Genomic DNA, 121,611 nt, shown 5'->3' with positions numbered 1-121,611 from the left:
AAAAAACGGGTTTACCAAGGACCCGCGACGACGGCAGTGCAGCTTGCATGCTGCAGGTTACTCTACAGGATCCCGTGACAAAACGCCTGGGTGAGTTTTAAACCAACACATCTGTATAGAGAGGAACTTTGTCTTGTAAAATCAAATAACTTTTACCTGTGGCCATTTTCACCGCACAAGATGCGACACATACAGTGGACACGAGCCGAAACCTCGATTTTGCCACGTATGGAAAGTCAATTTTGCCACGTTATACAATCCCCACTCCGTATAAATAGCTGTGTGTCATTTGCCATCAAACATCAAAGAAAGTAGCTCATTGTTGCACTGTTGAATTTTGTTCTAGCTAGCTCCCAGCTCAAAAAAATGGCACTCGTCACAGGCAGCGGTATCGCAGCTCTCTCTTCTTCCTCGCTCATCTCCAACAAAATCCATGTCCAATCGCAATCGCCCACAAGCTCCATCGGGACAAGAAATCTAGTAGTAGTAAGAGCGTCCTCGAACAAATCAAGGGATGGTGGCGATGGCGGCATCAGTGGCGTTCTCGACGGCACCAAGAAGGAGATAACCCGCGAGGAGGTGCTCAAGAACCAGGCCGAGAACGAGTCGGAGAAGCGCTCCGTGTTTGGAGCCGTCCCATCGTCCGGATCCTTCTATCCCAGGCCAGAGGTCGAGAGGCGACCAGAGACTGGCGATCGATCGTTCCCCAGCTTGATGGCGTTCGATGGAGCCGGCCCGGAAACGATCAACGGAAGACTGGTAAGCGATTGGTGATTTTTCTTCGCGTTTTTTTCTAGATCAACCAAGTAACTAACGTGAACTTGTCAAACAGGCAATGGTAGGATTGGTGTGGGCATTCGCAGTGGAGCGAATGACGGGACAAACGGTGGCGGAGCAGCTCTACTCGCCGGGGAGCACTGGTCTTTTCCATTTTCTGGCGGTGGCACAGCTATTCGCGTACGCGTCGCTGGTGCCCATGTTTAAGGGCGAGAGCCCGGACAGCAGATCGTTTGGGCCATTTAGAGCCATGGCGGAGCGCTGGAATGGGCGAACCGCGATGCTTGGCTTCCTCGCCTTGGTGATCACCGAGTTTTTCACCAAGACTCCAGTGTTTCACATTATGTAAATTTAATGGTTCCTAGTTTAAACTGTTCTAGATTTTCACTTCACTACATTGAAGCTTCTTTACAAAGATTGCTGCGTGAACGATGCTCTTTCGAATCGAAATTGACAAAGATTCTTGTGTCTTCATTACGCTAGAGTTCTCAACCTCCAACGAAACACCATCCCCGAGATTCCCGCCCGCAAGAATCCTAAAAACTTGATGGAGCCACACCCTAGCAGTGTGTTGAGTCTGGAGCAGCCGCTGGTCCAGGTAGAGCAAGGGAGGGTCAAGAAATTTGGTGGCGATGGCGCCCTCGTGAGCGAAGAGGTGTCACAATTCCTCCTGGGTGAGCTTCTTTTCGAGATCCAAAGGCACGGCAGCGCTTACGGCAGTCTCAAAGGAAGTACGCGGGCATGGCTCCTCACGGCTTTGCTCTCCAACTTACTCGCGCGATTCTCTCCAAAGCCCGGAGAGCTCATCGACGGAGAACCACGGAAGTACAAAGCCAAAGCCACCTCCGCTCGCTGCGAGCAGGAGCTTAACGACGTGATCAAATGCCACACTCACGATTTCAAGCTAGACAAGAGTCTTCCCAGCGCTGTTCTTGTGGTGGTGCAAGGCGGGAGGGACGAAACCAAGTGGCCGGACTGCATGTACCAGGCACTGAGCCAGACGGGCATGGGGGCAGCGATCAGGAACTCGTCGGCAAACAGGCTCCACTGCCTGGTGCTCGGCGATGGCTGGTGGGGCTGTGCAGAGATCCATCCTCTCGGCTACGTGATGGTCAAGCCTGGCAAGCCCGGAAACAAGATCTCGAGCAGCAGCGTCAAGGAATTCAGACGTCAGCTTGAATCCAAAGGGACGATCAAAAGCGGTAGTGCCAAGCTCCTCTGGGAGAGCTTCCAGCGCTATCCAGACAAGAAGAGCTTGTTGGTGGAGCTGGAGGAACGAGTGAGGCTGCGAACCGAGGAGGCGGCCAGGGCACTCAACGCCAGGCTCGTTTTCGACAAGATTGTGCACAACGAGGATATCGAACGCAGCTTCTCGCCTGTGACTGAGAAGAGAAGACTGCTGCTCGTAGGAGCGATTGTTTGTGACAGCACGGTCTACGAGAGCAGCATTCTGAGCTTCCCGGTGGCGCACAAGGTAAGCGCCAATGACAAGCTTCTTGTTTCGGGTCTCCTCCGGATGTTTTTTGGCAACCGGGTGCTGCACTGGACGCTCCCCGGGATCCAGACACTGGTTGCCACACGCGACAAAGAGCTTAAAGAAAGAGTGAATGGCGTGCTAATGCCGTAGACTTTGTTACGTTGGCGTAGAGTTTCGTGCTGCCGAGAATCGATAGCCATGAACAATTGAACAACCATCACGACGAAATGGTCGAAGTTTGAGATCTTGCTTAGAACTAGGAGACCATCATGTTGGCTGCAAGGACATAACCAGTAGCTCCTCTCGGATCCTTGTCAATGACATTCTTGGCAACGAAATTCCCAAACTCAACGGAGGATCTGTAGCTCCTACATGCCCCCAAGAGGCACTTCCAGTCCACAGTCTCGGGCTCGAAGGGCATGGTTTTGAGCAGCTCCTGGGCAGAATGCAAATACCCGGCTCTCCCCAAGACATCGATCATGCACCGAAAGTGGAGCTTCACGGGCTGTACATGGAAGTCCATCTCTATCGACACGAAGCAAGATCTTGCCGCGTAGACGCTGCCAACGTGGCTGCATGCCACGAGCGCACAGCCAAAGCATCCATCCACGGACACGTCCATGGCGTTCATGGAGTGGAAAACGTATAGTGCCTCGTCGGACCTGCCGTTCTGTGCGTAAGCTGCAAGCAGTGTGGTCCATGCAACCACGTCCCTTTCGGGCATACGCAAGAACAAGGACCCGCAACGACAAAAATGCCCATTAAGGGCAAATGCGGTCATAAAAGCAGTCCACGACACCAAATCATGATTTGTACCACTTTCAAACAGATATTTGGCTTCTACTACACATCCATTTTCCGCAAACGCGCTGAACATTGCTGTTTTTATTTCAGTGCTCTCAATATGTGCAGCTCTGGAAAATTGTCTTGCCTCGTCTAGGTGCCCCATTAGGGCGTATGCAGAAATTAATGCGCATAATGGTACAGTGTTTTGCTCCGGCATAGTTTCAAAATAGATTCTCGCTTCCTCCAATTGGTCCCTGCAAGCAAGAAACGATACCACAATATTCCAGGATACCATATTTTTCTCGAACGCAAAAGTGAAAAGGTCCATGTCTCGCTCAAAATCCCCATTCGTGGCATATGCAGTCAAAAGTATGTTCCACGTTACAATATCTTTTTCCAAAATATAATTGATCATAATTTCTAATTGCTGCACTCTATTAGCTTTCGCCAAGGCTGCTAGCACGGCATTGCACGCCAAAGTGTTCCAATACGGCATGCAGTACGGCAATCGTAAGGATTCTTCCAAATACCCATACTGAGCAGCTGCGGCAACTATGGTTGGCTGCGTATAGTAACAATGGTCACGTAGATCAGGCAAAGAAAATATTTAACCGGATGCCATGGAGAGATATAGTGTCGTGGACAAGTAAACGAGGTCGTGTAGAAAGATACTTTGGGCATATTCTGGGTATCCGGCCTCGGCATATGCTCTGACCATGGAAGTCCACGAGGCTAGATTCCCCTCCGGCATGTTCTCAAACACGAGCTTGGCAGCATCTAATTTGCCGCAGTCTAAGTAGAGACCCAGCATTGTGTTCCAGGAAACTAATTCCTCTGGGGCATGTTCTCCCAAACCTTTTGGGCATGGCCATTGCGGAATCTCTCGGCCTGGTTTGCGAGCCGGATCATGGCGTATGCCGCAAGCAAAGTATTGAAGCATGCAAGATCTCTTTCGAGCATCATGTCAAAGATATTCTCTGCTACAGACAGCGAGCCGGCTCGAACGTGCGCCACGAGCATCGCAGTCCACAGCACAAGATTGTGCAAAGGCATAAGGCAAAGCAGTTCTCAGGCGCTATCAAGATGCCCAGCTTGGGCATAAGCAGAGATAATGGTGGACCATGAAATGAGATTCGGCTGAGGTATGCTCTCAAACGTTTGATGGGCCAAATCTAGCAATCTGTATCGTGAATAAGCCGCGAGCATTGCATTACAGCATGCAGTATCTAGCTGAGGCATTCTTTCGAAAACATGTTTCGCTTCTGGCAATTGCCCTTTCCTGGCATAATCACAGATCGTAACCATGCTCGATGATATAGAGGCCATTTTATCGCATTGTTTTTGCCACATAAAATTTTAGCCTTGTGTATGAGGTATGTAGCTCTCCATTGAAGTGAAAAATACATAGTAAGTTGTTATTATGGTTTAAGCATGATAAATCATTCTTGTACACATCTATCACAATAAGGAGGAGTTGCCAAACTTTCTGAGTTGTCGAATCTAGCTAATCACAACCATCTGATGGGGGGTAACTGTAAAGGGGTTATTTTTTTAACCAAGTGAATAATCATGCTAATGTTTGCTCCCGCCAATGGGAGGTGGCCAAGTAGGAGAAGAAGGCCTAGCGACACGTGGCACATGCAAAGTGTTGACTGGAGATTGCTGCTCCACGGCGTCACTCTGGGCAGGATCAAGTCCGTCACGGCCCTTGGAGCGTGCTGTGGATCAAGATTTCTTCCGGTAGGTAAGCAAATCCACTCCCAAATCGTTGTTGCTAGCTGGGATTCGAGCTTGATCGTGTCTACTGCACTGATTGACATGTATGCTGCATGTGGCAGCTTGCGAGGCGCAATTGGTGTGTTCCAAGGGATGAAGAAGAAAGATGTGGTGGCCTGGAAGTGCAGTAAGTCGCGGAATTGGATATTTTCTTGAGCCTCTCATCATCTTGGGATTGTTTGGAAAGAAGCCGCTTTCGATCACATTGAGAGGTATGTTTTCCTCCATATCCATATCGTTTTTTTCCTTTTCCTTCCTTGTTTCTTTCTTCTTCATGTTTCGATTTCCAAGTCTCTCGGTTGTTAACTAGGATTCTTTGTGGCCTGTGACAGGCATTACAAATGACAGCAGGGACCCCTGCGTCGACACCTTTCGCACAGCAACACTGCCAAAATGCTTAAGCACTTTGGTGTTCCAATTGAAGGCCTAGAACTCAAGGTTGTTGCCCGTGGAGCTCCTCCCTTTGGTGGTAGTGAAGTCATCCTCAAAGTTCCCATTGTCCCCAAGAGCCTCACGGTAGTTTCTCCAAACTCCTCTTCTTTTCTTTCTCTCCTCGTTAAGAATCCTTCGCCAGGCTGCTACATGGGTGGATGAGGGCATGGTGAAACATATCTGAGGAGTAAGTTACTCCACATGTGTCTCACCTCATATGGCCAATTGAATGTGGCGTGCTAAATCGCTTGCTCCCCAACGTGTACATCTTTACTGATCACTACACTGGTTCGGAGTCCGGGAAGTAAGTTCCATGATTTTGTGCTGCAAAGTAAACTTTTTTCATCTTGCTTCCTTTGTCATGGCACAGATCTCCGGGCTATGGGATCTCACTGGTGGCAGAAACGACCACCGGCTGCATTTTAAGCTTCGAGTGTGCGGCTACGCATTCAGGAGCATCTGAGCTCCAGCTTCCAGAGGACCTAGGGACGCAAGCAGCCATGTCCTTGCTACAGGAGATAAATCTGGGAGGAGTTGTAGATTCAACTCACCAGGTATCTATCTGTGAAGCTGGAAAGGAAAGAAGGCAATCTCACAAACTTTCCTGTTTGCCATACAGGGTTTGCTGTTCATCCTCTGTGCTCTGTGCCTGGAAGATGTTTCCAAAGTCAGGGTTGGTAAGCTCTCTTCTTACAGTATCAAGACGCTGCAACACATCAAAGAATTCTTGGGAGTGCAGTTTAGTATCAAGCCTGACCCGGCGACAGGCACGGTTCTACTTACGTGCATTGGAAGTGGCTTCCAAAATCTCTATAGGAAAGTTTCATGAGTCACTGGGGCCATAGCTCTAACAAAAGGAAACCAAATCAGTTACATGGAACTTTTTCTTACCACACTAGAAGCCATCGGTCTTTTCTAGTAGCAGCACGTCTACTCTCCTTGATGTGCACAGCGATTCGAGCTACGGCCTCAAACTCCAGCCAGCCATCCACGACGATCATCTGCCTCTCATCATCATCATTTGCTGATGCTCCCACTGAAGATAAGAAGCTGGAATACACTTTGGATGCGTTCACTATGTCCGTCACTACCAGCCGGGCGCTCTCGAAGTCCGGATGGCGGTGAGCTCCTGGAGGAACTTGAGCATGCAGCTGAAGATCGAGAACATTTTCCCATTAAATGTCTCCTGCATCAAACGTTGATGTCTTTTAGTGACTCAAGAACAGCGTGAGGCAGGGGCCTTTTAGACACAATCGGTCGAAAAAGCGTCTTAACTTGCAAAGAATTCCAATGAAACCAGTTCCAGTTAATAAGGAGACACTTTGTATCTCCCGACCTATTTTTTGCTGTATATCCTGATGAAAATGGCAGTAAGAGGTGTGAGAAAAATTCCAAGTTGAACTAACTCACAGTGAAACCCTGCCTCCCCCCCACCGCAATATAGACTGTAGTTCAAAGTTCGTTACTTGAGAACAAAGAGTGAAAAATAAGTCATGATGAGAACTCCCCAAATCTCATGAACCTCACAAATCTAACTTAATTTTTCACAGGCATTTTGCACAGGAATCTGCCTATCCTCACTCAAAAGTAGTCACTTTAATTATAAACCACATTAGATCAAAAGTGCAAAAGATCAAAATGTTGAAACCATATTAGAAGTTAAAATGTAAGGTTTATTACTAGATGATTAGGGTTTCTCTCAAACAGACATCATTTTTTGGCTAAATCACAACTGTGGGGGGCTTTAACAATAAAATTACATATTATATTTTTATATGTAGCCTTAGTTATTTATAATTGTCAGAAAAAACTACGATAATGTATGTAGTATTTGATTAAACAATAATATTTTAAAATATTTTTACTAATTTATAGTATATAATACTATGGAATATAAGATTTGAATTTATTATATATATTTACAAATAATTATTTTTTTGATTGGATCTGGGTAGTAATATATTAATGTTCCTAAAAACTTATTGTTTTATATTTTGAGTAAAACTTATAATTAATTAATTTTTTACACTAATTATTCTCTTTTATTTGTTTTTAATTTTTTATTTGTCAATTTGTTCTAAAATATATTCATATTTCTAAATAATAATTTGTATATAATATTTTTATGAATGAATATATTTTGTTCTAAATAGTTACATTATCAAGTTTACAAGAATTTATTTTTGATTCATCTAACATTTTCTAGGCATAATTCTCTCAATTAAAGTGGAATATAATATTTGTTGTTTCAATACTATTCTAATTTAGTTTTTAATATATTAAAAAATCAAAACAGTATTTTGCTAATTACACAGCATATGCTAGGCAAGTGCTAGTATATTGTTATAATACCCTTTTTCAATTGGAGAGACATAAGGTGCATTACAATATAAAGAATAAATTATTTTTATTTTTGCAATTCCTTGATATCAATAATATCTTTATGAATATTTTTGCATTTTATGCTTGAGTGCTCAAGATAAGTATATTGATTGGGGTTTAGACTTATATACAAGAGTGGATGGACTAGATTTAATCCTTAATGGTCTATATGCTATAATACTATAATTAATGTAGTATGTAGCCAGTGTAATACATACACACACAATATATACACAGATACATATACATATACATACACATACACATACACATACACATACACATACACACACACAGATATATATATGCACATTTCTGTATTCCCTTTCCATATTCCAAGCACTTATTTATATATATATATATATATATGGAAAGGGAATACAGAAATGTGCATATTTATTAGCCCAAAAACCTTAGCTTATATACAAGAGTGAGTGGTCCAAATTGAAACCAATCGAACGGCTACCAAAATCCCATTACGCTAATATTAGTATACGGCATCGTAACCGTACACTTGGCCCTCACATCATCCCCTCCTCTTGGGATAATGGAAGACCATCAAGGTTCTCTTGAAGATGGGCCGGGATCCGGAGGAATGTAAAAAGGAGGCATCGGTGGATTTGTAGGTGGTATTAACTCCTTTTGATCCCTTTGTACGAAACGTTTTAGCCATTGCACATGCACAATTTCTGGAGGATCGGCCTGCTGAACGTCATGCCGAACCTCATAAACTTGTGGTCCAACTTGCCGCAACACCCAATACGGTCCTTTCCATTGCACAAGAAGCCCCTTAGATAAACCACGTACTGTAAGATGGGGAAAACGAACTAACACCAAATCATCCACTTTGTACTCCATAGGTGGACGATGATGGGAGTTGTAATGTCGTTGTTGTCCCACTTGTACGCAGCCTAAGTGTTCGGCAGACTTTGCTCGAACAAGTGGAAGAATGCTCGTTAAATACCGATCCCATGATCTAGCATCTGCAGCTCGTGGCAATCGCGAAGGTAAACCCAACTCCATTGGTAATATTGGATCATGACCATATAGAAGTTTATATGGTGAAGCACCAATAGAACTTTGCACCCCTGTAACATATGCATACCGAAGAGATGGCAAATAACCATCCCAATCCGAATGCTAAAAGTTCACATACTTCGCAATCATCCCCTTGAATGTCTGAACAAACCATTCCACCAGACCGTCTGATTGTGGATGATAAGCACTCGTGAAAGTGTGGCATATCCCTAATTGAGACGTCAAAACATGAAATGCCTTAGCCATAAATGCGGGACCATTATCCAAAAGAATCCGCTCTGGACAAGAATGCTGGAACACCACTCGATTGAGGAAGAAGTATCTAACAGCAGTTGCAAAGGCGCTAGCAAGAGCACCAACTTCCACCCAACGAGTCAAGTAGTCAGAAGCAAAAATAACATACTCATTACCAGCAATCAACCGTGGAAAAGTCCCATAAGATCAAACGCCACTAACTCAAACGGACGGGAAACTGCAATTGACTCCAACCGTCCTTCCACAGCACGAGGGGGAGTATTACGAGCTTGGCACCAAACACAGCTACGCACATACCGGATAATATCACATCGCATCTCCGGCCAATAGAAAGACCTGCACAGTTTTTCGGTGACACGACGGTGTCCTATATGCCCACCTAGAACAAGAGAATCATGGTAGGCATGGAGAAATCGCGGAATAAACACCGAAGGCACCACCAGCCGTAAATGATCATCAGGATCCGTCCCCACATGAAGGAGTATTCTGATCTCTTTGAATTTGATCTATCGTCTGGGGCTAAGATTGCCACACGTCATCCGATTCCAACCGGGGATGCTCGTCCAATCAAGGTTCCTGTTCGTCGTCGATCACCTAAGGAGATCAAGATTTTACAAGCAAACGTTAAGGAAATGCTGGAGAAGAGTGTTATTCGGAAGTCACGAAGTCCTTGGGCATGTAAACCTCATCTTGTAACAAAGCCTGATGGGAGTATTCGTTTCTGCATCGACTATCATCCGTTAAACGAAGTGACGATTCCAGATGTGTATCCTCTTCCTCACACTGCTGATCTCTTGGATCGTTTGGGGCGAAGTCGTTGGTTCACCAAGCTAAATCTTATTTCTGGGTATTGGCAAGTACCGATGGCCGAAGAAGATATTCATAAGACTGCTTTTTGTACACCATTTGGTTTGTACGAGTTCTTGGTGATGTCGTTTGGTTTGAACAATGCTCCAGCAACTTTCCAGCGGATGATGGACGAGGTTCTTTGCGATATACCAGAGGTGACTGCTGACTTCATTGATGATGTCTTGATCCACTCGGAGGGGATGTGGGAGGAGTACGTTCGTGATATTTGTAAAGTGTTGGATCGACTATACAACGTTGGTTTAAAGCTGAAGCAGTCAAAGTGCGTGTTTGGGTCCAAGGACACAACTTATCTTGGGTACCGTATTTCTCGTGAGGGTTTGCAAGTTAATCCTGACAAACTTGTGGCTGTTCTAAAGTTCCCTACTTCAAAGTGAATGGTGTGCAGTGCTTTTTGGGTAAGGTGCAATATCTTGGTTGTTTTGTGGATCATCTTTCCGATCGCACTACACCATTGCGAGCATTGCTGAAGTCATCAACGTCATCTTTCATCTGATCTCCGGATTGTGAGTGTCAGCATCTGTGGATTTTCTAGATGAGGATTCTGTGTCGTCAGTAGTTGCTGTCCTTAACGTTCAATGTCCACAAGGTGTAGAGCAAAATCTACCTTCTTTTATTGAGGTTCGCGAGGCTCAAAAGATTGAGCTGTGGATTCGAAGGTTTTGAGATGGGTTTGAGAATCCTGCATCACTTGCTGATGACTTGCCTTTCAGGCATTTACATTCTCAATATCGCCTTGAAGATGGCCTTATTTATTTTGTGCTGATCAATTGCTGCAACACAAAGATCATCGGAGGGATTGGAAAAGGGAAAAACAAAACAAAATGGAAACACAGAAGGAAAGAGTGGGGGAACAGAAGTAATGGAAGCAGAGGTAGAAGTAGAGGGACGAAGAGGTATGGAAGTAAGAGGAATGGATGAAACATAAGGAAGTATGAGACAAGGGGGAGAAACCTCAAAGTCACACTTGGCAGGATTGTGTTGCAACCAATCCATACCAAGAATGAAGTCAAAAGCTTGACTCGGCACCACCCGCAATGACTGCAACTCAAGCTTGAGATCGCCCACACGCACAACCAGGTCCACCTCATCCCGTGCACATGCATGTGTATGGCCGTTGCCATAAAGAATGAAAACTGGTTCCGCCGCATGACGCAAGTGTAGACGACAACGTGTGGCAACAAGTCGAGCAATAGAAGATAAACTCAAACCTGTATCAACCAATACGGAGAGAATAATAGGAGACCTTTTGTTATAAAAACGAGCTTAGAAAGTAAACACTGGATGAACCGGTGCCGAGTGAACCCCTTGATGATACTCCTGAAAGAAAGATGGAGGGGTCACTAATTTATTCGCACAAGGTCCCTCCGTTACTTGCACGACTCCTCGTTTCCCGGATGCATCTCGGTGTCCAGACCTTCCACTGCAGCAACACCCATAAGACGTTGCTGACGCCAAGGTCTCCACCCAGGAATGGAGGTCGCCAATCTGGAAAACGATAGCAATGCCGATAAGTATGACCAACTTCATCACACACCCAGCAGCGAACATCACGGCTACGACCACGTCCTCGCGCTTGTCCTTGGACTCGAGCAGCAGCAGCATCAACCTCCATTGGAACAGGACCATCACCCATAAGAAGTGGAGCTGAAGAACGTGCAGCGAGAAGTGGAAAAGGCGACGTCTCATAACGTTGTGCCAAGTGAAGAGCATTGTCAAGGGTGGCAGGAGCAAGTGCATGCACAAGTCCGACAAGATCTTGATGAAGTGCTGGCCACAACATTCCTAGCTTAATCCGCTCCGACATATTTGGCTCTGCACGAAGCAAAAGACTTTGGAAACGAACGCCAAATTGCATCACCGACTCAGATGGCCCTTGGCAAAGACGATGCAATTGTTGGAAAGCATCATCAAAATCATCGGCATGTTCGAAGGCGCGTTTGAAGACGTCCGGGAGAACACTCCAATCCCCACAAGTGGCTGCGCTCAAACCATTGTACCACTGCAACGCCGCCCTTTGAAGACACGTGGGAAACTCACGCAACCGTCGAGCATCATCCCAAGAATGATATGTGGCAATCATCGTGAAGTGATTAAACCAATGGTACACATCATCCCCAGGATTCCCGCGAAAGAACTCCGGTCGAACGCAAGGATTGGCACCAAGAGCAGGAGGAGTTGTACCACGTGCCGTGAACGCTACCATCAACTGAGTTTGGTTGTTCAATTGCAAGCGCATAGTATCAAGCAATTGTACCAACTGCTGCTCTAGAGTCAAAAGAGGAGATTGTTAATCTGCCATGAAGATGAACGAAAAAAAAAGAGAAAAAGAAGAGAAATGACAAAAAGCTAGAAGGAAATGGTAGATCTAGACAATGCAAAAAGCTAAATCTAAACTAAAACCCTGAAAAGAAATAGCAAAAAGAAAGAAAATGGAAAAAGTTAGATTTAGACGATGCAAAAGCTAGGTCTAAACCAAAATCCCAAATTCAAGTACTTCTTAGGGACAATCAAAAGTGCCCCTCATCTCCACCAATGTGAGTGCTTAGAATATGGAAAGGGAATATAAAAATGTGCATATTAATTAGCCCAAAAACCTTAGCTTATATACAAGAGCGAATGGTCCAGATTGAAACCAATCCGACAGCCACTACGCTAATATTAGTATACGGCATCGTAACCGTACACTTGGCCCTCACATATACACACACACACACACACACACATAGATATATATACATACACACACATACATATATATATATATAGAGAGAGAGAGAGAGAGAGAAACACACACACACACACACACAAATCTTACACATTTAAATTAAATAATTTTCATCTTTAATAAAAATATTTTTCACATTGTCCTACATTATAATCATTCCTATGATTTTTGTATGATTTTTATTATATATCGCTGTGGATAAGTTTAAATTTTTTAATGTTTGGATGAAATAATTTAGAAATAGTAATAAATCTTGTTTAGAAGTGTAAAACAAAACTCTAAGTTATAAAAAAAATTTAAATGATCCAAACCATTTTAGAAATTGGAGAGTATATAGAAAATATTAATTATAATTTTTAACTACTATTTCATTATTTTGCACTTCAACTTTATTGATCTTTTGTATAAATTGAATTGTTTATCTTAGAATGTACTAAAGTAGTGGAAAGAGAAAAAAATTAATGGCCTTTAGACACAAAACAAATAATTTATACATTTTAAGCACTTCTAAAATTTTAGGTGACAAATGGAGTTACTGAATTTTATTAAAACTGGTATCATTTGTTATTTTCTAAAGATGATTCATAGGAGTGACAAAATTATAGTTTTAATGGTTTCAAAACATAAACACATTATTTATACTAATTTAACTAAGAAAATTCAAATTAGAAAAAGTTGAATGGCAGAAAAAATTACAACCATTAGAATGAAGAATATTCTAAAGTTACAGATAAATTTCTTATAAAATATTAATAATAATGACGTAAGTAAGATTTCTTCAACCAACGCTGCAAAGATTTATTCAATAAGTAGTGGCCCACTTCAAAGGATACAAGAAGTAATATATAAGACGTGGGCAGAGCACCACATTGTCAAACACAGAGTGACGGATCCCATCGCAACTGCTGTGTTTCATGGAACCTTCTCCAAGCCTTTCCATCTTTTAAATACTTTCACAACCATCTCACAACTCAATCAAAGAAAGAGGTCACTCTTCTAATTCATCTCTCTCGTTTGTTTCCTCAAGTTCCATGGATCACTCAAGAACACAATGATGATCACACTCCTCCAATTTCTCGTCATCGCAGCACCAATCTTCCAGGTGATCACAGCCTCCGACGCCGATCCCCTCCAGGACTTTTGTGTGGCCGACCTCGCAAAGGACCTCACCCTCAATGGCTACCCTTGCAAGCGAGCAGCCAACACCACCACCGAGGATTTCATCTTCTCGGGCCTTCGAAACTCCGCAAACACCAGCGGCCCATCGAGAGCCGACGCGGTGTTTGGCTTCGTCCACAGTTATCCGGGGCTCAACTCTCTCGGCCTCTCCATAGCCAGGCTCGACTTTGCTCCCGGCGGTCTCATCCCTCCACACACGCACCCGCGAGGCTCAGAGATCATCTACGTCGTGGAAGGGAGCTTGTACGCCGGATTCGTCACCACCCAGAACCAGCTCTTTGCTCGGGTCATCTCCAAAGGCGACGTGATGATCTTCCCGCGGGGTTTGATCCACTGGCAGCTCAACGTTGGTAACACCACCGCCATGGCCATCGTGACGCTGGATTCGCAGTCACCGGGCTTCCAGCTTATCGCAAGCTCCATGTTTGGATCGGACATCCTGGACGAGGTGCTCGTCAAGACCTTCTTTATTGATGAGAATGCAGTTCGGCAGCTCAAGGCTACATTTTCCTAAATAGTTCGGAGATCATCTACGTCGTGGAAGGGAGCTTGTACGCCGGATTCGTCACCACCCAGAACCAGCTCTTTGCTTGGGTCATCTCCAAAGGCGACGTGATGATCTTCCCGCGGGGTTTGATCCACTGGCAGCTCAACGTTGGCAACACCACCGCCATGGCCGTCGTGACGCTGGATTCGCAGTCACCGGGCATCCAGCTCATTGCAAGCTCCATGTTTGGATCGGACATCCTGGACGAGGTGCTCATCAAGACGTTCTTTATTGATGAGAATGCGGTCCGGCAGCTCAAGGCGACGTTCTCTGGCTCCTCCTAAATAGTTCATGGTTTCATATAGAAACTTAGCAAAATAATAACAACCATCTCAACATAGCCCAAGTGGCATATTTGCAAAGGTGACGTGATGAAGTTGGAATTTGCACCTTCACCACTGCTTCAGCCACCTTTTCCCTCGTGCAAAACAATTGGGACAAAGTCTTGCTTGCCCGGTCAACCCATAGTCAAAGTTGATTTCCGAATGGTGCTTTGAATTCGGTTTAACATTTTAATGACGTGCCTTCTGGACACAGATTAACTAGATCGTCGAGAGGCCCAGCAAGATGGCGCAGGTAAACAAAACCATAATCTTTACAAAGCATGTTAACCATGCCATTGTTGAGGACGTGTTCAAGCTTGCCTCTGGGTGGATGATGTTTGCCTCAGAGGTGTCAATCTCTCAAGCTCCTTATCATCTGCCAGGAAGCACAAGAACAATTTACTGGGACCACTGCCAAAAACAAAGGTGTCCACAAAGCTGTGTTTCTGAAGCAGAGGTGTCAAAATGTGGAAACCTTTATCCTTTGTAGCCACAGGCGTTGGAAACAAACGCGAAAAAGCCGTGCTCTCGAACTCCAAGCCAAAAGAGAGGTTGTATTTCATCAAAAGTCTATCTCGACAAAAGCACACAGCCATGCAATTTCAAGCGCAAACAAACTATCAGTAAGTCGAAAAGAAAGAATGCAAGCAAGCAAGCAGGCTATTAAACATGCTTATACAAAAATAAATAATGCAGGAAAAATGCTGGGCAGAGAGGTTGAGGGACTCGCTGTGGAATCGACTTTGCAGCCCGCAGCTCACTTGGCTTTCGTTGCCCTGTCACAACCTCAAGAATTAAGACTGTTCTTGTTCTGAATTGATTGCAGTTTGAGAGCTTACTGGTTGGTGTTCTTTGGAGAAACAGGACTTCGGCTGGGACTGCTGCTGGTAGCTCTACAATCAAAGAGAAAGTTAGTGGAAAGCGAAGACAGCGAAAGGATACCTCTTTGGACTTCTGCTTCTCGTAGATTTCCTTGCTCCCCCCCGGACAGGTGATCTCTGCTTTTGCAGCAGTGAGAAAACAAAAACAGGATTGAGAAGTATTACAGCTACTTACTCTTCTCACTGGACTAGGAGATCCGGATGAGTAGGAGCTTCACCTGCCCCGCCTGTTTGGTGGTGATCTTGCTCTGGAAAGACAGTATTCTGTTAGCCAGCAAGAATTTGAAGCAAGGACAACAAACCTTCTAAAAGCCGAACGCGATCTGGAACGCGATCGCATCATCCGCCTTGGAGGCGAGCGCATACGCCTCGGTGGAGGGGTCCTTGAACGACGTCGAACTGGGGAAGACCTCCGTGGTGGTGTACGTACTCGCCTGACTGGAAGTGGTGACCTGGTTGCGAATAGTACAGCGGTAAAACCTCAGAACACATAAAGCTTTTCTATTGCATACCTGCGCCTGTAAGGAGCTGGCGATCGCTGACGACCCATAGGCCTTCGTATTGGGCTCCTGCAAATTCATATAGCGCATTAGAATCACGATGAGGACGGCCGAGAGAAAATTTACCTGTTTGGAGACCTCCGTCGCCTTCGGAATCCTGGTGAAGGTGACCGTCGCCTTACCGGCGACGAAGCTGGTGGCCTTCGTCGCGGTGGCGCAGCGTCTCGTTTTGGAGACACCCCTCGTGCCAGGGATACCTTTCTTGTAAGCTTTACACTGATGACGAGTCCATACAGAAAAAAAAAACAAAGAAAAGAAAGAAAAAGAATGCCAACCCCATCCATGAACTGTTGAGCTTTTTCAACATCCGATTTGCTCTTGTAATCCACGTACGCAAATCTCTTTGGAAGATTCACCTGGAAAGAGGGGAAATTTAGAAGAAAAAAAAGAGAAGCCTACGCGAGAATGCTGTCAGGAAGAAGTGTTCTTTATCCTTACCGTCTTGTCCATCGCAAGATCCACAGCAATAATATCCCCATAGTTCCCTACACAAAGCAAAAAGATCAAAGTTTCGCGCTAGAACCCATGGGAGCCTACCGAAAATCTCCTTGAGATGGGACTCGTTCACATTCCTCGAGAGCTGGCTGACGTGCAAGCGGCTGGAATCCTCGGCCGGCTTGGCCAAGCGCTTTCTAGGACTGGCGCTCGTCTATATATATATAAAGCTCTATATATACAAAGTGATAGTGGGGAGGCCTGTTGACTGTTGGATCCCAGGCTCAGTAATAAAAATCATGTTGGCTAATTAATAACAGGCATGTTAGCTGAAAGAGAAGAAGTTCATTGGGTGTTGTGGGTGAAAGCCATGGATTAGAGAAGACACACAGTCCAAGAATCACATTGCTCCTAGGACAAGAGAAATCTGCCCATTGCCTTGGATCCATTCCCAATAACATGTACTCTTAGCATTGTCAAGTGTGATGAAGGATGATTGTGCTGAAAATTGCACTGGGTTCACACCATATAAAATTTAGCCCACAATCATTTAGAATCGACACTTCTATCACTGCTGCATTACAGCCTAATGCTTCTACCTCTGGAATTGACCAGTACTAGAATTACTCCAAAACTTCCAGGATCAAGACCAAGAAAGTAAGTTAGATGTTGACATTAAGTATCATCTTTGCAGCATCATGGCACTACTTCCACAACAACACCTCAGCAAAACAGCTTGTAACTACTCTCCACCAAGCTCCTAGTGAGCTGCAATTAATTATCAGCCATGGTCATGCTATGGTGGTGCCAAATAAACTTATCACTTAGCTTAGAAAACATTAGGAAGGTCCCGTGCTTAAACAGGTGTTGCAGTGACTCTAAAGATGTCTATATGTTTTAAATAAACAAGTTATGCCTTTGAAAAATACTTGATAATTTGTAGTGAGAAGTTGAATCTGTCAACCTAGTTGGAGCTGTCATTCAATAAAGGAATCTAATCTGATCAACAGTGATAAAAATCACTTTTTGGATATACCAGAAAAGTGATGTTGTCCCTATTGACAAAGCTTAGGCTCATATTTTAAAAGAAATCTCATGTGGCTTGCTCAAGCCTCTCTTCCATAGCAAATATCTCCTCCTGTCTCATACCAATCACTGTGTTACATGTAATCCTTTTGTAACTCAGAAAAATTGACAGAAAATATATTTTGACATTGGTGGGAAAAGGAATGCATGTGCCTTCCTTATCAATTTGTGGACTTTTTTCTTAACCAATGGCTCAAGAAGAGGATTGAGTTGCTTCAATTGTGGATAATAATGTTTGGTGAAATGCCTTTCAGCTCCAAGTAGTCTCATGCAAAAACATTTAAAAACTCACCAAGGAAATCTTGTAAAACTTTCCTCTCCTCAATGTCAACTCCTTCCTGGCAAACAATAACTTTGGCTCATTATTTTTAATCGGCAAATCCATAAGAATTGTTACCAATTCAGCCAATAAGACTTGCACCTTCAATTTAATCAAGTTCATTATTGTGTTGCAATCTGTGGGATAGATTCTCTTAGTTGTCCACAACCCTTGCTGCATTGGTATATCATCAACATCATTTGATGTGTAAGGAACATGCTCAATGCTCCAAGATGACAATTGAGCTAAAAGGTGATGAAGGAGTTCCCAGGTAAGGTGAGCATGTTCCCGCCCAGAACAGGCGAGCCAGGTCTTAGCCTGGCAAGTGAGTTCTGGAGGGAACGAGCAAGCCCGTGCCCATGGAATGGCCTTAACAAGCTGTGGCGAGACTGTTAATAAATACATGGAAGAATGTTATTTGAGGATAAAAGGGTTCTCCAGAATTGGCACCTGGTAGCCTGGTTCTCCAAAACCTAGCAGCTGGCAGCTGGGTTCTGGCAGTTGTCAGCCACGTTTTGGCAGAGAACTTGACTTCATCGGATGGCTACCAATGGCTAGATCAAATTAATGGGCGAGCCATGGCCTGTTAAGGTAGTTTCTTATGAAAAACTTGCAATCCAAAATGTTGAAGCTGAACCCTCCCACTTAGTTGCTTGGAAAGAAGCAAAAAACCCAAGTGCATGTAAAGATGCTTGACACCCAACATAAAGCTTACTCAACTCTGCTTTATATTTGCATTCATTAGCTAAAGTTATTGTGATTGTTTGCAAGAATGAGTTAGCTTGCCATTATTGGACTTTTTCCCATCACAAAATAAGGAATGAGGACTAGAAAGTGCTTTTTTTTTCTTTGTCTTTGAGTTATATGTTATCCTTAATTTTTCTAAACATAAGCAAATTGAGTGCATTGTGAAAGATGTTTTTGTTAGATGAAGGTAACTTAGAAGACTGATCTTGAGAAGTTAGAGCATATATAACATCACCAGAAAGAGGGAATTCCTTTAGTAGAACTTGAATATGTGATTACATAACATTCAACAATACTGAGAATCCCTTTGAAATGTGTATATGAATGAAGCTTTGCCAAATCCACACTAGATAACCAGCTCTCAAGTGGATTACAAAGTCTTTTTTTCATCTTGTTTAATGTTTGAAAGTAGTCTTGAAATTTGCCTTTTTTTCTTCGTGATACCGGGGAGATAGTCATGTTTGATGCACTAGACGAGCACTCGAGTCTTTCTAACTGCATTACATTAACACGCTTATTGTGCAGACAAAAGAGCATCCCCGTGTACGAATTCGATTGGAAAACGAAACGAAAGCCCAAAATATCACACCTTGCATTCTCTAGAGAAGTTTCGCCTTCGGCCATTTTCACCGCACAAGATGTGCGACACATACAGTGGACACGAGCAAGATCTAAATTTTGCCACGTACGGTCCCATACCGTATAAATATCTGTGTGCCCATTTATCTGAAACGTAAAAGAAAGTAGCCCATTGTAAATTCATTGAACAGTTGAATTTTTTGCTAGCTAACTTGCAGCTCAAAACAATGGCACTCGTCTCAGGCAGCAGCATCACAGCTCTCTCTTCTTCCTCGCTCATCTCTAACAAGCTTCATGTCCAATCACAATCGCCCACAAGCTCCATCGGGACAAGAAATCTAGTAGTAGTAAGAGCGTCCTCGAACAAATCAAGGGATGGTGGCGATGGCGGCATCAGCGGCGTTCTCGACGGCACCAAGAAGGAGATAACCCGCGAGGAGGTGCTCAAGAACCAGGCCGAGAACGAGTCGGAGAAGCGCTCCGTGTTTGGAGCCGTCCCATCGTCCGGATCATTCTATCCCAGGCCAGAGGTCGAGAGGCGACCAGAGACTGGCGATCGATCGTTCCCCAGCTTGATGGCGTTCGATGGAGCCGGCCCGGAAACGATCAACGGAAGACTGGTAAGCGATTGGTGATTTTTCTTCGCGTTTTTTTCTAGATCAACCAAGTAAGTAACGTGAACTTGTCAAACAGGCAATGGTAGGATTGGTGTGGGCATTCGCAGTGGAGCGAATGACGGGACAAACGGTGGCGGAGCAGCTCTACTCTCCGGGGAGCACTGGTCTTTTCCATTTCCTAGCGGTGGCACAGCTTTTCGCGTACGCGTCGCTGGTGCCCATGTTTAAGGGCGAGAGCCCCGACAGTAGATCAATTGGGCCGTTTAGAGCCATGGCGGACCGCTGGAATGGGCGAACAGCGATGCTTGGATTCCTCGCCCTGGTGATCACCGAGTTTTTCACCAAGACTCCAGTGTTCCACATGATGTAAATTTTACTTAAAACGTAATTGCCATTATTTGAAAGAATGCCAGAGCTTGATCCTGCCTGCTGGAATGTAATGCTCGCTACTTATACACTTCCACCATAGTGCCCAAGTCGGGCATCTTGATTATGCACAGGAACTGCTTGTACGATTGGTTTTATAAAAATTGGCATGAGGGTTTATGCCCTCTTTCATTTGACCCTTCAGCACCGACACAGTTTTGACGTTTCTATTTACTCAGCTTGTGGCTCCTCAAAATTAGGGTGACCTTGTGGCATTCAAGAACAACTATCCTGAGAATAACCAGTGGAGTTGTGATGGCATGGTGTTGATCGAGTTCACTTCTCTGACTAAAGTTTAAGCTAGCTAAACTGAACTCTTTAAAATTTTAGATAAGTATAAATATAAACATATAGGTTGGAAGCTTTAGATTTTGAGCATTCGGAAAAAAAAATAATATCCATTGATTCTTACCCATTTATTTCAAAAAGTATCGTTAAGAAAGAGTGAACATTCATTAGACTCTGTTAAACAGAGTGGGGGAAGATTTGTTTTTGCTTATATGTAACTTCCCTTGCTTTGAGTGATGGATGATGGAACTATTATTGTAATAGCCTGTTGATTGCTTTCCATATTGAGTTCATTTTATTTGCTTTTTTTTTTGTAAAGAAAATCAATGATGCCCAAGGAATTTGGTATACATTAATTCAGCTCCATATGTTTTTTTCATCTAGTGGGCTGAAAAAAGAATGGAAAGTAAAAATATTATCATTCTTACTTTTAAAAAATATGGCATTTTAAATGTAGATGTTAATGAAAGTACTTGCCAAGATATTTGCATGTCTTTAATTTGTTTAGCTTTGTAAGTTGTTTTTATAAATTCATGATGCTCACTAGGGTATTATTTACTAATTGGTAAAAAAGAAAAAAAATTGCACTAACTCCTTTCCATAAATGTATATGTTTATAATAAATAGAAAAAGTGCAACTTAAAAATAATTCACACAAATCTACTAAATCCAATACAATGATTCTTTAAAATTCTTATAATCTTTTGGGCTTGATTCCTATATAGATAATTGCAAGTTTATTTTGGTCATCTTATAGATTTTTTCATTATTATTAAAAAGCACTTTTTTGTCTCAAATCTAATATGAATCAACATTCATGATTGTTGTTATCATGAGTGCAATATTTGTTTTTTATTTGATTTTACAAGACAAAGTTCCTCTCTATACAGATGTGCTGGTTTAAAACTCGCCCAGCATTTGAACTCTGGGGTGTCAGTCTCGGTCCTGACAATCCCTTGAATCAAGAGAGAAGCAAAGGAAGCTGTCAAGAAGATTTTTCTTGATACAGCATTGAGAAAAACTCTAGACGCAGCAAAGTAGCCAGTGTGGAAGGTATTTGTAGCATACTAAATAGCACACAGGTTTATGATAAGTCGAGCTACCTCACATGGAAAGAGCCTGGGCATGTCAAGAATGTTAAAAGAGCTAAGAAGCTTTTGCCCAGTTCCAAGAGCCCTCTACTTAGGCCTTCTCACAGAAAGATGGAAAACAGTCCTATTGAGGAGGCTTTCATCTAGTGCAAGATGAAAGAAGCACAAGAAAAGTGGAAATTAAAAGATAAACAGCAGTTATTTTGTGTAAAATGTTTTTTTTCTATATTACTAACAATGCAGTGACACTTTGGAAGTCATGGCCTTGTGTCGCTTGCAACTCTTTGATGGTGGTGTAAAATCAAAGGCATTTCAAGAGATGATGGCCAAGTAAGCAAGCTTGCTAAACAAACTTTAGTGTAAGCTGGACAACTTTATCGAGTGAAAGTGTGAACCTTTAGTGTACTTTTGACCTCGTTAATATTAACTTATTTCATGTTGTGAGTGCTTGGCTTGGCCCTCACAATGTGTGTGATGTTTTTTTTTTAGTCTTAAAATCGGAAACAAAATTAGAATATTCTAAAGAAAATCTGGAAGGTGCCAAAATTGGTAACAATCAATGCTGAGAAGGTTCAGATTCTGAAGTTAGTATGTTCTGTTGGTATTTTCTAAAGCCTCCACTGATCATGTTGGTATTATAACTCATAGTGCTGGAAGTGGGGAGAATTGTAGCATGGGTGAAAAGCAGCTACTTTGTCTGGCAAGGAACAGAACGGAGATTGTGGTTCTAGACGAAGCAATTGCCTCAATCGATGGTTTGGTGCCACGGAGAGAATCACAAGAAAATATAAGCGAGCATTCAAGGCAGTACTGTGGCTCACAAGCTCTTTACCATCTTGCGAACACAGACTGCATTTTGGTTCTTCAAGACTGTATGAGTTTTCCATGATTTTCTCTTTTGTTTCTCTCAACTCGTTTCTTTTTCTTTCTCGTGATATACAGGAGAGATAGTCAAGTAGACATGCTCTCAAGTAACCTTCCTTGGCATTTGCCACTTTTTTTGCAAGTCCATCAAGACCTCCAGCATGATTAGATCTTGCTTATTAAACATGTCATACATAACTATATACAGACAATTGTTTCAGAAAAAAAACAACATCCTGCTGTGCTAATGGTGAAATGAAACGAAAGTTCAAAAATATCACACCTTGAGAACTTTTACCTGTGGCCATTTTCACCGCACAAGATGCGACACATACAGTGGACACGAGCCGAGACCTCAATTTTGCCACGTATGGAAAGTCAAATTTGCCACGTTATACAATCCCCACTCCGTATAAATACCTGTGTGTCATTTGCCAAAGAAAGTAGCTCATTGTTGCACTGTTGAATTTTTTTCTAGCTAGCTCCCAGCTCAAAACAATGGCACTCGTCACAGGCAGCGGTATCGCAGCTCTCTCTTCTTCCTCGCTCATCTCCAACAAGATCCATGTCCAATCGCAATCATCCACAAGCTCCATCGGGACAAGAAATCTAGTAGTAGTAAGAGCGTCCTCGAACAAATCAAGGGATGGTGGCGATGGCGGCATCAGTGGCGTTCTCGACGGCACCAAGAAGGAGATCACCCGCGAGGAGGTGCTCAAGAACCAGGCCGAGAACGAGTCGGAGAAGCGCTCCGTGTTTGGAGCCGTCCCATCGTCCGGATCATTCTATCCCAGGCCAGAGGTCGAGAGGCGACCAGAGACTGGCGATCGATCGTTCCCCAGCTTGATGGCGTTCGATGGAGCCGGCCCGGAAACGATCAACGGAAGACTGGTAAGCGATTGGTGATTTTTCTTCGCGTTTTTTTCTAGATCAACCAAGTAAGTAACGTGAACTTGTCAAACAGGCAATGGTAGGATTGGTGTGGGCATTCGCGGTGGAGCGAATGACGGGACAAACGGTGGCGGAGCAGCTCTACTCGCCGGGGAGCACTGGTCTTTTCCATTTTCTGGCGGTGGCACAGCTATTCGCGTACGCGTCGCTGGTGCCCATGTTTAAGGGCGAGAGCCCGGACAGCAGATCGCTTGGGCCATTTAGAGCCATGGCGGAGCGCTGGAATGGGCGAACCGCGATGCTTGGCTTCCTCGCCTTGGTGATCACCGAGTTTTTCACCAAGACTCCAGTATTTCACATGATGTAAAATAGTTCCATCGTAGTTTAAACTGTTCTAGATTTTCACTTCACTACACTTACTACATCCAAGTTATCCTGCTTCGTTACAAAGATTGCTGCGTGGGAACGATGCTCTTTCGAATCGAAATTGACAAGATTCTTGTGGCTTCATCACGCTAGAGTTCTCAAGCTCCAACGGAGATTCCCGCCCGCAAGAACCCTAAAAACTTGATGGAGCCACACAGCAGCGCTGGTCCAGGTGGCGATGGCGCCCTCGTGAGCGAAGAGTGAGCTTCTTTTTGAGATCCAAAGGCACGGCAGCGCTTACGGCAGTCTCAAAAGAACTACGCGGGCATGGCTCCTCACGGCTTTGCTCTCCAACTTACTCACGCGATTCTCTCCAAAGCCCGTCGACGGAGAACCACGGAAGTACAAAGGCAAAGCCACCTCCGCTCGCTGCGAGCAGCAGCTTAATGGCGTGATCAAATGCTACAGTTACGATTTCAAGCTAGACAAGAGTCTTCCCAGCGCTGTTCTTGTCGTCGTGCAAGGCGGGCGGGACGAAACCAAGTGGCCGGACTGTATGTACCAGGCACCGAGCCAGGCGGGCATGGGGACAGCGATCAGGAACTCGTCGGCAAACAGGCTCCACTGCCTGGTGCTCGGCGATGGCTGGTGGGGCTGTGCAGAGTTCCATCCTCTCGGCTACGTGATGGTCAAGCCCGGCAAGCCCGGAAACAAGATCTCGAGCAGCAGCGTCAAGGAATTCAGACGTCAGCTTGAATCCAAAGGGACGATCAAAAGCGGTAGTGCCAAGCTCCTCTGGGAGAGCTTCCAGCGCTATCCAGACAAGAAGAGCTTGTTGGTGGAGCTGGAGGAACGAGTGAGGCTGCGAACCGAGGAGGCGGCCAGGGCACTCAACGCCAGGCTCGTGCACAGCGAGGAGATCGAACGCAGCTTCTCGCCTGTGACTGAGAAGATAAGACTGCTGCTCGTAGGAGCGATTGTTTGTGACAGCACGGCTACGAGAGCAGCATTCTGAGCTTCCCGGTGGCGCGCAAGGTAAGCGCCAATGACAAGCTTCTTGTTTCGGGTCTCCTCCGGATGTTTTTTGGCAACCGGGTGCTGCACTGGACGCTCCCTGGGATCCAAACACTGGTTGCCAAAGAGCTGGAAGAGAGAGTGGATGCTATGCTAATGCCATAGCCTTTGTTACTTTTCGTGCTGCCGAGAATCGATAGCCATGAACAATTGAACAACCATCACGACTGATGGTCGAAGTTTGAGATCTTTAGAACTCATCGACTCTAGCTTAGAACTAAGAGACGATCATGTTGGCTGCAAGGACATAACCAGCAGCTCCTCTCGGATCCTTGTCAATGACATTCTTGGCAACGAAATTCCCAAACTCAACGGAGGATCTGCAGCTCCTACATGCCCCCAAGAGGCACTTCCAGTCCCCAGTCTCGGGCTCGAAGGGCATGGTTTTGAGCAGCTCCTGGGCAGAATGCAAATACCCGGCTCTCCCCAAGACATCGATCATGCACCGAAAGTGGAGCTTCACGGGCTGTACATGGAAGTCCATCTCTATCGACACGAAGCAAGATCTTGCCGCGTAGACGCTGCCAACGTGGCTGCATGCCACGAGCGCACAGCCAAAGCATCCATCCACGGACACGTCCATGGCGTTCATGGAGTGGAAAACGTATAGTGCCTCGTCGGACCTGCCGTTCTGTGCGTAAGCTACAAGCAGTGTGGTCCATGCAACCACGTCCCTTTCGGGCATACGCAGGAACAAGGACCCACAATGACAAAAATGCCCATTAATGGCAAATGCGGTCATAAAAGCAGTCCACGACACCAAATCATGATTTGTACCACTTTCAAACAGGTATTTGGCGTCTTCTACACAGCCATTTTCTGCAAACGCGCTGATCATTGCCGTTTTTATTTCAGTGCTCTCAATATGTACAGCTCTATAAAGTTGTTTTGCCTCGTCTAGGTGCCCCATTCGGGCGTATGCAGAAATTAATGCGCATAATGGTACAGTGTTTTGCTCCGGCATAGTCTCAAAATAGATTCTCGCTTCCTCTAATTGGCCCTTGCAAGCAAGAAAGGATACCACAATATTCCAGGATACCATATTTTTCTCGAACGCAGAATTGAAAAGGTCCATGACTCGCTCAAAATCCCCATTCGTGGCAAAAGCAGTCAAAAGTATGTTCCACGTTACAATATCTTTTTCAAAAATATAATCGATCATGATTTCTAATTTCTGCATTCTATTAGCTTTCGCCAAGGCTGCGAGCGCGGCATTGCACGCCAAAGTGTTCCAGTACGGCATGCAATACAGCAATCGTAAGGATTCTTCCAAATACCCATACTGGGCAGCTGCGACAACTATGGTTGTCCACGACACTATATCTCTCCATGGCATCCTATTAAATATTTTCTTTGCCTGATCTACATGACCATTGTTACTATACGCAGCCAGGTAAGCATTCCATGCCACGAGGTCGTGCTTCGGCATCTGTAGAAAAATACTTTGAGCATATTCTGGGTATCCGGCGTCGGCATATGCTCTGATCATGGAAGTCCACGCTGCTAGATTCCCCTCCGGCATGTCCTCAAACACCAGCTTGGCGGCATCCAATTTACCGCAATCTAAGTAGAGACCCAGCATTGTGTTCCAAGAAACTAGATTTCTCTGGGGCATATTCTCCCAAACCTTTTGGGCATCATTTGGCATGGCCATTGCGGAAAGTAGACTATTCCACGAGCAAAGATCTCGCTGGGGCATTTCATGAAAGAATCTCTCGGCCTGGTTTACGAGCCCGAGCGTGGCATAGGCCGCAAGCAAAGTATTGAAGCATACAAGATCTCGTTCGGGCATCATCTCAAAGATATGCTCTGCTAGAGAGAGCGAGCCGGCTCGAGCGTACGCTGCGAGCATCGCAGTCCACGGCACAAGATTGTGCAAAGGCATAAGATGAAGCAGTTCTCGGGCGCTATCAAGATGCCCAGCTTGGGCATAAGCAGAGATAATGGTGGACCATGAAATGAGATTCGGCTGAGGTATGCTCTCAAAGGTTTGATGGGCTAAATCTAGCAATCTGTATCGTGAATAAGCCGCGAGCATTGCATTACAGCATGCAGTATCTAGCTGAGGCATTCTTTCAAAAACACGTTTCGCTTCTGGCAATTGCCCTTTCCTGGCATAATCACAGATCGTAACCGTGCTCGATTGTATAGAGGCCATTTTATCGCATTGTTTTTGCCGCGTAAGAATTTAGCCTTGTGTACGAGGTTTGTAGCTCTCCATTGAAGTGAAAATGGCTGTTTCACATAGTAAGTTGTTATTACGGTTTAAGCATGATGAATCATTGTTGTACACATATTTATAATGTCTTGTTGAATAGGTAGTCGATTTGGTTCCGGTAGCGCGTTAAAATGGCGTCCCTGCGAAGCTTCATTGTCGGTGTCAATAGCCCATTCTCCATCTGAAAATATACAACCCATTTCAGCCAGAGCGATTGAGCTTGAAAGTTAAATTTACTGTGAATGGTTCATTCACGATGACAAAGGGCCCAATCTGGAAAGAACAACTTGACGTACTGCACATAGAATCCAAACATATTAGAAGTAGCCGAAGAAAGTCGGGAGCGTATATCATACCATCTTTGAAGTTCTTCTCGAACCAAACTCTTCAAATCATTTGCAGATGTGGCTGCTGTATCCTTGCTTGCAACTATCAGTGCTCCAAGGCGCCTTTGGTCCTGTACAGACAGCAAAAGTACGTTAGATGAATCTCACAAAAACGAAACCAAAGAATACAAAGTACCTGACCGACAACCATGATTTGATCAATAAGGCTGCTTTGCAGTGCTGCCTCTTCAATCTCTGTTGGCTCCACGTTCTCACCTGAAAAATGATTCTCATGAATACTTGAGAAAAGCAAAAGCTTACACCATAACCTGTTGAGAGAACAATAGTTTCTTTTGCACGCCCCTCCAAGACTAACATTCCTCCACATTTTCTAGCAGCGCCAGTTTTCCACACTGGGGCGACCCAGCCAAGATCACCCGTGTCAAGCCAGCCATCACCGTCTATGGCTTTTTGTGTTGCATCGGGATTCTACGCGACAACAAAACTGAGCGAGATGTGATGCAAGAGTGAAACTCGAAAGCAAACCTTGTAGTATCCTTTCATAACTTGTGGACCACGAACCGTCACTATTCCTTTGTTTCCATTAGCCAAGGTTTTCCTGCTTTCGGGATCCACAATTTTTACTTCAGTTTCTCGAAGAGGCATTCCAACTGTTCCGAGAACCTGAGAACAAGAAAACAAAATCATGTTGGAGGCTCTGTGTGAGCAGCTCGAATAGAACTTACATTGTCGGAGAAAGCTCGAGTTGACACTACGGGAGAGGACTCTGTCAATCCATAACCATTCAAGAGTGTGATGCCGACGACCTACAAAAACTGGTGCTGCTTGCAATCAAACCAGAAATGTATGAGTACCTCGAAGAATTTATCGACGTGCTTAGGAAGACTGCCACCTCCACTTATTCCTGCCTGTTTGAGATCATCAAAACATTAAAACCTTCTTCAGATATCTAGCTTTTTCCCACCTTTCGAATTCCTATCGCGGCTCGGATCTTGCTGAATACAATTTTATCCCCGAGAAAATGTAGAGGAGACAATATCATAGCCATTACCCCTGCAAGAAAGCATTCAAGCCTGTTTGGATGCTCCCTGGCTCTAGTGAGAGATCTTCCCTGTACATCAATGTGAGATATAAATTGATTCAGCATATGTTGATGTTAATAACCTCGGAAATCCGTTTAAGATCCTTGAAAAATGAGCTGATTGCCATAAATCCCATCACGAGCGCTCTCCTTAAGCCAGACGCTTTCGATAGCTGCTTTTGGACACCGCTGCAGCATGGAAAAGCTCAGCTTTAAGAGATAGAAAAAGAAAAGGAGCCTTGGAGAATACCGTACCTGTATAGAGTGTCATAAACAAGAGGTACAGAGACAAAATACTGAGTGGGATAAGCTTGTAAATCGTCCTGCGCATCCATGAGAGTTACAAATCAAATGCTAAACTAGTGTACCTTTAAAAACTTGACACTGGTGTAAACTTGCTCGATTCCACGCGTGAAAGTGAAGTACTCGGCTACTCTTTCGTACATATGCCATGGTGGAAGCAAGCTCAGAAATCTATCTCCTGGTACGGGTTGGATACATTGATCTAAATACTTCATCTGTAACAAAACGAATCTCGTAAGATCGTCACAAAAGCTATTTGATTCGAACGAAGTATTTCACAAGAACCTGGTGAATAATATTTGCATGTGTAAGCATCACGCCTTTCGGGTTTCCAGTTGTTCCACTTGTGTAGACAATGGTGGCAACATCCTGAGGTTGGATGGGAAGAGCACCTTGCAACAAAACGCAGAAATAAAGCCAGTATCAATGCCTGAGAGGGACGAAGCTCCAGAGGATTTTACTTGTCGTGCCAGGTTTTTCTCGGCTTTTCTGGCCAAGGGAAATGCATTCCTCGTATGTAAAGACGGGAAATGCGAAGCTCTCTGGCTTTTGTCCCCAGAGAAGGACAACGAACTTAAGCGACAAAGAATCGTTAAACCGTGCCTCGAGCCTCTTGAGCAGCTCGGGAGTGTCGATGACAAGAGCTACGCTGCGAATGGAAACCACGAGAGTGAGGAAAAAAAGCTAAAAAGAAGAACTACCTATCGGAGTGCTTGAGAATATAAACGAGCTCCTCGTCGGATGATCTTGAGCCTCGAACGGCATTTGCTGCTCCCATGGCCATAATTCCTGGCAAAGCTTCAAGTGTGGGGCACGAGAAGACTTAAGTTTCGTTTGTCCATACCTTGATCGGCGATGAGCCATCGGCACGAGTTGTCAGCAAAGAGAGCAACGTGTTCATCGGGCGAAACACCCAAGCTTCTCATGGCTTCCGCAAAGTTGAGGATGGCCTCCTCGACCTTCCCACTTAGAAAACTCAGTCACTTCTAATTTTCTCGGAAGAAAGGGAAAAATTCACCTGGAGATAAGTCATCCGGATGGGAGGATCGCGACGAGGGTCGACAAGCGCGACCCTCTTGCCATATCTCTCCGAGCACGATCGCCACAAATCCGGGACGGCGCGCCACTCATCGCGGCCATCGCCAGCGCCTTTCTCGAGAAGCGAGGAGGATTTCCTCGAGTGCTATGGACGGCTGTTAAGCCCTAAAACACGGAAAACACGAGAGAGCTCACCGTGACGGTCATGCATGCCGCCGCCCCCGCCCCCGCCGCCGCTCGCTGTGGGCGTGGTCGGTCGCGACAACTCCCTAGGGCAACGCTAGGATGAATTGCTGCCGCCATCGCCCTGGCGCCGACGGACGCAGCCATATCCCAACCCGTGCTTGTGGGCTAGTCAAATATTTATATTTCAAATGGTAAGAATATACCCTCGTTTGCGGAGTGAATTAGACCGAGGTCTCCTTTACTCATCCGACACTCTTCCATTCTCAACACTGTTGGAGTCAACTCTTCATCAAAGACGAGAATGCTTGCGATTCTTTTCACTTTCGCCACGAGTCCTTCCTCAAGTATAGATCTCTCATCATTTTTCGAGGGACTCCTCGTCCCCTTAACTGCTCGAGACATACATTGCTTCGTCCTCTGCTCCAGATCTTGAAAACCTCTGCTGCTACTCCAAATGCAAACCAGTCAATCCCCACCAGAAACTCTGGAACCGCGAAAAGCTGCTCTAAGCTCTGTTTTCCTTTGCGACGAGCTGATCTTGAACGATTTTGTGAGAAGTGGACGGGCTGATCCACGAGCAGTAACATGTCTTAGCTCCGTCCAAATGCCTGAAAGTTCTGTCACTGTAGTGTGTATAAATCCGTCAGAAAAAGAAAAAGAAACCATTAATCTCCTTTAGCGAATCGTGTCCGCCAGACAGTTTGATCCACCAAGGTCCCGCTTCTTCTCGCGACTTCGGCCTTGGCGGGCGAGAAGAACAGCTGAATTCTTTCAATGGATGATCATGAGCGGGGCTTTGACCTCGCTGTTGTACCAGATAAAGTATACAAATACTTCCACTTGCTGACAGATTATAGAATCTTACTGTACAAACAAAACACTCAGATACTGAGGCACTCCTCCAGCTTTCTCATCTTGTGAAACTCCATCGCCATGAACACGTCCACGCCGCCATCCCCTTTGCAGCTGGACAGCACCAGCACGTACTCGGGCCTGTCGTTGACCGGGGCCGCGATGTACGTGGGCGCCCCCCATCCAAAGTCAACGCCATCAAAAGGCAGCTTTGACCAGGGTGTGATGATCATGCCGCCGGGCAGGTCAATGATCCCGTGCCCGTTGACCTCGCACCAGTCGATCTCCGACCGGATGTACTCCTCGTTCACGCTCGCGATTGCATCCCGGACCTTGCGCACACACAGCGACAGCGAACCATTGACTACCGAGTCAACGGTCGTGTCAACGCACGGCGCCGCCACCACCGCGTTGCCCGTGAAGCCGTCGGGCAGCGCCGGGCTCTTGAGCTTGTCCCGGATGTTCATCGCCACGAAGAGCTTGGCCCTGGAGGATGGGTCCATCCCAAGAGCGGTGGTGCGTGCCTTCCAGACGTGGCCTGTGAGGGCCTCAAAAGTGGAGCAGCGGGAGACCTCTCCTCCCTCAATAGCTCTCTTTTTGAGAAGATCGAGCTGCGCGAGAGAGAAGGAGAACGTCTTGAAGGCGTGCACTGGGGGCTTGGAGACGTCGTACGAGGCCGGGTTGAAGAGCAGCCTCGCGGGAATGTCCGGGAGACTCATGAGCTCCGGGTGGGCGTAGGAGATTCTCGGTGGCGACCGCGAGCGGAGGGTCGTCCTGTCGGGAGTCATGGTTGCCTTGGCCGCGATGGACTCGCCGCGAGAGATCCTGCCGATGTCGCTGAAGAACTGGCATCCCGAAATCCCATCAAACACGATATGGCTGGTGTAAATCCCGACAATGAATCCCCCACATTTGAATCTCGTCACCTTCAAGAACACAAAGAAGAGCGATAAGAACAAAGAAAGAATGAAAAGAGAGGAAGTTCTGGCTTACCTGGATAGAGAACAAGGGGATATCTTCGATCCTCTTTACATCAACCGGGTAAACGAGCAGCTTCCGGAAGTCTGGATTGGGAATTCGCAAATCGCCCAGCTCGGCGATGGTGGAATCGCAGTAGGCCCCGGCAAAGTCTGCCCCGGCTCCATTGCACTCCACCTCAAGCCTCTTCTCTTGCTCGTTCACTCTGAATCTCCCCGCCGCGAAGTAGTATGGAACGAGAGCTTCGGCGAGAGCGTTGCGTACGTTGTCCACCACGTCTCCCGTGTCCGGGGACTGGACATCGTACATGAAAAGCATCTCGACGTGGAAGAAGAGTTGCTGGTCCAAGTTGCTGAGAAATATGGTCTGGTTCTTGGTGGGACGCGCCGGTTTGATAGTCATTGGCTTCTCGGCGTAGACGTTCAAGCGCGAGGCCATCTTTGCTAGATTTTCACGAATTAGTGAACACAGATATCAAAGCTTTCACTCGTGAAATCACATACCACGATCAAGAAAGAGCTTGTTCTAGCTTTTCCCGGATGAAGTGAAGCGAGTTTCCTGAAGATGAGAGTGCTGCTGCTGCTGCTGCGGATAACATTTAAACCGAGAGCTCGGCCTGCTAAAAGTTGGTGGCTGTGCATAGAAAGTCGCAAGTCAAATGTGTGCTGGACCAAAAAAGTATCCTTTGAAGAAACGCACTTTACCTCTTAGATGTAACCATGAGAAGTTCACTTTACTGCACCACTTCTGGGCGACCAAAATGACCGATCTACCGCATAGATCTGCCGACAAGCTTGGGAAACGCTGCTAGAAAGTCAAGAAATCTTACCGCGATATCCTATTGAGAAATCTAGCAACTGAAGTTAGTGGGCTGCGAGAGTGGAAAGTCAAAGGTTTGCTGCACCAAGAATCCAGCAATATCCAAAACATCTTAATACCTTCTTCCAGAAGTCCACGAAGGTGTACTGATGCTTATCTTCCTGTAGAATTGGATGTTACAGTGAAATCACGAAACAATGGAAGCTTACCTTTTCTAGCTCCTCCAAAGTTGAAAGCTTGCCGCCAGGAAATTAGCTAGACAAGAATTTGGTCCTTCGCTGCGGAATAGATGTTTGACAGCATGATATATGACGACGAGTCCTCCGGCTCACATTCAATCACACTGCAAGCAACTCTCTCGGCTTGCTTCAAGCTCCCCGCGACTAAACATCCAGCGAGCACCGTCTTCCACGAGCAGCTGTCCGGCACAAACGGCATATCACCCACAAGCTCCCGTGCTTGATCCATGAGGCCGGAACGCGCTAGCATGTCCGCCATGCAAACGTAGTGATCCCTGGTATACGCCACCCCAAAGTCCGTCGCCACCGAGAAGAACCACTGCCTCGCGTTGCTCAAGTCCCCCGCGTGAGCACTCGCCGAGAGAATGCTCACGAACGTAACGTCGTTTGGATGCACGCCTTCCAAGCACATCCGGAAGAAGAGCTCCATGGCCGCGTCGAAGAGTCCATTGTCGGCGTAGATCCCAATTGTCGCGCTCCACAGCACGACGTTCTTCTCGCGAGTCGCATCGAAGATCTCGCGCGCGGTGGCGAGGCGAGCAGATCGGCCGTGCATGCTCACAAGTGCGGTGGCGACTGAGCTATCGCTGCGACAACCCGAGCTGGATATCAAATCCTGGAGCAACCTTGCCTCGGATGGAGCGAAGTGAGATGCTAAGACGCCGATAAACGTAGCTCTGTCCGCCTCAAATCCTTCCAGATCCATCTTTGCTAGAAGCTCGATAGCTCGCAAGCTTTCTCCATTTCCTGCGTGAGCTGAGATCATGGCGTTCCAGCTAGCCGTGTCCCGGACGGGAATTCGATCGAAGATCTCTCGTGCTTCCCGGATAAGTCCCTTCTGCACGAACTCCGTGAGCATGAGCGTCCAGGACACGACGTCTGATCCAGGCATGAGATCGAACAAACCCCTCGCAAGATCAAAGCGACCGTTTTGAGTGTATGCTGTGATCATCGCGTTCCAAGCCACCTGGTTCTTCTCTTTGATCCTGTCGAAAGCATGGCGAGCGAGTAGAGCTCGGTGGCATTTGCCATACATGCTGATCAGCGCTGTTCCGATGCAAACGTCTGTTTCCAGGCCGGACGCAGCGATCTCGGCGTGGATGGCTTCGCCCAGTCTCAGTTCTTCGAGTACTCCACAAGCATAGAGAGCAGTGATGAAGATTGCTCTATCTGCGGTATCGCCACCGTCGAGATCCATAACTTGGAGCAACCAGAGAGCGGTCTTTGCACGGCCGCAGTGGAGGTTCGCAGCGATAGCGATGTTCCAGGACACCAAACTTCGCTCCGGCATTCGCTGGAACAAAGCATTTGCGGCGTCGAGATCTCCGTTCCGAGCAAATGCTGATAGAAGACTGTTCCACGCGATGGCGTCTGGACTGCTGATCCGATCAAACACCGCGATGGCTTTCTCGACGCTCCCCAGTCTGTCATACATTTTGATCAGAGCAGTCTGGATCTGGAGATCGAAATGGAAACCATGCTGCGAGATTTTTGAGTGAAGGAGCTTACCTTCATCAGAAAATCGTGATGGATCCAGCTCGCTGCGGTCAAATGCGTCGAGAAGAGCCACGAAAGTCAGCCTGTTTGGATAGATTCCCTGCCGCTCCATCGCGTCCAAAAGCCCGGGCATCCGATCGATGTCGCCGGCCCGAGAAAAAGCGGCGATGATCACATTCCAGGAGACCTGATCACGCTCGGGCATTTTCTGGAACAAAATCTCCGCTCGTTGCAAATGCCCGTCTTGGGCAAATGCTGTGATTAAAATGTTCCACGAGAAGACATTCCGCCTGGAAATCCTGGAGAAGGCAGCGTATGCCTCATCCGTGCTACCGCAGCTCCCATACATCTGGACGAGGAGATTCCCAAGAAATGTGTCTTGGTCTTGCCCGGTGTCGCGCAGAAATCCATGGAGCTTCCTGCCTTCGAGGAGATTCTTGGCGCTGCCCCATTGCCGGAGAAGAGCCGCGCACTCCCCCACGGAGAGAGCTGCCCTAGAAGAAGACGAGGAAGAGTCCACCAAGCCTCGTAATACCATAGAAGAGAGCATTGTCCTCCATTGCGAATGTATTGGACAATACAAAAACTAAAATTCTTCGTATGCCTTGTACCTTGCAAACGCATGAATTGTAAGCGCAGTGGAAAAATCTCGAAGCATGAGAATGCTTGTAAACCTCTTCTTCATCGCGGCACCTCAGATCGTTGTGATTTCTTCCGAGTGAAAACGTAGTAATTCTTGTTGAGACGCTCCATGGCGACGGACATGGTGAGTCCCAAGATCTTCTTTTATTACTCGCTAAACGCTTGCTTCCTTCCTTTTCACTTATCACTTATCTCCAGCTTTCGAAGTCGGAGTTGGCAACTCGACTCCAATCCGGATGGAAGATATTTGAGACGCAGCATCTATCTCTACGATGGTTACTACGCAGACGCTTCTTCAGCTGGAAATGAGCTATCATCGTCGAGAACTTAAGGCTCGGGAACGATTGGTTTTAAGTGGCGATGCATCTGAGAGGCTTCTGATCCGTAGAATGGATGTTGCCTCTCAAAAACTGCACCTGATATCACCATCCTGATTAGAGTCGAGCTGCTTCGACTTTTAAAGCAGCCCTCCCTGAGCACCAGATCAGATGTTGGACGTCGAGAAGAACTGGTTGAGGCTCTGAAAACTCTCAACTGTCGCTTCAAACATTGCGTCTCTTCAAGATCTTCTTCTTGCTCCTCCTTGTGCTCTTCAAATGCGGACCAGCAACAGTGGAGAAGCTACTTCAACTTCCGAGCAATCAGCCGTTTTCCACCGCTTGAGCTTCTTCGAAGATAGCAACCTCTGCTCGTCGTTTTCCTCGTTCGGGCACAATGTTCAGCTGCTCGTCTTCCAAGCAAGCAGCTTCCACTCGCTCAGCCATCCCATATTCTTCCTCATTGGCCAGGTGTTCTGCGAGCAGCTGTGGAAAGCGAGGAACGGTTTAATTGAGCTGTGGTCCGCCTGCAGGAACTCCTGAGTGCTGTCGCTGCGCACCAAAGTAACCACGTTGTAATCTCATCTGCTCTGTAATGGACGTCGAGAGGCACCAGTTGATGTTTCGAAGTGTAAAGATCGCAATGAAGATTTCATCGCCACGAAACTTACCTTGCAGTTGATACATTGGATGGTTATTCTTTATGATGGACATATTCGTGAGCATCAGACCGCGTCGGTAAAGCTGGACGCAACTCCGGCAGCATCTTGTCCAGTACTGGCAAGCTTTCCACAGCCTGTGAAAACTAGAGCCTTCTTCTTAATCACCCGTCTCTAAGCCCTTCTCTGATAACCGCCAAGCCTAAAGTCTCATGAAGCTGAAGCTCCAAGAGAAGTACCGGTTGACAACACTATCGGATTCTGCGTCTCATATCTTCCATCCGGATTGAAATCGAGATGCTTGTCAATTCCGACTAAAGATGAGACGCTTCTGCGTACCAAGCTGATAGAGTAACCACCGTAGAATGGATGCTGCCTCTAGAAAAGCCAAATAACCTGCACCTGATATCTGGAGTCCAGCTGCTTGTCAATTCGGACTTCAAGAGTCTACATTATCCAGCTTTATTGGATTCTGCTCACCTAAGCTGGTCAGCTCTCCGCTCTTTCCTCTGTGGATTATCTTCCAGTCACGATGTGGCTGCTCGCCTTCCACCTTTTCTCGGCAAGCTACTTCCACCTCTTGCTCGTTGCATGGACTGTCGCCTTGTAGAGGGGCTTGCAGGCAACCCGTGATGTAAAGAACAGAACGACAACCACTTGCGCGCTCTGGCAATGCAACCTAAAAGATAGACTTACACTTTGATGGAGTCTGTCTGTCGACTGAGCCAAGGAATATTGTCCATAAGCATTCAGCAGGTTCTTGGCCCCTCACGGACTGGTTTATGGAATGAAAGGCAAGACACCACTGGTATGTATTTTGTTTGAAAATGGAATTCTCATAGCCTGTGATCCACCAACAAAAAATGCAAACTCAATTTGAGTTGTAGGACTTGAGACGACACCAACCATAAAAGAGTTCACTGTTTATCTGGCCGATAAGAACAGGACGGCCCAGCTCCGGCAATCCATGCTCTGCTCTATACAAGTAAGAGTTAAGCGAGGAGATATGAGAAACGGAAAAAGAAACGAACTAGACTTACAGTTAGTGGGAAGCAGTGTGCTAGATTTGGAAGCATGCATCCACACACACCGAAAGGAATGCAAAGATTGCTCACGTTGGAGTTGTAGGACTTGAAACAACGCCCCGCGCTGAAGCCGCAAAAGAGTTAACCACGCATCTGTGCCTCGTAAGAATATGCCGTTGCCATGGGTACTAAGCTAGAAGCGAAGAGTTTGCACTTGCAACACGAAAACCGTCCTAAAGATCTCAAACTTCCTTCCATTGTTCCATGGCTATTGATCCTCGGCTGGATGACAGCACGACACTATGTAACTATACTTGAGATGTTCTCAAAGGCTATGGCATTAGCACAGCATCCACTTTCTCCTCGAGCTCCTTGTCGCGTGTGGCAACCAGTCTCTGGATCCCCGGGAGCGTCCAGTGCAGCACCCGGTTACCGAAAAACATCCGGAGGAGACCCGAAACAAGAAGCTTGTTATTGGCGCTTACCTTGCGCGCCACCGGGAAGCTCAGAATGCTGCTCTCGTAGACCATACTGTCACAAACAATCGCTCCTACGAGCAGCAGTCTTCTCTTCTCAATCACGGGCGAGAAGCTGCGTTCTATCTCCTCGCTGTGCACAATCTTGTCGAAAACGAGCCTGGCGTTGAGTGCTCTGGCCGCCTCCTCGGTTCGCAGCCTCACTCGTTCCTCCAGCTCCACCAACAAGCTCTTCTTGTCTGGATAGCGCTGGAAGCTCTTCGAGAGGAGCTTGGCACTACCGCTTTTGATCGTCCCTTTGGATTCAAGCTGGCATCTGAATTCCTCGACGCTGCTGCTCGAGATCCTGCTTCCGGGCTTGACCATCACGTAGCCCAGAGGATGGATCTCGGCACAGCCCCACCAACCATCGCCGAGCACCAGGCAGTGGACTTTCCTCAGCCTGTTTGCCGACGAGTTCCTGATCGCTGCCGCCATGCCGGCCTGGCTCAGTGCCTGGTACATGCAGTCGGGCCACTTGGATTCGTCACGGCCGCCTTGCACCACCACAAGAACAGCGCTGGGAAGACTCTTGTCCAGCTTGAAATCGTAAGTGTAGCAATTCATCACGCCGTTAAGCTGCTGCTCGCAGCGAGCGGAGGTGGCCCTGGCCTTGTATTTCGGTGGCTCGCCCTCGATGAGCTCTCCGGGCTTTGGAGAGAACCGCGTGAGCAAGTTAGAGAGCAAAGCCGTGAGTAGCCATGCCCGCCTAGTTCCTTTGAGACTGCCGTAAGCGCTGCCGTGCCTTTGGATCTCGAAGAGAAGCTCACCCAGGAGGAACTGTGACACCTCTTCGCTCACGAGGGCGCCATCGCCACCGAATTTCTTGACCCTGCCTTGCTCTACCTGGACCAGCGGCTGCTCCAGGCTAAACACACTGCTGGCGTGCGACTCCATAGAATGACCCACAGTGGCTGCCAGGAATCTCAACGAGAGGTGCTTTCAAGAGGTGTAGTCCTACGTTCACGAAGGCATGCAAGCTCATTGTTGGAGAAGCTACGTATTCGCCTCAGTCCTCCACGATGCTGAGGTTTCCACTCACGGAAAATGCGAAGGCCGGTGATGGCGACAAAGATCTCGTTTCGGGGATGGCAAGGACGCTCTTCGGGGATCGCGTGCTCAACTGGAGCTTGGGGACGGTGAAACAGCTCTCTCGTGACATTTATCAAGCCCAAAGGACCTTTGTCAACTCCGTTGTAACATAGTCAAAGGCGCATTGTTCTCACGCAGTGATGAAGCACGAGAGGTGGTGAGCTCCAGAGGGCATCCGCAGTGGTAATTTTGGATGATATCACCCAGCGAGAGGAAACTGCAAACTCACCAGTAGTATGTATAGCTAATACAAAGATTGTTCTTGTTGTGAAATCTTGAACGGATGACCTTTGATCATAGGAGCCTTGGCAAAAAATTCGGTGATCACCAAGGCGAGCCTATCTTCTTCCAAGCTAGCCAGCTCTCCTCGCTTTCCTCGCTCAGGAACGATGATCTCCCAGTCACCTCTTCCCGGCAAGCTACTTACACCCTCTTACTCGTTGCATGGATTGTCGCCACCTTGTAGAGGAGCTTCCATGCAGCCCGTGATGGAAAGAACAGAACGACCACCACCGGCAACGCAACCTTTACAAGCAAGTGTTAAGCGTGGAGACAGGAAAACGTAACACAAGATAAGCATCCAGCGGGTCAAGGACTTGTTTGTTGGATGAAGGCCAGATGCCGCTAGCATGTGTCTTACTTCAAAATGGAATACAAAACCTGCATCTCACAGCTTGAGATCCACGAGCAAAAGACCTGTAATCCTTGGATAATCACTGATGGATGCTGCAGTAGAGAGGTAGAGCTTAAAGCCTTCGAGGTAGAGTTGTGAGTCCAAGTGATCACCAAGGGCCATATACTGCTTCTCTTGCTTGAAACTGGAACATGGAAGCTGGCAAAAAGAGAGAAACGCAAAGCATGCTTACATTACCGAGAATCCCCAGCGACAGTTGCAGTGCGTAGGTGTTCCTCGCTGGAGCACTAAAAGCCACAAAAGGAGCACAAATAGCTTACCGTCATCTTCTTCAGCATCAAGAAGATTTCGCCTCATAAGCACTGGTGTAGTTGGATCTTCTTGCTGCACCAGACGCTGTTGATCAGGCAAGATTCTTGTAACTCCACGTCTATCATGAAATTGCGAAGGAGCTGCAAGTCGTCCTGGTTGACTCGCTGGAAGAGAGGCAGCGAACAGTGGAGATCACAGAGAAGAAGGCAGGAGGACGTTGAAGGGATCACAAGAATCCTCAGCGACTGGAAGTACTGCAACATTTCTCGATCCACGGCCACAGATGGTCCGATTAACTTAACCGTGAGGGCCAGCCCGTTAAGGAACGGAAGAACAGCTTACCATAAGTTTGGTCATCTTCTTCAGCAGTCAAGCAATTGCTCCACTCCACTACAAAAACCAATCCAAAATCACTTCAAGAACAACCAGAGACTCGACTTACCCATCGTCCTCTGGCGGATGATCTCCGCTTAGCCGACCACAGCCAAGTCAGTCCTCGAGTCCGGGGGGTCGGGTCTAGCAAACTTAAAAAGAAAAGCAAACAGCCAGTCAGTTCGGAAGCAAAAACCAGAAAAAAGTTAAAAGCGAGCTTACTTGTGCCCTGTTGCAGTGCCGCCAGACAAAAGCGGTTGAGTTCATCGTCTGGGAAATGCTCCTCGCCACTCTTGAGCTTGCTGGGCTTGCAAGCTCTGCTTGTTGCAAGGAGCATGTAGGAGGATGATCGTCCTTTTCCATAGCCAGCAGCTGCCGCCATATCTTCACAAGCGCCATACCTTGTTTGCTATACACCGTTTCTCTCGCTCGATCGTGACGGCACACAAAATACCCAAGCCAGGCAATTTGTTAGATGCCCACCCACTCTGCCCTTGACACTCGTAGGCCCCCATTGCATGTACCAAATCACGACCAGTGGCCAGTGGCCAAGAGTGCCATCGTGTTCGCCATCCCATCAAAACAATAGGTGGCGAGGCAAAGCAAGAGCCCTGAAGAAATGCCCGTGCGGGGCAAATGCTACAACGTTCCCTGGCATTCTTGATATCGATGTCCCTTCTTGATACATCCAGCAGCTCTTCTCGCGGATGACCATCACCGGAGCTTGTCCCACGCCCGATCACCACTCTCACTGAGGCTGCCATGGCTTGCGGGGTTCCCGACGAGAGGTTTCCGATGTTCTTATCTTTGATGGACAACATATCCAGGCTTGCCAAAGAGTCCTCCTTGGGCGTGCCAGGCCTCACCAAACTAGATAACTTAGATACTTGAGATCTATCCTTGAGAAACAGCATCAGCGAGCTTCACGATGGTATCTCGAGCGGCCTGTGCTCCGCAAGCAAACAATCCACGTCGTTCTTGGCGCTGGCGAGCCCGTGATCGAGCACGCCGGATCTGGCGAGCATGTCCGCCACGGAAACGTAGTGATCCATGATCCGCTGGAAGCCATAGTCCTCAGGAACTGTCAGGAAATACGTCACCCCATCTAGGAACTTGCTGGCACTGCTCGCTGCCGCAAGAACGCTACACAGCGTCACCTCCGTCGCCCTCAATCCTTCCAGCTGCATCGCCTGGAACGTCTCGAATCCTTCCCGCGAATGCCCGCAGTGCGCATACGCCGAAACCATCGCGCTCCAAGACACCAGATTCTTCTTGGGCATGGAGGAAAACTTCTGCTTGGCTCGCTCCAGGTCGCGGCATCTCGCGTACATATTGATGATCGCATTCGCCACCGGCAGATCGTCGCCCAGATCGCTGTCGATCGCATTGGCGTGGATCGTCTTCCCCGCCGCGAGCAAAGAGCCGCTGGAACAGGCGTCGAGCGCGCAGATAAAGCTGATCTTCGTGGCCGGGACGCCCTCGAGGTCCATGAGCTTGAAGACCGCGAGCGCCGACGTGGCGTTGGCATTAAAGGCATAGGCCGCCACCATGGCATTCCACGTCACGGAGCTCCGCGCTGGCATCCGGTCAAACACCGACCTGGCGTCCAACGTGTCACCGGCCTGCGCGTACGCGACGATCATGGCCGTCCACATCACCACGTCGGAGGATCCGAGCCGGTCGAAGACGAATCTGGCAGCTCCGGCGTACCCACATCTGCCGTACATTATCACCAGCCCAGTACCTACGGCTACGTCGAATTCTACGCTCGACTGGAGCATCTCTCCGTGGACGCAGAGACCCTCGCTCACACTGGAACAGGAATCTAGGGCATGTAGAAACGTCACCCGGTTTGGCGCCACGCCCTCGAGGTCCATCTTCCGGAAAAGAAAAATGGCATCGCCACGATGCCCAGAGTGGGCATATGCGGATATCATGTTATTCCATGACACCACGTTACGATCCGGCGTCCTCTCAAACAATGCCGCGGCCTCCTCAAGCCCGCCATTCTGGGCATATGCCGCGACGATGGTGTTCCACGTCACCACATTGGTAGCCCGCGAAGACTGGAATACATCCACGGCGTCCTGCAAATGCCCATTATGGGCATATGCCGCGATCATAATGTTGGAGGAGAAGACGTTGCGAAACTCGAGGGTGTCGTACACTGCCCTGGCGTCGTCGACACGGCCACACACGCCGTACATCTGGATCAAGAGATTCCCTAGAACAGTGTTGGGCTTGAATCCTCCCTTGCACAGATGGGCGTGGAGCATCGTCCCCTCGAGCAGGGCTTTCTTGCTCGTGCAATCCCGGATCGCGTGGAAGTAGCTCGAGGGATGGGCGCGCATCTTGAGGTGGAGGATCTGATCCACGGACGCCCGGAGCTGTGGATCCCAGCATTCTTTCACAATCACGGGGATCGCCGGCCTGGGTTCCTCGTCGTCCTCGGCAAATTGATCGTCGGGGCTGTCCGCGCAAGCGTCCTGCCATGATCGCTGCTCCTTGCTGGCGGAAATCCGCGAGGGCTGGATCTTGGTGAGCGACTGAGCGAGGAAATCCAGGCATCCGGCAGCCAGTGACTTGGTCTCGAGCTTCTTCTTCTTGCCAATGTACTCGGCGGTGTAGAAGCCCCGGATTTGTAAATGGCGCCATCGCATCGCCCAAAATTTAGGGTTCTCCCAAGTTCCCGCGAAAGATTCGATCATCCATCTTTCGAGTAGAGATGCGAGAGGACGACGTAGGGCGAATCGTTCTCAGAGTTCAGCTGCACGAGCATCGCCGCGGCAAACTCGCCCAGATCCCGCTCCTCCTGGAGCTTGCAAGCCCCGAGCAGCGCCGTCCAGGCCACTGGATCCGGATGAAATGGCATTCTCGCGATGAGATCTCGCGCCTCGCTCAGCCTTCCAACGCGGGCCAGGAGATCCACGATGCAAACATAGTGCTCCATCGCCGGGCGGATCGAGTAATCCCTGGCGGAGGAGACGAAGAGATCCCAGCTCGGATCCATCAGCCCGGCGTGGCTGAGCGCCCCAAGAACGATCCGGAAGGTGATCTCGTTGGGGTGGAAGCCGTCGAGAGTCATGGCGGAGAGAGACGCCATAGCCTCCTCGATATGCCCGTTCGTGGCATACGCCGCGATCATCGAGTTCCAGCAGATATCGTTCTTGTCGATCACTCCCGCGAAGATCTCCACCGCGGCGGCCAAGCTCCCGATCTTGCCGAGGAGATTGATCCGCGCGGTGTCCAGGCGGATGTCGCCGCCATGGTATCCAAGGCAGCGCAGCTCCGCGAGAAGGAAGCGTCCCATCTTGGCAGAGGATTTGGAGATGGTGCACGCGTCGAGAGTGCTCACGAATGTCGCCCTGTTTGGGAAGACGCCCTCGAGATCCATCGTCCGGAAGATCTCCAGCGCCTCCTCTCCATGCCCGTTCTGGGCATACGCTGCGATCATCGCGTTCCAGGCGATGTCGTTGCGCTCCGGGATTCGATCAAACAGATGCTTTGCTTGATCGAGCTCCCCGGTTTGCGCGACCTCGGCGAAGAGCGCTGTCCAGGAGATCACATCACGTTCGGGCATTCTCGAGAAGAGATCTCTTGCGAGAGTAAGATCTCCATTCTTGGCAGCTGCCGAGATCATCGCGTTCCAGGATACCAATTCTCTGCGCTTCATCGCGTGGAAGATGGATGTCGCGAGCTCCAGCCGCCGGTTCCTGCCATAGGCCGTGAGGAGAGCGCTGCAAATCTGGGGATCTCCGATCAGCCCAGCTTCCAGGATGATAGAGTGGATCGATCTCGCGTCGCGGAGGCAATCGCAGGCCTCGAGAATGCTGATGAGCGCCACGCGATCGGGCATGACGCCGCCGAGGCACATCGCCCGGAAGAGCTGGATCGACTGCGCGTGATGCCCAGCGATGGTATGTCCGGCGATGAGCGCTGTCCAGGCGACGACATCCGCCACTGGCATCTTCTGGAACAGTTTCTTGGCTCGATCGAGCGATCCGGAATTCGCATGCGCCGTGATCGTGGTGTTCATGGCGATCGAGCAGTGCTCCGGGAATTTCTCGAGGATGATCTCCGCGGTGGACAGATGCCCGTTCCGGGCATATGCCGTGACGAGCATGTTCCAGGAGAAGACATTGCGCTGCTCGATACTTTCGAATGTCGACCGCGCGTCCGCGACGCTGCCGCAGTTGCCATACATGAGGATGAGGAAATTGGAGAGGAAGGGATCGATGCGATCGAAGGATTTCTTGAGTTCCTCGTGGAAGCATTTGCCCTCGAGCAGCGATTTCGTGCGCGCGTAGTGCTGGATCAAGGCTGCGCAATCCGAGATCCGGAGAGGGGGCGCGGCTAGAGTCCTGAGATGATTGAGCCGGCAGGGTATTTGCTCGAGCATTCAAGGCCGGGGATTTTAGGGTTCTTGGAAGCGCCATGGGGGAGACGGCGGCGCCGGGGATAGTCGGTGAGAGCCGCGGCGGCGGCAAGGAAGTGATCGTGAAACCAGCGGCATTTGAGCTGGTAAGCTTGGATACGAGGGATGCTCGATCGATCAATGCGTTCTGGTTTCTTTCTTGCAAGGCCAAGGGATGGCTCCAAAAGATGAGCGGAGGAGACGATTTTGACGCCGAGAAGGATGACGACGCTTCCATACCCGAGCCGGAGGCACGGCCATTGCGGTAAATCTCCTCTGCGATCGATCGACAGTTGAGGATGGATTTCCTTCTTTCTTCACAGACTGGGCCTAGGAGCGAAATTCATTCCTCACACTCAAGCAGCTCTTTCCATCGCATCGCCAGTGTCGAAGAGACTGCGAAAGCAAATCGAGAATGGCAAGCGAGAGTCCGATCAGCTGGAAGCCGGCCCAGGCGAGAACGAAGCCGCCAAAGACGAAGAAGAAAGTAGAACGAACGCCTTCACCAAGAACAAAGTCCTCCAAAACCAAGCCATGGACATCCAAGCCACAACAACAAAGAAGAAGAAGAAGAAGAAAAAGAAGCAAAAGCTGCAAGAGTAGACTCAAGTTCCAGACAATCTATCCAAAGAACCAGTCTATCTCCAAAGATCTAGGAAGAACCGGAAGATCAAGTCTATCTCCGAGATCTAGGAAGAACCGGAACAGTAACTCCTGGCTTGGGATTCATTGAAAAGGAAACATGATCCAGGTGGTGGCAAGCCTCACAACAGAGCTCGCTGGGATCCCACCATAGCCATAGCAGCCGCGCAAAGAATGGCCCGGGGAGCTTACCTGTGGTGTCGTAGCCTCCAAGGGGTGACGATCTCTTCCAGATCTCTAAGGCACATATCACGATATGAGATTCCAGCGATTTCTCTACCCTTGAACTCACCGCTGGAGAAGGATACCTTGGCGGTCTTGTCCCGCGAGCTTTTGTCCACAATGGTACCGTCGGAGCCTTTGAAGCCACCATTGACGACCCGGACGAGCTCGCCGATGCCGGGAACCACAGTCCGGAGGAGGTCCTGCTCGATCGTCAGCCTCTGCCCGTGGCGGTCGCGGAGGAGCCGGATCCGCGCCGTGAGACCGTCCTTGTTCACGTCCTCCACCACCGCCTCCTGCTTGGCGAATCGCTCCAGGTGCCGCGGGGGGTGGCGGGTGATCCTCACGATGAGCCCGGCGTCCACCCACTTGGGACTCCTCGGCAGGTTGAAGAGCTCCTTCAGCTTCTCGGCCTCGAGCTGCCGGGTGATGGCTTCCATCTTGGATCGACTCATGAGCGCTAGCGGCGGAGCTGGAGCTTCGGGTGGCTTGGCCGGCGGCTCCGCGATGGCCTGGAACAGCGGCGCCGGGGGGCTCAGTTGCTTCTTGCTCGTCTCGGTGGCGGCAGCGGAGATGGCGGTGGAGGTAGCAGCGGCGGCGGTGGCGATGGAACCAGACGCCGCGGCAGCGGCGGCGCTGCTGCTGCTGCTCGAGGAGGCGGCCGCGAGGCGGGGGAGGGTGAAGGACACCTTCTCGCTTCTCTGGAGCTCCCCGGGCTTGGCGGTGTTCTTGGAGTGGAGGTGCTTGCGCAGGGTCTTGGCGGCGCGCTGGATCTGCTCGCCCAGCACGCGCTCGTCCTTCTCGTCCTCGGCCTTCCGCTTGCCGCCGCCGGGCGAGCAGCCGGGGTCGAGCATCGTGATGGCGTAGCGCTGCCCCTCGTCCTTGCGCAGCCGGCACTTGCCCACGTCCTGGAGGTGCTCGAGGAAGGCGGAGAAGCCCGGCCACGACGTCCTGGCGATGGCCACCGGGTTCTTGCTGCCGCTGTAACTCTTGAACGCGGCGCTGCTCGCCACCTCCGCGCGGCCGTGCGTGCTCCACATGTGCTCCACGAAACTCACCTCGAACTCCTCGTCCATGGTGGAGGCGCCAAACACCTTGCGCACGCCATAGACCTTGCCGTTCATGGCTGCCCTAGCCCTGTTTCTAGGGCTGGGAAGTTCTATCCCAAGTACCCGCGAATCTTTCTTCCGTGCATAGAATCTTCGTTGTCCGTAACTCCTAGAATATCCTTTTAGGTTGCGGCAGTTGGTACGGAAATCACTGCGAATCTTCCACCTCGTACAACAGTTAACAGTACGGAGCCATCTGCCGTACAGAGACGTTTAGAATATCCTCCGGAATGCGGCGGTTGGTACGGAATTTGCTGTCACAAGCCCACGAAACGTACGGACTAGGGCTCGATAGAGAAGATGTTGTGGAGGAGGACGTAGGGCGACGAGGCGTGGGGCTCGGCCTCGGAGCTCGTCCACGCGAAGAGCCTCCCGGCGGCCTGGGCGTCGCCGTGGGTGGAGCACGCGGCCATGAGCGCGGTGCACGCCATGGAGCCCGGCTCCCCAGGCGCGGCGTAGGCGAGCTCCTCGGCGTCGCCCAGCTTGCCCGCGCGGCCCAGCAGATCCATCATGCTCCCGAAATGCCCCGCGTCCGGCCTGATCCCAAAGCTGCCCTGCATCTCCAGAAAGTAGCCGCGCGCGTCGAAGAGCGCGCCCGAGTGGCTGCACGCGCAGAGGATGGTGTTGAAGGTGACGGCGTTGGGCGGCGAGCCGTCGAGCGCCATGCGCTGGAACAGCTCCAGCGCCGCGGCGCCATGGCCGTTGTGCGCGTACGACGCGATCATGGCCGTCCACGGCGCCACGTCCCTGTCCGGCAGACGGTCGAAGATGGCCCTCGCGGCGTCCAGGCCGCCGGAGCGCCCGTACATGTAGACGAGCGCGGTGGCGATGGGGCCGTCGCGGTCGACGCCCCGATCGACGCTGGCGTGGACGAGCTTGCCCTCGGCGGGGGCCGGGATGGTCGCGCAGGCGTCGAAGAGCGTGAGCAGCGTCATGGTGTTGGGCTGGATGCCGTCCAAGTCCATGCGCTTGAGGAAATCGACGGCGGTGGCGATATGCCCGAGCTGGGCATACCCCTTAATCATGGAGTTCCACGTCGACACGTTTGGGGATTCCAGCGAGTCGAACAGCTCCCGGGCTCGATCCATCTGGCCGTGCTTGACGTACGCCGAGATCATCGCGTTGGTGGAGACGATGCAGCGATCTTCTGCGGCATCGAGCATCGATCGCGCCTCCACCAGCAGCCCGCATTTGCCGTAGAAGTTGACGATGGCGGTCTGGATCTTTGCATCCCGGGAGAGCTCTAGCGAGGATTGGACCTCGGCGTGGATTTGCCGGCCTTCCTTCACAGACCCAGTAGCAGCGCAGGCCTCGAGCACGCTGAGGAACGCCACTTTGGTCGGAGTTGTCCCCTCGATGTCCATCTCCCGGAAGAGAGTTAGGGCTCTTCGCCCTTGGCCGTTCTGGACGCACGCCGCGATCATCGTCGACCAGGTGACGATGTCCTTCTCGGGCGTTTTCTTGAACGTAGAATATGCCCCGTGGAAATGCCCGTTCTGGGCATATGCTGCGACCATGATGTTCCACGAGAAGCTATTTGGCGAAGAGATCTCTTGGAACACCGAGCATGCCCTCTCGAGGCATCCGCAAGAGCCATACATTTGGACGAGGAGATTCCACACGTAGATGTCGCCATTGAATTGGGTCTGGGCGACGTGGTTGTGGAGCCGGATGCCCTCTGGCAATGCCTTGGCGGCGCGGATTCTTCGCAAAAGGTCGCCGTAGAGCGTTGGATTCCCGCGGATCTTCCCCTCTAGCACCTGGTCCAGTTCCTCTTTTAGGGTTTGCAGATTCGTGTCGGCCGATCGCGCTGCCAGAGACGTGCCCGCGATCAATCGGTCGAATTTCCTGTTCCTGGCGATCCGGGAGTAGCTGCGGCGATGCTTGTGCCCGAGATCTTTATGCCGCAAAATGCCCCACAACATTCACGGGTTTACTTTAGGGTTTATAGCTCGCGATGGGGAAGAGGAAGCATGGCGATCGAGAGGAGCAGCGCGATGCCGATTCCTCGCAAGCGCTGGATTCCGGCTCCTCTGGTCGCAAGTACACTGTGAGCTTGGCCGTGTCTGGATCGATCATCAACAATGCACAGTCGCTAGAGCTCGCCACACGGGTAAGCGCTGGCTCGGGGCTCTATGGCAGTGATCTTTCCTTTGGTTCTTTCTAGCTCGCGGGGCAAATCGCGAGGGCTGCCACGATATTTCGAATCGATGAGGTATTCTTTCTTTCTTTCTTTCTCGAGAGCATGCGATAGATTTTCTTGTAGATCGTTGTCTTCGACGATGGAGAGAGCTCCGCGAGCTCGTTCCAGAGGACCGGATGGGGAAGAGAGACGGGTGAGGCGAGTGGTGGCGAGTTTCTTGCTCGAGTTCTTCGCTACTTGGAGGTTCCTCAGTACTTGCGGCGAGCGCTCGTTCCAATGCACAAGAGCCTCCGATATGCGGTTTTGTAACCAAGCTAGAACTCTTTCGAGCTTTGTTTCTGATGCATGCCTTTGCTTCTTCAGGGACAATTGCCTCCGCTGGATTCACCTCATCATCTCCGAAAGCAAGCATGTTGCCATTCCGAGAAGGTAGCGTTGCTCATCCTTTCGCGTTTTAAGTCTTGAGAGGTGTAGGAGTTGCTTTGGACAAAAGCTTCGAGAAGAGTCGTGGCAATGGATGTTATGCTGATGTTGGGCTTGGCCAGGTAAGCTTTTTCCTTGTTTATCGATGAACTTGGGAGTATGAGTAATTGTCATGTTTGTGTGCAGGATGTTTTGATTCAGGAGACTGTAAAGGCAGGCACCAGGATTACTGTCGCTATGGGATCTACTGACAAAAATCTGAAGCGAGGTGTCGCTAAAAAGTTCACAATCACTTGTTTAATCGCTGTGTTTCCCTTTGATCTTTATTTCAGGAAAGAAATTGTCCGTCGTCCCTTCCAGCACACCGAGAGAGAGTGCTGGTCTGTACTGGGGCTATACAGTTCGTGTCGTGGATCGCCTGACTAAAGCTTTCTCCGATTCGTCTTTCGAGGTGCCAAACCGGTTTCTCTTATCTATTATCTCAAGTGTTTTTCACTTTTCAAGGAAGGCTACGACTACACAATTGGTACGTCAGAGCACGGAGAGAAAGTCCTGACTAGCGATCTTCGCGTTCCTAGTTTTAGGTGAGGTTTACGTGCAGTTTCTCTTGCTTGTGTTATTCATGGCTTACACAGGCACGCGCTTATCGTGTTCGGAGGTCCAGCTGGTCTAGAGGAGAGCCTGGAGCTTGACGGATCATCCACGGTACTGCTTCGCTATCAAACTTGTGGGACTTGAGTGTTTACTTGCTTGAATCAGGTGAAAGACGTGAGAGAGCTATTCACGAGGTACCTAAACACTTGTCCTCTGCAAGGATCAAGAACTATACGCACCGAGGTAGACTGTTCTTTAGCCAGTGCTATCGATTCTCACTGTTGTCATCTTTGTAGGAAGCCATTTTCATTTCTTTGCAGTTCTTGCAAGAACCACTTCTGCGAGCCGTTTGATTTTCATCCACTGCAAAGGAGAATGTCAAAATGCGGCACACGAAATGCAACTCACTCGCGATCTTTGCTTCCTGCCTTAGCAACTCAAAATGCTACTAAAAATGTGGCCCAGTGGGAGTTCCATACAATATGGAACTCTTCTCTTTCAGCGACTCGATCAGGACGGCATACAGCTCCTTTACAACTTAATGGTGGACGTGGAGTTGAAGACTCTTGCTGTGCAGCTGATCAACAGCGTCAACAAGACCATCCCTTTGGTGGCCGTGACGACTAAATCGTCCAATCAAGACGCTGTCACTCCGTCCATGATCAGCTGCTCAGAAGGGGTGGAAGGTGAGCAGCTAGATCGTACTGTTGTCTCGTACAGCAAGATTGTGCTCAGTCCGTGATCAGCTGCTCAGAAGGGGATGTAACTCCTCTGTTTCTGGACGAGTCTTCCGCATTTGAAGAGCACTTGGAGCAGCAAGAAGATTTGGAAGAAACACCACGGGCTGGTTTTGAAGAAAAGCCGTTCCGTCAATCCGCGGCCAGCTGCTGGTCAGTGGTGTATTGTTTCTGGACGAGTCCTCCACATCATTCGAAGAAGAGCATTTGGAGGAGCAAGAAATGTGCAAAGAAGAAGATCTTGAAGAGGAGCAAAGAAGAAGATCTTGAAGAGATGCCACACAGGGGCGGGTTTCCAGAGGAAGAGTCGGAGCTGCAGTTTGGAAGAAGATGCAACAAGTTCTCCGCCAAGGAAATCCTCATTTCTTATCATCGCAAACTGCCGTGGCTCTTCCCTTCAGACAGCACCAACATCACTCATTCGAAGCAGCTGCAATACTACTGGCACGGACTGTCGAGTCGTTTTGGAGACTCATCTCGACGTCCGACGTTCAACGTGTGCGAGAGACTACATTATCCAGAAAAGTCATTTGGCTTCTCTAGAGGCATCACTCTATCAGCTTGGTATGCAGCAGCGTCTCAGCTTTCAAAGTCGGAATTTGACAAGCAACCCGACTCCAATCCGGATGAAAGATATTCGAGACGCAACGGTGGTTACTACGCAGGAGCCTCTTCAGCTGGAAATGAGCTATCATCATCGAGAACTTCTGGCTCGGGAACGATTGGTTTTAAGTGGTGAAGCATTCAGGAGTTTCCTGGTCGTGGTCACAAATTGAACAGATTATCCATCCATCAGGCTTTTCGTCGCTAGAGCGGCCACAGCATGGAGATTGGTTTGTGATCTGGAGGAGAGAAAGCAGAAATGTCCCGGCATGCAGGAAGGAAGCAAGTGTCAGAAGCGAGTAAAAGAAGATATTGGGACTCACCATGTCCGTCACCATGGAGCGGCTCAGTTCCTGTTATTTGAGGAAGAGTTTTCACTCAAGAGTCCAGGAAATCACGAACCACAACGACCAGACGTCCCGCGATGAAGCAAAGGTCTGCAAGCGTTCTCATGCTTCGAGAAGCCCGGCCGGGTTTTCCCACCGCGCTTACAAAGCCATACGAGAATTTCTGGCACCAGGAGCCGATGTGATCAATGTATGACAAACTGGGGAGCGTTGAGAAAGCTAGTGTTTGAAATGTGGCCTCCTCCACACAAACACAACATATTTTTTGGAACCAAACATAATCTTGTTCTGAGTTTTGGTTGATAATTGCATGGAAAACGTGAAATGCGGATCGCCTAGATAGAGACTATTGAAAAACAAAAGGCTGTATGTGGCTCCGTGCAACGGATCAAACATTAATAAATAACGTGAAATTTGATCTCTGTTGCATGTTTCATCAAAATCCACAGAGGCCTAGAAACAAAAAGCAGTCCTTCAAACTGATCAGCAGAATTTCTAGCTTCGCTCCACCCCGTGACAGTCTTGCGGTACATGTACTCCCTCGCAAAAGGCATCCGCACATGCAGCATCCCTGGGAGGCATCATGCATCTACTCTTCGCTTTCTTCGAGAAAGCAGGAAGAAGAGAGAGTGAACGAACGAACAAAGAGCAAACCTAGCTTCCAATTGAGTTCCTACACTAGGCTTCAATGGAGATGCCAGGTATCGATCACGGTGCCTCTCGCATGCTACCATCTGAGCTACATCCTACGATACCAAGAAAAGGCAATTGCTAGACAAAAAACATGTTTTTGAAAGTATGCCACAGCTCGAAACTCAAGTTGTTTATGCATAATGCTATATATATATATATATATAAAAGACACTTAAGGTATATTCTTTGTCAACTTTATATTTGGATTATAAGATTATGCACACGACACTGATGCCAATGAGATTAGACAATACACAGCTGAATATTTGAACCCATCAGTCTCATGCTTCTTGGAGGGTGCTGGGCGACCTTGTAAACAGTATATGTGAATGAATGGTATGTAATGCTATATAAAAGCTCAAGCAGCAAAAAGGTGAAAGATGTCTCCATCAATTAATGAAGTGCACTATTAGGGACCTGGGAACTACCAGGTCCCTAATACTAAAAACATAAATTAGCAAGTACAAAGCATGACTTGATAAAGAAGTTTTTTTTGCCACAAATGGCATTCAATGGACATTTTTAATTCCTTGTAGTCGCAACTTGGATTCGTCCTGCACCAGAGAAACTTTTGGGAACAGGAATGATTTAAACACAAACAAATTTACATCACACAAGAAGACCGTCTGAAACCGAGACCAACTGTAGACTGGCTTCATAGGCGGACGTTTACATGGTCCGACCACCTGTAATTAGGCCTACTTTAAGTTGCTAAAGAATGGCAATTACGTTTTGAGGGAAATTTACATCATGTGGAACACTGGAATCTTGGTGAAAAACTCGGTGATCACCAAAGCAAGGAAGCCAAGCATCGCTGTTCGCCCGTTCCAGCGCTCTGCCATGGCTCTAAACGGCCCAATTGATCTACTGTCGGGGCTCTCGCCCTTAAACATGGGCACCAGCGACGCGTAGGCGAATAGCTGTGCCACTGCCAAGAAATGGAAAAGACCAGTGCTCCCCGGCGAGTAGAGCTGCTCCGCCACGGTTTGTCCCGTCATTCGCTCCACCGCGAATGCCCACACCAATCCAATCATTGCCTGCTTGTCAAGTTCACGTTAGTTGCTTGCAAAAACGCGAAGAATCTCTTACCAGTCTTCCATTAATCGTTTCTGGGCCGGCTCCATCGAACGCCATCAAGCTGGGGAATGATCGATCGCCAGTCTCTGGTCGCCTCTCAACCTCTGGCCTGGGATAGAGCGATCCGGACGATGGCACGGCGCCAAACACTGAGCGCTTCTCCGACTCGTTCTCGGCCTGGTTCTTGAGAACTTCCTCGCGGGTGATCTCCTTCTTGGTGTCGTCGAGGACGCCACTGATGCCGCCATCGCCACCATCCTTGGATTTGTTCGAGGACGCTCTCACTACTAGATTTCGCGAGCTGGAGCTCGTGGGAAATTGGGATTGGAGGTGGAGCTTGTTGGAGATGAGAGAGGAAGAAGAGAGAGTTGCGATGCTGCTGCCTGAGACGAGTGCCATTGTTTTTGAGCTGCGAGCTAGCCAGGAAAAAATAAACTGTGCAAATGAACTACTTTCTTTACATTTGAGATGGCAGATATTTATACCGTATAAGGCTCGTACGTGGCAAAAGCTAGTTCCCGGCTCGGCTCGTGTCCACTGTATGTGTCGCATGCCTTGTGCGGTGAAAGAGGCCGAAGGTAAAACTTCTCCTCGAGAAAATGCAAGGTGTATAATACTTTAGAACTTTCGTTTCGTTTTGCAATCGAATTCGTACACGGGGATGCTCATTAACCTAATCTAATCGCGTTAAGTCTTGATACTCTCGCAAAAAATTGGCAAATCTCGATGGCGTATCAAACTTGACTGTATCTCTTGAATCATGATAAGAAAAGAGGGAAATGAAGAACCCACCTGCATGCAAGATGTTGGAGAACCTGTGAGCCACTGTGACAACAGTGCTGCCTTGAAAAAATTTGCTTGTCATGAGATGGATCTGTCCATCAGGTGGAGCTGCCACTTGATTATCAAAATGATACTTATCAAGTATTATGAACAGGAAAGAAAGCTGACTTTGACATCATTTGAAAAACCGATCCAAGGCGTTTCAACCTATGTGTCGCCTCATATCAATACTATCCCCTCAGCCAGAAGCCATACAGAAAGTTTTACTTTTGTTTGCTGGAACTTTGTTGAATCACTGGCTCGCAAGCTGTGAAATTATGCCATGCAATCCCTTGATAATCCAAAGATGTTCTTTAATTTTTTTTCCCAAAAGAACAAATCAAAATCTCCAACATAATTCTGATGGCACTTTCTTTGTCTACTGGGCTTAAGATGGTCCACTTCTTATCGTCCCTGAAATTTTCGCTCAAATTAAGAGTTGATGCTGTTCTGGGATACCTGAGCTTCTAATGTCATAGGACTGTACTTCGAAGATAACTGTGGAACATGGAAGATTTAGAGCTAGATTCTCCGTCGTAGTACGGTCGAAGCTTGCACAATCCTATTTATTCTTACTGAAGGAAAACACTCATCTGTCAGACTAAATTCCTAGCTAGCAACTTGCTATGGTGTTGTTTCAAGTGTTCTTTGGCTGTGGCCTTTTCCCTTTAAAGCTTGTGACCTTGGGACGCTGAATCACACATTCCATGTTATTAGTTTCGACTATGTGCTGCTTAGGTAGTCCAGATTCTCAAGACTATGACTCAGCGTCATAGGAAAGTGATCAAGTAGAGGTTAAGAGATTTAGACCTGAGCTAAAAAAAAAGAAAAAACAAAAAAGGAAAAAAGACGTGAAAGCACTCTCTTTATATATCTGACTTTCTTGTTCTGGAAATAAAAAGCCCATCCTCTACATTAATTTAATCATCCCAATCTCAATTATTGTCTTGTAATTCCTTCTTCCGTTTGAAGGAATGAACATCAAGCTTAGCATGATGCTATATGCATCCAGATCCAAGCGCCTCAGATGCTTCAGATCTGTCGAACATGTAAAATCTCGCCGTTGCCGGGGATCGAACCCGGGTCGTCCGCGTGACAGGCGGAAATACTCACCACTATACTACAACGACATTTACTCTGAATTTCTTCTAACAAGGCTAAAAAACATGACCATTGACTGAAAGGGAGATTTACAATGCTGCTAAAGTGGTTCGAGTTGGCTGAGCTTTACAGCTTTCCTCTTCAACAAAGAGTTACACTCCATTGTGGAGCCTAGCCGGGTAGTCCGAGCTTGTAGGACTTCGGTGGAGGAACGAGGCAGAGGGCATTGTCTCCAAGTGCTCATCTGGACGGCGCTGCAGCTGCTGTTCTCATCGTCGACGAGAGATCCAATGTATAGAGGAAACTAAAGCCTCGTCGAGGACGAGCTTGATGAATCGGAGCGAGTAGAGCCTCCAGCAAGAATCGGAGATGGCAATCGATTCTAAAGACGGGGAAGTAACTGGAATTCTCGATTCGCATTTTCTTCTCATCCCACATGGGTGTAGACAAAGAGAAACCATTGTATTATTGCCGGGTGTGGTTATAGCAAGCACGCTGGAGACCAAGCGGCTGGATGCCTGGATTTCCTCGCTCAATGATCCAGCCCTCGCAGATCTCCTCCAGCAAGAGGCACCGATCAGCGGGGAAAGCCCCCCGAAACCCAATGCTTGGATTCTAATTAGATATTATAAACTATAAGGCTCTAGAGAGCCACCACTCGCTTAAAAACAGAGTCTTACCAAGTTTAACCTCGACTTCCTTCTGAAGTTGAAGTGCTGATCGCATACAAGCACCTGGATATGGGCTGCTATAGTCAGTACGACTCATGCTCTCTGATCCCATAACGTACCTAGAAATGAGGTTGCTATAGTCATTGCGACTCATGCTCTCTTTTGTCGTCTTGGTTGTGATTCTGGTTCGAACCGTCCGCCTTGCCTGAAAGCACATAAAATGGCAGGTATAAGAGAAGAAACAAAAAAAGAAGGGTATACCTGTACCACAAATGGACTACCTTGTCAGGATCATACGCAGAAGATATCAGCGATGCTGTATCGTCGTTAACTTTCACATGATTAAGCCTGATTGGAAATGGTGAAATCCGGAACGAAACCCTGCTTCATGCTGACTGAGCTCATTGCAAGCTTCCTGATCTCCACGACAACAGCATGAACTGCCGCTCACCTGAACAGCGAGCGCCGCCGAGTTCATCTTGACGGACTGGATGCCTGGCATGGCCTGGAAATGGTTCGTGTTTGTTCCCAGACTTGCCGATGATCAGTTCCACCAGCTTGGAATAGTGACAGTCTAACTTGAACCGATTGTAGAGCTGAACGAATGGCGATTGTCTTATAATTTTTTCTGATGAAGGTCTGCTCTATCAGGAGAAAAGCATCTGGAAGGATACCTTTGCCTGGAAGAGATGAGAATGGCCACCTGGGGTAATTTCTGCCGCTTAAGACATCCAGGGACAGCATTCTTGAGCATCCTCAACTATTATTGCAAATCGTCTCGGGGTGGCGAAATGCTCATAAAAACATCCCTTTGCATTTCCAAGACAACATACCGAGATACAAAATCCCTTCTCGAAGCAAATGCCATCCTGGCACACTCCATTAAGATCCCCTCTTGCCACCCTTTGTGAAGATTTGAACTAATCTCAAATACAGGCTTTAACAATTCAAAAGATCACAGCCGCAATTGCACGAGCTGTCCATCAAAACTTAGCTGGACATCAAGGCCCTCGGAATGTTTCAAGTCGGCTAATTGTTTATTTACCTTGTCGTGATCCATCGTGTGCATCATCCCTGAAACCAAAGCTAAGCTCTCAAAACCAAGATAGAAAAAGACGAGTACCTGTAAAGAGCGTGCGCTTGGGATGTACTCTTTTCACAGCATCTAAAGCCTGAAAAACAGAAGAGAAGAATGTCTCTTTTGCGAATTTACAAGAACAAATCCAAACCTGGTCAAGAGAAAAATGTGTCGTACTGGGACGATCGGGTCTCAGTGCATCCTGCATGACATGATCGTGAGAAACACCACTAACAACGTCGATCTAGAGGAAGAACGCGAACTTACGACAACCAACAAATCGCAGTTTTGTAGAAGTGCATATGTTTCCTCTGGAATCTCGCTCACATCGCTGCAAGTGGACACGCAAGCAACAAGGACCCTGTCCGACTGTAAATTTGCTGTTTACCTGATATAACACATGTCTGCTATTCGAAATCCTAGAGAACGATATCCAGGGCCGTGCCAAACCGGCAGTGGTGTAACCTGAGCAGTCCAGCAATCATCAAACTAAAGAAACAGAGGATAACATATTCCAGACCTTCACGTCCTCGACAAAGAATGGCTGTTCATCAATCACTTTGAATTGAAGCTTGGAAACTTGCGTTCCCTCCGTGATCACGGTCGGATCAAGCAAATAGTAGTGAGTTTTTCGCATGACCTGCAAAAAACGAATTCGGTCGAGCTTTCACTCGTCTGCGTAAAGAGCTCACAACACCTCCAAATCTCTTTGGGCGACATATATTGGAATCGAGTCTTGTATGTTGTTCGTCCAGTCGCGAAGGTCATCCAAACCTGAAAAAACACTTGCACAGTTGAAATAGAGTGCCAGAAACTTTACAAACTTACCGCCAATAGCATCCGCATGAGAATGGGTAATAATAACAGCGTCAAGGTGCCTTAATCTGTCAGGAAGATCTCGAGAAATGAGAGAGAGGGAGGAAAAAAAAAAGGTGTACCCGTAGTATGGAAACCATTGAAGCGCACTGTGGTAGAAGAACCTACATAGGAACACGAAGAATTCAGTCACGGGACCAGCGCAAGTTAGCAATGTCAGTCATCCAATGCAACACCAGAACAGAAAGTGGTGGAACAATACAGTACTCACAGATGATAGTTTTTAGATTTCGCCGTACTTGCCAGCATCAACGAGTATGTTCATCCTGGTTCCATCGCGCCTTGGGTAGCGTACGATAATGCTTGTGTTCCGCCTCCTGTTCTTATTGCCGACCTGCAAGGCAGCGAAGCAGACCTGTACAAGATCGGATCATCGTGAGCGACAACAAGAAATGCAAAAGATGATACTCGATAACTTACAGGACATCTCTTATAGCGATTTGTAAGACAGCTAACTCTTGGAACACCTTCGCTAGTCCCTGTTCCCAGGAAGATCACATCAAAGAAGCGCTGCTGAGAAGGCAGCCCAGAGAGATCGTTCACTCCAGCCACATTTCTATCCTGAAAACGAAGTGACAAACCAGTAAAACTTAACGAATGCTCACGGAAAAAAAATGTAGTCTACCTATAAGATGTGAGAAATACCTGGATTGCAGCGGCGCAAAGGCGCCTATCGAGGCGCGGCCACCAAGACGAAGCTAGGCGAGCGGCAGACCAGAGCGCGCCCAATCGAACGAGGCGATCGCGAGGACTAGCAAGCGCAATGTTGTGCGGCATCGGCGCCACACACGCCATTCCCCGCCGCGATTAAAACCCCTCCCTCATCGAGCACACATTCTCAACACAAAATAGGGTTCTTACAAGGTGAGAACATTCCATCAGTAAATTTCGCATATTCTGGTAGAGTTCCACCAAAAGCTTATAGAGAAGCTTGGCGACTCCCTCATAGAGCAAACGGGTCGAGCACACGTTCGTATTCGTGATGATCCGCTGGGCATTTTCTTAGATGATCACTCGCTGGGCATTTTCTTAGATGATCACTCGCTGGGCATTTTCTTACCTGGAGCGAGAAGACCTCTGCGTCGCTCGCTTCCTGGCTCATCCCCAAGCCACGGAGATCCTCACTCTTTCAGATTCACCACACTGTAGATCTTATTGGAGTGAAGAAGCGCCACCACCTTCCTCTTGTAGCCCTCGCACTCCCCCACGAAAACTTGATCCACCACTCTTTCCATGCTCAAACTTCGTATCGAGCACACGTTCTTTCATTAGGAAGATCGCCACCAAAAGCTTACGGAGAAGCTTGGGCTGAGGGACTTGACGTAATGCCACCACTTCGGTGGAATGTAAAGCATCTGGCCTTCTCCAAGAACACAGTCGACAAAAGCTAGCTTCTCCGCCAGAGGAAAGCGCTCATAGTCTGGTTTGTCAAGATCGAGCTGGAAAGGACAAGAGAGAATTTTCAGCACTGATGAAAGACCTGACAAACTCATACCTGGCTAGAGTTTTGCAGCATTGGATCGCTGAAGGGGTGCAAAGAGTCCGAGAGCTCTGGAGAGTAAAGCCTCACGTACTTGGTACCGACGACTTGGGCGAGCAAGTTGTGGTGAGGGTCGTGGTGTAAAGGTGTGACGGTACCGCTGGGACCAAACCAGGCATTGATCGAGTGAAGCTCTCCATCGCCACAAGCACAGTAATCTGGAGTCACTATGTCGCGCTGTAGCTCGGGAATCTGGCAGCCTAATCCTATCAACGGTTTGAACCAACTTAAGACGGAACAAGGAACTCAAAACCACACCTGATCGAACAGCGGATGCTGAGCGAGATATGCTCTCGAAGTAGAGTCTCCAGGATCGTAGATTCGATCTAGGAAGCGAGACATAGTCATGAGCTCTTGCTTCCAGCCTTCCGCCAAGTATGTCTCGCCTACCTGATCGAACGTTTCGCTCAAGACGAGGAAAGTGAAAGGATGCAACGGTGTTACCTCTACTGGAACTGTCCGGTTTCCAGCGATCTTGTGAAAGTAGCTCAAGTCTTTCCATTTCTTCATCGCAGGCCAATGCGCCATTGTGTCTGTCAAGATCGCAGGAACACCCGGTGCAAAGAGCTCTTGCAGAAACTTTTGGATCGATGGAAATGCCATAGTTCGCATTGGTGGTCCTTGCAACGATCCCGGTGGCAAGCTTTCAGCCTAAAAAATATCAAAGGATGAGCATCATACACGAAAGGAAAAAAAGAAGTACTAGAGGCTACCTGGACTGTGAGCTGATCGTCTCCACGAACAGCAGAGGGTGGTTCCGAAGCTTGCGAAAGCGAAGAGATCGCTGCATTGAGCCGGGGGCGAAAAGCCAAGCCTCCCATCATCAATCCCATATCCAAAACTCTGGTGGCCTCAGCGTGATCGCCCTTTCTGCGCAGCTCCTCCGCCCAGTACACGCAAGCCAACGCATACCCGTCCCGCCAAGCACAATCGACCTGGTGCCAATCCCCCAAATGGAGCTGCTCCCACGCCAGATCGTGCGCCTCCTCGGCCATGGAAGGATCGCTACGGCATTTCCTCATCAGCTGGCAGAACGCGAATCCACCCTGGCGCCAGACGCTCGCCAAGACACTCTCCTCAAGCGCATCCATCCTGCCCTAGCTCTTACTGAAGAGCCCTAAAATCTATCCATAGGGCGGGCTTCTTAGATTTAAAAACTCGCTATACTTCGTCGAAAAACCACCGATTTCTAGCTGGATTTTTGCTGCGGCTTTTGCAAGTCATGCACCACACACAAATCTGCCGCGCTTTTCATCTGGAAAACCACAACCCAAGTGAGAACTAAGCAAAGAAGCAAGAAGAACTTCACCTGGACGAGATTTACTATCTGCTTGATCACGCAGCCGGGAAATGCAAATAGTCCCACGTAGAACAACACTGATTTCTCGGCAGCAGCCGTGAGCACCACCTAGATTGAAACAAGAAAATCAAACATGGAATGCGAGAGAGTTTAAGGCGAGAATTGAGACATACCTCTGTGAGATCCTTGGAGCCATCTCCCAAGAGATACAAGACGAGGTATAGAACCTCTGCGCCGATAGCGCAGTAGCCCATCACAGCTCGGTACTGATAGTAGAGTCGGAGAAGAAGGCTCTTGCTATCGTTCACGTCCTTGTGGCTGGTTTTGTTGGAGAGAAACGTACTACGAAAGAAAAAATGAAAGACGTTTAGCCGCATTTGTATTTTCAATCGTTTTGTGAAGAACAAACCTGTACATCTGGAGCCAGTGGCTGGAGATGTCGAGGGCGAGAAGCCCCACAAACAGGAGATATGCGTTCCTGGTATGGAAAACTATCAGAAGAAAAATCCCTCAAACCAAGCGAAAAACTGAGAAATTTTACGAGAAGAGATGCGAAAGGATGACGAGAAGTGCTGCAGTGCTGACCCTGTTGACAAGAACAAAGAAAGAACAGCGATTTATAGCTTGATTGAATCGAATTCTCGGCACTACCTATCCGTGACCATGTCGAGAACAGCTCCAAATGTCGACCCTGTAGAGCAAAGCTTTGTTTTACACAAGAAGGCCAAAAAAAAAAAAAAAACAAACAACAAGGCGCTCACTTTGATTCAGCAATTGGGCAAAGCGTCCATCGAAATAATCGCAAACGAAACTGCGGGCGGGTTTGAGAAAAATGTATGACGGCATTGTTGTGAAACTCACCTAAAGAAGTAGAGCGCCACGAAAAGAGCCTTGTGGCTAAAGCATATCGCAAAAGCCGTGATGTTTATGAGGATTCTCGCGTACCCTGCCACAAAATAAAACGTAGAGATTGAGGCGATCAAGCGAATCGTGCATACCAATGAGATTGGGAACGTAGAGATAGATCGGCCAGCGCCTCGATGTAGCTGAAGCAGCCATACCCTAAACCCTAGCTAACTATTGGTTTCTTGAGAAACAAGGATCCAAAAAGTCAGGAGCAGATTGACCACTCCATAAAGAACGAATTTGTCTTGTAAGTTGGCTGTGAATTTTGTGTGTTTGTTTGATGCTTTCTTCCTTACCATAAGTCAAGAACATTGGGATCACTCCCAGAGCGAGGTATCCTCCGCATTTACTACAAGGAGATGATAGTCAGGCACAACTAAGAGGCATCCAATGTTGAATGCTTACAACATCTGAATTTTATTATAGACGAACAAAATAACAATCAAGAAACCTTTGTAGATCTTTGGCTGCCAAATATAAGTATTATAATCTATATGTAAATCTTGAGTATGAAATACTAAAACAAAACCTTATTTTGTCATAATTAATTTATGGTACTCATTATAATAAAAATTAAATTATTTAGCTAAATTTAAAAATATTAAAATATTTAAAATATTGGTTTGATCACTTTACAGTGATTGCCACATATCATTCTTGGGATGATACTTGGCATTTGTGTAAATTTTTCCATATGTCTTTAAAGGATGGCATTGCAATAGTATAATGGTTTGAGTGTACCCATTCATGAGGATTGGAGCATTCTCCCAGATGTTTTTAAACATGCATTTAGACATGTTAATGATTATAATGATGCTTTTCAATAATTGCATCATCTTCCTCAAGGGCCATCTGAGTTGATAATGCAATTTGGTGTTTGTTTCTGAAGCTTTTTGCTTTTTGCAAAGCCAAATATGTTAAAGCAAATTAAGTTGGGAATGTTGTGGTTAACACTTCATCATATATAATAATGTCTTTATAGAATTTTGAAGTATCATTTTTAAGACTGACAATCTAAACTTTCAAAAACCTCTAGATTTTTTCTTAGTATAAATATTAATAAAAAATGTTTTCAACATTGAAAATTTAGTTTGTTTAGAGTGTAAGAATGACTAAAGAGACTATTATTGCTATTTTCATTTGGTTCCCATACATTTTATATGAGTCTCCACCTCCATCTCCAACTTTTACCAATATTCCACCTTTAACAATTGTTGTGAGGCTCTTCCTTTTATAGCCCTAAGTAAAAAATCCTTTTTCTAAATAATGTTTTAGATATTGTTACTAAAGATGGATTGTCTCATATGTTTCAACAGTGATGTTAGATGTTTTTTCAAAATTTTGCGAAACTTTTGAAAGAATGAATACATATTATCTTTAATGTCCTATATGGTACTTTTATTTGGATAAGACAAAAGGCTACATGGGTTTAGAAACTTTTCAAGAACATTGTCACAATTGCCCAAGAATTGGTGTGGAAAGTGTGCATAAGTGGATGTATAAGAAAATCCAAAAAGAGTTAAAAACTCACAATAATTATTGCTTTATAATGAGGAACAATATTTTGTTAGTATATATTACATCCACAAGTGTTAAATATAGTACTTTTAGGCCATCCTACTGAAGTTTTAGCTACTAATAATTCTTACACTATGATATTATCCATCCCTCCCCCTGCCCCCCCTCTTATATAAGTAATGAACTCATAATACTAGTAATTATGAAATTTGATAGACTGACATTGTAATTATCTTTAACACTGACATTATCACTATCACTATCTCTGACACTAACATTGTTATTGTCACTATCATTATCACATTGATATGTGACATGCTTTTTTTATTAGAAGTGGATGCATTCAATTGTCTTTTAATGTATCATTGATAAATAGATTTTTATACGATTCCTTCTCAAATTAGGGGAAGACTCATATTATATATGTTGTGCTACGCATACCTAGGAAGATTTCTAGAAAACTAGATATATATTGCATATAAGTTTTTAAAACATCATAAATTACCTCCTAGAAGCAATTGATAGAGAAGGACAAAAACCTCTAAAGACAGCATTTGAAGAACTCATATTCTTCAATTGCAAACACCAATTTACTAAAGTCATGTGCTACCTTGACTATCGAACCACTACCTATTGTGTAATTGATGATAACACCTCTAATTGGGTAATAAAGCTCAAGTAAGACATGCATCAGTGATGGAGATTGGAATTGATACCCAAATAATGTGTTGCAGATGTGGTCATTTATGAGATTTGGTATGATGTTAGTAGAGTTATCATACCTTGGCAAAACCCGTGCAACACATTTGCTATCACGAAAACCTTCATTTCCTCTTTTGTAAAACATATGGTAAGTCCATATCATAATCTAAATAATAAAACTTTAGAGACAACCCAAAACATAAAATGATTTCTTACCTTTTCTGGCATGCCTAGGATGCCTTTGGTCTCAACCTCAACACTATCCATGATGCACTTGAAAAAGAACCTTTTGAAGTTGACTCGAGTTGTATACCTTATGAAGCAGGACAACTAATGGGGGTTATTCGGCAAAATGAAGGCAATTTGACTAGTTGTGTGAAGGAAAATTGCTGTTAGAAGCATCCTTCAAATGGTCTTTAGTTAAGATGTTCTAGCTTGGCATATCAAAGAGCATAAAGTTTATACTCTTGAGCGGTTGCCTATGGATCTTCTGACAAAAATGCTCCCACTTTTGCTGGTAGCCATATTCTCAACATCCTCCTCGAAAGATGCCATCAATGAATTGTAGGAGCCAATAAAATCCCAACTTCACCATGGAATGCCACTGGAAAATTAGGACAAATCTAGGGCAAGAAGACAGATAAGATGTGAAATTAAGAAAAATTTATATACTGTCATGTGGCATGTGATAGATGTAAGTTGCTCTAAGTCCTCTTCTCAAGCATCAAGACGAGCTGGAATGAAGTTGCTCCCAACAATTTTTGTTGCAACCATTTTGAGGAATTAAGAATATGAGAGAATTAAGAGAAATATACCTCGATAAGTTCCTTGGTTACTAGCACATCTTGGATGATTGTCATCACTATTGTCTAATTCCTCCATATCTAGATTTGCACGCTTTTGTTATGGTAAAACTTCTTGTACGTCTTGGTTCTCTTGCTCCACTTCCTCCTGAGGAATTTCTTGCAAGTTGTTCTCATTGCCATCTTCACTCTCTTTGCCATTGGCACTGACAATGTTGACATTCTCATAGCAATCATTTTCGTCATTTGGCACATCTTTATTGTTGCCTCTTGCAGCCTCTTGGTGGGTTGGTGTATAATCTAGCATTCCAATTCCTAAGGACAAACTTACTTTATCACTGCTGGAAACTTCATTGTTGTCAGGTATATGTCTCCATCTCTCATGCCATGCCTCAGGAGTCAATTGCATATTGGTGTTTCAAGAGGAATACCTTTATATTGGAGATACCTACAATAGAATATAAACAAATTGAGTATAGTTGAGAAATTATATGTTAACTGAAAGCTACTTGCCACATGAAGTAAGGTTGGCCAAGCTATTTATCAAATAGAGTCATGCTTGTAGCCTTCTTTGGTAGCCAGTCATCTTTGAGTTTTGTAAACTCAATGGTGACGAAGTCCTTCAATGGAAGTTACTCAAAATTATCCCCTATGAAAGGCGCTAAAAACATCTCTCCTTCATATATAGTTTGTGAAATGTAAATAGTCTTCCTCATCACAATCTCCATCATATTGTCCAAACTTTTTTCTCCTTCTCTGAGTCTAGTATTGAGGTCATTCAGAATGTGTATCTACTCTTTATATATGTCAAGACCCCCAACAAGATCAAGACTAGAAAATGCAGAAGACAGAGAAAAGCTAGTGGAGACGAAGAAAAAGCCTTAAATTGGTGTTGATTCAGATTGTGGAGAAATAGATCAAGGCTAACCTATATATATACTATAGGTTAATGAAGTTTCACCACTCTTGGATCGAGGATGCCTTAATATAGTTGAGGTTGAGGAGGTGCCATGTCATCATTAGGAATGTGGTTCGAGAATCAGGAATCGTACGGGAAATCATAGAGTCAGGAATAGGGAAGTGTCTCGAGAGTCAGGAATGTGGCAAGAATTGGGGGATTCTTGACAGCACCCCCTCCTCAAGAATGAGTGGAATGAGGATGTGAATGAGAACGAAGAGGAGGATGAGATGGGCATTGAGGGATGGGAAATAGAGAATGAAAAGAATGAGAACTGGGACAAGAAGGATAGTGACGGTGGAAGTCCTGAATAAGGTCAGAAGAATGAATTAGGTTGTCCGTAGGTTCTCAAGTGTGTTCCTCAGGTCCGTAACCCTTTTAGTCTACCAGATAGTAGAGTTTAGACCGTGGGATCTTGGAATCAAGGATGTCCTAAACCTCATACTCAGACCCATCCTCGAGCTGCACTGGTGGAGGTGGAGGAAGGACTCAATTTGGAATAGGACTAGGAATATAAAGCTCAAGGAGAGAGGAGTGAAAAATGGGGTGAATTTGATATGAGAAGGGAAGTGCAAGGTGATAAGTGACAGGATTAATGATGGCAATGATAGGGAAAGGACCAAGGCATTTGAAATCAAGTTTGGGACATGGCCTAGTAGTGGACATATTTTGCTTGAGGAGCCAGATTTTATCCCCAATATTGTAAAGGGGACAATCTTGATGATGGACATTGGCGAATATTTTGTGAGATTCCTAAGCATGATGGAGGTGGAAGGAGATGGAGTTATGGATTTCCTGGGGGCTGGGTAGTTTTTGAGCTGAGCTCAAGTCAATGAAAGTTAATGAAAGTCAATATAGTCCACCAAATACAAAAGTTGATATTTAAATGATTGGTTCGGGATGAACCAACAATTCTATTCAAAACTTAAGACATATTTTCAGTCCAAGAAAAAGCTAAATAATATAAAATAAATATCATAAGTCAAAGAAGAAACTCTATATTACCACTAAAAAATTCAACTAGAAAAAGAACTAAACTTAGTCTTCGTCGGCATCCACATCCACAAAAGGAAGAGTTCATATGGTATTATGCTCTCTAATTGTGGGCTCATGTTGTATATGAGCTTGTGCCATTGCTTCTGCATAACATGGCAAATTATAGCCCACATCATCGATCCACCTAATATACACAACTATGATGGAATTATGTGAATAGATCAAGCCCCACCTCCGGCTCTCCACTTTCAACGTAGCTGAGCATCAAACTCATCTAGGAGACTATATCTCCTTCTCTAGTGCAAAAATTGCATGCCTAGTCTCTTTAGCCACTAGCACCATCGAACCAGAACTTGTTGTAACATCTGTCAGGAATCCCCCAATTCTTGCCACATTCCTGACTCTCGCCAGATTCCTGACTCTCGCAGGATTCCTGACCTGCAAACCACATTCTTGATTCTCGAGACACTTCCCTATTCCTGACTTTCGAGAATCTTCCCTATTCCTGATTCTCTGATTTCCTGTACGATTCCTGAGTCTCGAGCCACATTCCTGATGTTGATGTGGCGCCTCCTTGACCTCAGCTATATTTAGGCCGTCCTCGATCTAAGAGTGGTGGAGCTTCATCAACCTATGGTATATATAGGTTAGCCTTGTTCCATTTCTCCACAATCTGAATCAACACCAGTCTAAGGCTTTTTCTTTGTTTCCACTAGTTTTTGTCTTTGTCTTTTGCATTTTCCAGTTTTGATCTTGTTGGGGGTCTTGACGATTTGATTCAGATTGTGCTTTTTTCTTTTGCTTTAGCTTGTTTCAATTGTTTGATTGCCTTTGTCTTTTTCTCCCTTTTTTCTTTCTTCTTGCCAATGGAGTCTCTAAGCCATCCTGATTTCTTTGCCGAAGTCCTTGCAAAAATCCAGTCTGAGAATACCGAGATGAAGGCGACCCTTCTTCGCATGCAGCAGGAGCTTGCTTCACTTTCGGCTCAAGGATCCAGCAAAGTTCCTGAACCAAAGGTGAGTTTCCCGGTGAAAATTTCAGGCAAGCATTTGGAGCTTCGCGGATTTCTGAACCAGATGGAGCTGATCTTTGCACTTCAACATCGGCGGTACCCCACTCCCGAGTCTCAAATCGGCGCGATTGGGACGTTGCTTGAAGGTGCAGCTTTGTCATAGTTTTCTCCTCTTCTGGAGAAGAGCATGAAAGGGGTCATGGTTCCAGAGCTGATGGATCTTCAATTGTTCAAAGAGAAGCTCGAAGCATGTTTTGGCGAGACAGATCGGGTTCAGGCTGCTACCACAAAGATGAGAAGTCTCTCTCAAGGGTCTCGTCCTGCCTCGATCTATGCTGCAGAGTTCCAACTCCTTGCCTTGGACACTCAGTGGGATGAGCGGGCCCTGATTGACCAATTTCATTTCGGCCTCAACAACGGTGTCAAGGATTTGTTGCTCACCATGGAGGATCCCAAGGACCTGTCGGACGCCATCAACAAAGCTGTTTAATGTGACAATAGTCTCTTTGAACGTCGTCAGGAAAGTCGCCGTGCCGCTGTTTTTCCGTCCCAGACTCAGGAATCTCAGCTTGAGTCTTCGGGGCATACTCCTGAACCTACTGCTTCGGTCTCGATGGATATTTCTGGTACTCCTTGACTCATTAGAGGGAAGTTGAGTCCTGCTGAGAAGCAACGTCGAATATCTCATAATCTTTGCCTCTACTGTGCTGATCCTAATCACAAAGCAGCTGTGTGTCCCAAGAAGCTTCCCCGACTGCTTGAGTTCACTCTACCTCAAAGTCCACCTCTGTTGCAGTCGGGAAACGACCCTGTCCAAACAGAGTAGGAGCTGTCTGTTTGGACTCCCCAAATAAAAATCACTTTTCTTCTTTATCAAGCTCCTCACCACCTTTCATCAAAGCCACCACCAATTCTCGCAACTTCCACGTCCCATGTCTCCTTTCTTTCACCGGACAATCAGGACTCAAGGCTCTGGCGCTACTGGACTCGAGTGCAACTTCCTACTTCATGGACATGGACTTTGTTGTCCGACATCACGCTCCTCTTTCTTCTACCATACGGGATCTGAGGGTTGAAGGCATCGGAAGGCATTTTATGTCTCCATCTTCTGGACTTAGGGAAACATTGTCTATTCGAGTACACATCGGGTCCACCGTCACCGATATCGCCTTCAACATCATCAATAGCAAGTCCTCCTCTGTGGTGCTCGGTCTTCCTTGGTTTCAACTACATCAGCCTTAGATCTGTTGGAAGGAATTACAGCTCATCTCTCCTACATCACCATCTCCCACAGCTTCCCCTGCTGTTCATCGAGTCCAAATCAGGAAAAGTTCCCTAAACTCAAATCAAGATTCTGTTCCTTACTCTATGAAGTTTTCACCCTCTTCTTTTTCCTCTCTTCCATCTTACACTAGATAGTATCCTCGTCTCATCATTCCATTTAGTCGTACACCTCCTTCTATCTCCACAATCACTATGAAAGAACTCCTTCATGAAGAACATATTTTCCTTTTTGCTTTGCATGTTTTTCCTGTCAGTCTTCTTGAGAAGTATCATGATTTTGGGGATGTGTTTGACAAGAAAAAAGCTAGTGTACTGCCTATTCATCGGCCTTATGACTATCCCATTGATTTACAGGAAGAAGTGTCACCTCCGTGGGGGCCTATCTACGGGTTATCCCCGTCCGAGCTTAAGGCCCTCAAAGAGTACGTGGATGAGAACCTTGCCTTGGGGTACATTCAGCATTCACAGTCTCCAGCTGGAGCACCTGTCTTCTTTGTCAAGAAGAAGGATGGGAGTTTGCGGCTAGTCATCGACTATCGAGGTTTGAACAAGGTGACTGTTCAGAACCGTTATCTGCTGCCCCTGATCTCGGACTTGTTGGAACGCCTCGGCGGTGCCCGCTTCTTCACCAAGATCGACCTCCGTGGAGCATACAACCTGATCCGGATCCGGCCTGGTGATGAATGGAAGACTGCATTCCGAACCCGCTATGGCCACTTCGAGTACATTGTCATGCCATTTGGCTTGACAAATGCTCCAGCAGTTTTCCAACACATGGCAAACGACGTCTTTCGGGAGTTTCTTGATCAGATGGTGATCGTCTACCTTGATGACATCCTTAGCTACTCAAAAACTCAGGAGGAGCACGACGACCATGTACGCAAGGTGCTGGCGAAGCTGTGAGAACATGGCCTATACGCGAAGCTTGAGAAATGTTCCTTCGATCAGCAGTCTGTGGAGTTCCTTGGGTACATTGTCACTCCTGAGGGTATCACGATGGATCCTGCCAAAGTCAAGACTATTCTTGAGTGGGAGCCTCCACAATCAATGTCGGACGTTTAGGTTTTCCTTGGCTTCGCCAACTTCTACCGCAAATTCATTGATCACTACTCTGATATTGTCCTTCCTCTCACGCATCTCACTCGCAAGGATGTTCCCTTCTCTTGGTTTGCTGCTGCCCAGCAGGCCTTCGACACACTCAAAGCGGCCTTCAGTTCTGCTCTCGTTTTGATCCATGCTGATTCCTCCCAACCTTTCTTCATCGAGGCTGACGCCTCTAACTTTGCCATCGGTGCTGTGCTGTCTCAACTCGGAGCAGATTAAGAACTTCATTCGGTCGTTTTCCATTCTCAGAAATTCCAACCTGCGGAGATCAATTACGAAATCCACGACAAGGAGCTCCTTGCCATCATGGATTCCTTTGGAGAGTGGCGCCGTTTCTTGGAGGGGGCGGGCCATCAAACAACAGCCTGGACAGATCACAAAAATCTCGAGTACTTTACCACTTCCCGAGTTTTAAGCCGTCGTCAAGCAAGGTGGGCACAATTCCTGAGTCGGTTTGACTTTGTTATCAAGTACAGACCTGGAAAGCTTCAAGGCCTTCCTGATGCTCTTTCAAGGCGCTCCTATCTCAGTCTCAGGCTTGGTAATCCTGCCTTTGATCAACAAGATCAAGTTATCCTCGGTCATGATTGGCTTCAAGTTATGGCAATTTCCCTCAGGACTCCTCTTTGATGGATGCGATCAGAAACGATCTTCAATCCGATGATCTCGCCAGCGACATTTTCCCCCATCTTCAGGCTGGACACCCAGTGACTCCCAACTGCCGGCGATTTGATGAGTTCGAGTTCTTGGATGGCTTATTGTACCGTGGGGAGCAGCTTTACGTTCCTGAAGGTGATGCTCGAAAGTTGGTCCTGATGGCGTGCCACGATAGCCCGACTGCTGGTCACTTCGGCATTGTGAAAACCTATGAGCTAGTTGCACGGGACTTTTGGTGGCCTCACATGGACGACTACATCAAAGCTTTTGTTACCTCCTGTGACACTTGCGCCCGGAATAAGATACCTTGCCACCTTTCTTTAGGTTTGCTTCATTCCTTCCCAGTCCTTTCAGGTCCTTGGGAATCCATCTCCATGGATTTCTTGAGTGATCTTCCAAGTTCTGGAGGCTTCAACAGCATTTTAGTCGTGGTGGATCGCTTCACAAAGATGGCGCACTTCTTGCCATGTACCAAGGAGTTTTCGGGCGAGGACATGGCAAAATTGGTATTCAGGGAAATTTTCCGACTTCATGGGATTGCTACAGATGTGGTTTCGGATCGGGGGCCTTAGTTCATCTCTCATTTTTGGCAATGGTTTTTGCAGCTGCTTGGAGTGAAGGGCAACCTCTCTTCACCATATCATCCTCAAATTGATAGGCAGTCTGAGCGAACAATTCAGATGTTGGAACAATTCTTGAGGTGCTTCATCAATTATCATCAGGATAACTAGTTTGATATCCTTCCCCTTGCTGAGTTCTCCTATAACAACTTTGTTCACTCCTCTCTTCGAATTTCCCCCTTCTTTGCAAACTCTGGTCGAAATCCCTGATTCAATCTCTCACTTCCTTCTCCATCTGAATCCTCTCGTTCAAATCCCCGCTCTGAGGCATTTGTCTCCAACCTCTAGGAAATCCACAACTCCATCTCCTTCCACCTCCATCGTGCTCAAGAATCTCACAAAACATTTGCCAATGTCCATCGTCAGGATTGTCCCCCTTACAATATTGGGGATAAAGTCTGGCTCCTCAGGCGAAATATCTCCACCACCAGGCCCTGTCCAAAACTTGATTTCAAATGCCTCAGTCCTTTCCTTATCACTACCATCATTAATCCTGTCACTTATCGCCTTGCACTTCCCTTCTCATATCAAATTCACCCCGTTTTTCACTCCTCTCTCCTTGAGCCTTATATTCCCAGTCCTATTCCCAATCGTGTCATTCCTCTACCTCCACCAATGCAGCTTGAGGATGGGTCTGAGTACGAGGTTCAGGACATCCTTGATTCCAAGATTTCACGGTCTAAACTCTACTATTTGGTCGACTGGAAGGGTTGCGGACCTGAGGAACGCACTTGGGAACCTGCAGACAACCTGATTCATTCTCCTGACCTTGTTCAGGACTTCCACCGCCGCTATCCTTCTCGTCCCAGTCCTCATTCTTTTTCTCCATCTCCCATCCCTCGCTGCTCATCTCATTCTCCTCGTTGTTCTCGTTCACATCCTCGTTCCACTCGTTCTTGAGGAGGGGGTGCTATCAGGAATCCCCCAATTCTTGCCACATTCCTGACTCTCGCCGGATTCCTGACCTGCAGACCACATTCCTGAGTCTCGAGACACTTCCCTATTCCTGACTCTCGAGACACTTCCCTATTCCTGACTCTCGAGAATCTTCCCTATTCCTGATTCTCTGATTTCGTATACGATTCTTGAGTCTCGAGCCACATTCCTGATGTTGATGTGGCACCTCCTCGACCTCAGCTATATTTAGGCCGTCCTCGATCTAAGAATGGTGGAGCTTCATCAACCTATAGTATATATACGTTAGCCTTGTTTTATTTCTCCACAATCTAAATCAACGCCAGTCTAAGGCTTCTTCTTTGTTTCCACTAGCTTTTCTCTTTGTCTTTTGCATTTTCCAGTCTTGATCTTGTTGGGGGTCTTGACAACATCAAGCATAATCCCCTTAGGAGGACAAAACAACTCTAGGAGGATTTGCATGGCTTTTGGTGAATAGTGTCGATAACTAGGGAACTCTATATGATGGTCCTTGTCGATGACATTCGGGATGATATTTGTTGAGCTATCATATCTTGGCAATGCCAAACTTGCACACTCATCAGCTTATGTAATACTGTGACGGCAAGAGTAGCAACAGAGAGCATGGTAGTTCTATGCTAAAACCTACAAGGAAAAGAGGCAATCAATTCAAGATATGAAAAATAAGGAAATGCAAACCTTTTGGATTCGGCCACCTACTCCTTTTGTTTTGACTAGGATGTTTGAGAGTAGGCAGCTTGATGCAAACTCAACCAATCTAAAGTTATCATTCTCTGCCATCGTTGCAAGAAGACCTCCCCAAAATAAAGAACGGGGAAGAATGATTAGCATAATGCCTTTGTATCACAACACCTTGGATGCCACATCCACCGCTTGAGAAATATGATCCAGTCGAAGGATGTTCCAGGATGGAGTGTCACCTTGTAAAGGTGGTAACCCATCAGGTAGGTCGAAGAATGTGAGGTCGATGCCAAAAGTATTGTTCATTCCCAATCCTCACATCCATCAATGGAACATAGAAGACTCTTGGCTCACGTTGTTGGAAAGTTGAAAGTAGTCCCCAATAACTATTTCCACGTTGCCAACACTTCCCGTAGGAGAAAGAGGGCAAACCTGAATAGTGTTCAAAACTAGGAAATATTAAAGTTAATACATTTTTTTTTTCATACTTGTTTATGTGAAGCCGATGAAGATAACTCTTGGAGGTCATCCTCTGTAGCAGTGGGGAGGGATGGAAAGAATGCATTTGTACGTCGATGTATAGAGTGTTGGCTGGTTTCTCTGACATCTACAACCAAATTACAATAAGCAAGGTCATTGGAAATCAAGTTCTTCCTCTCTTGGACATCCTCACTATGGAGCTGCCTTCGTACATTTCGAGCAGTCGGGGCTGGACGAGCAGCGGCAGTAGGATCTGGGGAATGAACAACTGTTGTAGGATGAGATGGGGCAGGAGAGTTTTCAGCTGGGTTCTCCACTTGTTCATCTTCAGTCTGCTCATATGAATCTCGTCCCTGTCTTGAGGCATCTCCACTCCCTCCAAAAGTGCCTTTACAATAAAGTAAAAACATAAGTTACTACAAGGAAATTTTACTTATCAAACTTGAATAACACTCGAGGTAAAGATCAAGCTCAAAAGGTGACAATGGCATTTGCCTCCACAACTCCAAGTACCATGGACAAAGTTCTTGCTCCCATGCAGTGGAACACTAGAACTCTGGCTCATACATGCCAAATTTCTTCCCACCAGTTAAGAGCTTGAGAAAAACACTTGTTGTGTACACTGGAGCACCTGGGCAATAATTAAATACCTACAAAGGAGCCATGATTAAATAAACAAGCCAATTTCTTGCAATATACTTATATGCCATGCAATGCAAGAAAAATGGTTGGCCCGGCTGGTTCTTGAAATCCATAGAGCTTGTGCTACCATCAAGAAGCCATCCATCCCCAAGCTCTTGAAGGGAAGCTCGGACATATTTTGGAAGTGTTATGCCGGTGCAGGCACTAGTAAGGAACTTCATATCCCATACTTGAAGTAGCTCCTCAGCAGCTACAATACTCTGAGTGATATAAAGCGTCTCCTTCATCACATTCTCAAGTTTTCTCTCCAACCTCTTATCATTGTTACAATGCCAAGTGTTGAGGAGTTCTAAGCAAGAGGTTTGTTCATTGAAGGAGAGCTTGCTTTTTGCAATGTTATAGATCGATTCTTCAGATGCTTTACCATTTCCTGCAAGGATAAGGATTTCAAAGTGGAATGAGAAAGATAAAAGGGACTAACTTACTGCCACGAGAGCATATCTCTGCAATGCAGTCCAACTAATCTTTATTGCAGCGAATGTTTGCAATCACAAGTAGCTTCTTCACCTTTGATTTCTTCGAGTTCAAAATGTGCTGTTCAATTTGTTGCAGTTCAAGGTTCTTTTGCACCTCATCCATCACTTGCATAATCTTCAAATATGAGTTTTGCTTTGCCTTGACAATTGGCTAAAAGAAAAACTTGTGAGTAGAAAACACAAGTTCATGCAAGAAAAGGATACCTTTGCCCAGATCGCAACCAAAAAATCCATAGGTACCTGATGTAAGCCACAAATTTTTCCTTTCCAATTCTTAACTTACCTCGTCTATCTGTCCGACACTGCCTTGGCTTTTGCTAAGTTCCCTTGCCAAGGTTCTCGCCTATGGTACCAACTCCTACTTGGTCCTACTTGCTTTCAGCTACTCACTGCACGAGCCATCCATCCACGGATTCCCAATCTCTCCCAATCCCCCTCCCCGGGTTAGACTAGACTTAAGGTTCGGCTACACTCCCTGCAAGCACAAGCAGCCAAGCACACCAAGCTTCCAGGTTCCTAACATCCCTTGGTACCACAAGACTTGATCATGGGACCCTCTAAATCCCAAGTCTTGAGTGCAACACTTGCTTCGGGACGCCGGGGCAAAACACCGTGACCTAGCGGCTTGGTATGGGTACCTCTACCCCCCCACTTCCATCCCGAAGGAAGGCCCAAGCCCCTAGGAAGGGCAAGGACCAATGAGCCGCATGGTACTTACGTGGGGCACCACTCCACATGAGCTTGGAGCACCGCAATCGGTTTCCCTTTCGGGAGTGGGAGCTGCTCTTGAGCACTTCCTTGGATGGCCCCTCTGGCACCAACCAAGTCTATGCTCACTCCCACCCAAGGCCCCTCGGTCCCAATCCCAACCTTAAGTCGGTTTGGAAGCCCTATTGGAGAGTCCCTTCTAAACTGGTTCCTGGACCTCACTATCCCTACTATACTTTTGGAACCCCTTGCAGCGCCCCCCCCCCCCTGGGAGACGCACGCTTTGGGCTTTCACCCCTTGACCCGTATTAGTATTTGGACTTAGTCTCTGGCTCGATCTCGGACTCGATTTCAGATCCGACTTCGGATTCAGTCTCGGACTCGATCTCAGACTCGATCTCGGACCCGATCTCAGACTCGACTTCAGACTCGACCTCGGACTCGATCTTGGACCCGATTTTGGATCTTGGACTCCGTCTCGAACTCGGTCTCAAACTCGGACTCGAACTCGGTCCCCGAGTCGGCCTCGAACTCGATTTCGGACTCTATCTCGAACTCGGTCTTAGAGTCAGTCTTGGACTCGATCTTCGACTTGGTCCCATCCGATGAACTCTTTGTCATTTTGGTCATGCTTTCGGGGTTCCTTTAGCCTACGACACCTCGGCGAGTTGGTTCCTTACAACTCCACCACCCATAGAAGAAGTTCGATGCCCACATCGAACATCTCTCTTTTAATCCTACGACTTGTTGACCATGTCTCCGGGGGCATCCCCCCACTTAGCGGTGTGCCTAAGTTAGCCTCCCTGACCAAGAGCCCATGACAACGGAATATAGGTGTCCCTATACTCCTCACCTCACCACGCCCTAGTATGGGGTCGGGACTTGAACCCAGCCTTGCTTTACTAGGGGTTGGGACTCGAACCCAACCTCCGTAGAATACGTCTACGGAGTCTACGCAGGGAGTCGGGTGTAGCTCCCTACACCTGGTCGACCTAGCTAACCCATGCTAATTAGCTTACCTTCGGCGTGCCTTCGGGTCCCAACATATGCCACTTGCTCAACTTTGCAAATTGATATTTTTAATTGAACTTTGTATAAGTACATAGAGTTCTGCCTTGCAGAAATTCCTCCACTAGATCTCGCGCGTTCGCTAGGTTCTCCTCCAGTTCCCATGTTGCTTCGCAGTGTGGAAATCCTTTCCACTTCACATGGAACTCTCTCACCTCGCGTCCTTGTCGCTTGCTCTTGCGCGCATTGAGGATGGCCTCGACTTCGTATTCCTCTTCCCCTTGGATAACCTCAGGTAAAGGTCTTACTTGGTCCTTGCGAAGCGGATCCTCAAAGTACGGCTTGAGTAAGTTCACGTGGAACACTGGGTGCATCTTCCCCATCTCTCGAGGAAGTCGGAGTCGGTAAGCCACTTTACCGATTCGTGCCTCAATCTCGTAAGGCCCCGCGAACCTGCTTAAGGAACTCAAGATCAATTCATTTACAGGAATACATGCATTTTTACCTTTGGGTCAACTTTCGGCTGATCCCACTTGGTAGCCTGAGGTTCTTGGTGTTCAGCCACACCTTCTCCCCAGTTTGGAACTCTACATCCCGGCGCCTTAAGTTCGCGTACTTGGTTTGCCTTTGTTGAGCCCGTTCCAAGGAATCCCTCACTAGATTCCAAATGTTGAGTCTTTCTGCCGTGAATGCCTCCACTGCGGGTAGCTCTCCATGATACTCGGCCACGCCGAGTTCCACAGGACCTTCAATAGCTCGCCCATTGATGACTTCCCATGGACTTACCCCGATACTCGAATGTGGTGAGTTGTTATAACACATTTCCGCAAGTCCCAAATGACTTACCTAATCGGTCTAGTCTCCCGAGACATAGCATCGCAAATAATCCTCTAGCTGCCTATTCACCCTTTCCGTTTGTCCGTCTGTCAATAAGTGTTAGTGTCACCAAACTTGACTTAATACCCCATACCTGTCTGTGGGTGATAGGCGGTGCTGAATTTCAACTTGGTGCGATACTGTTCCAGGAGAGTCCTCCAGAACCTACTAGTGAAGATCTTATCTCGATCTGAGATGATCTCTTCCGGCCTTCCCCGCACTCGAACCACTTGTTCGAAGAACAGCTTCGCCACACCTTCCGCATCCACCTCCGTTGTGGTGGGTATGAAATGTGCCATTTTCGAAAATCGGTCCACCACCACGAATATCGCATCAAACCCCTCACTTGGGGGAAGTCCCGTGATGAAGTCCATCGTAAGACATTTCCATGGACAATCTGGAATTGGGATGCTTTGCAACAAGCCCCCACTAGCCTTAGTCACGGCTTTGACCTGTTGACATGTTGGACATGTCTTTACATAGTCTTGGACGTCCTTAGCCATATCTGGCCAATGGTACTTCCTCTTGAGTAAGCCCATCGTCTTGGGCACTCCACCGTGTCCCGCAAGAGGTCTGTCATGACATTCTTCTAAGGCTACCTTCCTTAGTTCCCCTTCTGGAACATACACCCTCGTTTGCTTGTAATAGATGAGTCCGTTGCGTTTCGCATAGCCCGTTTTCTCTTCCGTTGGCAGCTCACCTCTTTGGTGAGCTTCCCGCACCTCTAGATTCCTCAGCAACACTTCTTGTGCTAGACCATCGTTCTCATATGCTGTCCGCACATCGTCCCAGAAGGTTGCTGTTGCGTTGGATATTGCCAACCTCAAGCTCGCTTTTCGACTTAGCGCATCTGCCACGATGTTGCTCTTCCCAGGCTTGTACAGAATCTCGCAATCAAACTCAGCCAAGGCATTGGCCCACCGACCTTGTTTCCCTCTCAGGTCGGGCTGTGACAAGAAGTGTTTCGTTGCCACATTGTCCGTGTAAACCTTGAACTGTCTCCCAAGGTAGTGTCGCCACTCCTTGAGCGCTTTGACCACCGCAAACAATTCCTTCTCGTGGGCAGGCCACTTCCGTTGAGCTTTGTCCAACTTCTTCGAGAAGAACGCTACTGGATGGTTGTTTTGCTTCAGAACTGCGCCCAACGCAAAGTCCGAAGCATCCGTGTCTACCTCAAAGTCCTTACCAAAATCCGGTAATGCCAACACCGGAGCCTTCCTCAACTTCCCTTTGAGGTGGACGAATGCCGCCTCGCATTCCGCTGTCCATACCATCTTCCCTTTTCCTGTTTGGTCCGTTAAGGGCAGGGCTACTCTCGAATAGTGTCTGATAAACTTTCGGTAGTAGTTGCATAGCCCCAAGAACGCCCTCAACTCATGTACATTCGATGGTCGCTCCCATTTCTGGATCGCTTGGACCTTCTCCGGGTCCACCTTGAGGCCGTCCTGGCCCACCACATGCCCGAAAAACTTTACCTCTTGTTGAGCAAAGTCACATTTGCTCTCTTTAGCATACAGTTTGTGTTCCCTTAGTTTCTCAAACACCTTTGCTAAGTGTTCGGCATGCTCCTCTAGCGTCTCGCTATAGATCAGGATGTCGTCGATATAGACAACCACGAAGTGATCCAGATAGGGTATAAGGATATGGTTCATCAATGCCGAAAACGTTGCCGGTGCATTGCATAGCCCGAAGGGCATCACCAGAAACTCAAAGCTCCCATACTTCGTTCGACAGATTGTCTTATCGACATCTTCCTCAGCTACCCTGATCTGGTAGTATCCTGACCTTAGGTCAATCCTCGAGAAGTATTTTGCCTTTCCCAACCTATCGAACAGGTCCTCAATCCTTGGCAAAGGGTACTTGTTCTTCTTTGTATACTTGTTGAGCAACCGGTAGTCTATGCACATGCGCATAGAACCATCTTTCTTTTTCACAAATAACACCGGCGCCCCATACGGCGTCTTGCTCAACCTAACATACCCTTTGTCCACCAACTCCTCTAGTTGGCACTTGAGCTCCTTGAGTTCTTTTTCATTCAAACGATAGGGGGGACGAACCATCGCCTCAGCACCCTCGACCAGCTCAATCTTATGTTCTATCGGTCGTGCGGGGGGCAACCCCGCCGGTAGCTCCTCCGGCATGGTATCCTGGAATTGGTCCAACACCCGCTGGATCACCAAAGGTACTTCTTCCTTTCCTGTCTTTTTGTCACTCTTCACCGAGAGTAAGCACAAAAAGGCTGCCTTAGTTCCTTTGGTGAGTTGTCCTCTCGTGGACACCAGGTTTAAGCAGGAATCTTTGGCCTTACTTGGCCCTACCTTTAGATCCTGGGCCTCCACCCTAGATCTTCTTCCTTGGGCATTCGCCAGTACCACAAGGTTCCTACCTTGTCCATGCAGGGTTACCACGAACCGATTAAACCAATCCATTCCGAAGATCACGTCAAATCCCGCCATGTCTAACACGGTGAAATCCATGTCTACTTCCCATGTCCCTACTTTGACTCTCGCTTGTCGAAGTACCTCATCGGTGCTTTGGCTACCTTGAACAAACTCTATAGTCCTTGGTTCGCCTAGCCGCTACACCGTTAGTCCAGCTTGCCGGACTATGTCTACAGCCACAAAATTATCCGAAGCACCCGTGTCAATAAGGATCTTAACAAAGCTACCTCCGAGCTTCCCTCGGAGGGCTAGTAGATGTCGCAAACGACTCTCTACCAAAGTTGCTTGTGTAATGAGTAACTTTGAGTTAGGGACTGGATCACATACCTCAGTTTGGACTTCACCCGACTTGATGGCCATATTGGCTCTGGCCTTCTTCGGGTAGGGACATTCCCTCGAAAAGTGTCCCGCTTCGCCGCAGTTGTAGCATACGTTGTTTCCCATGCTGCAATACGACTTGACCTTCTTATCCGTGGGTTTGTCTTTTTTCACTTGACTCCCCTACGTACTCGCTCGCTGGCCACCGGATTTGCCTTTCCGGAACCCCGAGGACTCATTCTTAGAGAAACTCTTCTTCAATTTCCCCCTGCTATACGTTCCCCTTGGTTTGGCCCCTTTGCTAAACGTGGATCCCGACCCCGTCGTGTTCCCCTTTTGCAGGTTATCGTTGAAATGCACCTTGATGGCTGCATCCAACGCTTCCTTGTAGTTGGTCGGGTTCCACCGTATCACTTCGCCGCGAGCCCAGGTTTGCAAACCTGATATGAAGGCATGGAACGCATCTATATCCCCCATGTCCGTGACCAGTATCCTCTTTGCCATGAACCCATTCACATATTCTTGGATAGTTTCAGCCTACTTCAGCCTACTCAGCTCATCTCTCAGATGCAGAGTGGCATTCGGAGGAACGTATGTTGCGCGGATCCTCGCCTTCATCATGTCCCAAGTGGCCACTGGTCCTTCGTTGGCCTCTGTCATTCTCCACCAAGACTTGGCATTATCTGCCAAGTATGGTTTTGCACATGGGACCTTCTCCGAGCTCGGTAATCGCAACGCTCGGAAGTAGTCCTCCATATCATAAAACCAATCCTCCACCACCTTATAGTCATTCACTCCCTTGAAGACCGGTGGGGGCTTTGGTTTGTACTTGGGAACTGCCTGAGGGACTGATTCTACTTTGGTCTGTTCGACCTTGTCTGGTTTTGCCTCAGTCCCTGCCGAAAGGTCCGCACCTTCTGCGCTGCCAGCATCCGCAGTCTTTCTCTTTTTCTTCCGCGGAGCGTTAGCCATCCATCCATAGATTCCCAATCTCTCCCAATCCCCCTCCCCGGGTTAGACTGGACTTAAGGTTCGGCTACACTCCCCGCAAGCACAAGCAGCCAAGCACACCAAGCTTCCAGGTTCCTAACATCCCTTGGTACCACAAGACTTGATCATAGGACCCTCTAAATCCCAAGTCTTGAGTGCAACACTTGCTTCGGGGGCGAAACACCGTGGCCTAGCGGCCCGATATGGGTACCTCTACCCCCCCACTTCCATCCCGAAGGAAGGCCCAAGCCCCTAGGAAGGGCGAGGACCAATGAGCCGTATGGTACTCACATGGGGCACCACTCCACATGAGCCAGGAGCACCGCAATCGGTTTCCCTTTCGGGAGTGAGAGCTGCTCTTGAGCACTTCCTTGGATGGCCCCTCCGGCACCAACCAAGTCTATGCTCACTCCCACCCAAGGCCCCTCGGTCCCAGTCCCAACCTCAAGTCGGTTTGGGAGCCCCACTGGAGAGTCCCTTCTAAACTAGTTCCTGGACCTCACTATCCCTACTATACTTTTGGAACCCCCTGCAGCCCCCCCCCCCCCCCCCCCCTGGGAGACGCATGCTTTGGGCTTTCACCCCTTGACCCGTATTAGTATTTGGACTTAGTCTCTGGCTCGATCTCGGACTCGATTTCGGATCTGACTTCGGATTCGGTCTCGGACTCGATCTCGGACTCGATCTCGGACCCGATCTCGGACCCGACTTCGGACTCGACCTCGGACTCGACCTCGGACCCGATTTCGGATCTCGGACTCCGTCTCGAACTCAGTCTCGAACTTGGACTCGAACTCGGTCTCCAAGTCGGCCTCGGACTCGATTCCAGACTCTATCTCAAACTCGGTCTCTGAGTCGGTCTTGGACTCGATTTTCGACTTCCCATCCAATGAACTCTTTGTCATTTTGGTCATGCTTTTGGGGTTCCTTTAGCCTACGACACCTCGGCGAGTTGGTTCCTTACACCTGATACCAAGTAAGCAACTCCTGGCCTTTACGTGCTACAAGCTTTGCTTGAACCGCTTCCATAACTTCACGACTATACAGTATCTAGATTTCATTGAGAGAAAGCATGCCAACATATCGAAGGTGCTCGATATCATGGACCAAGTTATGTGCTTGGAAAGCAAACTGATTAAGCCTGTAACATAGTTGGTGAGAACAAAGGTTACAAGTAAAAGATTCTTACATGTTAATCTTGTGATATGCCAAGTTGAGCCTCACAGCTTAGTTTCAATCCCGTGGCTCCACAAGTGTCACTGGAACACAAATATGTCACTGATCATCATCCTGGAACTTCTCTTGGATACACCTCCAAAACACAAGCCACTGGTGGTTTCCATCAATAATGAAGAACATCCGGCCTACAAAGGCTTGTGTCTCCTTGTGGCACGCCATCAAAGTATCAAACTCAAGATTTCCTTTGCCATATTTGATCCCAAGTCTACTCAATCTCGTGAGTAATTGTGTCTATGCGATTTGTTCTAGGGAATGATGACGACACAATAAACGATCCAGTAGTGTGCCTGAATCCAACCTCTGTGAAAGAGGTATAAATAGCCATGTTGAGGTCATAGGCTAAGCGCACCCAGTGACTCTGCTTAAGACGACAAAATGGAATCTCAAGATGTTGGGATTCTTTCCAAGCCATTTCACCTAACACCCTACTGATAGTTTGTTCTTGAGTCTGGACAATAGTCTCACGTACTCGCTCATTCAAGATCGTGTCAGCCTCTAGCATAGTTACCACCTTATTTCTGTGACCTTCAGGAGCAACAGCATGTTCGCCATTTTCACCACCAAGATCTGCCCCACCACCTATACCACCAGATGCCTCATTTCTGCCACCAAGTTTCGCACCACCACCTATGGCACTACCACCAGCAACTTCTCTTGTGCTATAGCTAGCTTCTGCATTTCCACGCTCTCTAGAACCATCTGGCTCTTGCATGCTAACACCTATATCAGGATCAACCATTACTTGGATTTGGACACCACTACTCCCACCATATTCGTCCTCCGAAGCAGCGCTTTGAACTTGTGAGGTGTCCCTAGTGAATCTAGCACAACGATCTAGTCGTTTTCCTAGAGAATGGATCCATTGAGGTTGACCAGGATGCTTCTTCTATTATGGCATGATTTATATATCTGCATGAAAATGATAAATAAACTTGAGTAAACTTTAAAAAAACCGCAAAGCAGTTCCCCTGGCGTTGGGAAGATCAGTTCGTCACCGAACCGATCTTCTCAGCGCCAAGGGAACAAAAAAAAGAAGAAAAGAAGCAATTTCCTTGGCGCTGGGAAGATCAGTTTGTCACTGAACCGATCTTCCCAGTGCCAAGGGAAAAAAAAAAGAAGAAAAGAGGCAGTTCCCTTGGCGCTGGGAAGATCGGTTCACCACTAAACCGATCTTCTCAACGCTAAGGGAACAAAAAAAAGAAGAAAAGAAGCAATTTCCTTGGCGTTGGGAGGATTGGTTCGTCACCGAACCGATCTTCTCAGCACCAATGGAACGACAAGAAACAAAAAAAAAACCCAAAACCTGATGTGCTGGGAAGATTGGTTTCTCGCCGAACCGATCTTCTTAGTGCCAATGGAACGACAAGAAGAAAAAAAAAACCAGAATCTGATGTGCTGGGAAGATTGGTTTGCTGCCGAACCGATCATTCAAGCGCGAAGAAGCCGTGAGGCACTAGGAGCAAAAGATGGGGAGATGGAAAAGTAGTAGAGAGAGGCATACTTTGATTGAGGAGTGTCTTTCTTCTTGAAGAGCATCTAGCATCTTGATTGAGAAGCATCTTGAAGAATTCAAGCGTTTTTCTCTCACCCTTTCTTGCTCAAACCCTAGCAGTAAAACCCTAAAAATTAATGGTCACGATCAATGGTCATGATCAATTTTTTAATAGTACAAGCTCTATTTCGTTAAAGTGGGATTTATTCAGTAAAATGGGACTAGGTACAAATTTTCAAGTATTTGAAAATGACGTGAAATTATATGTTTTTTGTCCAGGGGCTAGACATATCTGGGGCATGGTGACTAGCGCGGTGACTTTGTGTCCAGACTAAGTCCATCTGGTTGTATAATAAATCTCATTGTTAAGGTGAACAAGCCGAATCTGAAGCTAAAGAAGAGCGATGGTATGCGCACACACACTATTTGTTTGTTCATTGAGCGTGTGGTGAGCTTTCCAAGATGAACGTCATTCCTATTAGCCAGACATATAACTTAATGGTGAGAACATTTAGATATTATTCAATGTTATCTTTTTCTAACAAATCTAATTGTGAAGGTGTAGCAAGAGGCATTGCTAGTCTGGAGAAGTCATTTAACTCATTTGACCCTTAGTGTATTTTCATGAAACTAAATAACATTCATATTATTAAGGAATTTCTCTAGTACCTTTTTTTTACGGCATAGAGGCTTGCATTTCTTTCAAAGGTGATTTAGTAAAAGGCCTGAGGGCACATGCCATTCTATTTCTCAGACCGGTATTAAGATATACTAGTGCAAAGGGAAAAAGGTATTTGGTGATCAAGTAAATGGCATGAGGGCACACGCCATTATAAGCCTAAGCGCTAGTGGACACCTCCTTTTTGGTACTCTCAGCGGTACTATCATCCTTCTCCGGGTCAGTTGTTTTGCTTTGGATTGTTATCTCTGACGTTACTGGGGCGTTCTCGATAGTTGTTAATGTTGCCGTTTGTTTAGAAAAATGATCATCTGGAGTATAGTACGGGGAGTTTGGAAGACTTATATATTCTACATCTTCACCTATCTCCTTCTCCGTCTCCTTTTCTACCTCACTTACAGATTTTGTGCTTGCCATGAGAACGCTCTTCACCCTAAAATATGGAGTTCGTTGTGTTATAAAAGGAAACCAACACACACACTGCAAGGGAATGATGGTACATAAAGCACGTAAGCCCACAATATGGGTTTATGTGCCATTAATATGGGCCACACGCCATATTATTAGATTTATGCACGTGTGATTGGTAAATGCATATGTCACATCATCTTTGTTTTACCTCACACACTATATTAGGCCTAATGAACCATATCACATGTGCGCACATGCTATATATATGGAGAAGTATTATGCAAGGATAGAAAAATTCAATGCATGATTGTGGAGAGCAATGGCATGAAGCCACATGCTAAATAACATTTTAGAGAAAGAATTAAAATAAAAACATGCAAACAGTACTGAGTGGACCAAGACTTAGAAGTGCACAATTGAATGAGGTATTTCTAATAAATATTTCACTCACCTCATATAGGAATGGCTACCACTCTCAAATGGCGTATCACCTCATGCCATCACCTCGCAATTTGTTATAACAATCCGATGAATTCATATTCGGCTTGTTCACCTTGAACTTTAAGTAAGATTTGCTAGAACAACTAAGAATTTATACTTGTTATTTGTATCATCTCACCTAGGAATGGCGTAAGGCCACATGCCATCACGCCTCCTCTGATTCAGATTCGGATTGTTCACCTTGAAATAAAATACATTAGAAACTTAGTAAAGGAATATTAATGAATCTCACCTTGAACCCGGGTTATGAATGCTCTTGCTGCATCTCTTGCATGGTCTGGCAAGGTGATGGTGGCACTCTACTTCCACATCCAACCATGCACAACATTATCCACCGATATGCTCATGCTGGGATCCCTTGGATTCAACACCCATCTCTTTTCTAGGCAATCCTTCATATATCCGGAACTTGGCTTGAACCACTCCACAGTTACATTGAAGGAGTTAGTTTCCGCGTCCTCCTCTGCATCAGTGATGCAGTGCCCCACCCATATCATTTGTTTTTTATTACTGGGTCTGACAAACACGACCATTCCTTTGCAGACATGTACTGGATTGAATGCTGAATCCGGCTTCTTGTTCCTCGGCCCACAATAGTGATCCTCAACATCGTTATCTGTCACTGCATTTCCAGAGGACATTGTTCCGCTACTATCTGGTGCTCTGGGTTCTGGCCAAAAGGACTCTTCCAATTCTTCATATACAACCGGCCCATTTTGGATAGCAGATATAATCTTCTCCCAGTATTCGAGCAAAGGCTTGCACCTCTGAAAATAGGATTCTCCACCAAACACCAACCTCCTCTTCCAGAAAGCAATATGCTGTCTAATCCCGGCCACTATACTTTCCTGGTCTTTGAGTCCATCCGGGTGCATCGGACGTGGGGAACCCTGAGGAATCATAGGTTCCCCAGTTATGGGATCTCTCTTGAAGAGTTCAATGCCGTCCACTGGCAGCCACACTGTGTCCCATTCTCTCATTTTGTACCTCATCACTGGAGCACCGTCACGCATGCTGAAATGAAACTGAAGAGGCTTGGAGTGGCCAATCAGCGTTTCGGATCCGTCCCTAATGTAGCCTCTTACAAACCCCTTAAAGTCTGGAACCTCTGTCACAAGTGCAGCTTCAACAGTGCCTTTGATGCAATTTTGGAATTCATCGTAGAGTTGTGGGAGGGTGAGGACATTGGATCACCGGAGGGACTCTGCCAGGTGACTGAACATGGCATCGACGTCTTCATGAGTGTGCCCAACCATGAGAAAGCCAAGTGTAACCGTTTCAAATATGCCTTTGGCAACAAGCATCGCCAAGTACGCGAAGACGTACATATTTTTGTTCTCACTACCAGCATTGTCTGTTTGGAGCAGAAGATGGGGTGGAAGGCCACATCGGCTGCAAGAACTTCCTTGAGATTCTGCTTCGTTTGGATGAGGCTGTGCATTCACCGGGCGACCAGCCTCGTTGGAATGGCATGAGGCCTCACGTGATAACCCTACAATCTGACGGCCAACATATTCACTGGGATGGCATGGGGCCCCACGCGATACTGCAAGCCTTTGCTCCTCCTCCAGCTGAACCCTGTATGGGGTTCGATCGACAAGGGCCTTATGCAAGGGTTGGCCGTTCAGCTCAGTCTGCGCACTTTGCAGAGACCTTAAGTGTTTTGCTAGGGACGCAATCATCATGTTTGCACCCCCGCCACCCCATAGAAGTACAAAGAAGTTCCCATAGTTCTGGGCACCATGCCCATGAGCGATTATGCCAAACAGAGACACAGGCAGCTGCATGGATGAAGAGATTGCCTTGGGGGCAGGATTGAGTCGAGGTAAGCACGTCTTTTTCTGGTCCATTTTGTCGTGGATGATGCAGAGGTAAGAGTCAGGTCTCTCCATGGAGAGAATCCTGTTATGATAATATGCAGTCCTGCAGCTTCTCTGCTCGATGTTGTGGTCGAGCCGCCTTCTAACCAACGTCTCTCGCTCTTGAGCGATGCAAGAATTCTTCGACAAAGCCATTTTGATAGCAGTGCACTCGTCACACTTTGAAAAGCTGGAGTACTTTCCTATACTCACATCCCTGAACCTGTTGCTCCACAATCTACTAAATCTAGATTGGCTCAGCTTCCTGTAGCCATTACTCTGGAGTTCCCGATTCACATCTTCCAATATGGCCCCCTTGGTATACATGGAAGGGAGAACTCGTTGGGTGTCTCGAGTTCCATCTTCCAAGAGGTGGGTTTTATGTGGTTGCTGCTCGCTACATGTCTCGACAAACCTCTTGAAGATTGCCTCTCCATATACAACATGACCCCTGGTTTTGTGAGTACTGTCGTTCCCATGGACTGCCTATTGAACCCTTTGTTCCTCGAACTCAGTTTTGATTCTGTAGAATGTGGTTCGAGGGACTCCATAAATGATTCTCCATGCCTTCATGCAGACCAAACCCCTCTGGAAGACCATGCCCCCCACCTGATGTTCTGAAGCATCAACAGATGACTGTAATGCCTCATACACAAAATTGCGAGCTGCCTTCTAGGACAATGTCTTGTATCTTGCTCTCTCCTCTTCAATAGCATCCCAATCAGCATGTTGACAGCACCTCCTCTTGCAACAAGCAACTGTCGAGACCATTCGAACCTCCATCGCCATTTTCTGCCTTTTCGGTTCGTTGCTCAGATCCCTTTGGCTGCGCTTTAGGAAGGTGTACTTTCTTTTCCCATGAAGAGATGTTATGTCATCAGTTGTAGTGGTGTTTGATTGTGAATCCTTCACATTCTCAAACACTAAGTGCCTCAATTTCCACCGCACAATGCTTCCAATAGTCAGACTATTTTCTTCTGTGTCAACAACCTCTAAAATCGCAACTCCAATATCATCCCAGCCAAATTCTTGATTAGCAACCGCATCTCTTGGATCGACAACTGTGGCTAAGCCCTCAGCTACCACCTCCCCCTCGGGGTTGTTTAGAAACACCTTTGCCTGAATCCATGTAGCACGGTTCTTAAGATCCACGGACGGAACATGCGTCGCACTTGCGGAGGCCATTCTGAAAGTGTAGAAAAGAAGTTAAGACCATACAAAAAATGATTGGAGAATGGCCTAAATCATAACATACCAAACAACCTCAATAGCATGAGGCCACATGCCATTATTCAAACATGCTATTGACACCCACGTGAAATTTCGCATTCACAAAATTGGCATGAGGCCTCATGCCATCTTGATATACACACAGCTGCAGGCAAGTAAAAACATACATGACAATACGCTAGCCATGAAATTGCAAGGGCCCAAGATGGCATGTGGCCTCATGCCATTTCTAAATGTGGTCCTAAGCCATTCCATGGTGAACATACCAGGAAGCACAAGTGCCGAATATCAAGAGGAAGTGGTAGCGGTAGCCACACCAAAGACAGTGCCGCTCACAACATTGCAACTACTCGTAGCGCCACTCGCAACACCGCAACTGCTCGTAGCGCCGCTCACACAAACTGCCACTCGCATAAACTGCGGCTCGCAATGGCGCTCGCAATGCCACAACCGCTCGTAGACGCATAAACCACAGCTCACAACGCCGCTTACACAAGCAGCGCTCACTACGCTCAGCGGAACCAAGAACACGGCGCACAAAAATGATAGACCTAGGAATGAGTTCGAGAATTCAAAAATAACACACGCTTGAACGTCACATCAAATCCTCTGACAAACCAGATCTTATGATTCCTTTGACAAATTTCAAACTGAGTAGCTTCTAAACTTTGCTGTCGGAGGTTGAACTTTGTCACATCATGTCCTTGCCTCGATCCAGCTGTGCCATGTCAATGATTCGAACTTTGCCATGCCATGTCAGCGATCCGCGCCAAGATTATTCACCGTGTAAAGGAATAATTATGCTGTGTGTGTATGTCCATTTATGGCAATATAAGGCCATATGCCATTCAAAGAATAATGCTAGTCGAGCATTTTTTGGTGCATTTTTGGGTTCAAAATTGCATGAGCCCACACGCTATAAAGTTTACCTGTACCAAAAATAGAAACAGCTTTATTTTCTTGGGAATTTAAGTGGTTGAGGCATTTTTAAACTTACAAACACATGCCCTACTTACATTCCTTTGGTTGCTTAAAATTCAAAAATATTATAAACCTTTCTTTTTGCATTTTCAATGTTTTCAATTATGGCTTTTGATTTTCGCAGGACTAGCCTAGTAATCTATTTGCATCCTGTCATGTTTATAGCTAGCTTTCGTTTGTCCCCTTCGCTAGCTTGAGATACATCTGCTCGGCATCTGCCTCTTACAGCATTTGCCCAGAAAGGGCATCTTTCTTCACACAGCATTTGCCACATGTTTAGGGTTTAGGGTTTAGGGTTTAGCAATTCAGTAGCTTGATAAACATGCAAATATAGAACTTGATGCAAAATCCTTTGATATGTCATAATGCCCCTAGGACCATAAACACATTTCAATAGAGAGGGTCCTTTCATTTCATAACTCCTTACGTAGATTTTGGTGAAACCAGAGTTAGTGAAGTTAGTTTCTTGTGATCCCACATCTGATTGTGATGTCCCTTTGCAGTGTCGATGGAAAGGTCAATGCACACCAAACTGTAAAATCTTGGAGCAAAATAACGGTCGGATCTATGGCAAATGCCTCTGAAACATTGTAAGGCTCGTGTGGTCTCATGTGGTGTCCGATCGAGATGCTTCTTTGCAGGGTCATCAAGAAAGACATTGTATACCATTCTGTAAAATCTAGTTGCGATCTAACGGTTGGATCTCCAGAAAACCCAATAAAATCTCGCGTATGTCAAAATATTCTAGGAATATACTCCTATATGCCCCAGAAAATGGCATGCGGCCCCTCGCCATTCAAGAGATAACGCCAGATGACGCCGAGCATTTTTTGGTGCATTTTTTGGGATCAAAATTGCATGAGCCCACACGCTTGAACGTCACATCATGCTTCTTTGCAGGGTCATCAAGAAGGACATTGTATACCATTCTTTATTTAGCTGAACATCTGGCATTTTTGGAAATACAAGATGCTTTGGAATATCCAATCATGCATGGTATAAATATAGCGAGGGTATTAAATGATATCCCAATCATGATCTTTCTTTTGGATTTCGCGTGCATGCAGTCCGAGGAATGATGAAGTTGCGGATTTCTTTTGGATTTCACGTGCATGCATGCGCGCGGCGATCCAGAAATTAATGGTGGCGCCCAAGTCTGAGGAATGATGACGTGGCGGGATTACCAACCGTTGTGACATTTCGCGCGTGTGAGGTTAGGTTTTGCATCGTACTCGCGCTCGCATCGCGCTCCCACTCGCGATCACACTCACATTCGCGCTCATCTACCTTCTCTACAGGTTTCTCGTATGCATCGGCGTCCACTCGCGCTTGCATTACACTCGCGCTCGCATCGCGCTCGTGTGCATCGGCGTCCACTTCAAGACACACCCAGTTTGTAACTTCGCCGCCAACTCCGCCACCCACTCCGCCACCCACACGCAGCCCACTTGGCGTCCCGGGAGATTTCAGCACCACTCTCCAACTGTAAGTGGCAGAGTAGCATTGCTGCTATGATCCGCTGCACACACAGTGCACATTCGCCAGCGAGTCCGGCCTCGATTGTCACGCATCCATTCGGCTTCAAATGGTAAGTCTTTTAGGCCAAGTAGAAAATGGCATGAGGCCACATGCCATTCAGTAGCAACATTGGCATGCACCGATTGGGCTCTCGAGTGCAGTCCGGTTATAGATGGCGTGTAGCCTCACACCATCTTAGGATGCAGCCTCAAGACATCTGATGCAGTGGTGAATGGCGTGTGGCCTCACGTTATTTCCAGCTGCTAGCTTTTCATCTGTCAGCTCTAATTGTTGTGCATTTCTGAACAGGCGAGGAATTGCGTTCTTCTTCCAGCCACTGTCAATGTGGATGCAGAGAAGGGGGAGGAGCTCACCAATTGGACTTTCGGGATGGAAGGTGAGGATCTGAGGCTGTACAACACAGATGGTGGGAGAAAAGAATGCATGGGGATCCTCATCCAAGTGACAGACACTCCATGCAGTTCCATGCAAGAATATGGACTGGCACTTGTGGTAGAGACAGCGTCCGCCTTCAAGATCCACCTTGCACATCCTAGCGGCTTCCCGGAGGGGGGCAGCGGCTATGAGGAATTCCTAGAGGGAGCTAGGGAGAGGTTGTCTAGAAGGCCTACAATTTCAAATATGCTGCGGGTCTATGAAGATCACATGGAATCCATGGACCTCACCTACGGCGATGTTGAAAAACTATATTCCAACATTGAGCCATTGAGAGTGCCTCTAGTTCGCGAAGCGAAGGGGAAGGGGGTCGATCTGGAAACTACCCCGAAGCAGAAAAGGGTGGTCAAGCTCAAGCCGACGTCCGACTCTCTTGCTCCAAAAAAGAAGCTACTCGGTGATGCCATTGCCTCGGGTTCGAACACTACACCCACCAAAAAGAAGAGCCACAAAGAGCAGAAAGAGCAAGAAGAGGCAGCAAAAATCGTCGCAGATAATAGTACTTGTTACTATTCCAACAAAGTATATACAATCGACGTGAGCTATATTGACATTCAAAGCAAATATAACCACAAGCTAGTATCTGATGAGTGGGTGGAGAAACTGAAGCAAAAGATGCTGGCAAGTCCAGTAACACCCGACATCGCAGACGTGATCCCCTACTACCAAACAATGAAGGGCGAGACGAGGTTTCCAAACTTGATCAATAGGAAGGTGTTGGATGATCAGAACATCCAGTTCTATGCCGTCTCCGGGCAGCATTCTAGCTTGGCGATGCAAGAGATAGTTGTGGATATTATGGTGGGCGAGGAGGTGAAGAAAGTCTTCAAGACAAGAGTTGTCCGCCTGATAAAAGGCAACTCACCCCTCCGATCTATCATATCCATCTCCCACGCGCAGAATGTCAAGCAAGAAACGTGCTACAAATCGGGTCTGCACGAGACATTGGCACAAACACGGAAGCTCTGGGTTCAACTAAAGAAGCCACAAAAACCAGGACAAGGACGTGCACTAGCAACTAGCGCCTGGCAGGTAAGCCTCGTTGCATGTGGCATAGCATGTGGCCTCACGCCATTTCCATTGCAGGAATTCTCGAGTCTTCTTTCGAAAACACTAGGGGTCAATGACACACTCAGCATCCATAACATTCTACTCGCGACAAAAGTTGTTTTTGACAAATGGGGTACCATGACGGGGAGTTGCTAAACTCAATGGGTGTGGAGGACGGCCGGAAGCCCAATGATTTGAAGCTCAACGCCTTGTGTTTCTCGCGGTCTCTAGACGACGACGACCTTCTGACAGTGGCTAATGCTCTTCTACGTGGTGAGGTAGTCTTCAACAAGACCAAAATGACTCCTGGCCATATTGTGACATACAAGGACTTGTGCACGACTCTGAGAGCTCGTGTGCTATTGAAGGATTGGATCTTCGAGCAAGTGGCCGTGGAGAGGGTGAGCATCGACACCACGCAAGAGATGATGGAAGAGCTGGAGTTGTCAAATGAAGACATCGACAAGTACGTGAAGGGGGCCCCCAAGTTCATCTATCTGCTGCGGGATGCCACGAAAAGTAAAGCTGAGAAGTTGGATCAGTATCCAAATTTCATTAAGAGGGATGTCGACCGCCGGCTTCAGAAACAGCTCGACCCCGCAGCAGAGGCCTATCGAGAACCTTACCGGGTATATGTGAATTCGGATGAGGATCAAAGGTGGAGGAGCATCGTTTCCTGTGGAGATGAGCAGGTCAAGAACATCTTTTGTGATGGACTTCACAAACGAGGAGATCACTCATGCAGACGAAGTCAGCTCCATCATTGACTTAATGGTGGGACTTGCGGAGGTGGAATCTTCAGTCCACTATATGATCTATGACTCCGAATCCTATCACAAGTTCTGGAAGGCCTTGAACGAGGTGAAGGCTCGGTTGAAAGGCAAGGAGATGCAGGAGATCCATGTGATAATGGCTAAGAAGAAGATACCGACGAATGTCCGCATCTTCACACTCGCCCTTGTTATTGGTCCTGCAGCAGAGTGGGACTGGAGTGACTTCCCAGCTTTGTTCGACAAGGCCGATCGAATTGATCTGAGGGAGGTCAATTTACCCGTGCCTGAGGAACTGAAGACGGCTATGGAGCTTTCGAATCCAGAGAAAGCTCCAGGTGCAGCATGGGAAATGCTCAGCTGGGTCTTCAACGCAATAGCGGGTGGGTCACCTGCTTCCGACAAGGGCAAATGCATTGTCGAGTACAACTGCGGCGGACTATTCTTTCGAGCCGCACTACTCAAGGGTGTCCCGTGTGTTGCGGTGACAAACTCCATTGAAGAGGTGACTTCAATGGAGCATATAATTACAGTTGCCAAAGAAAAACAGTATCTTCTCTATGAACCTGGTGAGTACGCACTTTAAGTTTAAATGTTATCTCACAAGCTCTGTATGCAGGAGCGTGGCCACCCCCAGATGCTGAAACGGCGTTAACAGCTACTGATGTTAGGCCGAGCTCACAACCTGCACAAGGTAAGGTCACGTGAGGCCTCACGCCATTTTGATTATAGATCGTTGTGAATATTCAGACACGAGGACTGAAAAGCGCACTGGTGGCGCGTCGAAGAAGGACAAACAGACAAGCAATAGGAAAAAAGGAGGTACAAATTATATTTACAATGGCGTGTGGTCTCATGCCATTCCTTGCAAGAGACACTTCTTCAAAGGCAAAACAGGCAAGCACCAGCCAAGCTCAAACTGACAGTGGTCATAAAAAGCGAAAGCACGTTGGACAGTCGTCGGGATCAGAGGCGTTTGATTCGAAAAGGAAGAAGGGCAACGAAAAGATGATAGGTAATGCCTCGCGGTTATGGCGTGTGTGCTCATGCCATTCATTGCAGATCAAGGGTTGAGTGAAAGCAGCCAGTCACCACCTCCTGACTCAGATTCCTATGGCGGACTCCCCTTCCCCAATCTCAATGGAGAGGTACAATGGATGAGGGATGCTTTTCAAGTCAGGGCCATGTTTTTCTCATCTCGTCGTCTTCGAAGGGTGCAAGAACGTGCAGAAACCATGTTAAGACAGTCGGGTGAGGATACGGTCCTAGGTCACGCACTAAAATAGGCTATGGATGTCTTGTATTTTGAGATGGAGACTCGGCCAGATGATTTTCCCAAGATGGTCCTGGAAGAACAAGCCATCCAGCCTGAGCAGCCTATGGAAGAAATGCAGGAGGGGGATGAGGAGCCAGAGAAAGATAATGAGCAGGAAGAGCAGAAGGACGAAGAGGAGGACAAAGAAGAGGAGGACGAAGAAGAGGAGGACGAAGAGGACTTGGATGGTCCTCACAATGGTGACGATCACAATAACGACGACGACAATGATGACGACGATGGCCAGCCTGAGGTGGCCAAAGAGCAGCGGAGGAAGGTCATACAAAACAAACCATCAGGTAAATAATAGTACATCCATTCCTAACCTTTTACCATTTCTAACATTGTCCATGTAGGTCGCAGAGCAAATGGTAAGTAGAGATTATTCAGTTGAATTAAGATACAAACTCTAGCCTTTAGTGTCGAGGAAGGATAGTGCCAAGCAAGGGTCGAAACATATGTCCAATCCTTCAGAATCAGCAGTGCGCCCAAGTGATATCGGTCCTAGTTCCTCAATAGTAGTTGATGGTAAATACAGTATAGTCGATTCAATGTGCTAATGAGTTTGTTTTTAGTAGCCAGTAGGGAGGATACCATCTCAATCGAAGGGAGATATTTGGACATGCATATGGATCCGCCAGTGGACTCTACTTGCCTGCAAGAGTCATCAGAGCTGGTGGAGGCTACTATCCATATCAACGCCAAGCAAGCTGACCACGCTCCACTTGATGCTGCCCATACCACTGAGTCAATCTTGTCCACGTATCCAACTGACGGTGACCAGGCGCCATTGGACCCACATGAGGCCGCCCCAGCCGCCGAGCCGGTCGTATCCTCATTTCCAACGGACTCAACGTGTGCCCAATCGTCTGATTACGCGCCGTTGGAACCTCCCTACACCGCCCCTGCTGCCTGTTCGGTCATGTCCACTTTGCCAACGGAGGCACCAGCTGAAATGGCATGTGATCACACGCCATCGGAACCACCCCATGCCACTGTTGAGCCAGTTGTACCAGAGTCTACAACTGAAATGGCATGTGCCCACACGCCATCGGATGTGATTGACCCCACATTGCAGAGGAGAGTATTTCCGCCCTTCACGTTTCTTCGACCAAAACCCTCTGAACGACCATCGGGAGCACCATTCGCTAATATTGTAGATGGTAAAATTGACTTGTACCATTTTTTATGCTGACGCATTTCATTTCAGAGTCACGGCGAAGGTACTGTATCATTTTTGATCTGAACGGTGTCCTTTTCTCCCATGAGCGTGGCTCGTCCTCGAATGTCACTGCACCCTCCAAAGCCTGCGGTCGCAAGTTGGTCAAAAGAGACAGATTCACATTAATCACACGGGAGAAACTGCGGGATCTAATAATGACCATGCAACACTTAAAACAGAGGGCCGGGTTCAATTTGCAATTGGGAGTTTGGACATCCATTATGCGCCACAATGCATTAACGTTGCTACAGATGATGCACGATCAGACGCGAGTAATATTACCATTTGACTTTCTCCTAACGCAGGAGGATTGCTTGACTATGGTCCATGTGAGGGGTAGCAAGCCCATCTTCGTCAAGCCAAAGGCTGTAGTGATGAACCGGACTGCTAGGTCAAGTGAAATCCTCATCATCGATGACTCGCCGATTAAAACTGCAGCGAACACGCACATATATGCAGTGCACCCCATCTCTTGCAGTATGGAAACTAGGGAAAAGAAACTATATGTTCTGGGGGACCTTGCAAAATGGCTTAGAGCGATGGTGATAGAGAACCGGCCAGTCCAGGAGGTGGCTGCAGAAATCAACCAAATGGCAGATGGAACAGTATCAGAAGCCATTTGATCGGACAGACACCAGTCATCATTTATGGCATGTATATTGTTTAGCCAAGCACTATCCGCATCTCCATAATCTGCTCAACCAGATGGGTTCTTCGACCACTGAACATGAGCATGGACGTATTAGAGAAGAGATGGCATTACTATTGGGTTTAAATCCTGATAGTGTGGAGAGTGATGAAATTCCAAGATTATTGTATAGGCGTTGGGAGGCAAAAAATAACAATCTGAGATGGCATGCATTTATTTAAAAATGTAACTTATTATGGCATGGGGTTCCATGCCATTGTATTAATATTAAAAGACAATTCTTTGAGAGGATTTGCATTATACTAGAAGTGTTACAGCATGTTATTGGAAGTCTACGAAGTTGTTTTATTAATAAGGGGAAAGTAAAGATTGAATGGGGACTTGGGCTCCACCTAGACTTGGAGCAACTGAGCCAATATTAAAAGGATGGAAAGAAATTGGACGACGATGACAAGGAGAAGAGAGAGGTGAAGCAGTGGCAGGGGGAGGAGAAGTGATTGAGTAGACATTTCCTTGTTTAAAATAAAATGGCATATGCCTCAATGCAGTTGAATTTTGTTATATTTATATACTATATAAAGGTTTGGAAACCTTATTTTACAAGTGGGATAATGACAATTCCCACTTTAACGAAATAGAGCTTGTACTTGGATATATTTATAGGACAAATCCACTATGAACATAGATTTCATGTGTTCTTTCCAAGGAGACAATCATTCAATGCTTTATATATTAATTGTATAATTGATGGTGATAGTTAGAGATAGTATTCTCTGTACTGGGTTTGGTGAGGTCATTTGAGGTATTTCGTTTATAACAGAATTTATATCAACGGAATTATTCCTCTCACAATCAATTATACAATTAATATGGGTGGCTCTTTAACATTCTCATATATCTCTAGATTCTAAACGGTTGTCTATTTTGTTGAAATATTTAATTTGTCTTTTGCAAGGACATAGCTAATTAAAGCTCACAATACAGAAGAATATCTTTGTTTTTTCTTATCAGTTTCTCCCTAAATTTTTTCTAAGTGCTTGAGCAAGGAGAAGATATAAGAGAATTCTACTTGAAGTTCAATCAAGAGCCTCCAATTGTTTTCTCTAAGAATGTTATAGGAGAGAGCTTTCTCTGCAGAAAATTTAAGTTGAAGCTGAGATCAGTTAGTTTAGAGAATGTATGTCGGGATAAGGGTAATCAGATAGAAAAATCCATTCTTCTTGACAGTGGTGTGGGAAAGAATGGGATTCAGTGGGATCTTGATAGATGTACAGGTCAGGAGATTCTAGTTACAAGATCTCCAAAATGAGCAAAGGAGAGTGCATTAATTTCACAGCCAATTGTGCAAGGAGTGAAGGATGAAGTTGTTATTCTCTCTAGTGACGAAAGTGAAAAAGATGAACTTCCCGACATAGCTTCCCATACAAGTAAGTGCATTCTTTCTGGACTAGTTTTTGAAACGGTGGATAAGGCATTTCAGCAATCTCGATCATTACGGTTGGAATTGAAGGAGTTCCAGTACATGAGAGGTGAGGAGTTTCTGTCTTCCTATAATGGGAATGTATTCTTTGAATTTCCACCGGCCAATTTGTCAATCAAGAAGAGGGGCATAGGACGCGTCTTGATCCACATAATTGGTGCAGAGTAAAGACAACCCACTTTTCCCATTTCGATGGATCTGTATCCATAGTCCATTGTGGTGGATAACTTCAATGTATCGCTGAGAAATGCATTTCTGATCATGGCAAGAATATGTGTTTCTTTAAAGGCTCAGCAATCAATCCCCCTAGGCGTGATGAGGTTGCTACAGAGTTTAGATGTCGCAAATGCGGGGTAACACCTATTTGTTAAGCATGTTGCGATGCAAAAATGTATTATTTTCTTCCACGGGATGGATGTTTATGCAAAGCAGTAGTGCATGTTGGATACTGCCAACATGCAATAGAGGAAGGAATCCGCCGTGATTTTTTTCGCAATTTGAAGGCTGCTGTTACTACAGAGGTTGGGAAGAAAAGTGCTGCAACTCCAAAGTGTGTTCAATAGTCTGTACTAAAGGACTATGTGGTGGACACATTGCTACAAGTTGATGGCAAAAAAGAGTTCACAAAGAATAGCTTGAAGGACTTGCTTCGAAATATAGAACCCATGACAAATTTAAATAGGTATAAGTTAATAATACTTAACTCTACTTTATCACTAGAAACACTCTTTTTTTCAGCACAATAAAGAACTGGATGCGAGAAGGGTGAGATGGAAAGCTTCAATTTGGATTGGATGCGATTTTGGAGTTAAAAAGAAAATGTCCCTATAAATTTATTCATGGGAGTTTGTTCGTTGGCCAAGTGACATCGAACAGTTAACGCCTTTTCATCTTTAAAATGTCCACCCTTGGTCTTGCTTCTGGTGTGGACCTTGTACAATGAATGGATATGGACGGAGACGGGGACTTGGTTAATTCCTGGATCCATTTCGACTATATGAAACGAGTTTCAGGCTGGTCAATAATGGGAGCTCATGTTTATGATCACAAGTAAGTGGTTATTCATTTTTTAAGGATCCATACTGATTTATATTATAACCATTCCTTCTATAGGTTGCAGTGCAACTTGACTATAGCTATAGCTGAATTTAAGGTTCAAGATTTCTAAGCACAAACTGTCTTTTGGACATGTATGTCCGAGGTTATTGAACAGCGAACCGGGAAGAAACCCAACTTTCGTGGTTTCATGGCAGATGCTGCTGGTGCTAACTGGTTGGCTGCACAACAAGTATTTGGAGGTGATAAAAGTTAACCATTACAAGGTAGAAAGAAGAGGTGTGAGTTTCATTGGGTAAAGAGTGTCAATGAACATTACTGATGCATCAAGTCTAGCTTCCATCACGAGTTCAAGCAGCTTTGTTAGGAATGGATGGATGCACCAAGTAAAGAGGAGCATGAGGCAAAAGCAAATGAGATGCGAATATGGTGGTGTGAAGGAGACAAAATGCCAATTGAACACCTTCCACAAATGGAGTGTTGGCTTGCATGGTGGGAAGTTCGAATGTTTCAATGGGGCTATTATATTCTCCATGTATGTTTTCTCTCATTTTTTTTTTTTCACATTCAAATGTTGCATTTTTCCTAGGATCAACCATTTAATGACATTGCACTTACACCAACAATTAATCTCTCTGAGAGCAAACATTGGAGTTGAAAAGCTTTCGAAGCAGGGAAAGGAAAAGTGTCCCTCTATGAAGCTCCACTCTTCAACCTCACTAGATCTCTTGAGCAGTCATCAAAAGCTTTGGCAACACAAGAAGAAAGGTTTACTGGTACAGGTCCAAACTTAAACAAGCTTTGAGAGCGGGTTGGTAGAAGGACAACACCAGTAGCAAGGTCAATATCTAAGATGGTGGGGGAAATTGTTACTAAAACTCCTATGGAATCAAGTTATGAACCATTTGGGGACATGAGGACAGCCCGTTTGAAGCATCGACAGATATTTGATGGGTCCAATATCACTCTTTTTAGCTCTCACCATCTAGAGTTTGATTACCATTTTGTTCCACGACACTGGAGAAGAACTAAGGAACATGGAGTGGAGGAGGTGCCAATTGTTACACAAGTAAATCCAGTGCCAAAGGTTGAGAAGATTATTGCTCGTGAGCCAGTTTCTCGTATCAACTGGGCAATACGAAGAGTCAGTGCCAAGAGTAATGCGCATTGCTGTAGAATGATTGGGAGTTAAGGTCAGTGTCTTGCATTTGTGCGCTCAGGTTCAAGTTCTTCAGCAGTACCATGTTTTTGGGGCTGTCGAGATCTAGGGGAAAGGGCTACCAGTCAAGTTGGATTTACTGTTGTGGGATTGATGTTACTCATACAAACAGGATCCATAACTCAATTATCTCAAAGCTAGATTCTGTGCTAGAGGAGTGGCCAGTTGAGTGAAGCTACAATCTTTTAAAAGAAGAAATTGAAAATCTGGAGAGAGTTGGTTTCAAGCTAAAGACTTCCTCAAAGGTTGCTATTGATACTGCTATGCCACCAATGTTAACACTAGACCGACATAGCTAGAAATGGGAAGGCTGTACAATATAGGTCTTCCATTTCAAAAGGTGCACAAGAGAAGATCAAGCTAGCAAAGGCGTTGAAATGCATAATCACAAGGATAAACTACATCAGTGACATGGTTAAGGAGTTTATTGTTGTGACTGAGTTATCAAAGGGTATGAACTACACTATCAGAATCTGCAAAAATCCATCCTGTACCTGTCTAGATTTTACACAGAGGGAGAACAAGGGAAAGGTATATTTAGCTTGCAAGCACATCTATTACATTTTTATGCAGGAACTAAACCAAGATCCTAAGGTCAACCATCACATCCATTAGGCAAGCTTTACAATTGTAGAGCTTGAGAAGTGTTTCTAGATCACTTTTGGTGTTCGGATCTATATTTATATTTGTATTTTATTAATCGAATTTACTTGGAAATAGAGATTAAATCAAAATTTGAAAAATGAAAAGCTGTTAGTTCAAGACGAACCAATGTTTTCCTTGTGTTTGTGAAGTCGTGAGCTCAGCTCGTGAGCTCATGAACTCAAAACCTACCCGGGCTCATTTCTTGGAGGTTGGAGACAAATGCCTCAGAGCAAGGATTTGAATAAAAGGATTCGGATGGAGAAGGAAGTGAGAGATTGAAACAAAGATTTTGGCCAGAGTTTGCAAAAAAGGGGGAAACTTGAAGGGAGGAGTGATCGGAGTTGTTATAGGAAAACTTAGCAAGGGGAAGGATATCAAACCAGTCATCCTGATGATAGTTGATGAAGCACCATAGGAATTGTTCTAACATCTGAATTGTTCACTTGGACTGTCCATCAGTTTGAGGATGATCCGCTAAAGAAAGGTTGGCCTTCACTCCAAGCAACTGCAAGAACCATTGCCAGAAATGAGAGATGAACTGAGGTCCCCAATCCAAAACCACATCTGTAGGAATCCCATGAAGTTGGAAAATTTCTCTGAATACTAGTTTTGCAATGTTCTTGCCCGAAAACTCCTTGGTACATAGCAAGAAGTGCACCATCTTTGTGAAACGATCCACCATGACTAAAATGCTGTTGAAGCCTCCAAAACTCGGAAGATCATTCAAGAAATTCATGGAGATGGATTCCCAAGGACTTGAAGAGACCGGGAAGGAATGAAGCAAACCTAAAGAAAGGTGGTGAGGTACTTTATTCCAGGCACAAGTGTCATAGGAGGTAACAAAAGCTTTGATGTAGTCATCCATGTGAGGCCACTAAAATTCCCGTGCAACCAGCTCATAGGTTTTCGCAATGCCGAAGTGATCAGCAGTCGGGCTATCATGGCACGCCATCAGGACCAACTTTTGAGCATCACTTACAGGAATATAAAGCTACTCCTCACAATGCAACAAGCCATCTAAGAACTTGAACTCGTCAAATCATCGGCAGTTGAGAGTCACTAGGTGTCCAGCTTGAAGATGGGGGAAAATGTCACTGGTAAGGTTGTCAGATTGAAGACCGTTTCTAATTGCGTCCATCAAGGAGGAGTTTTGAGGGGCTAGGGAAATTGCCATAACTTGAAGCCAATCAGGACCGAGGATAACTTGATCCTGTTGATCGAAGGTAGGATTACCAGTCCTAAGACTGAGATAGGAGTGCCTTCAAAGAGCATTAGGAAGTCCTTGAAGCTTTCTAGGTCTGTACTTTATAACAAAGTCAAACCAACTCAAAAAGTGTGCCCACCTTGCCTGATGACGGCTCAAAACTCGGGAAGTGGCAAAGTACTCGAGATTTTTGTGATCTGTCCAGAACATTGATTGATGGCTCGCCCCCTCTAAGAAACAACACCACTCTCCAAAGGAATTCACAATGGCAAGGAGTTCCTTATCGTGGATTTCATAATTGATCTCCGCAGGCTAGAATTTCCGAGAATGGAAAGCGACCAGATGAAATTCCTGATCCGCTCCGAGTTGAGACAACATAGCATTGATGGCAAAGTCGGAGGCATTTGCTTGGATGAAGAAAGGTTGTGAGGGATCAGTGTGGATCAAGACAGGAGCAGAAATGAAGGCCGCCTTAAGTGTGTTGAAGGCTTACTAGGCAGCAGCAAACCAAGAGAAAGGAACATCCTTGCAAGTGAGATATGTGAAAGGAAGGACAATGTTGGAGTAGTGATCAATGAATTTGCGGTAGAAGTTGGCGAAGCCAAGGAAAACCTGAACGTCTGACATTGATTGTGGAGGCTCCTATTCGAGAATAGTTTTGACTTTGGCAGGATCCATCGTGATACTCTCAAGAGTGACAATATACCCAAGGAACTCCACGGACTCCTAATTGATTGAACATTTCTCAAGGTTTGTGTATAGGTTGTGTTCCCGCAACTTTGCCAACACCTTGTGCATATGCTCATTGTGCTCCTCTTGAGTTTTTTAGTAGATGAGGATGTCGTTGAGATAGACAATCACCATCTGATCAAGAAACTCCCGAAAAACATTGTTTGCCATGTGTTGGAAAACTGCTGAAGCATTTGTCAAGCCAAATGGCATGACAATGTACTCAAAGTGGCCATAGCAGGTTCAAAACGCAGTCTTCCATTCATTGCCAGGCCAGATCCGGATCAGGTTGTATGTTCTATGAAGGTCGATCTTGGTGAAGAAGCGGGCACTGCTGAGATGTTCCAATAGGTTCGAGATCAGGGGCAGAGGATAACGGTTTTGAACAGTCACTTTGTTCAAACCTCGGTAGTCAATAACTAGTTGCAAACTCCCATCCTTCTTCTTGACAAAGAAGACATGCGCTCTAGCTAGGGACTACAAATGCTAAATGTACCCTGATGCAAGGTTCTTGTCCACGTACTCTTTGAGGGCCTTAAGCTCAGATAGGGATAACCCGTAGATAGGCCCCTATAGAGGTGATGCTCCTTACTGTAAATCAATGGGACAGTCGTAAGGCCGATGAATAGGCAGTACACTAGCTTTTTTCTTGTCAAACACATCCCCAAAATCATGATACTTCTCAGGAAGACTAACAGGAGAAACATGTAAAGCAAAAAGGAAAACAAGTTCTTCGTGAAGGAGTTCTTTCATAGTGATTGTGGAGATAAGAGGAGGTGTACCACTGAATGGAATGATGGGACGAGGATACTGTCCAGTGTAAGATGAAAGAGAGGGAAAGAAGATTGAGGGATAGGGAGAAAAGAGGGTGAAAACTTTGTAGAGTCAGGAACAAAACCCCGATTTGAGTTTAGGGAACTTTTCCTGATTCGGAATTGATGAACAACAAGGGAAGACGTGGGAGAGACGAACTGTAATTCCTTCCAATAGATTTGAGGCTGGTGCAGTTGGAACCAAGGAAAGCCGAGCACCACAAAGGAGGACTTGCTGTTGATGATGTTGAAAGTGATATTGGTGACAGTGGACTCGATGTGTACTCGAATGGGCAACATTTCCCTAAGTCCAGAAGATGGAGACATAAAATGCCCACCAGTGCCTTCAACCGTCAGATCCCATATGGTAGGAGAGAGAGGAACATGATGTCAGGCAGCAAAGTCCATGTCCATGAAGCAGGAAGTTGTGCCCGAGTCTAGTAGCACCAAAGCCTTGAGTTTTGATTGTCCGGTGAAAGAAAGGAGACATGGGATGGGGAAGTGCAGGAATTGGTGGTGGCTTTGATGAAAGGTGGTGAGGAGCTTGATAAAGAAGAAAATTGATTTTTATTCGGGGAGTCCAAATAGACAACTCCTACTTTGTTTGGATAGGGTCATTTCCTGACTGCAACAGAGGTGGACCTTGAGGCAGAGTGAACTCGAGTAGTTGGGGAGGCTTCTTGGGACACACAGCTGCTTTGTGATTAGGATCAGCACAATAGAGGCAAAGATTCTGAGATACTCGACGTTGCTTCTCAGTAGGACTTAGCTTCCCTCTGATGAGTCAAAGAGTACTAGAAATATCTATTAGGACCAGAGCAGTAGATTCAGGAGTATGCCCTGAAGACTCAAGTTGGGATTCTTTAGTCTGGTGTAAGCCACAAATTTTTCCTTTCCAATTTGCCAGCTTACCTCGTCTATCCGACCGACACTGCCTTGGCTTGTACTAAGTTCCCTCGCCAAGGTTCTCACCTATGGTACCAGCTCCTACTTGGTCCTACTTGGTTTCAGCTACTCACTGCACGAGCGACGGAGTGTTACCCATCCATCCACGGATTCCCAAATCACTCCCAATCCCCCTCCCCAGGTTAGACTGGACTTAAGGTTCGGCTACACTCCCCGCAGGCACAAGCAGCCAAACACACCAAGCCTCCAGATTCTTAACACCCCTTGGTATCACAAGACTTGATCATGGGACCCTCTAAATCCCAAGCCTTGGGTGCAGCACTTGCTTCGGGACATCGGGGCGAAACACCGTGGCCTAACGGCCCGGTATGGGTACCTCTACCCCCCCACTTCCATCCCAAAGGAAGGCCCAAGCCCCTAGGAAGGGCGAGGACCAATGAGCCACAAGGTACTCAAGTGGGGCACCACTCCACATGAGCCGGGAGCACCACAGTCGGTTTCCCTTTCGGGAGTGGGAGCTGCTCTTGAGCACTTCCCTGGGTGACCCCTCCGGCACCACTCAAGCCCATACTCACTCCCACCCAAGGCCCCTCGGCCCCAGTCTCAACCTCAAGTCGGTTTGGAAGCCCCACTGGAGAGTTCCTTCAAGACTGGTTCCTGGATCTCACTATCCCTACTATACTTTTGGAACCCCTTGCAGCGCCCCCCCCCCCTACCCCCTAGGAGACGCATGCTTTGGGCTTTCACCCCTTGACCCGTATTAGTACTCGGACTTAGTCTCTGGCTTGATCTCAGACTCGATCTCGGATCCGACTTCGGATTCAGTCTCGGACTCGATCTCGGACCCGATCTCGGTCCCGACCTCGGACTCGACCTCAGACTCGGTCTCGGACCCAATTTCGGATCTCGGACTCCGTCTCGAGCTCGGTCTCGAACTCGGACTCGAACTCGGTCTCCAAGTCGGTCTCGGACTTGATTCCGGACTCTATCTTGAACTCGGTCTTAGAGTCGGTCTTGGACTCAATCTTAGACTTGGTCTCATCCGATGAACTCTTTATCATTTTGGTCAAGCTTTCGGGGTTCCTTTAGCCTACGACACCTTGGCGAGTTGGTTCCTTACAACTCCACCACCCATAGAAGAAGTTCGATGCCCAGATCGAACATCTATTTTTTATCCTACGACTTGTTGACCATGTCTCCGGGGGCATCCCCCCACTTAGCGGTGTGCCTAAGTTAGCCTCCCCGGCCAAGAGCCCATGACAACGGAATATAGGTGTCCCTATACTCCTCACCTCACCACGCCCTAGTATGGGGTCGGGACTTGAACCCAGCCTTGCTTTACTAGGGGGTTGGGACTCGAACCCAACCTCCGTAGAATACATCTACGGATTCGACATCCCCGCAGAGAGTCGGGCGTAGCTCCCTACGCCTGGTCAACCTAGCTAACCCATGCTAATTAGCTTACCTTCGGCGCGCCTTCGGGTCCCAACATATGCCATTGCTCAACTTCTCAAATTGATACTTTTAATTGAACTTTGCATAAATACATAGAGTTCTGCCTTGCAGAAATTCCTCCACTAGATCTCGTGCGTTCGCTAGGTTCTCCTCTGGTTCCCATGTTGCTTCGCAGTGTGGAAATCCTTTCCACTTCACATGGAACTCCCTCACCTCGCGTCCTTGTCGCTTGCTCTTGCGCGCATTGAGAATGGCCTCCACTTCGTATTCCTCTTCCCCTTGGATAACCTCAGGTAAAGGTCTTACTTGGTCCTTGCGAAGCAGATCCTCAAAATACGGCTTGAGTAAGTTCACGTGGAACACGGGATGTATCTTCCCCATCTCTCGAGGAAGTCGGAGACGGTAAGCCACTTTACCGATTCGAGCCTCAATCTCGTAAGGCCCCGTGAACCTGCTTAAGGAACTCAAGATCAATTCATTTACAGGAATACATGCATTTTTACCTTTGGGTCAACTTTCGGCTGATCCCACTTGGTAGCCTATGGTTCTTGGTGTTCAGCCACACCTTCTCCCCAGCTTGGAACTCTACGTCCCGGTTCGCGTACTTGGTTTGCCTTTGTTGCGCCCGTTCCAAAGAATCCCTCACTAAATTCCAAATGTTGAGTCTTTCCGCTGTGAATGCCTCCACTGCGGGTAGCTCTCCATGATACTCGGCCATGCCGAGTTCCACAGGACCTTCAATAGCTCACCCATTGATGACTTCCCATGGACTCACCTCGATACTCGAATGTGGTGAGTTGTTATAACACATTTCCGCAAGTCCCAAATGACTTACCCAATCGATCTGGTCTCCCGAGACATAGCATCGCAAATAATCCTCCAGCTGCCTATTCACCCTTTCCGTTTGTCCGTCTGTCAAGAAGTGTTAGTGCCACCAAACTTGACTTAATACCCCATACCTGTCTGTGGATGATAGGCTGTGCTGAATTTCAACTTGGTGCGATACTGTTCCAGGAGGGTCCTCCAGAACCTACTAGTGAAGATCTTATCTCGATCTGAGATGATCTCTTCCGGCCTTCCCCGCACTTGAACCACTTGTTCGAAGAACAACTTCGCCACACCTTCCGCATCCACTTCTGTTGTGGTGGGTATGAAATGTGCCATTTTTGAAAATCGGTCCACCACCACGAATATCGCATCAAACCCCTCGCTTAAGGGAAGTCCCATGATGAAGTCCATTGTAAGACATTTTCACAGACGATCTGGAATTGGGATGCTTTGCAACAAGCCCCCACTAGCCTTAGTCACGGCTTTGACCTGCTGATATGTTGGACATGTCTTTACATAGTCTTGGACGTCCTTAGCCATATTTGGCCAATGGTACTTCCTCTTGAGTAAGCCCATCGTCTTGGGCACTCTGCTGTGTCCCGCAAGAGGTCCGTTATGGCACTCTTCCAAGGCTACCTTCCTTAGTTTCCCTTCTGGAACATACACCCTCGTTTGCTTGTAATAGATGAGTCCGTTGCGTTTCGCATAGCTCGTTTTCTCTTCCGTTGGCAGCTCACCTCTTTGGTGAGCTTCCCAGGCCTCTAGATTCCTCAGCAACACTTCTTGTGCTAGACCATCGTTCTCATATGTTGTCCGCACATCGTCCCAGAAGGTTGCTGTTGCGCTGGATATCGCCAACCTCAAGCTCGCTTTTCGACTTAACGCATCTGCCATGATGTTGCTCTTCCCAGGCTTGTACAGAATCTCGCAATCAAACTCGGCCAAGGCATTGGCCCACCGACCTTGTTTCCCTCTTAGGTCGGGCTGTGACAAGAAGTGTTTCGTTGCCATATTGTCCGTGTAAACCTTGAAGTGTCTCCCAAGGTAGTGTCGCCACTCCTTGAGCGCCTTGACCACCGCGAACAATTCCTTCTCGTGGGCAGGCCACTTCCGTTGAGCCTTGTCCAACTTCTTCGAGAAGAACGTTACTGGATGGTTGTCTTGCTTCAAAACTGCACCCAACGCAAAGTCCGAAGCATCCGTGTCTACCTCAAAGTCCTTACCAAAATCTGGTAATGCCAACACGGGAGCCTTCCTAAACTTCCCTTTGAGGTGGACGAATGCCGCCTCGCATTCCGCTGTCCATACCATCTTCCCTTTTCCTGTTTCCCGTTAAGGGCAGGGCTACTCTCGAATAGTGTCTGATAAACTTTCGGTAGTAGTTGCATAGCCCCAAGAACGCCCTCAACTCATGTACATTCGATGGTTGCTCCCATTCCTGGATCGCTTGGACCTTCTACGGGTCCACCTTGAGGCCGTCCTGGCCCACCACATGCCCGAGAAACTTTACCTCTTGTTGAGCAAAGTCACATTTGCTCTTTTTAGCATACAGTTTGTGTTCCCTTAGTTTCTCAAACACCTTCGCCAAGTGTTCGACATGCTCCTCTAGCGTCTCGCTATAGATCAGGATGTCGTTGATATAAACGACCACGAAGTGATCAAGATAGGGTACAAAGATGTGGTTCATCAGTGCCGAAAACGTTGCCGGTGCATTGCATAGCCCGAAGGGCATCACTGGAAACTCAAAGGTCCCATACCTCGTTCAACAGGTTGTCTTCTCGACATCTTCCTCAGCTACCCTGATCTGGTAGTATCCTAACCTTAGGTCAATCCTCGAGAAGTATTTTGCCTTTCCCAACCTATCGAACAGGTCCTCAATCCTTGGCAAAGGGTACTTGTTCTTCTTTGTATACTTGTTGAGCAACCGGTAGTCTATGCACATGCGCATAGAACCATCTTTATTTTTCACAAATAACACCGGCGCCCCATACGGCGACTTGCTCAACCTAACATTCCCTTTGTCTACCAACTCCTTTAGTTGGCACTTGAGCTCCTTGAGTTCTTTTTCGTTCAAACGATAGGGGGGACGAACCACCGCCTCGGCACCCTCGACCAGCTCAATCTTATGTTCTATCGGTCGTGCGGGGGGCAACCCCGCCGGTAGCTCCTCCGGCATGGTATCCTGGAATTGGTCCAACACCCGTTGGATCACTAAAGGTACTTCTTCCGTTCTTGTCTTTTTGTCACTCTTCACCGAGAGTAAGCACAAAAATGCTGCCTTAGTTCCTTTAGTGAGTTGTCCTCTCGTGCACACCAGGTTTAAGTAGGATTCTTTGGCCCTGCTTTGCCCTACCTTTAGATCCTGGGCCTCCACCCTAGATCTTCTTCCTTGGGCATTCGCCAGTACCACAAGGTTCCTACCTTGTCCATGCAGGGCTACCATGAATCGATTGAACAAATCCATTCCGAAGATCACATCAAATCACGCGATGTTTAACACGGTGAAATCCATGTCCACTTTCCATGTCCCTACTTCGACTCTCGCTTGTCGAAGTACCTCATCGGTGCTTTGGCTACCTTGAACAAACTCTATAGTCCTTGGTTCGCCTAGCCGCTGCACCGTTAGTTCGGTTTTCCGGACTATATCTACAGCCACAAAATTATCCGAAGCACCCGTGTCAATAAGGATCTTAACAAAGCTACCTCTGAGCTTCCCTCGGAGGGCTAGTAGATGTCGTGAACGACTCTCTACCAAAGTTGCTCGTGTTATGAGTAACTTTGAGTTAGGGACTGGATCACATACCTCAGTTTGGACTTCACCCGACTTGATGGCTATATTGGCTCTGGCCTTTTTCGGGTAGGGACATTCCCTCGAAAAGTGTCCTGCTTCACCGCAGTTGTAGCATACGTTGTTTCCCACGCTGCTATATGACTTGACCTTCTTATCCGTGGGTTTGTCTCTTTTCGCTTGACTCCCCCACGTACTCGCTCGCTAGCCACCGGATTTGCCTTTCCGGAACCCCGAGGACTCATTCTTAGAGAAACTCTTCTTGAATTTCCCTCTGCTATACGTTCCCCTTGGTTTGGCCCCTTTGCTAAACGTGGATCCCGACCCCGTCGTGTTCCCCTTTTGCAGGTTATCGTTGAAATGCACCTTGATGGCCGCATCCAACGCTTCCTTGTAGTTGGTCGGGTTCCACCGCATCACTTCACTGTGAGCCCAGGTTTGCAAACCTGATATGAAGGCATGGAACGCATCTATATCCCCCATGTCCGTGACAAATATCCTCTTTGCCATAAACCCATTCACATACTTCTGAATGGTTCCGGTCTATTTCAGCCTACTCAGCTCGTCCCTTAGATGCAGAGTAGCATTCAGAGGAACGTAAGTTGCGCGGATCCTCGCCTTCATTATTTCCCAAGTGGCCACCGGTCCTTCGTTGGCCTCTGTCGTTCTCCACCAAGACTTGGCATTATCTGCCAAGTATGGTTTTGCACATGGGACCTTCTCCGAGCTCGGTAATCGCAACGCTCGGAAGTAGTCCTCCATATCGTAAAACCAATCCTCCACCACCTTATAGTCATTCACTCCCTTGAATACCGGTGGGGGCTTTGGTTTGTACTTGGGAACTGCCTGAGGGATTGATTCCACTTCGGTCTGTTCAACCTTGTCTGGTTTTGCCTTAGTCCCTGCCGAAGGGTCCACACCTTCTGCGCTGCCAGCATCCGTAGTCTTTCGCTTTTTCTTCCGCTTCTCGTCACGCTTTAGCTTGCGTACGAGAGTCTCTAGCAGGGCATTGGTCTGTGCCAATTGTCCTTCTAGAACGTCCAATCGAGCCTTGGATGACCGAACCTCGCCACCGGACTCCTGTTTGGAACTTTCCTCACTGGAGTCCTCCTCATGCAAGGATTCCTCATCCATAGCCTCTTGTTCGACCGGAGGCTCCAGCTCTGGCGGAGGTTCCGTCTCCGCTTGGGTTCGCTTACGCCCTGCCTTTGCCATCTCCCAGCAATCCGCCTCTATCCTTCGCTAGAACTAAGGAAAAGGCTCCGATACCAAATTGTAAGCCATAAATTTTTCCTTTCCAATTTGCCAGCTTACCTCGTCTATCCGACCGACACTGCCTTGGCTTGTGCTAAGTTCCCTCGCCAAGGTTCTCGCCTATGGTACTAGCTCCTACTTGGTCCTACTTGGTTTCAACTACTCACTACATGAGCGACGGAGTGTTATCCATCCATCCACGGATTCCCAAATCACTCCCAATCCCCCTCCCCGGGTTAGACTGGACTTAAGATTCAGCTACACTCCCCGCAGGCACAAGCAGCCAAGCACACCAAGCCTCCAGATTCCTAACACCCCTTGGTACCACAAGACTTGATCATGGGACCCTCTAAATCCCAAGCCTTGGGTGCAGCACTTGCTTCGGGACGTCGGGGCGAAACACCGTGGCCTAACGGCCCGGTATGGGTACCTCTACCCCCCCACTTCCATCCCGAAGGAAGGCCTAAGCCCCTAGGAAGGGCGAGGACCAATGAGCCACAAGGTACTCAAGTGGGGCACCACTCCACATGAGCCAGGAGCACTACAGTCGGTTTCCCTTTTGGGAGTGGGAGCTGCTCTTGAGCACTTCCCTGGGTGGCCCCTCCGGCACCACTCAAGCCCATGCTCACTCCCACCCAAGGCCCCTCAAGCTCTATTTCGTTAAATTGGGAATTGTCATTATCCCACTTGTAAAATAAGGTTTCCAAACCTTTATATAGTATATAAATATAACAAAATTCAACTGCATTGAGGCACATGCCATTTTATTTTAAACAAGGAAATGTCTACTCAATCACTTCTCCTCCCCCTGCCACTGCTTCACCTCTCTCTTCTCCTTGTCATCGTCGTCCAATTTCTTTCCATCCTTTTAATATTGGCTCAGTTGCTCCGAGTCTAGGTGGAGCCCAAGTTCCCATTCAATCTTTACTTTCCCCTTATTAATAAAACAACTTCGTAGACTTCCAATAACATGCTGTAACACTTCTAGTATAATGCAAATCCTCTCAAAGAATTGTCTTTTAATATTAATACAATGGCATGGAACCCCATGCCATAATAAGTTACATTTTTAAATAAATACATGCCATCTCAGACTGTTATTTTTTGCCTCCAACGCTTATACAATAATCTTGGAATTTCATCACTCTCCACACTATCAGGATTTAAACCCAATAGTAATGCCATCTCTTCTCTAATACGTCCATGCTCATGTTCAGTGGTCGAAGAACCCATCCGGTTGAGCAGATTATGGAGATGCGGATAGTGCTTGGCTAAACAATATACATGCCATAAATGATGACTAGTGTCTGTCCGATCAAATGGCTTCTGATATACCGTTCCATCTGCCATTTGGTTGATTTCTGCAGCCACCTCCTGGACTGGCCGGTTCTCTATCACCATCGCTTCAAGCCGTTTTGCAAGGTCCCCCAGAACATACGGTTTCTTCTCCCTAGTTTCCATACTGCAAGAGATGGGGTGCACTGCATATGTGTGTGTGTTCGCTGCAGTTTTAATCGGCGAGTCATCGATGATGAGGATTTCACTTGACCTAGCAGTCCGGTTCATCACTACAGCCTCTGGCTTGACGAAGATGGGCTTGCTACCCCTCACATGGACCATAGTCAAGCAATCCTCCTGCGTTAGGAGAAAGTCAAATGGTAATATTACTCGCGTCTGATCGTGCATCATCTGTAGCAACATTAATGCATTGTGGCGCATCATGGATGTCCAAACTCCCAATTGCAAATTGAACCCGGCCCTCTGTTTTAAGTGTCGCATGGTCATTATTAGATCCCGCAGTTTCTCCCGTGTGATTAATGTGAATCTATCTCTTTTGACCAACTTGTGACCGCAGGCTTTGGAGGGTGTAGTGACATTCGAGGACGAGCCACGCTCATGGGAGAAAAGGACACCGTTCAGATCAAAAACGATACAGTACTTTCGCTGTGACTCTGAAATGAAATGCGTCAGCATAAAAAATGGTACAAGTCAATTTTACCATCTACAATATTAGCGAATGGTGTTCCCGATGGTCGTTCAGAGGGTTTTGGTCGAGGAAACGTGAAGGGCGGAAATACTCTCCTCTGCAATGTGGGGTCAATCGCATCCGATGGTGTGTGGGCACATGCCATTTCAGCTGTAGACTCTGGTACAACTGGCTCAACAGTGGCATGGGGTGGTTCCGATGGCGTGTGATCACACGCCATTTCAGCTGGTGCCTCCGTTGGCAAAGTGGACATGACCGAACAGGCAGCAGGGGCGGTGTAGGGAGGTTCCAACGGTGCGTAGTCAGACGATTGGGCACACGTTGAGTCCGTTGGAAATGAGGATACGACCGGCTCGGCGGCTGGGGCGGCCTCATGCGGGTCCAATGGCACCTGGTCACTGTCAGTTGGATACGTGGACAAGATTGACTCAGTGGTATAGGCAACATCAAGTGGAGCGTGGTCAGCTTGCTTGGCGTTGATATGGATAGTAGCCTCCACCAGCTCTGATGACTCTTGCAGGCAAGTAGAGTCCACTGGCGGATCCATATGCATGTCCAAATATCTCCCTTCGATTGAGATGGTATCCTCCCTACTGGCTACTAAAAACAAACTCATTAGCACATTGAATCGACTATACTGTATTTACCATCAACTGCTATTGGGCGCACTGCTGATTCTGAAGGATTGGACATACGTTTCGACCCTTGCTTGGCACTATCCTTCCTCGACACTAAAGGCTAGAGTTTGTATCTTAATTCAACTGAATAATCTCTACTTACCATTTCTTCTGCAACCTACATGGACAATGTTAGAAATGGTAAAAGGTTAGGAATGGATGTACTATTATTTACCTGATGGTTTGTTTTGTATGACCTTCCTCCGCTGCTCTTTGGCCACCTCAGGCTGGCCATCGTCGTCATCATCGTCATCGTCGTTATTGTGATCGTCACCATTGTGAGGACCATCCAAGTCCTCTTCATCCTCCTCTTCTTCGTCCTCCTCTTCTTTGTCCTCCTCTTCGTCCTTCTGCTCTTCCTGCTCATTATCTTTCTCTGGCTCCTCATCCCCCTCCTGCATTTCTTCCATAGGCTGCTCAGGCTGGATGGCTTGTTTTTCCAGGACCATCTTGGGAAAATCATCTGGCCGAGTCTCCATCTCAAAATACAAGACATCCATAGCCTGTTTCAGTGCTTGACCTAGGACCATATCCTCACCCGACTGTCTTAACATGGTTTCTGCACGTTCTTGCACCCTTCGAAGACGACGAGATGAGAAAAACGTGGCCCTGACTTGAAAAGCATCCCTCATCCATTGTACCTCTCCATTGAGATTGGGGAAGGGGAGTCCGCCATAGGAATCTGAGTCAGGAGGTGGTGACTGGCTCCTTTCACTCAGCCCTTGATCTGCAATGAATGGCATGAGCACACACTCCATAACCGCGAGGCATTACCTATCATCTTTTCGTTGCCCTTCTTCCTTTTCGAATCAAACGCCTCTGATCCCGACGACTGTCCAACGTGCTTTCGCTTTTTATGACCACTGTCAGTTTGAGCTTGACTGGTGCTTGCCTGTTTTGCCTTTGAAGAAGTGTCTCCTGCAAGGAATGGCATGAGACCACATGCCATTGCAAATATATTTGTACCTCCTTTTTTCCTATTGCTTGTCTGTTTGTCCTTCTTCGACGCGCCACCAGTGCGCTTTTCAGTCCTCGTGTCTGAATATTCACAACGATCTATAATCAAAATGGCGTGAGGCCTCACGTGACCTTACCTTGTGCAGGTTGTGAGCTTGGCCTAACATCAGTAGCTATTAACGCCGTTTCAGCATCTGGGGGTGGCCACGCTCCTGCATACAGAGCTTGTGAGATAACATTTAAACTTAAAGTGCGTACTCACCAGGTTCGCAGAGAAGATACTGTTTTTCTTTGGCAACTATAATTATATGCTCCATTGAAGTCACCTCTTCAATGGAGTTTGTCACCGCAACACACGGGACACCCTTGAGTAGTGCGGCTCGAAAGAATAGTCCGCCGCAGTTGTACTTGACAACGCATTTGCCCTTGCGGTCACCCGCTATTGCATTGAAGACCCAGCTAAGCATTTCCCATGCTGCACCTGGAGCTTTCTTTGGATTCGAAAGCTCCATAGCCATCTTCAGTTCCTCAGGCACGGGTAAATTGACCTCCCTCAGATCAATTCGATCGGCCTTGTCGAACGAAGCTGGGAAGGACCAATAACAAGGGCGAGTGTGAAGATGCGGACATTCGTCGGTATCTTCTTCTTAGCCATTATCCCATGGATCTCCCGCATCTCCTTGCCTTTCAACCGAGCCTTCACCTCGTTCAAGACCTTCCAGAACTTGTGATAGGATTCGGAGTCGTAGATCATATAGTGGACTGAAGATTCCACCTCCGCAAGTCCCACCATTAAGTCAATGATGGAGCTGACTTCGTCTGCATGAGTGATCTCCTCGTTTGTGAAGTCCATCACACAAAAGATGTTCTTGACCTGCTCATCTCCGCGGGAAACGATGCTCCTCCACCTTTGATCCTCATCCGAATTCACGTATACCCGGTAAGGTTCTCGATAGACCTCTGCTGCGGGGTCGAGCTGTTTCTGAAGCTGGTGGTCAACATCCCTCTTAATGAAATTTGGATACTGATCCAACTTCTCAGCTTTACTTTTCGTGGCATCCCGCTGCAGATCGATGAACTTGGGGGCCCCCTTCACGTACTCGTCGATGTCTTCATTTGACAACTCCAGCTCTTCCATCATCTCTTGCGTGGTGTCGATGCTCACCCTCTCCACGGCCACTTGCTCGAAGATCCAATCCTTCAATAGCGCACGAGCTCTCAGAGTCGTGCACAAGTCCTCGTATGTCACAATATGGCCGGGAGTCATTTTGGTCTTGTTGAAGACTACCTCACCACGTAGAAGAGCATTAGCCACTGTCAGAAGGTCGTCGTCGTCTAGAGACCGCAAGAAACGCAAGGCCTTGAGCTTCAAATCATTGGGCTTCCGGCCGTCCTCCACACCCATTGAGTTTAGCAACTCCCCATCATGGTACCTCCTCAGCACATCTACCCATTTGTCAAAAACAACTTTTGTCGCGAGTAGAATGTTATGGATGCTGAGTGTGTCATTGACCCCCAGTGTTTTCGAGAGAAGACTCGAGAATTCCTGCAATGGAAATGGCGTGAGGCCACATGCTATGCCACATGCAACGAGGCTTACCTGCCAGGCGCTAGTTGCTAGTGCACGTCCTTGTCCTGGTTTTTGTGGCTTCTTCAGTTGAACCCAGAGCTTCCGTGTTCGTGCCAATGTCTCGTGCAGACCCGATTTGTAGCACATTTCTTGCTTGACATTCTGCGCGTGGGAGATGGATATGATAGATCGGAGGGGCGAGTTGCCTTTTATCAGGTGGACAACTCTTGTCTTGAAGACTTTCTTCACCTCCTCGCCCACCATAATATCCACAACTATCTCTTGCATCGCCAAGCTAGAATGCTGCCCAGAGACGGCATAGAACCGGATGTTCTGATCGTCCAACACCTTCCTATTGATCATGTTTGGAAACCTCGTCTCGCCCTTCATTGTTTGGTAGTAGGGGATCACGTCTGCGATGTCGGGTGTTACTAGATTTGCCAGCATCTTCTGCTTCAGTTTCTCCACCCACTCATCAGATACTAGCCTGTGGTTGTATTTGCTTTGGATGTCAATACGGCTCACGTCGATTGTATATACTTTGTTGGAATAGTAACAAGTACTATTATCTGCGACGATTTTTGCTACCTCTTCTTGCTCTTTCTGCTCTTTGCAGCTCTTCTTTTTGGTGGGTGTAGTGTTCGAACCCGAGGCAATGGCATCACCGAGTAGCTTCTTTTTTGGAGCAGCAGAGTCGGACGTCGGCTTGAGCTTGACCACCCTTTTCTGCTTCGGGGTAGTTTCCAGATCGACCCCCTTCCCCTTCGCTTCGCGAACTGGAGGCACTCTCAACGGCTCAATGTTGGAATATAGTTTTTGAACATCGCCGTAGGTGAGGTCCGTGGATTCCATGTGATCTTCATAGACCCGCAGCGTCTTTGAAATTGTGGGCCTCCTGGACAACCTCTCCCTAGCTCCCTCTAGGAATTCCTCATAGCCGCTGCCCCCCTCCAGGAAGCCGCTAGGATGTGCAAGGTGGATCTTGAAGGCGGACGCTGTCTCTACCACAAGTGCCAGTCCATATTCTTGCATGGAACTGCATGGAGTGTCTGTCACTTGGATGAGGATCCCCATGCATTCTTTTCTCCCACCATCTGTGTTGTACAGCATCAGATCCTCGCCTTCCATCCCGAAAGTCCAACTGGTGAGCTCCTCCCCCTTCTCTGCATCCACATTGACAGTGGCTGGAAGAAGAACGCAATTCCTCGCCTGTTCAGAAATGCACAACAATTAGAGCTGACAGATGAAAAGCTAGCAGCTGGAAATAACGTGAGGCCACACGCCATTCACCACTGCATCAGATGTCTTGAGGCTGCATCCTAAGATGGCGTGAGGCTACACGCCATCTGTAACCGGACTGCACTCGAGAGCCCAATCGGTGCATGCCAATGTTGCTACTGAATGGCATGTGGCCTCATGCCATTTTCTACTTGGCCTAAAAGACTTACCATTTGAAACCAAATGGAGGCCGTGACAATTGAGGCCAGACTCGCTGGCAAATGTGCACTGTGTGTGCAGCAGATCGTAGCAGCAAGGCTACTTTGCCACTTACAGTTGGAGAGTGGCGCTGAAATCTCCCGGGACACCAAGTGGGCTGCGTGTGGGTGGCGGAGTGGGCGGCGGAGTTGGCGGCGAAGTTACAAACTAGGTGTGTCTTGAAGTGGACGCCGATGCACACGAGCGCGATGCGAGTGCAAGTGTGATGCAAGCGCGAGTGGACGCCGATGCACACGAGAAACCTGTAGAGAAGTGAGCGTGATCGCGAGTGGGAGCGCGATGCGAGCGCGAGCGCGAGTGTGATGCGAGCGCGAGTGCGAGTGTGATGCGAGCGTGAGCGCGAGTGTGATGCGAGCGCGAGCGCGAGTGTGCGAGCGCGAGTACGAAGCAAAATGCAAAACCTAACCTCACACGCGCGAAATGTCACAACAGTTGGTAATCCCGCCACGTCATCATTCCTTAGACTTGGGCGCCACCATTAATTTCTGGATTGCCGCGCGCATGCAAGCACGCAAAATCCAAAAGAAATCCGCAACGTCATCATTCCTCGGACTGCATGCACGCGAAATCCAAAAGAAAGATCATGATTGGGATATCATTTAATACCCTCGCTATATTTATACCATGCATGATTGGATATTCCAAAGCATCTTGTATTTCGAAAAATGGCAGATGTTCAGCTAAATAAAGAAATTCTATCTGTTTCTATTTTTCTCTCAAATCAATATTATAGCGTGTGGGCTCATGCAATTTTGAACCAAAGAAACCCAAAAAACGTTGGACCCAAAATATTTTGAAAAAACCTAAAAAACCCTAAACATTTTAAACCCAAAAATCCAGGCGTCCTGTGGCATTATTCCTTGAATGGCGTGTGGGCGCATGCCATTTTCAGGGCCAAATGCTGAATGGAGAAAAATTCCCTTTCAGTGCAAATGCTGCAAGAGGCAGATGCCGAGCACAAAGGACTGTAACTACCTCACATGACACAGATAAACTTTTCTCTATTTGGCAAAGATAAACTTTATAGCGTGTGGGCTCATGCAATTTTGAACCCAAAAAATGCACCAAAAAATTCTCGGCGTCATCTGGCATTATCTCTTGAATGGCGTGGGGCCGCATGCCATTTTCAGGGGCACATAGGAGTATATTCCTAGGATATTCTGACACGCGCGAGATTGTTTTGAGTTTTCTAGAGATCCAACTGTTAGATCGCAACTAGATTTTACAGAATGGTATACAATGTCTTTCTTGATGACCCTGCAAAGAAGCATCTCGATCGGACACCACATGAGACCACACGAGCCTTACAATGTTTCAGGGGCATTTGCCATAGATCCGACCGTTATTTTGCTCCAAGATTTTACAGTTTGGTGTGCATTGACCTTTCCATCGACATTGCAAAGGGACATCACAATCAGATGCGGGATCACAAGAAACTAACTTCACTAACTCTGGTTTCACCAAGATCTATGTAAAGAGTTATGAAATGAAAGGACCCTCTCTATTGAAATGTGTTTATGGTCCTAGGGGCATTGTGACATATCAAAGGATTTTGCATCAAGTTCTGTATTTGCATGTTTATCAAGCTACTGAATTGCTAAACCCTAAACCCTAAACCCTAAACCCTAAACATGTGGCAAATGCTGCGTGAAGAAAGATGCCCTTTCTGGGCAAATGCTGTAAGAGGCAGATGCCGAGCAGATGTATCTCAGGCTAGCAAAGGGGACAAACGAAAGCTAGCTATAAACATGACGGGATGCAAATAGATTACTAGGCTGGTCCTGCAAAAATCAAAAACCATAATTGAAAACATTGAAAATGCAAAAAGAAAGGTTTATAATATTTTTGAATTTTAAGCAACCAAAGGAATGTAAGTAGGGCATGTGTTTGTAAGTTTAAAAATGCCTCAACCACTTAAATTCCCAAGTAAATAAAGCTGTTTCTATTTTTGGTACAGGTAAACTTTATAGCGTGTGGGCTCATGCAATTTTGAACCCAAAAATGCACCAAAAAATGCTCGACTAGCATTATTCTTTGAATGGCATATGGCCTTATATTGCCATAAATGGATGTACACACAGAGCATAATTATTCCTTTACACGGCGAATAATCTTGGCGCGGATCGCTGACATGGCATGGCAAAGTTCGAATCACTGACATGGCACAGCTGGATCGAGGCAAGGACATGATGTGACAAAGTTCAACCTCCGACAGCAAAGTCTAGAAGCTACTCAGTTTGAAATTTGTCAGAGGAATCATAAGATCTGGTTTGTCAGAGGATTTGATGTGACATTCAAGCGTATGTTATTTTTGAATTCTCGAACTCATTCCTAGGTCTATCATTTTTGTGCGCCGTGTTCTTGGTTCCGCTGAGTGCAGTGAGCGCTGCTTGTGTAAGCGGCGTTGTGGGCTGTGGTTTATGCGTCTACGAGCGGTTGCGGCATTGCGAGCGCCATTGCGGGCGGCAGTTTATGCGAGTGGCAGTTTGTGCGAGCGGCGCTACGAGCAGTTGCGGTGTTGCGAGCGGCACTGTCTTTGGTGTGGCTACCGCTTCCTCTTGATATTCGGCACTTGTGCTTCCTGGTATGTTCACCATGGAATGGCTTAGGACCACATTTAGAAATGGCATGAGGCCACATGCCATCTTGGGCCCTTGCGATTTCATGGCTAGCGTATTGTCATGTATGTTTTTACTTGCCTGCAGCTGTGTGTATATCAAGATGGCATGAGGCCTCATGCCATCTTTGGCCCCTACTAGCCTATTGCCATATTCCTTTTGCTTTGCTGCAACTGTATATATTTTTGTATGGGTGACTAGTCACGCACACAAAAATATATACAGTTGCAGCAAGGCAAAAGGAATATAGCAACAGGCTAGCAGGGGCCAAAGATAGCGTGAGGCCTCATGCCATTAGTGGTACCACTAATGGCATGAGGGCTCATGCCAATTTTGTGAATGCAAAATTTCACATGGGTGTCAATAGCATGTTTGAATAATGGCATGTGGCCTCATGCTATTGAGGTTGTTTGGTATGTTATGATTTAGGCCATTCTCCAATCATTTTTTGTATGGTCTTAACTTCTTTTCTGCACTTTCAGAATGGCCTTCAGGGTTGGGGAAAAGGTTTACATTTTGAATGGTGGGAAGAGAGTTGCAAAAGGGACCCTTGTGTCTATGGATCGGAACTTTGTTATACACTGTCAAAGGCTTGGGGAAGGCAATGCTGCTGTATCAGTAGAGACTGTCTTCGATGGGAATGTGGTCGCTATTGAACGAGGAGAGATGGTCGTCGGGGTAAATGTTGTTGTTGCCTTGAAAAATCTTCAGAAGAAAGCAGATGTTGGGGATAGCGCAAGTGCGACGCATGTTCCCTCCGTGGATCTTAAGAACCGTGCTACATGGATTCAGGCGAAGGTGTTTCTAAACAACCCCGAGGGGGAGGTGGTAGCTGAGCGCTTAGCCACAGTTGTCGATCCAAGAGATGCGGTTGCTAATCAAGAATTGGGCTGGGATGATATTGGAGTTGCGATTTTAGAGGTTGTTGACACAGAAGAAAACAATCTGACTATTGGAAGCATTGTGCAGTGGAAATTGAGGCACTTAGTGTTTGAGAATGTGAAGGATTCACAATCAAACACCACTACAACTGATGACAGAACATCTCTTCATGGGAAAAGAAAGTACACCTTCCTAAAGCGCAGCCAAAGGGATCTGAGCAACGAACCGAAAAGGCAGAAAATGGCGATGGAGGTTCGAATGGTCTCGACAGTTGCTTGTTGCAAGAGGAGGTGCTGTCAACATGCTGATTGGGATGCTATTGAAGAGGAGAGAGCAAGATACAAGACATTGTCCTGGAAGGCAGCTCGCAATTTTGTGTATGAGGCATTACGGTCATCTGTTGATGCTTCAGAACATCAGGTGGGGGGCATGGTCTTCCAGAGGGGTTTGGTCTGCATGAAGGCATGGAGAATCATTTATGGAGTCCCTCGAACCACATTCTACAGAATCAAAACTGAGTTCGAGGAACAAAGGGTTCAACAGGCAGTCCATGGGAACGACGGTACTCACAAAACCAGGGGTCATGTTGTATATGGAGAGGCAATCTTCAAAAGGTTTGTCGAGACATGTAGCGAGCAGCAACCACATAAAATCCGCCTCTTGGAAGATGGAACTCGAGACACCCAGCGAGTTCTTCCTTCCATGTATACCAAGGGGGCCATATTGGAAGATGTGAATCGGGAACTCCAGAGTAATGGCTACAGGAAGCTGAGCCAATCTAGATTTAGTAGATTGTGGAGCAACAGGTTCAGGGATGTGAGTATAGGAAAGTACTCCAGCTTTTCAAAGTGTGACGAGTGCATTGCTATCAAAATGGCTTTGTCGAAGAATTCTTGCAGCGCTCAAGAGCGAGAGATGTTGGTTAGAAGGCGGCTCGACCACAACATCGAGCAGAGAAGCTGCAGGACTGCATATTATCATAACAGGATTCTCTCCATGGAGAGACCTGACTCTTACCTCTGCATCATCCACGACAAAATGGACCAGAAAAAGACGTGCTTACCTCGACTCAATCCTACCCCCAAGGCAATCTCTTCATCCATGTAGCTGCCTGTGTCTCTGTTTGGCATAATCGCTCATGGGCATGGTGCCTAGAACTATGGGAACTTCTTTGTACCTCTATGGGGTGG

General features: G+C 47.1%; 16 protein-coding genes, 1 non-coding gene and 1 pseudogene across 24 annotated transcripts; 7 read left to right on the top strand and 11 right to left on the bottom strand.

Moving 5' to 3' along the window:
• Positions 1-318: 318 nt before the first annotated feature.
• On the top strand, positions 319-1,169 carry LOC112346684 (early light-induced protein, chloroplastic-like). The gene is made up of 2 exons (XM_024676188.1): positions 319-759; positions 833-1,169. The coding sequence occupies exons 1-2, from the start codon at positions 367-369 to the stop codon at positions 1,124-1,126; spliced, it is 687 nt and encodes a 228-aa protein (XP_024531956.1). The 5' UTR covers positions 319-366; the 3' UTR covers positions 1,127-1,169.
• A 1,341-nt stretch (positions 1,170-2,510) lies between these two features.
• LOC112346651 (pentatricopeptide repeat-containing protein At4g02750-like) lies at positions 2,511-3,851 on the bottom strand. Its single transcript, XM_024676131.1, has 2 exons — positions 3,693-3,851; positions 2,511-3,602 (listed from the first exon to the last, which is right to left on the bottom strand). Exons 1-2 carry the CDS (start codon positions 3,849-3,851, stop codon positions 2,511-2,513), a joined length of 1,251 nt encoding a protein of 416 aa, XP_024531899.1.
• A 909-nt stretch (positions 3,852-4,760) lies between these two features.
• On the top strand, positions 4,761-6,415 carry LOC9642292 (annotated as a pseudogene).
• Positions 6,416-13,510: 7,095 nt separating this feature from the next.
• On the top strand, positions 13,511-15,335 carry LOC9641564 (germin-like protein 1-3). Of its 2 annotated transcripts, none has more exons than XM_024676113.1 (2): positions 13,511-13,914; positions 14,223-15,335. In XM_024676113.1, the coding sequence occupies exons 1-2, from the start codon at positions 13,570-13,572 to the stop codon at positions 14,526-14,528; spliced, it is 651 nt and encodes a 216-aa protein (XP_024531881.1). In that variant the 5' UTR covers positions 13,511-13,569; the 3' UTR covers positions 14,529-15,335. The 2 variants fall into 2 exon arrangements, with proteins under 2 accessions (XP_024531881.1, XP_024531882.1); XM_024676114.1 differs by having other exon boundaries at positions 13,511-13,919; positions 14,228-15,335.
• On the bottom strand, positions 15,102-19,219 carry LOC9641563 (serine/arginine-rich splicing factor SR45). Its single transcript, XM_024676130.1, has 10 exons — positions 19,040-19,219; positions 16,546-16,657; positions 16,447-16,493; positions 16,075-16,364; positions 15,961-16,017; positions 15,751-15,900; positions 15,624-15,696; positions 15,510-15,565; positions 15,407-15,460; positions 15,102-15,343 (listed from the first exon to the last, which is right to left on the bottom strand). Exons 1-7 carry the CDS (start codon positions 19,217-19,219, stop codon positions 15,663-15,665), a joined length of 870 nt encoding a protein of 289 aa, XP_024531898.1. The 3' UTR covers positions 15,102-15,343; positions 15,407-15,460; positions 15,510-15,565; positions 15,624-15,662.
• A 182-nt stretch (positions 19,220-19,401) lies between these two features.
• Positions 19,402-20,161, top strand: LOC112346650 (early light-induced protein, chloroplastic-like). The gene is made up of 2 exons (XM_024676129.1): positions 19,402-19,794; positions 19,868-20,161. The coding sequence occupies exons 1-2, from the start codon at positions 19,402-19,404 to the stop codon at positions 20,159-20,161; spliced, it is 687 nt and encodes a 228-aa protein (XP_024531897.1).
• A 2,729-nt stretch (positions 20,162-22,890) lies between these two features.
• Positions 22,891-23,801, top strand: LOC112346630 (early light-induced protein, chloroplastic-like). The gene is made up of 2 exons (XM_024676049.1): positions 22,891-23,351; positions 23,425-23,801. Exons 1-2 carry the CDS (start codon positions 22,959-22,961, stop codon positions 23,716-23,718), a joined length of 687 nt encoding a protein of 228 aa, XP_024531817.1. The 5' UTR covers positions 22,891-22,958; the 3' UTR covers positions 23,719-23,801.
• A 1,207-nt stretch (positions 23,802-25,008) lies between these two features.
• Positions 25,009-26,949, bottom strand: LOC112346649 (pentatricopeptide repeat-containing protein At4g02750-like). Its single transcript, XM_024676128.1, has one exon. The coding sequence runs from the start codon at positions 26,947-26,949 to the stop codon at positions 25,009-25,011; it is 1,941 nt and encodes a 646-aa protein (XP_024531896.1).
• Positions 26,950-27,007: 58 nt separating this feature from the next.
• LOC9641560 (long-chain-fatty-acid--[acyl-carrier-protein] ligase AEE15, chloroplastic) lies at positions 27,008-30,115 on the bottom strand. The gene is made up of 18 exons (XM_024676048.1): positions 29,974-30,115; positions 29,759-29,923; positions 29,585-29,699; positions 29,442-29,529; positions 29,202-29,389; positions 29,026-29,132; positions 28,806-28,955; positions 28,693-28,760; positions 28,521-28,626; positions 28,321-28,467; positions 28,211-28,264; positions 28,082-28,162; positions 27,882-28,019; positions 27,665-27,824; positions 27,532-27,611; positions 27,366-27,466; positions 27,247-27,304; positions 27,008-27,190 (listed from the first exon to the last, which is right to left on the bottom strand). The coding sequence occupies exons 1-18, from the start codon at positions 30,106-30,108 to the stop codon at positions 27,089-27,091; spliced, it is 2,043 nt and encodes a 680-aa protein (XP_024531816.1). The 5' UTR covers positions 30,109-30,115; the 3' UTR covers positions 27,008-27,088.
• Positions 30,116-30,775: 660 nt separating this feature from the next.
• On the bottom strand, positions 30,776-35,146 carry LOC9641559 (omega-hydroxypalmitate O-feruloyl transferase). 4 transcript variants are annotated; one of them, XM_024676120.1, is made up of 5 exons: positions 32,733-32,749; positions 32,499-32,644; positions 32,298-32,427; positions 31,810-32,232; positions 30,776-31,742 (listed from the first exon to the last, which is right to left on the bottom strand). In XM_024676120.1, the coding sequence occupies exons 2-5, from the start codon at positions 32,513-32,515 to the stop codon at positions 30,846-30,848; spliced, it is 1,467 nt and encodes a 488-aa protein (XP_024531888.1). In that variant the 5' UTR covers positions 32,516-32,644; positions 32,733-32,749; the 3' UTR covers positions 30,776-30,845. The 4 variants fall into 4 exon arrangements, 3 of the variants coding, with proteins under 3 accessions (XP_024531888.1, XP_002970966.1, XP_024531887.1); XM_002970920.2 differs by lacking the exons at positions 32,499-32,644; positions 32,733-32,749 and having other exon boundaries at positions 31,810-32,237; positions 32,298-32,358; XR_002992541.1 differs by lacking the exons at positions 30,776-31,742; positions 31,810-32,232; positions 32,298-32,427 and adding an exon at positions 32,823-35,146 and having other exon boundaries at positions 32,541-32,665; positions 32,733-32,774.
• A 4,028-nt stretch (positions 35,147-39,174) lies between these two features.
• Positions 39,175-42,597, bottom strand: LOC112346605 (pentatricopeptide repeat-containing protein At2g13600-like). 4 transcript variants are annotated; one of them, XM_024675938.1, is made up of 4 exons: positions 40,140-42,597; positions 39,988-40,069; positions 39,466-39,935; positions 39,175-39,417 (listed from the first exon to the last, which is right to left on the bottom strand). In XM_024675938.1, exon 1 carries the CDS (start codon positions 42,575-42,577, stop codon positions 40,841-40,843), a length of 1,737 nt encoding a protein of 578 aa, XP_024531706.1. In that variant the 5' UTR covers positions 42,578-42,597; the 3' UTR covers positions 39,175-39,417; positions 39,466-39,935; positions 39,988-40,069; positions 40,140-40,840. The 4 variants fall into 4 exon arrangements, with proteins under 4 accessions (XP_024531706.1, XP_024531707.1, XP_024531708.1 ...); XM_024675939.1 differs by having other exon boundaries at positions 39,471-39,935; XM_024675940.1 differs by having other exon boundaries at positions 39,175-39,799; positions 39,888-39,935.
• LOC112346606 lies at positions 42,557-45,130 on the top strand. The gene is made up of 3 exons (XM_024675941.1): positions 42,557-44,438; positions 44,499-44,596; positions 44,655-45,130. Exon 1 carries the CDS (start codon positions 42,643-42,645, stop codon positions 44,272-44,274), a length of 1,632 nt encoding a protein of 543 aa, XP_024531709.1. The 5' UTR covers positions 42,557-42,642; the 3' UTR covers positions 44,275-44,438; positions 44,499-44,596; positions 44,655-45,130.
• Positions 45,131-48,237: 3,107 nt separating this feature from the next.
• LOC9641557 (putative methyltransferase C9orf114) lies at positions 48,238-49,889 on the top strand. The gene is given in 12 exon segments (XM_024675942.1): positions 48,238-48,417; positions 48,472-48,519; positions 48,571-48,747; positions 48,811-48,850; positions 48,853-48,876; positions 48,922-48,992; positions 49,057-49,138; positions 49,203-49,321; positions 49,375-49,454; positions 49,506-49,575; positions 49,630-49,707; positions 49,761-49,889. Coding segments are annotated over 12 exon segments (1,002 nt in total). The 5' UTR covers positions 48,238-48,261; the 3' UTR covers positions 49,818-49,889.
• Positions 49,890-52,523: 2,634 nt separating this feature from the next.
• LOC112346634 (early light-induced protein, chloroplastic-like) lies at positions 52,524-53,343 on the bottom strand. The gene is made up of 2 exons (XM_024676058.1): positions 52,934-53,343; positions 52,524-52,881 (listed from the first exon to the last, which is right to left on the bottom strand). Exons 1-2 carry the CDS (start codon positions 53,318-53,320, stop codon positions 52,588-52,590), a joined length of 681 nt encoding a protein of 226 aa, XP_024531826.1. The 5' UTR covers positions 53,321-53,343; the 3' UTR covers positions 52,524-52,587.
• A 1,458-nt stretch (positions 53,344-54,801) lies between these two features.
• On the bottom strand, positions 54,802-54,873 carry TRNAD-GUC. The gene has a single exon. It is a non-coding gene; the product is annotated as a tRNA-Asp (tRNA).
• Positions 54,874-56,410: 1,537 nt separating this feature from the next.
• Positions 56,411-58,357, bottom strand: LOC9641556 (putative hydrolase C777.06c). The gene is made up of 12 exons (XM_002970917.2): positions 58,115-58,357; positions 57,890-58,030; positions 57,709-57,824; positions 57,532-57,573; positions 57,422-57,477; positions 57,291-57,367; positions 57,114-57,233; positions 56,982-57,058; positions 56,861-56,924; positions 56,745-56,795; positions 56,639-56,687; positions 56,411-56,589 (listed from the first exon to the last, which is right to left on the bottom strand). The coding sequence occupies exons 1-12, from the start codon at positions 58,262-58,264 to the stop codon at positions 56,471-56,473; spliced, it is 1,062 nt and encodes a 353-aa protein (XP_002970963.2). The 5' UTR covers positions 58,265-58,357; the 3' UTR covers positions 56,411-56,470.
• Positions 58,358-58,689: 332 nt separating this feature from the next.
• Positions 58,690-60,269, bottom strand: LOC9641562 (lysine-specific demethylase JMJ30). The gene is made up of 5 exons (XM_024676013.1): positions 59,723-60,269; positions 59,454-59,660; positions 59,268-59,399; positions 58,965-59,201; positions 58,690-58,908 (listed from the first exon to the last, which is right to left on the bottom strand). Exons 1-5 carry the CDS (start codon positions 60,098-60,100, stop codon positions 58,738-58,740), a joined length of 1,125 nt encoding a protein of 374 aa, XP_024531781.1. The 5' UTR covers positions 60,101-60,269; the 3' UTR covers positions 58,690-58,737.
• On the bottom strand, positions 60,135-61,396 carry LOC9641561 (probable CDP-diacylglycerol--inositol 3-phosphatidyltransferase 2). Its single transcript, XM_002970915.2, has 9 exons — positions 61,308-61,396; positions 61,171-61,255; positions 61,071-61,120; positions 60,961-61,000; positions 60,851-60,895; positions 60,719-60,787; positions 60,483-60,651; positions 60,319-60,417; positions 60,135-60,264 (listed from the first exon to the last, which is right to left on the bottom strand). Exons 1-9 carry the CDS (start codon positions 61,366-61,368, stop codon positions 60,199-60,201), a joined length of 684 nt encoding a protein of 227 aa, XP_002970961.1. The 5' UTR covers positions 61,369-61,396; the 3' UTR covers positions 60,135-60,198.
• Between the last annotated feature and the right edge of the window lie 60,215 nt (positions 61,397-121,611).

Source organism: Selaginella moellendorffii, unplaced genomic scaffold, assembly GCF_000143415.4.
Source record: "Selaginella moellendorffii unplaced genomic scaffold, v1.0 SELMOscaffold_16, whole genome shotgun sequence".
Classification (NCBI taxonomy): domain Eukaryota; kingdom Viridiplantae; phylum Streptophyta; class Lycopodiopsida; order Selaginellales; family Selaginellaceae; genus Selaginella; species Selaginella moellendorffii.
The sequence above is the reverse complement of the archived record's forward strand: the minus strand, read 5'-3'. Positions and strand labels throughout refer to the sequence as shown.

Excerpts from the sequence above, each read along its gene's own strand:
- LOC112346684 (XM_024676188.1), top strand. The coding sequence starts at position 367 with ATGGCACTCGTCACAGGCAGCGGTATCGCAGCTCTCTCTTCTTCCTCG. Across the intron at positions 760-832 it reads AAACGATCAACGGAAGACTG|GCAATGGTAGGATTGGTGTG; the intron begins GTAAGCGATTGG and ends CTTGTCAAACAG.
- LOC112346651 (XM_024676131.1), bottom strand. The coding sequence starts at position 3,851 with ATGCTGGGTCTCTACTTAGACTGCGGCAAATTAGATGCTGCCAAGCTC. Across the intron at positions 3,603-3,692 it reads GTATCTTTCTACACGACCTC|CCAACCATAGTTGCCGCAGC; the intron begins GTTTACTTGTCC and ends TACTATACGCAG.
- LOC9641564 (XM_024676113.1), top strand. The coding sequence starts at position 13,570 with ATGATGATCACACTCCTCCAATTTCTCGTCATCGCAGCACCAATCTTC. Across the intron at positions 13,915-14,222 it reads CGCACCCGCGAGGCTCAGAG|ATCATCTACGTCGTGGAAGG; the intron begins ATCATCTACGTC and ends AATAGTTCGGAG.
- LOC9641563 (XM_024676130.1), bottom strand. The coding sequence starts at position 19,219 with ATGGCCGAAGGCGAAACTTCTCTAGAGAATGCAAGGTGTGATATTTTG. Across the intron at positions 16,658-19,039 it reads CAAACATGACTATCTCCCCG|ACGAGCGCCAGTCCTAGAAA; the intron begins GTATCACGAAGA and ends ATATATATATAG. Across the intron at positions 16,365-16,446 it reads ATCTTGCGATGGACAAGACG|GTGAATCTTCCAAAGAGATT; the intron begins GTAAGGATAAAG and ends CCCTCTTTCCAG.
- LOC112346650 (XM_024676129.1), top strand. The coding sequence starts at position 19,402 with ATGGCACTCGTCTCAGGCAGCAGCATCACAGCTCTCTCTTCTTCCTCG. Across the intron at positions 19,795-19,867 it reads AAACGATCAACGGAAGACTG|GCAATGGTAGGATTGGTGTG; the intron begins GTAAGCGATTGG and ends CTTGTCAAACAG.
- LOC112346630 (XM_024676049.1), top strand. The coding sequence starts at position 22,959 with ATGGCACTCGTCACAGGCAGCGGTATCGCAGCTCTCTCTTCTTCCTCG. Across the intron at positions 23,352-23,424 it reads AAACGATCAACGGAAGACTG|GCAATGGTAGGATTGGTGTG; the intron begins GTAAGCGATTGG and ends CTTGTCAAACAG.
- LOC112346649 (XM_024676128.1), bottom strand. The coding sequence starts at position 26,949 with ATGGCCTCTATACAATCGAGCACGGTTACGATCTGTGATTATGCCAGG.
- LOC9641560 (XM_024676048.1), bottom strand. The coding sequence starts at position 30,108 with ATGGCTGCGTCCGTCGGCGCCAGGGCGATGGCGGCAGCAATTCATCCT. Across the intron at positions 29,530-29,584 it reads ATGGCTCATCGCCGATCAAG|GAATTATGGCCATGGGAGCA; the intron begins GTATGGACAAAC and ends AAGCTTTGCCAG. Across the intron at positions 28,956-29,025 it reads ATGCAAATATTATTCACCAG|ATGAAGTATTTAGATCAATG; the intron begins GTTCTTGTGAAA and ends GTTTTGTTACAG.
- LOC9641559 (XM_024676119.1), bottom strand. The coding sequence starts at position 34,899 with ATGCTCTCTTCTATGGTATTACGAGGCTTGGTGGACTCTTCCTCGTCT.
- LOC112346605 (XM_024675937.1), bottom strand. The coding sequence starts at position 42,577 with ATGCGATGGCGCCATTTACAAATCCGGGGCTTCTACACCGCCGAGTAC.
- LOC112346606 (XM_024675941.1), top strand. The coding sequence starts at position 42,643 with ATGCGAGAGGACGACGTAGGGCGAATCGTTCTCAGAGTTCAGCTGCAC.
- LOC112346634 (XM_024676058.1), bottom strand. The coding sequence starts at position 53,320 with ATGGCACTCGTCTCAGGCAGCAGCATCGCAACTCTCTCTTCTTCCTCT. Across the intron at positions 52,882-52,933 it reads AAACGATTAATGGAAGACTG|GCAATGATTGGATTGGTGTG; the intron begins GTAAGAGATTCT and ends CTTGACAAGCAG.
- LOC9641556 (XM_002970917.2), bottom strand. The coding sequence starts at position 58,264 with ATGGCGTGTGTGGCGCCGATGCCGCACAACATTGCGCTTGCTAGTCCT. Across the intron at positions 57,368-57,421 it reads TCATGCGGATGCTATTGGCG|GTTTGGATGACCTTCGCGAC; the intron begins GTAAGTTTGTAA and ends GTGTTTTTTCAG. Across the intron at positions 56,796-56,860 it reads ACTGCGATTTGTTGGTTGTC|GATGCACTGAGACCCGATCG; the intron begins GTAAGTTCGCGT and ends CATGTCATGCAG.
- LOC9641562 (XM_024676013.1), bottom strand. The coding sequence starts at position 60,100 with ATGGATGCGCTTGAGGAGAGTGTCTTGGCGAGCGTCTGGCGCCAGGGT. Across the intron at positions 59,400-59,453 it reads ACCGGACAGTTCCAGTAGAG|GTAGGCGAGACATACTTGGC; the intron begins GTAACACCGTTG and ends ACGTTCGATCAG. Across the intron at positions 58,909-58,964 it reads TGCTGCAAAACTCTAGCCAG|CTCGATCTTGACAAACCAGA; the intron begins GTATGAGTTTGT and ends TGTCCTTTCCAG.
- LOC9641561 (XM_002970915.2), bottom strand. The coding sequence starts at position 61,368 with ATGGCTGCTTCAGCTACATCGAGGCGCTGGCCGATCTATCTCTACGTT. Across the intron at positions 61,256-61,307 it reads CTACGTTCCCAATCTCATTG|GGTACGCGAGAATCCTCATA; the intron begins GTATGCACGATT and ends ATTTTGTGGCAG. Across the intron at positions 60,896-60,960 it reads CTCGACATGGTCACGGATAG|GGTCAGCACTGCAGCACTTC; the intron begins GTAGTGCCGAGA and ends TCTTGTCAACAG.